At 44.0% G+C, this 144,179-nt stretch overlaps 1 protein-coding gene across 4 annotated transcripts; it reads left to right on the forward strand.

Annotated features, from left to right (window-relative positions):
* The first annotated feature begins 48,725 nt into the window (after positions 1-48,725).
* MEF2B (myocyte enhancer factor 2B) lies at positions 48,726-108,032 on the forward strand. Of its 4 annotated transcripts, none has more exons than XM_030218810.1 (10): positions 48,726-48,920; positions 67,434-67,524; positions 85,950-86,028; positions 86,220-86,423; positions 87,252-87,383; positions 87,483-87,654; positions 90,169-90,314; positions 95,146-95,260; positions 96,419-96,527; positions 106,275-108,032. In XM_030218810.1, the coding sequence occupies exons 3-10, from the start codon at positions 85,969-85,971 to the stop codon at positions 106,555-106,557; spliced, it is 1,221 nt and encodes a 406-aa protein (XP_030074670.1). In that variant the 5' UTR covers positions 48,726-48,920; positions 67,434-67,524; positions 85,950-85,968; the 3' UTR covers positions 106,558-108,032. The 4 variants fall into 4 exon arrangements, with proteins under 4 accessions (XP_030074670.1, XP_030074673.1, XP_030074672.1 ...); XM_030218813.1 differs by having other exon boundaries at positions 95,149-95,260; XM_030218812.1 differs by having other exon boundaries at positions 87,255-87,383.
* Positions 108,033-144,179: the final 36,147 nt, after the last annotated feature.

Below are 144,179 nucleotides of genomic sequence, written 5' to 3' on the forward strand. Positions count from 1 at the left end.
ATTGGGTCACTAACATGTGACTTGATGTTCCTAGGCGCCATCTTAAAGGGGCCAGAGCTGTATTAATAGCACCCTCCCCTAACAGGCACCTTTTAGAAACAGTCCAAGGACCCCACCCTCCAAAAGACCTGTAGGTCCACCCAGTCCCCCTGTAGGCCCCCCTCCCTGGCCCACATGAGTAAATCCCTGGTGGTCAGTGGAATGAGACAGGATCAATCCCCAGTTGCTCCTACCTCTTGTGGCTCCGAGTTCAAAATGGAGCCACAACCCCTAGTGGTAATCTCACTATACTATTGCTATGGATCAAACTGCCAAAGTGCAAAAGATCCTTATATGGCAGCTTGAACCCTAGTGGTAGTACCACAAGTGTACAGCTAGGGAGTCATAGGTGCCACTTTGAACCTGGAGCTATAAGGGGTCAGAGTGACTGGGGATGCTCCTACCCTCTTCCACTGGAACACCAGGGATTTATTCAGTTAGGTAGCAGGTGGGGTCCTAGAGGGATGGGTCTTTGAACTGTTTACAAAAAGCGCTTGATGGGTTTGGGGGACCTGTTCATGTGGGGCAGAAGGAGGGGTTACTGTTAATACAGCTCATACTCCTTTGAGAAGGCTCCTGGGAGCATTAGCCCAATACTCCCAGGGAGCAGAATAATTCAGTTTGCAATGCTGATCACTAGGTGCATTACTCATTTAATGCAGGAGTCACTAACCTGCAGTACCACAAGTTAATGACTTCTGCAGTAAAATGCCAACTTCTAGTAACTTCCCCCTAAATTTCTTAAGGTGTGGTAACGAATTGGATGCACAGTAATGAATGCATATTTCTCCTCCATTCTAGCTGTACAGAGCCACAGTCTCCCTCATTGGGAGCTCGGCAGGTGTGTTGTTATGCCCAGGAGGTATGTGATAATTGTTTAATAAATGTCATTATTACCCAGCAAAATGTGTTGGAAAGGCCATATGGCCTCTGCAGGTTACTTATTAACTATGGCGTACATTCTGCAGCTGGAATAGAGGTCGTTTCTGTAATAAAGGCAGGCTATAAATGACAAAAGAATGCATTCAGCCTGGTCTTGTAATTTTCAAAACAGTCCCCACATGGACATTGCACCTATTTTCAAAGGAAAAATCCACACATCCTTTCCTTTTGAAAATTATCAATGGGTTCAACTGACCTGTAGACTTTGCAGCTGCTTCTTGTGCAGGCTAACGTAAGCTGAAAAATAGCATACATACATTGAAAAATGCAATGCAAGCATATCATCAGGGCCAGCGTTGGGGGTGGGGGGGAGAGGACATGAGGAAGGGAGAGGGAGAGGAGATACTGGGCTACAAGAGTGGAGGGAGGGAAATGGGAAAAACTGGAAATGGTGGAAACATGTGGGAGAGACATGAGGGGGTGGCAAGATGATGAGCAAGAGGAGGATAGTGAATAAGGTAGAAATGTGGTCATGGGGAGTAGATGAAAGATGGAAGGAATAGCAGGCTGGGGAAGGAGTAAGATGGGAAATGAGACAGCTAGGGAATGAGAGAAGAAGATGGAAAGTTGATAGGTCACTAAAAAGTTAAAAGTAGGAGAAGGGAGAGAAAGAAGTTGAAACTTGAGTGCACAAAGAGGCAGAAAAGAAAAAAGAGAGGAAAGAGATTTAAGGGAAAGATCAATATGTCAAAGACAGATGTAGTGAGGGTATAGGAGAAGACAGGAGAGAGGAGAAAAGGCAAATGAACAGCAGCTACTGGAAAGAGAATTAGAATACAGACAGGAAAGCAGAGAAGAGAAACTGGAACCAATACAGTGGTGTACACCCCCTGTCAGACCCAGCCCCCACCTTAATATCCTGTCTGCTGCAGTCTTCACCTGGGCAGCAGCAGCAGCACTCATAGGCTGCCTGCACCGGGACTTCCTCCCTGAACCATCCCGCTCTTCAAAAAACAGGAAGTTGTGTCAGAAGGGGTCAGACGGTTGAGGAGGGGAGCAGCAGCAGCATGGTGGGCAGTGGGGGAAGATACTCCCCTGTAAAATAAAATGTCCTGGCTTCCCTACTGGACCAACATGATAGAAAAATTAAATGACCAGACAATAAAGGTAGAAAAAAGTGTTTAATTTTAAATGTATTAACTGGAATATGTTAACTTTGGGTTTGGGATATGTGCATTGCAGATGTCTTTATATTGTGTTCAGTGGCATAACCAGACAGTTGAAATTTGGAGGAGGGGGGGAGGAGCAAGGCTGAACCCAAAAGTGAGTGGGCTCCATATTTTCTCCCTTCCTACCCCTCCCCCCCAAACCCATCCAGATGCAAAATATAAATACCTAAGCTGGCAGGGATCTCCAGGCCCTTCCAGGTGAAGACTTCCTTCTCCTTTGCCACTCCAGCAACCAGAGCTCTCCAAGCTCTGCAACCAGCGACAATGTCCCCAACCTGCTATTTCCATTGCTGGCCCACCCCTATGCATTCTTCGTTTGCACACATGGGTGAAAATTCATGCATAGGGAGGGGCTAGCAGTGGTGGCAGCAGCTTGAGGGCACAACAGCCAGCTGCAGAACTTGAAGAGTTCTGGCTGCTACATCAGAGGAGGAGATGGTCTTCAGCTAATGTGGCTTGGGGATCCCTGCCAGTCACTGCAAGGGTGATGGCTAGTTTGGGGGGGTATTGAGCCCAAAGTAAGGGGACCCCCCCCCCCCCCCCCCCCATGGCTATGCAACCAATTGTGTTCAGTACAAAAGGAAGTGCATTTCTGTTTTTATTTCTCAGTGTTGCAGTACTTGCCAAGTTTACCTTCTTGGGGTTCCCAGTTCAGTTTTGGTCTTCATCTATATGGATAATGTGCAGGTACTCATACCCATTGAATCTGACTTACCTACAGCCTTGAATAAACTGATTGCCTGTCAAACATCAATTCAAGAATGGGCTAAACACAACAAAATTTGCCTGAATCCAAGTAAAACCAAGCTTCCCTGGGTTCCTAACACAAGTGGATATATACCTGACATCAAAATCTCTTTTGGGAAGTACAAACTCCCCCTCAAATCACAAGTCAGGAATCTGGGACTACAGTTAGATTCAACACTTACTCTGATTCCCCAAATCCAAGCAACCTTCAAGAGCTGCTTCTATTATTTGCGACAGCTATGCTGCCTCTCTCCTTACATCGAGAAGGTAAATCTTATTCCAGTTGTACATGCCATGATAACATCAAGACTGGATTACTGCAATGCACTATACAACGGTCTGACTACAAAGGCCTGCACCAGCTCCAGTTGATTCAGAATGCAGCAGCAAGACTCATAGAAGGTTGCAAGCAACGTGACCACATCTCACCATTTTTGCAAAAACTGCATTGGCTACAAGTACAATACAGGGTTAAATTTAAAACTATGTCTGATCTTCAAGGCCCTTAAAGGAAGTGGCCCTGAGTATCTGAAGTATAGGATGATCCTCCACACACCGCCAAGGACACTAAGGTCCTCCCAAGGACTTTCACTAACCACACCCTCTACAAAATACATTACACGATGTGATACCCGCAAGTGAGCCTTCTCCAGAGTAGCCCCCACACTTTGGAATGCATTGCCTGAAAGGCTCCACTTAACACAAGACTATCTCTACTTCAGGAAGCAGGTGAAAGCTTGGCTCTTCAACCAGGCCTTTAATGGAAGAAGTAACTAACTTGTTAGTTTCACTCACACACACAAGGAGTGGCATGGGCTGCACATACTGCAGCAGGACATGTTTATCCACTCCTACCCTATCTGGAATAATATTTAACCATCTCTCTGACCTCATGTGCACCATTCTTAAGTTAGTCACCTTATTTTCTATCTCCTCTTACTCTCTTATCTATATATATATGTTCCATCTTTGCTTATACCAGTGGTTCCAAAACCCGGTCCTGGAGACACCCCAGCCAGTCAGGTTTTTGGGATATCAGGTTTGGGAGCCACTGGCTTATACCCTCCACTGTCAGTTAAAATGTTCTATTATGTATTGTGTTGACATTGTAAGTAGTATACTATGCCATACTTTGTATTATTTGAATATTTTTACTGCTGTAATTGCCTATTGCTCATGCTTGATTTATTCTTACTGTACACTGCCTTGAGTGAATTCCTTCAAAAAGGTGGTAAATAAATCCTAATAAATAAAATAAAATAAATACATATTTCTATTTCTAATTTCTGATCCTATGTTTTGTATTTGGTGAAGGTCTGTCTGTGGTTTCTGTGTGAATAAGTCATTTAAAAATATTTTATGTGTGGTAGTAATGGTGGGTGGGAAAATCAGAGGAGGTGGGCAGGTAGGAGTGGGGATTGGGGGGCCCCCTCCTTAATTTCTGCCCTGGGCCCCAGCATATCTAAAACCAGCCCTGTGCACTATTTACTAATCCTGCCCAAGACTCACCACTGGCAGTGCCTCCCATTAATATGGCTAAAAATGCACATCATAGAAAAACTAGGAAGGGGGACAGGGGTGTTTTAGATGGGTAAAGGTGGGCAGCTTTCATCCAGCCCTTTTACCCAGGCAAATTGGTATTTATACAGGGAAATGGCTTTTGAAAATTGTCCTCCAAATGTTGATTATTCTCAGCAACATTTCTTTAAAGGGCTTCAGCATTTGGCTTTTATTTTTGCTTTTCACTCATCAGTGGGGTATTTGTTTGTCTTAAATGGCCTGTATTATGGTCCTAGGACAGGGATGCAGGAGTTCAGACCTCGACTGCTGCAAATAGGCCAGGGTTTCAGGATATCCCTAATAAATATGTATTTTCTTAACATTAATCCCACACTCACATTCATATACACCATTCATACATATCACTATCACCCTTATATATCGTCCTGACTATGTGAGCACATGCAATTTCATACTGCTTCTCCCTCATATCTAGTTTCTTGCACAATAACTCATATTAGTAGTATTATACAAATATTTCCAACATCGCAAGCTGTAATTCTTCAATACATTGTTTTAGAACAGTCTTGCACCTTCTCTCTTATATTCAAAACTTAAGGTTCCACCAGTATGACTCTTCCGATAGTTGTTGACCCCACATGTCTGGTCGAACATTTTTGAATTCTTCAATAAAAACTGTCCAGTAACCAAGGTTTCTCCAACAAGCAACAATACAGTTCCTTCCCCCTGAGGATTTTTATTGAAGATTTTAGAAATTTTCGACTGGACATGTAAAGTCTACAACTATTGGAAGAGTCATACTGATGGAACTTTAAGTTTTGAATATATTTCCAACATCGCAAGCTGTAATTCTTCAATATGTTGTTTTAGAACAGTCTTGCACCTTTTCTCTTATATTCAAAACTATATAGAGATGGCAGTCAAAGTCAGGAAGGAGGGCACACCAAATGTGGGGACTGCGTTTATTGCCAGTATGTATGGGAGACAAATTGGGTATATATTCCAAATCAAACTAATAAAAAAAATTTCTGAAACATAAAATGGATTGCAACTCCAATATCGTAATATATGCCATCATATGCCCATATGGCCTCTAGTACATAGGGCAGACGGTCAAAAAAGTGAAACTCCGTCTAGCTCAACACCTTAGTAACATCCGTTTATCTAAGATTGACAAGCCACTATTGGAACATTGGGTGGCTCAGAATCATGCAATAACTGATCTCTGTTATGTGGTTTTAGTGCAGTTTGAGGTCACTTGGGAGGCAATATATTACAAAAAATTATGCTTAAGGAACAACGCCTGATATATGAGTGGCGCACGGTGATCCCCACTGGTCTCAACAAAGAAGTGGAGTGGATGGGTATATGAGTCCAGGATTCCACTCAGCTGTGCTAATTAAACCACCTAATTTAAGGAGGGCGCATGTGCTGGCGTTCTCCAGCAGCAGCGCCATAGTCCCAGGGCTCCTGTAGGAGGTCGATCCTGTGGAAGCAGCCTGACCAGTTAAAAAAAGGTACATTCGTAATAGTTATTTTTAATAGACAGAAGTAAGTAAGAATTGATAGGAATAGGGAACGTCTATGGTTCTTGTGTGTTCAGTTGTAGTTGAACCCCTGAAGGCGCAACAGTGTGAAACGCATCGATGGCATAGGGTTTAACATCGGGTGGTGCTATTTATTTGTTCACATCAAGTGAAAACCAAGTTGGTGATTGGATTTGGAGCATGTAAGAATTATACTGAAATCCACAGAGAACACCGAGGAAGAAGTAAGATACAGTGACTGGAGGACCTTATCCGGCAATACGTATGATCTGCAGGAACATTTTGCTCAGAGAATTCGTGTAACAAGTCTGAAGGAAGTACATGACGTTTGAGGGTATTGTAGCACCTCAATCTGGAGAGTTCTGTTATAGAACACTGATTTTGAAGGACAGTACAAGAAACTCTGTGCAATAGATAAGAAAATTTGAAATTTGTATGGGTCTATCCCCTAGGGTAAAGTGGATGTTATAGAATACAAGAAAAAAAGAGAGACTGAATGTAATAGAGTGAGGATCAGGTGTGAGAGTAATGAATGAATGGAGTGCATGAGAACCACAAAGAATTGAGGTAAAAGTGGATTTTCTTAGGTAATATTTTCTTATGTAATATGACATAATAAAGATATTGTAAGCATAAACAAACAGTTACTTAATAGTCACCATTATTCAAGTTGTGTAACTAGAAAAAAGAGAGGGATCTCCCTGCCCATCTTCAAATCCTTGCTCAAAGCCCACCTCTTCAATGTCGCCTTCGGCACCTAACCACTATACCCCTATTCAGGAAATCTAGACTGCCCCAACTTGACATTTCGTCCTTTAGATTGTAAGCTCCTTTGAGCAGGGACTGTCCTTCTTTGTTAAACTGTACAGTGCTGCGTAACCCTAGTAGCGCTCTAGAAATGTTAAGTAGTAGTAGTAGTAGTATTTAAGGGATTTGCATATTCAGTAGAGATATCTTGAAAACCTGGCCTGTTTATAACATGTGAGACCTTCTCACTTCTTCATCCCTGTCCTAGGAGGTTCTGAATCTAAGTGAGGTTCACCTTGATCATTAACTGGATGAGAAGCCTTCTGGAAAGGTTGGGTGATGCTCATTAGGGTGAGATGGCCCTGGACCAGTGCTTCTGCATGGCTATTTCTGTTGCTAAGTCAGTCTTATGATAAGAAATGCTCATAGTCCCATCTGCTGTTTGGGCACTGAAGGTCTCGAGGTACCTTTTGCTTATGGCAGTGTCTCTGCTAAATTCCAGCACATTCAGTACAGTCTGACAAGTAAAAATTCAAGGGGAAAAAGGTAATGATGTTGCAGAGGGGAGGCAGCTTTTATGAAAACATGATGAGTATCACTGTGTGAGCAGAGACACCAGAAGCCTTAGTAAGAGTTCCCAGGTCACATACTACCAATTTTCACACTCAAAACTGTTGCTTCTTTGTTTCATCTATATTTCTAGATAAACACTGTAGACAGTGTTGTAATAATACACGTGGATATTGCTGTCTGTGTAAAACATACAGAAATGCACTCAGTCTGTCTTATCTATACAGGTCAGAAAAAAACAGTGGTGTCCTGCTGCAGAGCAGAAGGTGTTTTATTGACTGAGAAGCTGCCAAACGGGGCACTGTTTAGTGCATCAGACTTTGAGAAGGTTGCCCTAGGAAGTTATTATTATTAGCATTTGTAGAGTGCTACCAGATGCACGCAGCGTTGAACACCTGACACAGAGAGACAGTCCCTGCTCAATAGAGCTTACAATCTAAAATAATACAGACAGACAAGACATTTAAGGGCGAGGGAAGTACTGGGTGAGAAGGAACAAAGGGGGAGGCAAATGAGTAGTGGCTAGGAGCCAAAAGCAGCAGTGAAAAGGTGGGTTTTCAGCATAGATTTGAAAACAGGTAGAGATGGAGCTAGACGTACAGGCTCAGGAAGTTTAGTCCAGGCATAAGATGCCGCGAGAGAAAAGGAACGAAGCCTGGAGTTAGCAGTGGAGGAGAAGAGGGACGACAAGAGAGATTTGTCCAGTGAGCGGAGGTCACAGGGAGGAATGTAGGGAGAGATGAGAGTGGAGAGGTAATGGGGGGCTGCAGAATGGATGCATTTAAAGGTCAGTAAGAGAAGTTTGAACTGTATACGGAAGCGGACAGGGAGCCAGTGAAGTGACTTGAGGAGTGGGCTAGTGTGGGTATAACGATTTTGACGGAAAATAAGCCATGCTGCAGAATTTTGGACAGACTGGAGAGGAGAGAGATGACTGAGTGGAAGACCAGTGAGAAGTAAATTGCAATAATCCAAGCAAGAGGTGACAAGGGTGTGGATAAGGGTTTTGGCAGCATATTCAGAAAGGAAGGGGCGAATTTTGCTAATGTTGTAGATAAAGAAACGACAGTGGCCTTCATTTGTAGGCCAGTAGCCTTCTTCAAGATAGCAGTGGCATTGAGCCCAGGGCCAGCAAGATTCCTTCCCTCTCAACCCGTGACTCACTGTCTTCTGGCTGTTGTCTTGAATGGTCACCATTCTCTCTCTGATTCTCCTATCATAGCAGACAGATTCAACCCTATTGGCCTTTGTTGAGATACTTCAACCTTGACCATGCCACTGAACAAGACATCATTAGGTTTAGCAATACCCTGGAACGTTTCTTACTCGTGAAACAGGTAGACTTATCTCCAGCAACTTGACTAATGCACAGAGCTGGCTTAACCATTAAGCAAGACTAGGCATTAACCTAAGGCAACAAGTTCTGAGGGTGGCAAAGAGTATCTGAATTCAAGGCTAAACAATAGATTCTAACAGCCGAACAAAACCAAAGCATATTCTCTTACCTGCAGTGAGAGTGGGCAGTTTTCATATAACTAATTTCTCTGGGTAAATGATTCTTGAAGATTGTGCCCATTACACAAATATATACATCTACTATAATAAAACTCACCCTCAACATTCTGAAGACAACGTTCTGAAGTCACTCAGTCACTCCCTGAAGGGTTCGTCAGTTCATGGTGGTGAAGCCACAACACTGACCATGTCTCTCTGCCCCGCCCTCGCATGACAGACCAATCAGAAAAAACACCCTCAACATTCTGAAACACAAAGGACCATCACAAAACCGTTCCCAGGCAACGCTAGCTGACGTAACACGGACCTATCAGAGGAAACTACGTGGCAATAAGGGAGGAGCATTCACCAGCAGAACGGCTCATTATCTGTGCAGCACCACCACTTGAACGAGAGAAGAATATTCCTGCCGTGGGTATGTGCAAAAATAGACCGGGTGGGGGGGGGGGGGATTTTAAATGCCTAATGCCGGTACTGAAGAGTGCCGGAGGGCCTATAGCAAAGACTATATTTGGGTTCGCTTGACGTGGAGTCAGTGGAGCCAGTGGAGCCGGAGAACAGCGTGCCCCTCACCATCTGGGATATGGGTGAACAGGACAAGCTGCGGCCCAGCTGGAAGGATTACCCGCGACCCAGTCAGCAGCAAACAGCGACCAAGGCAGGGGGGAATAGCAGCAGCCCAGCGGGTCAGGCAGGAAAGAACATGTTCCCCCACCGCTGAGGCCACTAGATCACCAGTGGTGCACCAGGCATCTGGGCAGAGCCTCTGGGCCCCCAGACACTGCCCAAATGATCAGTCCATCCCTGATGAGGACTATGGGAACTGCAACCTAGTGAGGTGGTTTAAGTGTTAAACCCAGTTATCCAAGGTGTGACTCAAGGACTAAGGGTGACAAAGTGTCACTCCTCCTGCCCAGACCCATCAGGCCTGCCTGGTGTCCTGCAGGTTTGTTCTGCACTGGCCTATCAAAGGGACTGCAGCTGTCAAAGGCTGGTCACAAATGTGTGAAGTCACTGCACTAAAAAATCTTGGCGACAGCTTGTTTGTTGACCTGTGTCTGTAAACATCCAAGTGGCCTAATGTGGCAGGCATGAGACCTTACTTTGCTCTCTCAGTCAGTGATGGGTTCCCCTTTGGGTCTGCTGTGGATTCTCATCTGCTTGAGCACTGTCTTTTTCTTGGTTTTTGGAGAGTGCAACATTACTAGAAAGTCCTCAAGAGGGAGCCAGAGGCTTTCTAACAGAATCTCCACCGCAATGGATGTGCAGATCCTGTAGGGTGTAAATGATCTTTCACTTGCTCATCTTCCAATGTGGTTTATATCATTCAGTGTAAAAAATGTAACGAAGGATGCTATATTGGAGAAACAGGCCAGATGCTTAAGACAAGATTCAATTTACATAGACATCACATGAACAATGCTGGTGCCAGTAGGGTTCCCACACCTGTTGGTCAACATTTTACAGGACCAGGACACTGTACCAGTGACTTCACAGTGAGAATCCTGAAAGGTAACTTTAAAACCATACAAGAATGTAAGACCTTTGAAGTCAGAATGATTGAATATTTTAACACCCAACAGAAAGGACTTAACAAGGATCTGGGGTTCCTAGCCCATTATAAACCATAAAGCTGTATGTCTCTGTTGATCACCCCACCCCTCACCTTTCCACACCCATCCTGTTAGAATATCAATGATATGCTTTGATGTCCCCATGCATACCTCCTACCCACCCCCATCCTCCCACCCTGTCAGACTGTCATAGAAATGCTTGAATGTTTTCACTTATATACACTGTCAGCTAGCACATTTGCTTATTTCCGATCTGACGAAGAAGGGCAACCTTCGAAAGCTAATCAAGAAATGTATTAAGTTATGTCCAATAAAAAAGGTATCATCTTATTTTCTTTTCCATGTTTTATTTTGTTTGATTTCTATTGATAACCTTAAGAGTGGACTAACACGCCTACCACACTCCTCTTCTTAGAATTCAGAAACCCAGGATTTCATCACTGCCTTTCATCCCAACACATTTTCAGACATAAGCTGGAGGAGAGCCCTTTTTACTGCACTAACAATCCATCTGTGATGAGCTCTTGTAGGCTAAGCTCTCAAGCTTGTCACACATGCACTGAGTTAGTCCAATAAGAAAATAAGAAAGACAAAGCAACTTTAGGGGTAAGAAAGGCCTGGGTGCACAATATCACCTCCTGCAAGGATGAAAACAGCATCATTGTTGTGATAAACTGGACAGAGAAGCAGGGAGGTAAAGTGATTAGGTCATGATCAGGTGACAGGAAATCCATTGGTATCCTGGTGCTGGTGACAAAACAGTCATTACTACCAGGGGGACAGGAGGGGACAAATCCTAAGTGAATGGGGATGGATAGGAAGTGTATGGGGGCGGAAGGGGATGAGGACCAGATTATGTCCCCATGCATACCTTGACTCAGAAATTTGAAATTCAATTCAATTCTTGTATACCGCTAATATCCGGCGGTTAGCTTGGCAGAGTTTTAAAAGGGGTTGGACGGTTTCCTAAAGGACAAGTCCATAGACCGCTACTAAATGGACTTGGGAAAAATCCACAATTTCGGGAATAACATGTATAAAATGTTTGTACGTTTGGGTAGCTTGCCAGGTTCCCTTGACCTGAATTGGCCGCTGTCGGGGACAGGATGCTGGGCTCGATGGACCTTTGGTCTTTTCCCAGTGTGGCATTACTTATGTACTTATATCCCCTTTCCAGGGTTCAGTGCAGTTTACAAAGTGAGAGCAGCTGTCAAAAGTTGGTCACAAATGTGACCCACACCTCAGCATATTTAACTGGGCATGAACAGGAGGTGCCAGCATTGGCTGCTGAAAGCACATTGCTGGCCTCTCTACTATTTAGACAGCCTGGGGTCTCCACAGCTGGCAGGGCTTGGGGATCCCCACCAGCCAAGGTATTAAAAAAGCTGAAATATATATGTAACATTAGAACAGATGCCAGATAGAGACCAGCACGGTCCATCTGGTCTGCCCAGTAATGTGGCTGGAGTCGTACCTACCGCTCTGTGCCTTTGTGTAGGATTGTTCCTGCCTCTCCATGCAGGTTATTACACCTCTCTATGCAATATGATTTGCTTGGATCCCACCCTCTTGCTAGATAAGGATCCACTGTGATTATATCCCATACCTTTTTGAATTCTATCACTGTTTTTGTCCCAACCATCTCCACCGGGAGGATATTCTGTGAAAAAAAGTGTTTCCTGATGTTGCTTTTAAGCTTCCCTCCTTGCGGTTTCATTTCATGTCCTCTAGTTCTACAGCTTCCACATCTCTGAAGAGCATCAGCATTCTTTCAAATGTAAACTGCCAATTATGATAACACCCCGGGGAGAAAGGCACTTTTGCCCCAGAGCATCACATGTTTATTAAAACAGTAACTCCCAAACAACAGCGGACAGTACCCAAGATAATTGTCCCTGCCCAGAGTCTGATTTCCCCCCCCCCACCCCCCCCCCCCCACCCCCGATCAGCTAATGTCAAGGGCATCTGACATAAACCCAAGCTCTGTCTTCTGTATGGTGACTGAGAACAGAGACTGGCAGAGTGCCATTAAACAGGACTCTTCTGCACTGTGACCTCTGTCAACAGCAGGATACTTTTCATGGCAGCCATTCAGCACCTCCAGAGGGCTTCCTTCCAGCTATGCATATAAGCAGGGCTGTAAGTAAGAGTAGGTGAGAGAAGCAGCTCCCCAGGCTCCAAAGGATCTTGGGGGAGGAAAGATGACTGAAATGTAAATGTGGCTTGGCAATGGATGAACAGCCACTCTCCTACAGTTCATGCTATTTGATGCTAGGTTTCACCCTAAGAATCAGCACCCCAGAACATAGTAACATAGTAGATGACGGCAGAAAAAGACCTGCACGGTCCATCCAGTCTGCCCAACAAGATAACTCATATGTGCTACTTTTTGTGTATACCCTACTTTGATTTGTACCTGTGCTCTTCAGGGCACAGACTGTATAAGTCTGCCCAGCACTATCCCCGCCTCCCAACCACCAGCCCCACCTCCCAACCACTGGCTCTGGCACAGACCGTATAAGTCTGCCCAGCTCTATCCTCGCCTCCCAACCACCAGCCCCGCCTCCGAACCACTGGCTCTGGCACAGACCGTATAAGTCTTCCCAGCATTATCCCCGCCTCCCTACCACCAGCCCCGCCTCCCGATCTTGACTAAGCTCCTGAGGATCCATTCCTTCGACACAGGATTCCTTTATGCTTATCCCACGCATGTTTGAATTCCGTTACCATTTTCATTTCCACCACCTCCCGCGGGAGGGCATTCCAAGCATCCACTACTCTCTCCGTGAAAAAATACTTCCTGACATTTTTCTTGAGTCTGCCCCCCTTCAATCTCATTTCATGTCCTCTCGTTCTACCACGTTCCCATCTCCGGAAAAGGTTCGTTTGCGGATTAATACCTTTCAAATATTTGAACGTCTGTATCATATCACCCCTGTTTCTCCTTTCCTCCAGAGTATACATGTTTAGTTCAGCAAGTCTCTCCTCATACGTCTTGTAACGCAAATCCCATACCATTCTCGTAGCTTTTCTTTGCACCGCTTCAATTCTTTTTACATCCTTAACAAGATACGGCCTCCAAAACTGAACACAATACTCCAGGTGGGGCCTCACCAACGACTTATACAGGGGCATCAACACCCCCTTTCTTCTGCTGGTCATACCTCTCTCTATTCAGCCTAACAACCTTTTAGCTACGGCCACCGCCTTGTCACACTGTTTCGTCGCCCACCTTCTGTATGGTGGCAGCCAGAAAAAGCAAACAGAATGCTAGGAATAATTAGGAAAGGGATAGAAAATAAGACAAAGATTATTATAATGTCTCTGTATCACTCCATGGTGCGACCATAAGCCTTCAGTATAGGAGGCTTGGGGAGGCTAAGCTTCCCCAGCCAGAAGCCCCGACTCTCATTGGGTTGTCTGGGTCAGGGCCACTTGCTCCAGGTGCCTGCATCTCTCTCCCTGTGTCCAGCACTTCCTTTCCCCCTCCATCCTGATTTCAACATCTCTCCCCTTTCCTTCCTTCTCTGATGGTTCCAGCATCTGTCGCTTTATCTCTCTCGCTCCCTCCCTCCCTCCCTCCCTGCGGTCCCTCTAATTTTTTTCCATCGCTGCCAGTACACTATATCCACTAAATCTGCTTCCTTTCAGGCCTTCTCAGTGATGCTTCAAGCCCTTTCTGATGCAACCTCCTGTTGGGCCTAGGAGTTGGAGGGAGAGGGAGAGAGATAGATGCTGGACCAGCCTGGGGGAGGGGGTAGTGCAGTAGAAGAAAGGAAAAAAGAGACTGGAGGAGAGGAAGAAAGACTCTGGACCCAGGAGGAAGAGAGGAGGAAAGACACGAACCAAGAGGGAGAGGTAGTGGGCTGGGGCTGGGTGAAGAAGAGAGGAGGGAGATATTGGCCCCAGGGTAGGGAATGTGGGAAGAAGGGAAGAGAGAGAGGAGGGTCAGGGAGACATGGAAGAGATGTTGGGCATTGAGGGAGTATAGGGACACAAAAGAGCAATGCTGGACAGAGAGAGAATAGGTACACACAGGTACAATGTTGGACACGGGGGGGGGGGGGTATGCTGATCACAGGGGAAGGGATATGGACTCAGGGTGGAAATGCAGGACAGATGAAGATAGAAACACAGAGGAGAGATGTTGAATATAGGGGATAAGGTCACAGAGAAGGCAAATACAGAATGTCGAGGGACGCTGATCACAGGGGAAGGGATATGGACTCAGGGTAGAAATGCCAAATGGGTAGGAGACCCTGCAAAGACAAGGAAAAAAAAAGCAGAAAAGAGACACCAGGACCAAAGCAAATAGAAATATAAAATGCTTAGACAGCAAAGGTAGAAATAAGTATTTTATTCTGAATGTATTATTTGGAATATGTCAGTTTTTGGAAATGCACCTCTCTGGTGTTTTGCATTTCAGTTTCTATTTCTCTATTATTGTTGTGTACAGAGTCTAACTTCATTTGGTTTACAGTTTTTTTTGGCTTCATCTCTATTACTGATGTGTGATCCCTTGTTTTATATTTGTTGATGGTCTATCTGGGTTTTGTGTGTGACTAAGGCAGTGATTCCTAAACTTTTTACTATGGTGGAACCGCTAAGTATTTTTTCATACACTGAGGAACCCTCAATTTATACGAGATACTGTCAGATGAGGGATCTTTAAATACAGTTGAATTGTTTCCATAGATTTGCATGTGGTTTATACAAATAAGAAAAACAAAATTCTAATAAATTAATAAATGAAAGAATCTAAAAAAGTGATTGAAATAAACTTAGATTGTGAGCCCTCCTGGGGCAGAAAAATTTCCAGTGTACCTATGTAACTCACCTTGAGCTACTACTGAAAAAGGTGTGAGCAAAATCTAAATAAATAAATTGAGTTTAAACTATGTACCGTCATCCATGATACAGAAATCCATTTTTACGTGTACATGAAGGCATTACTTGCCAATAAGAGTAGCCAGTAGTCCTTCCATGGGCTTCAGTCCCTTCACCACCATTTCAAATGTATACATTTAATGCTCTGTGAGGAAAACCTCACTCATTGACCTTCAGTTTAATGTATTGGGGTGGTACATGTCACTCTTCTGGATGGGCTACCCTTGGTTCTCTACATGTTGGTCTATTTATTTATTTATTAGGACTTGCTAGGCCGCTATTACTGCTACAGGCAGAGCAGAGCGGTGTACATTTTACAATTTAAAAGAGAAGAAAAGAAATCTAGCATTTCCTTCCCTCCACTCCACTACCCTGGTGTCCAGCCATTTCCTTATCCCCTCCCCAAACCCCCCATGCCTTCCAACAGCCATGGAGGTCTCACACAGTTTGAGCAACCCAAGGTTCATGAAGAACCTGTTGACCTTGCAGCTCCCAGTCTCATGAGACAGCAAAATCAACAAGCTCTCTGAGGGTGGGAGAGGAGGGGGAAGATATGTGTGTGACAAAGAGGGGCAGACAGGCTGAAGGCAGGTGGGATGTAAGAGAGAGAAAGAGACGGGCAAATGGGTTGCAGGAAAGTGGGAGAGAGAAGGAAGCAAAGTGGCTGCAGACCTCTATATAGGCAGAGGGATCATCTACTGATACTATTTTTTAATCCACTTTAATTCAGTTGCCTAAGAGACCTATTTACTGAAGTTTGCACTGTTTAACTTTCTTTGTCACTTTATTCTTCAGCATTTGATACCTTTTATTAAATGTAGATATTAAGATATGTTTTACCTGCAACTTTTTGCTGACTTTTCTTTCTGCACGTTGTCAGACAATTAAGGACTCAGGCCCCACCCTGCCCACTTGAGCATCTCACCAACCGCCTATGGGTGCGACCTCACCTTGAGTATTGCATTCAATTTTGGTTGCCATATCTTAAAAAAAGATATAGCAGAATAGAAAAGGTTCAAAGAAGGGTGACCAAAATGATAAAGGTGATGGAACTCCTCTCATATGAGGAAAGACTACTGTTCAGCTTGGAAAAGAGATGGCTGGGGGGGGGGATATGATAGAGGTCTACAAAATACTGAGTGATGTAGAATATGTAAATGTAAATCAAATTTTTTACTCTTTCAAAAAGTACAAAGACTAGGGGACACTCAAGGAAGTTACATGGTACTACTTTTAAACCACACAGAGAAAAACCACACGGAGTGTGGAGGTGCACTTGATCCCCACAGGACAAAAAAGCGAAAACAAAAAAAGGGGTGGGGAAAATAGGCTCTATTCAAACAATGGGGCAGACGTATAAATTAGTTAAAACAATGATTTTTATTGTGAATAGGTGACTCAACACAGCCGTGTTTCGGCGCAGTAGCGCCTTCCTGAGGAGTCTTCCGGAAGTGTTTCAATCTTTGGGGTGATTGGCACACTGGGGAAAAAACACTAAGGGATACACAATCCTTTCTTCCAAAGGAGTATTCAGTGGTTAGATGGGTAACACTCAGGAAGATAATGGCATAAAGAAATGCACAGTTCCTCCTTAAGAGCGAGCGAGTGGTGATGCAAAAATCTCAAGAATATTTGCACATCCGGAAGACTCCTGAGGAAGGCGCTACGGCGCCGAAACACGGCTGTGTTGAGTCACCTATTCACAATAAAAATCATTGTTTTAACTAATTTATACGTCTGCCCCATTGTTTAAATAGAGCCTATTTCCCCCACCCCTTTTTTTGTTTTCACTACTTTTAAACCAAACAGGAGGAAATATTTTTCACTCAACGAATAGTTAAGCACTGGAACTCGTTGCCAGAGAATGTGGTATCAGTGGTTAGTATATCTAGGTTTTTAAAAGGTTTGGACAAGTTCCAGGAGGAAATGTTCATAGTCTGCTATTGAGATAGGCATGGGGGAAGTCACTGCTTGTCTTGGGACCTGTAGTTTGGAATCTTGCTGCTATTTGGGTTTCTGTCAGGTGCTTGTGACCTGGATTGGCCACTGTTGGAAGCAGGATACTGGGCTAGATGGACCATTGGTCTGATCCAGTATGGCCATTTTTATGTTCTTATGAGGAGGGTGGAAAGAGGACCTGGGGGTCAGTGGAGGAGGTGGAGAGAGGCAGAAACAAGGATGAGAGTGAGAGAATACCTGGGCCAGCTCTCGTGCTGGAGACAACCTATGTGAGCACTGGAAATGGTGTCCTTCATGACTGGATGAAGGGAGTCCCTTCTCAGAGTGCTACGGTTGATGACACCCTAAATCCTGTCTTGGGGAGCACAGATGCCTACCCCAGACACTGAAATGTCTATAAGTCAGGGGCGTATCTGCGTGGGTCCACAGGGGCCTGGGCCCCCGCAGATTTCGCCCTGGACCCCCCTATCACAGACCCTCTCCACCTCCCCCTCCCTCCCGCCCGCCACCAACCCGTCGCCGATCTTTGCTGGCGGGGGACCCCAAGCCCCCGCCAGCCGAAGTCCTCTCTTACGTGCAGGATGCAAGTTGCAATGCTTCCTGTTCTTCTGAGTCTGACGTCCTGCACGTACAACGTGCAGAACGTCAGACTCAGAATTTGGAAGTCAGTCTGACGTCCTGCGCGTTGTACGTGCAGGACGTCAGACTCAGAAGAACAAGAAGCATTGCAACTTGCAGCGGCGCAGCCTACATGGAAGAGAGGACCTCGGCTGGCGGGGGGTTGGGGTCCCCCGCCAGCAAAGGTAAGTGACAGCAGTGGGGGAGGGTTGGCGGCAGCGGGAGGGGGTGGAGAGTGTCATTGGTGGCGAGGGGGGGTCCGGAAATGGCGGGGGGGATCGGTGGCGCCGGGGGGGGGGGGGCTAAAATGTGCCCCCTCCCTCTGGCTCTGGCCCCCCCTACCGCCAGAGTCCAGATACGCCCCTGCTATAAGTAACAAGGAATTCAGAGAACCTGTACACTTCCTCTGAATATACATGAGAAAAGATAAGGAGTGTGCATACATTTTTTTTCAGGGATTTTCAGGTTTTTTTCTCCACTGCACTTTTTTTTTGTTTCATTTTCCATTTTGGCTTGGTCTATTTGCAAATAACGCTACCACAGAAAACAAAAGAAAGGAAACATTTGATGGGATTCTGTGTTGGAATGAAATGAAACAGGCTGGTTTTGTTGCTTTTTTTTTTTTCATTAATTTCAGAAAGAAATCACATTTCTAGAAAAAACAAAGCTCATTCACAGAATCCCAAAGGCGCCCTTATGGCAATAAGGTTGATGGCATAAAATATTAATCGGTCTATGTTTTTTAAATTCTGACCACCACGGGCTGGGCAATGTCTGGGCACTGGCGTAGAATATAGGACATGACTAGCCAAGAGTATGCCGCACTTATTTAAGTGGATCAAGCTGAATATCGGCCAGAACCTGCATAAGGGAATTCCACATTTCTCCCCTTCTGCTCCCTCTCCCCGAGTCCCAGCAGGTCTTCTGGACCTACCTTAACAGGCCTAGTGGTTATCGGGAACAGGGCAGGGGCAGGATTGCATCTCACTCACTTCTGCTGCTTGTGGCTCCTGATTTAAATTGTCTCCCACGACCTCTAGCAGTGATCTCGCAGTACTATGGCTAGGGGACAGCTTGTAGTGGTAGTACCATGATACTGCCACTAGAGGTTGTGATATTCATTTTCAATTATTTTTTTAACACATTTATACCCCACATTTTCCCACTAGTTGCAGGCTCAATGTGGCTTACAAGTTCCATAGGGCATATTACAGTTCATTAAAAAAAATACAGTTAAACAGTGTAAAAATAGGATAGAAACATATAGATAACATATTAAACAACAAGGTAATAAAGGATAGTAGAATGTCGATAATGGATTATAATGGTCAAATTAGGATTTGAGAGGGATCCCTGACAACCACTAGACCTATTAAGGGAGGTCCAGAGGGCTGCTGGGACTTGAGGGAGCCAGGAGGTAGGATCAGACCTTGTTAGAGGGGTTGGGAGGGGGGTTAGACCTGGTTAGGGGGGAGGGGAGAACAACTCCTATATTTAGACAAGTACATGGAAACTATGCAGGTGCTGGCAGATACAGTGTCAGCATCCATATAGTGAAATGAGCATAGTTAGGACTGCTTTTGGTGTGCTCATATCTGCCCTCCAACTCCACCGCTGTAATGCCCCTCTCCTGCCTGGTTAGTGTGAATATCCAGTGCACTGGTATAGCCAAACAGCTAATTTAGGGTGGACGTAAACCCAAAGTGAGTGGGCATGAAAATCCATCCCCTTCTTTTCTTCCACCCCTACCCCCACCCTCCCTGCCACACTCCCTCACCTCTCCCCAACTCAAAATAGAAATAGTTGAGATGGAAGAGATCTCCAAACCCTGCCAGCCGAAGAATTCCTCCCGGCCAGAATTCTTTCACCATGGCCAGTTGATGGCAGTGTTCCTGAGCTGCCACTTTCAAGCCTGCACACGTGTGAAAACTGAGCAGTTGGCCAGCAATGGAGGTAGCAGTTTGGGTGCACTGCCACCAGCTACCCAGATTGATAGAGTTCTGGCCAAAAGGAGGGCTTCAACTGGCAGAGCTTGGGGATCCCCACCAGCTACAGCAAGGGATCACAGTAGGGCCCCATGGCTATGCCACTGATTCAATGGCACTACCCAGTAAAGTGCCACTGAATATCAACAACTGGCCTTCTGAGAATGATTTATTTATTTATTTATTTATTTATTGCATTTGTATCCCACATTTCCCCACTTATTTGTGGCTTAGATTGTTCCGGAGAGATGGTTACAGATTCCGGAGTAAATGAATACAGAGTGCATAGTACAATTGATTGGAGATTGCGTAGTTCACATTTACAGTTTGTATGGGGCAGAATTGGGTAGTAAAAAGTTTGTGTTGTTGTTGTCCATGTTTGTGATTATTTAGGTTGTGTTTCAGTAGTCTGGACGTTTAAGTCGGTTCTGTGGGGATGAACTTCCTGAAAAGGTGGGTCTTCAGGTTTTTTTCGGAAGTTTAGGTACTTCTTTGTGAGTTTCAGGTCTTTTGGAATTGTGTTCCATAGCTGGGTGCATATAAAGGAGAAACTGTCTGGAGGCGCATCTTGATTTGGATTTCAGGCCCTTACATTGAGGCAGGTAGAAGCCTCTCCTGCCCGCTTAAATCACCTGAATAATGGGCCTATGTTTTTTTCTGCATTTTGTGGGGAACTGGTTGGTTCTCCAGTCATCGACTGAAGTAGATGACAATATTGACACTAATCTGTGCTTAAAATGAGAAAAAAGTATAATAACTTAGAGGAAATGATTTCAGAATAGATCTGGGTTTTCTAGCCCATTATAAACCATAAAGTTGTATTTCTCTGTTTATTTTTCTGTTTATCACCCTCCTCTCACCTACCCACACCCATCCTACTAGAATATCAATGAAATGCTTTGATGTCCCCATGCATACCCCCACCCTCCCACTCTGTCAGACTGTCAAAGTAATCTTTGATGTTTCTCTTATATATACTATCTGCTACCACATTTGCTTCGAAAGCTAATCAAGAAATGTATTAAGTTATGTCCAATAAAAAAGGTATCATCTTATTTTCTTTTCCATGTTTTATTTTGTTTGATTTCTATTGATAACCAGAATAGATCCATATAGCTGGTCTGAGCTGGGTGATCTCATTAGTGACTCTCCTCTGATTCCCAAGAGTACTCTTTGGTACAGTTGCTTGGGAGCCCAGTTTTACAGGGATTGCTCTGTCTGTCAGGATGGAACTGTGTGGCCTGGATTGCAACGGGCATGACATCGGTGCTATGCTTAAGAATTTCATGAAAAATTTGAAGGCTCCTGTGATACATAATTGACCTTGGATTTCATGTGTGAGATTCCAGCAAAATAGTGAAGCAGAGAATGTTGGATACTCTAGTAAAGTGTGGAAAGATTACGGGAAAGGCAACAGAGACTCCCGCAGAGCACGACTCCGGCCTCTCTTAACGGAACTGGAGTGCAAGATGGATGCATGCTGTGCCCTTGCTCTCTGTTTGAGTGATCAAAATATATCAGCCCAGTTCCACAAATGGACTCACCCTCTTCTGTTCAAGATGACACGCCCCTTGAAATCTGACACTTTCAGTGTATTTCTAGATAATATTAGCCCTTTAGTGGGAAAGCACATTCACATGAGAACAGATTCAGGTCTGATTGCAGAACTTCTAAGGGGACTAGCAGAGGATGAGGAAAGGAGAGGCAAAATTATTTCACAGCGGATCTCCTCAAAGGTAAATGTTTATCCTTTTTAGTCTTGCTTGTAGTAATCTGCGCCATGCCACCCTTTCACAGCTGAAGTGCAGGAAAATAAATGTTTTGGGGATAAACATCTTAAAGAAGTGAAAGTGCTTGTCTCCAAGGACAGAGCAATGCTAGGTAACTGCCACTAACTCTTTGCAAGCTCCCTGTGCCAAAATGCAGCAAAATCAATTTCAGGGTAGGTAGAAGGCTGAAATATTACAAGAAGGGGGATAATAGAGGAATTTTCAGTGATGGCTAGAATATGTTCTGTATTGAGTTCCATCTGCCCTGCTCTAAAGGATCAATTAGAAGGATGAGCTACACTAATTACCTTGCCGGTAATTAGATTCTCTTCAGATCAAAACAGTGTATCTTCTGACAAGAGCAGAGACTGGGGATTACACCTTTTATCCACAGATATATAAATGCACCTTTCCCTTAAAAGCTCACCTTATCTAACCATGTCCTTTCAATTAGGCAAAAGTCTGCAATTAACTGTGTTAATGAAATAAAAATGATGTCATAGCTTCCATTCTGTACCCTGTTACTTATTGCTCACTATGAAGGACTAACCAAATGCAGCTGCCTTCTGATTGGTGCAGCAAGACTGTGGGTGCTTTCTGATTGGCGGGCCTAAACTGCAGGTGCTTTCTGATTGATAGATATTATTATTACTATTATTATTATTATTTATTGCACTTGTATCCCACATTTCCCCACCTATTTGCAGGCTCAAAATGTGGCTTACAAAGATCTGTCATGGCATCACCATAACAGGGTAAATAATACAGTTGGTGTTACAAAGAAATTAGAGAAAGCAAGAGGATCTGGTCAAGGAATTGTAGAATAAGACATTCTGAGTGGAAGGTGTTTAGGTGTTGTGTTGTAGTTAGTTATGGGTTCTCGTAGTAGGCCTTGTTAACGAGATACGTTTTCAGAGCTTTGCGGAAGCTATTTAGTTCATTTATCGTTTTTAAGTGAGTTGGTAGTGCATTCCACATCTGCGTACTCATGTAAGAAAAGCTGGTCGCGTGTGTTAGTTTGTATTTTAATCCTTTGCAGCTGTGGAAGTGTAGGTGCAGGAAGGTGCGGGAGGATCGTTTAGCATTTCTTGGTGGCAGGTCCACGAGGTCTAGCATGTAGGTCGGGGCATCTCCATGAATGGTTTTGTGAACAATCGTGCAAATCTTGAACGTGGTACGTTCTTTAAGTGGGAGCCAGTGTAATTTTTTTCTTAGGGGTTTTGCACTTTCATATTTTGTTTTTCCAAATATGAGTCTGGCTGCGGTGTTCTGGGCTGTCTGAAGTTTCTTAATGGTCTGTTCTTTACAACCAGCGAAAAGTGCATTGCAATAGGTGGCTTAATACCACTGACTGTACCAGGTTGCGAAGATGGCCCTTGGGAAGAAAGGTTTTACTCTTTTGAGTTTCCACATGGAGTGAAACATTTTCTTCATTGTATTCTTCACGTGATTTTCAAGTGTGAGATGTCGGTCGATGGTAACGCCCAGAATTTTCAGATTATTTGAGACGGGGAGGGTGCAGTCTGGAGTGGATATGGTGGTCAATTTATTTGTATTGTGTTGTGAGGTGAGTATAAGACATTGTGTTTTTTCTGCGTTGAGTTTTAGCTGAAATGCATCCGCCCAGGAGTGCATGATTTGGAAGCTTTGGTTGATTTCGTTGGTGATTTCCATTAGGTCATGCTTGAACGGGATGTAGATCGTGACATCATCTGCATATATGTATGGGTTAAGATTTTGATTTTCTAGTAGCTTGGCTAGTGGTATCATCATTAGGTTAAAGAGGGTTGGTGAGATATGCACAGTGGGTGCTTTCTAATTGGTAGACCTAAACTGCAGGTGCCTTTTTATTGATAGACTTGCACATTGGGTGCTTTCTGATTGGTGGACCTGGGTTATATGTGTTGGTTGGTTGATTAATTGGTGGATCCAAGTGACAGGTGTTTTATGATTGTGGGAAGCAGGTGGCAAGCTGCTATCTAGGAGCACAATTCTGATAGAAGTTGTTGATCATTTTCAGGAAACAAGTATTGGGAACATTTTGTATGTAATGCCCAACCTGTAATGTACCTGCTCTCAGGGAGAAGTACATTAGCAGAGACCCGACTTACATATCTTGGAGTAGTTTCTCTTTCAAGACTCGATTGCGGAAAAGACCGTTTTCATATTTGCAAAGAAGTGAAGCTATAGATATTCACCAGGCATTTGGGGTAAGAATGGTATGCAGTCCAGTTGTGACTCTTAGGCCATCTGACATCTTACAAGAGTTGTGGGGCATCAATATTGTTCTGATTTGATGTGTAATTATTGTACTTTTAGTATGTTTGATCATTTGTGTTTCAAATATTACACAGTAGAATCACCTGAATGCGGAACATCACCTGAAATGATATTTGTAGATAGATAAATGGAATTTTATAAAGGTAACTAGTGATCCAGGAGGATCCATTCAGCAGACACTCCCCAGCAGGGCCGTGCCGATGCGGTAAGCGAGGTAAGCGCCGCAGGGGGGCGCCCACCTCTGGAGGGCGCCGCCGCGGAGCTTACCCTCGCCCCGCCGAGGCCTTTAAATCTTTTGGTCGCCCCGGGTGTCACCAGAAAGGGGGGTGCCGCCGCTCCCGCTGTCTTCATCCTGGCACCCCCCCCCCCCCGCACCAGCCCTTTAAATTTATTTGCCGACGCGATAGCGAGCGCAGCACCTCGTGTGGAAGTAAAGGAAGCGGATCCGATCATCTCATTGGGCCTTCCCTCACTGTCCCGCCCTCCTCTGACGCAACTTCCTATTTCCTCTAGGGCGGGACAGTGAAGGAAGGCCCAATGAGATGATCGGATTCGCTTCTTTTACTTCCACACGAGGTGCTGCGCTCGCTATGCTATCGCGTCGGCAATTTCTTTTTAAAAACGGGTGGCAGGGAGAAGACGAGGCAGGGTGAGGGTGGGGGACAGATGGGGTGACCGTGAAGGTGGGGGAGGACTCGGATAGCAGAAGGGACTGGGTGGGAGACAGATGGGGTGAGGGGGACTCGGATGGGCAGAAGGGACTGGGTGGGAGACAGATGGGGTGAGAGTGGGGGGCACTTGGATAGCAGAAGGGACTGGGTGGGAGCCAGATGGGGTGAGGGGGACTCGGATGGGCAGAAGGGACTGGGTGGGAGACAGATGGGGTGAGGGGGACTCGGATGGGCAGAAGGGACTGGGTGGGAGACAGATGGGGTGAGAGTGGGGGGCACTTGGATAGCAGAAGGGACTGGGTGGGAGCCAGATGGGGTGAGGGGGACTCGGATGGGCAGAAGGGACTGGGTGGGAGACAGATGGGGTGAGGGTGGGGGGCACTTGGATAGCAGAAGGGACTAGGTGGGAGACAGATGGGGTGAGGGGGACTCGGATGGGCAGAAGGGACTGGGTGGGAGACAGATGATGGGGTGAGGGTGCGGGGCACTTGGATAGCAGAAGGGACTGGGTGGGAGACAGATGGGGTGAGGGGGACTCGGATGGGCAGAAGGGACTGGGTGGGAGACAGATGATGGGGTGAGGGTGGGGGCACTTGGATAACAGAAGGGACTGGGTGGGAGACAGATGAGGTGAGGGGGACTCGGATGGGCAGAAGGGACTGGGTGGGAGACAGATGGGAGAAGGGGCATGGAGCTGGAACTGGGGTCTGAAAAGTGAGCAGGAGGGAGAATGGGGTCATGCCTGGGGCAGGGGTGGATGGGAGAATCAATGGATCTGGAACTAGGGGCAGCCGCAGGTGGGAACTGGGAGCCGAAAAGAGGGGGCAGTGAGAGAGGGGGGATAGATCCTGGATGGAATGGGGAGTGAGAGGGAGGGCAGACCCTGAATGGATGGGAGGGGGAAAGAGAGAGGGCAAATGGTGAATCGAAGGAGCAGAGAGAAAGGGCAGACAGTGGATAGAAGGGAGTGAAAGAGCAGAAAGTGGATGGAAGGGGGCAGAGATAGAGGGCAAATGCTAGAGGGAAAGGAGAGAGAGAGGGCAGATGGTGGATGGAAGGGGGAGAGAGAGATGGCAGACTGGGGCAGATGGTGGATGGAAGGAGCAGAAATAGAGGGCAGATGTGGATGGAAGGGACATTAGAGAGGGCAGACACTGGAGAGCAGAGAGAGAGCGAAGACAGATGCTGGATGGAAGGAAGACGGTGAAAAGAAGATGAGGAAAGCAGAAACCAAAGACAACAAACTGTAAATATATATTTTTATTATTTTGCTTTAGGATATAGTATTTTAGCTGTGTTAATAAATGTTTATAAATAGAACATGTAAATAAGGTAATCTTTTTATTGGACTAATTTTAACACATTTTGACTTAACTTTCAGAGAACAAAACCCCCTTCCTCAGATCAGGATAGGATACTGTAACAGCACTATACTGTATTGACCTGAGGAAGGAGATTTTGGCCTCTGGAAGCTAAATGTATTAGTCCAATAAAATGGTATTATTTTATTTTCTGTATTTGTTTTATTTCTATTTGTTAATTTGTAAAGTGGTGATTGGTATTTGTTAGTTTTTTCAAATTTACATCTGCTGTCTTTATATTTTGCACAGTACTAGGGGACAGTTTCTGTTTCTGTGGTGTTGCATTGTATACAGAGTCTGGCATCAGGGGTTCAGTTTAATTTTTGTCTAAATAGAAAGTTTATGATTACTTATTCTATAGTGGATTAGGGTGTATCTATTTGTGAAAAAGACATGGCTTTCGGTTGGCATTGACTGTGCAGGATCGACGATCTGTACTAATCTGTCTGTTTTCGTTTTACAATAGGTGAATTGATGTTCTAGTGCTCACTAGTGTTTAAGATGCTTTCCTTTCCCTTGTGTGACTCGTAGAAACGACTGCTTATGGTATGGTAAAATTGCTCTATAGGTCGTGAGTGTTTTGTATTCTCGGTATGCCTAGTACTGGATTTGGGGGGGGGGTGTGGGTGTTAAACAATGACCGGCCCCGGGTGTCAACTACCCTAGCTACGCCACTGCTGCCGACGTCTCCCTTGCCTTGCACTCGTTGGTTCCCTCAGTGTCCTGCCTTCTTCTGACGTCAGAAGAAGGCGGACACTGAGGGAACCAAGAGCGCAAAGGGAAGGGAGACGTCGGCAGCGCTCCGCTTTCACTGACGCTGCTGCGACCGGAAGTAAAAGATTTAAAGGCCCCAGGGTGCGGAGGGAAGGGCAGAGAGGCATGGATGGGAGGGCAGGGCCCAAGGAGAGGACAAATTGCTGGAAGGGAAGGGGAGGGGAGAGAGGATTGTTGGCTATGGATGGAGGAGGGAAGGGCAGAGAGGGACAAGGATGGACATGGGGGCTCAGGGAGAGGACAAATTGCTGGAAATGGAGGGGAGGGGATAGAGGAGGCAAGGATTGCTGGCTATGGATGGAGGAGGGAAGGGCAGAGAGGGACAAGGATGGACATGGGGGCTCAGGGAGAGGACAAATTGCTGGAAATGGAGGGGAGGGGATAGAGGAGGCAAGGATTGCTGGCTATGGATGGAGGAGGGAAGGGCAGAGAGGGACAAGGATGGAATGGGGGCCCAGGGAGAGGACAAATTGCTGGAAATGGAGGGGAGGGGAGAGAGGAGGATTGCTGGCTATGGATGGAGGAGGGAAGGGCAGAGAGGGACAAGAATGGACATGGATGGGAGGGCAGGACCCAGGGAGAGAGGAGAAATTGCTGGAAATGGATATAGAGCAAGAAATGAAGAAGAAAGGAGAAAAGTAAAGAAATAAATGGAAAGGAAGCCCTGGAAATGGAGTTAAGAGGACATATAGCAGCAGAATCAGATACTGGACCAGCATGATTGAAAAAAGAAAGTCACCAGACAACAAAGGTAGAAAAAAATTATTTTATTTTCATTTTAGCGTTTGGAATATGTCCACTTTGAGAATTTACATCTGCTATCTTATTTTGCAATGTATAGCAATTTGTTTCTAAGAATATTGCTGACAATTCCTTTCAGTGTGGCAAGTGGTGAGCGATCATTTTCATGGGGGGGGGGGGCGTGATCATTTTCACGGGGGGGGGGGGGCGCCAACTGATAGTCTGCAGGGGGGCGCCAGAGACCCTAGGCACGGCCCTGCTCCCCAGGTCTTACCTTGAGTCTTTTATGTCTTGTGTCCTGCTGGAATCATCCATTGCCAGTTTGTTTTTCCCATGTCTCTGGAGATTGCAGCCTGTACATCTAACTTTCCTCACCTGTACGCCCCCAAGTTTCCTCCACCATCTCAGGGCAACACCTTCCCCTCCTGTTCCCTTCTTTTCTACCCCGTATTCTGTGTTGTGTTTCCTTCCCCCCCTTCCATCCCCTGACCCTTTTAAGATCCTGAGTGTTTCAATATATTATTTCTGAATTTTACTTTGGTTTTTTTTTTAGTTTTGTAAATCGCCCAGACCTGCAAATCACCTTGAGCAGTACAGCAAGTGTGAATAAACTATCCAGCTTATTTTTGAAAGAGAAAAACGCCTATAGTGCGACCTAAATCGGGAGATAGACGTTTGTCTCGCAAAGGCGCCCAAATCGGTATCATCGAAAGCCGATTTTGGGCATTTCCAACTGCACTCCGTCGCGGAAACGAATAAAGTTGACGGGGGCGTGTCGGAGGCGTGGTGGAGGCTGAACTGGGGCGTGGTTATCAGCCGAGGAGAGATGGGCGTCTTTAGCTGATAATTGAAAAAAAAAAGACGTTTTGACCGCGATTTTGGGTCACTTTTTTTGGACCCTTTTTTTTCACGAACAAGTCCCAAAAAAGTGCTCCAACTGCCCAGATGACCACTGGAGGGAATCGGGGATGACCTCCCCGGACTCCCCCAGTGGTCACTAACCCCCTCCCACCAAAAAAAACCCCACTTTAAAAACTTTTTTTCCAGCCTGTATGCCAGCCTCAAATGCCGTACCCACCTGCATGATAGCAGAATGTGTTCGATCCTCTCACAGCCTTTCCCTGGGTCAGATGTGGCTCTCGGGTGCAGTACAGGGTCACATCAGCATTGCATTGTGGTGGGTGTAGGGTATTGAGCTCCGTGATTTCATTAGCTTGTGTTACATTCTCACCATGTTGGTAGTTGGTAGGCTCTTCTCCCATGGTGCTTTTCCCCCTGCCTACTGGGTCAGAGTGTGCCCTGTTGTGTTTCCTGTTGTAGTCCATGCGGTAGTGGCCATTTTTGTAAGCCAGTTTTAGTTCCCTTTCCTGTGTTAGCCACGTTAGACAACTTAGTTCTTTCCTTGAATGTGGCTGAAAGAGGGCATTGTACAGCATTCTGCCAGCTCTGACCTACTGCTCATCTCAGTACCAGGGAGACTCGTTGCCAGTGGAGCACAACCTGTGCTCTGCAGTTAACTGTGAGTAAAGGCGGTTATTCCAATAAAGGACGTTTTCGGAGAGATTAGTCTTCAGGTGTCAACTGGTGTGCCAATGTTATATAGCAGCAACCAGTCCTAGTGGCCTGCGTGTATGCAGGTCCCTGGAGCACTTTTGTGGGTACCGCAGTGCATTTCAGCCAGTTGGCCCCAGGCCCACCCCCCCACCCCATCTGTAACACTTGTGCTGGTAAATGGGAGGCCTCCAAAACCCACTGTACCCACATGTAGGTGCCCCTTCACCCCTAAGAGCTATGGTAGTGTTGTACATTTGTGGGTAGTGGGTTTTGAGGGAGGGGGGTTGGGAGCTCAGCACCCGTGGTAAGGGAGCTATGCATGTGGGAGCTTTTTCTGAAGTCCACCGCACTGACCTAGGGTGCCCAGTTGGTGTCCTGGCATATCAGGGGGGCCAGTGTACTACCAATCCTGGCCCCTCCCACGACCAAATGGCTCGGATTAGGACGTTTTTGAGCTGGGCATTTTTAGTTTCCATTATCGCTAAAAAAAAACAAACGCCCAGCTCAAAAACGTCCATTTTTTCGAAAATTCGGTTCGGCCCGCCCCTTCACGGATCCGTTCTCAGAGATAAACGCCCATGGAGATAGGTGTTTTCGTTCGATTATGCTCCTCCACATAAACTATAACTAAACTTCAATTTTAGGCAGCCACTCTTCCCCTATGTTGTCCCCGCCCAGGCGCACCTATATCAGTCCCTTTTCTATCCTGAATCATGACACCAGATTCCACAGAAGCAGCACCTTTTTCTCAGAAAAATTTCCAAAATCTCCTTTGTATTGGCTTAGATGTTAAAGGGGTTCGGGGGGGGGGGGGGGGAGCTGTTCATTGGCCACCAAGGACAAATTGTATCACCTCTGCAGTGTGCCCACACCCCTGGGCACAGAACTATATCTGTCAGACAATGATTTCTTTCTGCAGCCTCCCTGTCACTCAGTGTACAGTACACGCTGCATCTCAGATCCATCAAAGCCCTGACCTGTACATTGCAGCAAATCAGGTGTTTAGGGTCATGAATTTTATATACTGCCTTTCTATGGTACAACCAAGTGGTTTACATTTGTTATGTGGAGGTACTTTCTCTGTCCTAGTGAGATCATAATCCTAAGTTTTTGTTTCTGGGGCAATGGAGGGTTAAGTGACTCGCCCAGGGTCACCAGGAGCCATAGGGGAAATCGAATATGGCCTGCCTTGAATGCTATGTGCTTAAATTATACAGTGGGGGAAATAAGTATTTGATCCCTTGCTGATTTTGTAAGTTTGCCCACTGACAAAGACATGAGCAGCCCATAATTGAAGGGTAGGTTATTGGTAACAGTGAGAGATAGCACATCACAAATTAAATCCGGAAAATCACATTGTGGAAAGTATATGAATTTATTTGCATTCTGCAGAGGGAAATAAGTATTTGATCCCCCACCAACCAGTAAGAGATCTGGCCCCTACAGACCAGGTAGATGCTCCAAATCAACTCGTTACCTGCATGACAGACAGCTGTCGGCAATGGTCACCTGTATGAAAGACACCTGTCCACAGACTCAGTGAATCAGTCAGACTCTAACCTCTACAAAATGGCCAAGAGCAAGGAGCTGTCTAAGGATGTCAGGGACAAGATCATACACCTGCACAAGGCTGGAATGGGCTACAAAACCATCAGTAAGACGCTGGGCGAGAAGGAGACAACTGTTGGTGCCATAGTAAGAAAATGGAAGAAGTACAAAATGACTGTCAATCGACAAAGATCTGGGGCTCCACGCAAAATCTCACCTCGTGGGGTATCCTTGATCATGAGGAAGGTTAGAAATCAGCCTACAACTACAAGGGGGGAACTTGTCAATGATCTCAAGGCAGCTGGGACCACTGTCACCACAAAAACCATTGGTAACACATTACGACATAACGGATTGCAATCCTGCAGTGCCCGCAAGGTCCCCCTGCTCCGGAAGGCACATGTGACGGCCCGTCTGAAGTTTGCCAGTGAACACCTGGATGATGCCGAGAGTGATTGGGAGAAGGTGCTGTGGTCAGATGAGACAAAAATTGAGCTCTTTGGCATGAACTCAACTCGCCGTGTTTGGAGGAAGAGAAATGCTGCCTATGACCCAAAGAACACCGTCCCCACTGTCAAGCATGGAGGTGGAAATGTTATGTTTTGGGGGTGTTTCTCTGCTAAGGGCACAGGACTACTTCACCGCATCAATGGGAGAATGGATGGGGCCATGTACCGTACAATTCTGAGTGACAACCTCCTTCCCTCCGTCAGGGCCTTAAAAATGGGTCGTGGCTGGGTCTTCCAGCATGACAATGACCCAAAACATACAGCCAAGGCAACAAAGGAGTGGCTCAGGAAGAAGCACATTAGGGTCATGGAGTGGCCTAGCCAGTCACCAGACCTTAATCCCATTGAAAACTTATGGAGGGAGCTGAAGCTGCGAGTTGCCAAGCGACAGCCCAGAACTCTTAATGATTTAGAGATGATCTGCAAAGAGGAGTGGACCAAAATTCCTCCTGACATGTGTGCAAACCTCATCATCAACTACAGAAGACGTCTGACCGCTGTGCTTGCCAACAAGGGTTTTGCCACCAAGTATTAGGTCTTGTTTGCCAGAGGGATTAAATACTTATTTCCCTCTGCAGAATGCAAATAAATTCATATACTTTCCACAATGTGATTTTCCGGATTTAATTTGTGATGTGCTATCTCTCACTGTTACCAATAACCTACCCTTCAATTATGGGCTGCTCATGTCTTTGTCAGTGGGCAAACTTACAAAATCAGCAAGGGATCAAATACTTATTTCCCCCACTGTATGTGTATGCAAGGGGGTATTGGGAGGAGGAGGGATGGTTTAAAACAGATAAGCAAAGATTTTAATCAGTTGAGTCTGTGATTATGGCAAGAACTTCACCTATAGCATCCTTCACAAACTATATGGTTTAGATCCTGCACACCTTCCCACCTCTTATCCCCCAGAAGATTTCCAGAAACCTAGGCGGTTCAGATTCAAGGGACGGTATAGGTTGATTTGAGTCCAGAAAGGCTTTGATAGTGTTCTGTCCCGATTTGAGTGTGCTTCTCTCAAGTCAGCATGATTTGTTAACCAACAGGGAATAAATATTATCCCCCTTCCCCCCTCCCTATCAATGAGGGCCCCTCTTCCCAGAGCCCCTGCCCTCATTAATGCCAGCTATGGGTTTGCTCTCACTTTCAAGCCATTAACAAACAAGCCCTTCCTGTACAGTTCTCCCACCTGGTCTCACGTTCAGCTCTTCCTTGCTCCATCACGTAACTGCAGGGTACATGTTGCATCAGAGTTCCATCTCCACACAGTAAACAGTGGGCTCTCCAGGGGGTCTCAGTGCGTCCCAATTGAATTTCTTAATTCTGACAATAGGTCTCTCTCCCTCGCTCTCTCTGTTTGTAGAGCTCAGCATTGTACAATGTTACTGAAACCTCTATATAATAAAACACCTTTGCCGTTTAATATACCAAATTTTTCTGTTACATAGTGATGTGGTGCCTCACTCTCTCTGTTAACCTTTCATGTAAGGTCTTCTAATTATGCACTGTTCTCTTTCAAATGTTCAGGGTTGTTGTGGTACACAACCTGACAGCACAGGTGTCTGATCCATCCTTAAAACCAAACTGAATTTCCATATAACTTAATGTAACTATACTGGGCCTCTTTTCCAAAGGTACAGAACACAAGTCAACTTTGAAATGATATCTAGGTTTGAACATTTCAGGTGTTTTTGCTGAACATTTATATCACATCCTACTCCCTCCTTGGGGAGGGAACTTTTCCAGTCTAACTCGGTCACTTGCTGTTCTCCACACTGGGCTCTTTTAGCTTGGTCATGACAGGAAGAGCAGAAGTATGGCCTATATTCCTGGTAGGACCTCACTAGAACCTTGTACTGTCTGTTTTTGATGTTTTCAGTGAAGTTTTACCAATTTCTTCTGGTGTATTGAAGGAAGGATGTTGGCTTCTATCTTGTCCCCTGTTCACATGTACAAATGTTTTGTGACTTTCTAACAGTTGATCAAGGTTTCTCACAAGAATTTCCTTTTACGTCCCCTCTCCCTCACTTTCCTTGTGACCCTGAGTAGGCTGCGTAGACCCTGTGCTCAGGCTTAGACTGCAAAATCTCCAGGAAGAAGGGGACATTGTAGACCTGTGACTTATCATGGACACTGCTGTGTGAAGATGATGACAGGGGTTACACAAATGATTATTCTGTTACCATCTAAAGACACAGTTGTCACTGAAAGTCCTGCATACCAGAACGTAAGGACTTTAATATTTCTTTGGAGAATGAGGGCACAGCACTCCCCTCCCAGAGAGAAATTCCTGGCCAAGCCCCTTGGCAATTGCACAAGCACAGAAAAATGGAGCTGTTTCTACCCAGGAGTTAATGCTGTGAGATGTAGTGATCCCTGTTTATAAAGAAGTGCAAGGCAAGCCAGAGACCAACTAGGGTTTAGGCATAACAAGAACAAGCAAATTTAGCCCAACTGAACAAGCCTCATTGTGCCTTTATGCTGGCCTAAATTAAGCTTAGCTACAGTGAATATTGCCTGCTATCCAGATAGTGCCAGGTGGATTGTAAGAATTTCAGCAGCACTATGGACTAGATTCTATACATGGCACCTAAAAAATAAATCAGGGCCATAAAAAGCGCTATTCTATAAACCATGCTTAAAGTTAGGCACAGTTTATAGAATAGCACTTATGCCGGGAGTCATGCCTAACTTTAGCAATGGCCATTTACACCAACTGAAACGTGGCGCAAATGTACACACCTACATTAGGCACATATCCACGTTATTCTATAATAATGTGCGTTAATTTTAGAAATGCCCCTGTTACACCCATGACCCTCCCATTTTTGCACCCCATTTTTCAGATAATGCATGCATGTTAGGTATGGATCCTGTGCTTAAATTTACACATATAAATGGCAAATAAATCTAATTAGTACTTGTTAAAAAGCCAGTTATTGACACTAATCGGCTTGTTATTCAATTAGATTGCATGCGCAATTTGGGCATGTGCCCAAATTTGCACGCACAATCTTTGGTGACTTTTATAGAATTGGGGGGGGGGATATATAGTGCTGCTGCAGTGTCACGAATTGGGCACTTCTACAGCACTAAGATGTAATTTCGGTAAATGGTGTCTAAATTTGGGTGCCGAAAAAAAATGCATGCTGAGCGCTAGTCTCTAAATGTCACTACAGGTTGGGCACTGTTTATAAAAGTGCAGAGAAAGAAAGAAGAACAACAATCTTCCACGCAAAGATGCAAGCACAAACCAAAAAAGGGTAGAAGTCCCCAATGCACAAGTCCAAAGACAAGTTCTGGGGCCATTCAGTTTCAATGTTCCAAACTATGTATTCATCAATAGTACAGCAAATCAAAAGAGAGGAATTAAGTGTCTTGTAGCAACCAAACAGAACAATACCCAAGTAGACACTGTGAAGTCCAAAACAAGTCTTTATTCAAACAAGTCCCAACGTGGCCACGTTTCACCAATAAGGCTGCATCAGGGGTAAACATAAACAACTAACCAGGGTGTCACAGGCTTTGCCCTGGTAAATGACACTAAACATCCAAAATGACTTAAGTGCAGCTTCTTACCAACGGAGGGCAGAGCAACAGCTTCACCTATCTGTATAGCCTGTGAAACCCTTCATCAATAGTACATACAGGAAGAACCCAACACGGGCCGTGTTTTGGCTCAATAGCCTTCATCAGGGGTCCTGTATGGAATCGATGAAGCTATAACTTATATAAGAATGGACAACTCTATGGAAAACAGACGCTAAAATATGATATCCTGAGATGCTCCAACTGCAGTAAACACCACTTGGTAGGTTATACTGCCCGCTAGGTGATTACTGCGTTTGGAGTGTCTCAGGATATCATATTTCAGCATCTGTTTTCCACAGAGTTGTCTGTTCATATATGAGTTATAGCTTCATCGATTCCATACAGGATCCCTGATGAAGGCTATTGATACGAAACATGGCCCTGTTGGGTTATTCCTGTATGTACTATTGATGAATAAATAGTTTGAAACATTGAACCTGAATGTCCTCAGAACTTGTAGTCTTTGGTCTTGTGGATTGGTGACTGTCACCCTTTTTTGGTTTGTGCTGTTTATAAAATAGCACATAGGGCCGGGAGCCACGCCCAACTTTTAAGCGCGTACACCAACTAAAACCTGGTGCAAACCCCAATGTGTAAGTTAGGCGCAGATCCCCCAAATTCTATAATACTGCACACTTATCTTTAGTGACTGCCCCTGACCTGCCCGTGCCCCTCCCATGGCCACACCCCCTTTTCAGCTGTACACTAAAAGATTTAAGTGCACATCTTTATAGACTAACATATAGCAAAATGCATGCGTAAATCCAAATTTGTGCCCAATTATTGGTGCCAACAGCCTCATTGCTCAATTAAATTGCACATGCAAATTGGACACAGTCCCAAATTTCCATGTGCAATTTTAAGCACCATTTATAGAATTTGGGGGTAAGTGTATAAGTACTTTTGAATACTGGTTCATCTGTTCCCATATTTAATATACAGACAGGAAATAGGGAGTATGTAGCAGTGGCGTAGCCAAGGGTGGGTCCAGGCCCACCCAGTAGCAGCACACCTATGATGTCACTGGCAGGGATCACCAAGCCCTACCAGCCAAAAACTCCCAACAACTGCCCCTTCTGCATACCTTGTAAACAGCAGATCTTTGCCTGCAGTGAGCAGCGACTGATGCATGCTGTGGGGCCAACATGAGAAGTGTGTATTAGTTGCTGCTCGCTGCCGGTGAAAATCTGCTACTTAAAAAGTATGCAGGGGAGGAGGGATGTTTGAGAGACCATATGGCATGCAGACAAGAGAGGGAGGGACCAAATCACTTGTGGGACAAGGTAGAGTTCTGCCCACCCATCTTGGGCCCAGGCCCACCCAAAATTGGGTGTCTGGCTACACACCTGGTATGTAGTGACCCAGCAGAGACTAGAGAAGCTTCTCCTAGCAGCTCTACTGAAGAGTTGGAGCTTTACCTCAGTGGGTGAGTCCCTAGTTTGGAAGAGAAGATTCCAGAATCAAATCTCCCATCTCTTTTGCCAGTGGCGTACCAAGGGGGGGTGGTGGGGGCGGTCTGCCCTGGGTGCACGCTGCTGGGGGGGTGCCGTGCGCCTGTTGGCCGAGTCCGCTCGTTCTCTCCCTGCTGCTCCCTCTGCGCGGAACAGGTTACTTCCTGTTCCGGGACAGAGGGAGCAGCAGGGAATGAGCGGACTCGGAGCCGACAGGCGCGCGACACCCCCCCCCCCCCCCAGCAGGTAAAAATGCACCCGGGGGTGTCACGCTGCACCCGGGGGGGGGTGTAATTTTGCTGGGGGGGGGGGGCACATCAGTGATCCGCCCCGGTGTCAGCCAGCCTAGGAACGCCACTGACTTTTGCTATAAAGCTGCTGTAAAAACTAAGGCCGGTGCTGGGCTGGCTTGTATGGTCTATGTCCCCCATATAGCAATCCAGTTTAGGATGGGCTGGAGAGGGCTTTGACGGAGATTCCAGTAATTTGGAACGTGAAGACAATGCCAGGCAGACTTTTACAGTCTGTGTCCCGCAAATGGCATGATGGATTCGGATAGACTGGAGTGGGCTTTGATGGCAACTCCAGTAATTGGAATATAAGGACAGAGCTGGGTGGACTTCTACGGTCATTGTCCCAGAAACACCAAAGAAAGACCATGATCAAGTATATAATCTCACATTCATCGCTGATTTTAATTTTGAATTGATAATGAATGTGACTGTTGGGCAGACTGGATGGATTTTTCAGGTCTTTATCTGTCGTCACTTACTATGTTACTCTGAGTACTGCAGTGAGTATAAAATCCACAGTGCCAGATGAGAGACAGATGTACTGGAGACTGAGTGTTCTGTGCAGGTATTGTCCTATGTCTGGCCTCAGCCATTGCTGGTGCTGTGTATAAACACACTTCTGTCTAAGTGCCTGTTTTCAGCATTTCATCTTCACCTTCCTTGCCCCTTATTTCAAAAGATTATAGCTTTTGTGTAGCACTCAGGAATTCACAGACACACAGCATCAGCTGAATATGTTGGAACCAAGAATCAGCAGGACTCTTTGGGGTAGGAGCGGCTCGTACCCAGATAATTCCGTCTGACCAGATCAAACCCAGAATTTCAGTAGCATCTACCCAGATAGTGCCACTGGAAATTTAGTCAGACTACTGTGGCATTATCTGGGCACTGCCATGGCAGTTTGAGAGGCAGAGCTGGGTGTTACCCGGTAAGCTGCAATATTCAGTCCACTAACTATCTGGATGAAGTTAGGAAAGCCAAAGGACTGCCCTAGCTTTACAGAATACTGGTCTAAATATTGCTGCTACCTGGATAAGTGTCAGCAGCCGTTGAATACCCAGTTACAAACTGGCGCTGAATATCTGGGCATAAAAGATCCACAGTGGCTGGCATTTAACAAAAACCCATGACCATTGTAGGCTGAATATTACCCTCTTTAATGCTGTTATTGTCTTATTTAATATTATTATTTGTCACGACTCGGGGTAGGTGAGTCCTTGGGCTGCAGTCGTCTTTACGCTGCCTACCTAAGGCTAGGTGGGCCCTGGCTGGTGGCAGGCGAGTCACGCCCTGGCAAAGACTAAATCAGAGAGTGGCTCTTAAAAGAGCCCTTGGGGGTGCCCCGACAAGTCAGGGTGGAGAGTGGCTCTTAAGAGAGCCCTTTGGGGCTGGCCCAATGGAGTCAAGACCAGGGAGTGGCTGGAACCTTAAGACCAGGAGATCTGAAAGTCAGACAGTCAAAATCAGCAGGAACACAGTTGAAGCCACAAATTGGAACAGGGTTGGAGCAGAGCGGCAGACACAGACTGGAACAAGACTGAAAACACAGACCGGAACAGGGCAGAAGACACAGACTGGAACCACCAGGAGACGAAGACTGGAGCAAGACTGGAAATGAAGATGGTTACAAGGCTGAAGACAAGGACTGAAACAAGGCTGGAACAAAGGCTGGGACGAGGCTGGAAGTAGAACGGACTGGAACCTTTACCTCTCACTTCGTCCCTGTTTTCTCTATTGCCCTCTTTTCCCTCCTCCCTCTTCTCCCAAAGTTGTATGAACTGGTGTGGTTGTTTACCATTCCTGTCTAAATTTGTAGTTCTTTTCTGACTTTTGTATTTTGTATTATTTTATTTTGTTTGTAAACCACTGTGATCTACTAGTTAGCTATGGCGGTATATCAAGCGTCAATAAACCATAAACAAACAAGGCTGCAACTCTGCACCAGACAAGGTAGATGCGTTACAAAGGCACGGTAGAGTCAGGAACTTCCTTATATTCCACAAGACAGAAAGTCATGACATCGGTCAGCGCCCTCTTACAGGGCTATAAAAGGAAGTGCAAAAGTTCCAAGAAATTGAACAGATTCTTCTGGCACGGAATGCTGCTGGAGACCACGGAAAACAGGTGAAGGGCATGACATTATTTTTTATTATTTGAACCCTGTACAGTTTCTTTTCAAATCCCCTGGGAGCAGCCAAGTTTGGACATACAGTATATCATATTATTTTATATAGGCATTTGATTGGTTCATTCAGTGTGTGTGTTTTGTTATCTGTGACATCATCACCAACATGGCCCAATGAGATCCAGTGTGAGGTAATATGACACTCTCTGGACAGTAATGCAAGCCTTTAGTCTTCCCCTATTTAGATGACTGCAATGGGCTATTAAGCTTATAGCCCAATTTCAGGCTGTTCAGAATGTGGCTGTTTTGGGGGATCAAGATAGACACCAGGCCCACTTTAAAGATTGTGTCGGTTAATTTTTGTGTGTTCATAAGAACAGACCTTCAGGATAGGGTGACTTGGCATATTCCTGGGAGATGTTTGTGTTCAAGCCAGGTGGGGGATGAGGGAAAGATTTTGTGTGTCTTTGGCAACAGCATGGCAGAAAGCATGGGTCCACAACACAACTTTTTCTGTAATGGCTCTGGCCCTATGGAATAGCCTTCCAGGAGAGTTGCTGGTGCTCAAAGATAGAAGGTTAGAACTGGATTATGTAAGAGGCTACAGACATGGCTATTTCTGGGATGCAAATAGAGGAATTTGGCTTTCTGGCCTGGTTGGAGTTATAGTCAGGCAGCAGGGGAGGGGGTTGACTGTGATCATAGGAGCCAGCTCTCTGGGTGCTTGAGCATCCCCAATATTGAATAAACTCCTTGACTTTGTCCAGGGAGAGGCCATTTCTGTTAGGTTTAGCACCCCCAATAATTTTGAAAAGTTTACTCCTATGGCTGTGATAGACCACTTTATATGTTCATTTTTTAGGCTACCTGTTTTTTTTATATGCTGGAAACTGCTTTAGATAAATTGTGTGAGTTAGGAGGAAAAGTCTATAAGAGCCCAATATTCAAAACAATGTAACTCAGCAGGACAGGCACTAGCCAGCCCAACCATCAATATTCAGCAGCATTTAACAAGATAATGTGGCTGAATCAAGGAGGTTTTATGACAGAAGATGGCATGAGCCTATCTGCAAAGAAAAAGGAGTAGGGTAATCTGACTCTTTCCAAACAATGAGGGAGACATATGTACAATTCCAGATCTTTATTGAAAAATACCAAAAGACTCAACATAGCTGCTGTGTTTCGGCACCAATGTGACGGACCACAGAAGTATATCGTGTGACTTTAGATTTTCATCATTAACTTTGTTTCTTGCATTATAAACCAGAAAACGAGGAAATATCATGTCATTACATCATAAGACTCCTGAGGCAGGTGCTTTGGTGCCGAAACACAGCAGCTGTGTCAAGTCGTTTGGTATTGTTCAATACAGATCTGGAATTGTACATACGTCTCCCTCGTTGTTTAGAAAGAGCCAGCTTACCCTATTCCTTTTTTCTTTGCTTGATTGATTCTCATAGGGATTGAGTGCACCTCCACTTTTTGTGGGTGCTCTTTTCCTCCATGAGCCTTATCTGCCCCATTCTGTGGGCTGGAGCCAGTGGGCAGAGCTTGCCGCCATATTTTTGACCACAAATATTTGCAGACACTTGAAAATAACAGCAAATGTGAGGTTTATGACTGCCTCGGGTTTGGTTTGGTTTTTAACCTTTGGGGGGTCCTGGGGTGTGAGCCACAGTCCACGGGTCTGGGTGCTCTGGAGCGACAGACGTCTTTGGAACTGTGGGAGGCTCAATTTTTGTAGGGTGCAGTTTTAGGAAAGTCCCTGGCTCTGCCTGAGCCTCAGGGCTGAGGTGTGTTGACCCCCCAGGGGTAAAAAAACAAACAAACCTCGGGTTACTTATGGGGAGCTTTCAAATGAATAAAAAAAAGCTTTCAAATTAAATATTCCTCAATTCAGTTAACCTACTCTTAGGGAATGTCAGTGCTTTAAAAAGAGGTGACTTCAACCTTTGCCCTGGCTGATAGCCAGAAAACAATTTCCTCAAATTTCTGGGCCTGCACCACGAAGTGTCCTATAGACTAACTTTACGGCTGCCTCGGTAAAATTTAGCGACTCACAAACAGCGAGCGATGCACAAAGGGGATTGCATGCAAATGAGATGCAACAAATCCCCCTTTGTGCATCGATCACTGTTTGCAAAGTCCGAGCTCTCAAATGCATTTGACACTTCTGTCAAAATGCATTTGACAACTCTTATGCACTGAGCCCACATTTGTTTGTGCATTTTCCCTGGTGGTCTAGTAGACCCTGCCCCCCCCCCCACCCCAAGCAACCCTCCCCAAATCATTTTTTAAAATTTTCCCTGGTGATCTAGTGAATCGATCCCTTCCCCCACGCACCTCTCTGTACCCCTCCCTGTACCTTTAGAAGGTGGAGGCAAGAGGGCAGGAGCAACAGCTCCTCTCTCCTGCTTTGGGCCACCCAGAACAAAATGGAAGTGCCTAGGCCCTGCTCAGTGCATTCTGGGATGCACTGGGTGGGGTTTAACATTATATAAGGAGTTTTTTCCTTATATAGTGATTAGACCTGACCAGTACATCCCATAATGCACTGGGCAGAGACTGGGCACTACCATTTTTTTCTGGGCGAGCCCGAGGGTGGGAGGATCTGTTGCTCCTGCCTTCCTGCCTCCAGATACAGGGAAGGCGTGGGGAGGGGTAGGGTTACCATATTTTGTCCTCCCAAAAGAACACATGCCCCACCCCCACCACACACCCTGCCCCACCCCCTTTAACGCCCTCGTTCCGCCCCCTGTCACACACCCCATCACCCCCCTCCCCGTCACCCCCCTTCCCTTACCTTACTACTGCCCTGGTGGTCTAGTGACCTCTTCGGGGCAGGAAAGAGTCCCCTCTTTCCTGCCTGGAGCGCTGCCCTGCATGCATCCTTCCTGTTGCTGATCTCGGCGCCGATTCAAAATGGCCGCCGAGAGTTGAAGTCTTGCGAGGTCACGTGAACTCTCAGCGGCTCTTTCCTGCCCCGAAGGCGGAAGAGGTCACTAGACCACCAAGGCAGTAGTAAGTAAGGGGAGGGTGCAGGGAGGGGAAGGGATACGGTTCACTAGACCACCAGGGAAAAAATGATTCGGGGGGGAGGGTCAGGGTTCACAGGATCACCAGGGAAAATGTACAACAAAGTGTGGGCTCAGTGCATGAGCTGTCATAGGGCCAGAGGCATTACAGAAAAAGTAATTTAAAATTGTTTTATAATGGTGATAATGGTGGGTGGGGAGATCGGAGGGAGGAGAGGGGATTTGGGGAGGCCCTCTCCTTAATTTCTACCCTGGGCCCAAGTATATCTAATTCTGGCCCTGGCCACATGCAAACCAACATTTGGACATGTAACACATGATAGTGGCTATAGCTTCCCTTCTGGAGCTGGGATATTGTAAACTTCCTGGCTACACAGGGAAAATTGATGCTATATCGAGCCTATCTAATTCATTCATTAAGAAATAAAGAAAGCCCCACTCTCTGCACTTATTACCTTACTGGTGCCTCCAATACTTTGACACCCACCAGACAGGACTTAACAAAGATCCAAAGATCTGAGTTTCCTATGACATTATAAACCATAAAATTATACTGCTTTGTCACCCCCTGATCACCCATCCTTCTTTCCCTGTTTCTGACCCCCCCCCCCCTCCCCTATACACACACACACACACACACACACACACACACACACACACAACCTTTCCCTGAGAGACTGTAATTGGAATGTTTTTTATGCTTCATATATAGTTTCTGACATTTGCCAACATTTGTTCATTTCTCATCTGAAGAAAAAGATATTGCCTTTGAAAACTACTAAAAAAATATATTGTTAGTCCAATTAAAAGGTATCATTTTATTTTTCTTTCTAATTATTACCTTTAAAAGTGGACTAACACAGGTACCACACCCACTTCTCAAAACAGGAATTGAAAAGCAGAAAAGGCAGAGAATCTAAAATCCAAATCAATTTGTCATTTAGAGGAGCCTGATTCCGTCAAAAGGGCCTGTTGCGTGTCTCTGTTGTGGTTCATTGGAATGGGACTTTTTGCTGAGCTATGTTGGGTCCTGGTCTGTATCTCCTCATTTTAGATTTAGATTTATTATTTATAATCCACCCTTATTCAGGGTGGAGCACAACAAAGCATACATAAAATTATACATATACATCACATCATGCACATTTTAAAGGTGCCTGTGGGATTTTAAACAGAGAATCGAAGGGAGAGAAAAGATACTAAAGGTTATTGGCAAACTGGTGGCTTAGACCCCGATGCACAAAGCTTACCGTGCCAGCAACATGAATTTTCAACTGGTTCCAGCTGGTCTAGTGAACAAGGTATTTAGCAGGAGATGCACAAAGGGGTACAGTGAGATCCGTTGACGGCAGTATGTAAGAATTATATGCTAATGTATGCCAATGAGGTGATTAGTATTGAAATGAGCATTACGATGCATGCATGGCCATTACCGAGCTATTCACAGAAAGGACTGCTCACCTTTAACGTGCAAAGTTTTACAGGTGGTATGGAGCTGTCATAACATGGCAGTGGCTTTTCGGCGGAGCTGTCAAGTGTATATCAAATATGCCATGAACATGAACACAACCAAGATGTGCATGTTTTCCACTGTCAACAAATATGTGTGTGTTTTGTGCATGTGTGATGCAGAAAATGGAAGAGTTTGGGTCTCATCCCCGTGGGCATATGCCGAACTTTTCCAACATGGATGTATTATGGCTGACCCAGCTGATATGTAACAAAAAGAGGCTGTTTGTAGGGGGGAAATGTGTCTAATTGAGGGGATAAATGTGAAAACACAATTCTCTGCAGCAAAGCACAAAAGCACGAAGCGCAATACTCTGCTGCAAAGCACAAAAGTGCTGATTACCACATCACCACAAAGGATAGCATGGCAAATGGCAGACCGGTAAAAACTATGGGCTTTTATGACACTTCACCATGTCGACGCCTTATGGCCTGACGTTTTTCACACACGCCTTGGACGCACACCTAATGCGATTTTCTTGGACATGCGTATAATAGCGACGCTTACCAAAGCTTTGCAAATGACTACTGTGCGCATGTGCTAGCACCCTTTCTATCATGGTTTTAAACGCATTACCGGGACTTTAATACATCAGCCTATAAAATAGCGTGCAGCTCATATGCATGCGATTTCCTTTGAGCATCACTCGCTATTTTCAAATTGCTAACTTCAATCAAGGATCTAAATGCATATGTCTTTTTACCGGGACCTTGATGCACTGGCGCCTCGGTGTAATCCTGGTTTATACTAGGAAGACGGTGAGGTCAAATATCCAACAACGTTACCCCTCCCTCCCCATTTTAAAACATAAATAAATAAGAGAGTTTTTCTCCAAAAGTGTAGGGAGCTATAATGAAACAACATAAGCAACTTTGATGGTAACATTTTCATTCTTTGCTATCTGTGACTATCCCACACTACTTTTCATCCATCACATCACTCTTCCACTTTTTCATCTGCCCTCAGCAACATCCTAAATCACATAATCTGGCTGGGGCAACTCTTACAGTATGCTATTGAAAGGATGAGCGGCAGGTACACAGAGAATACAAATTTCTTTTCAAGCCTGCTGATTTTTGTGCATAAATTCTTGGTCTTTTAGAAGGGTTTCAGGCTGGGATGTCTTTCACTACACAGAGCACATCTACATCTTGGTTGTGAATATACACAGCGGTTTACAAAATTAAAAATAAGAGATAATCAGAAAGGGAGGGGGTTGAATTTACTAATGGAGACTGGAAAGCTATTTTTGTTGAAATAAAGAAAGCCTTTTCCTGTGTATTAGCTCAAGAAAATGCATGTAAAATTGTTACTCAATTGTAATATACACCTGTTTGTTTCAAGGCTATGTTTCCAAATGTTTCAGATCGTGGGTGGAGGTGGGGACCTTTTTACATGTATGGTGGTCCTGTGTGCTCCTACAGAGTTTCTGGAGAGGAATAACTTGAGGGAGAGAAATGTGGTGCTTCCCAGGATGCACCGGGCAGGGACTAGGGGGCGCCACAAATCTTGAAGAGGGTGGGCCCAGAGGCAGGAAGGAGTAGGCATTCTTCCTGCCTCTGACTAAAGATATGTGGAGGGATCTGGGGGTGGGATTTCATTAGACCACCACTAGGGAGGGGCTGGTGGAGAACCTCCGGGGGGGGGGGTCAGGATGTCAGGTCAGTGACCCCACTGTACCACCAGGCTATTTTTTTAGGGGGTGGGGGGGTCCACCAGGGGATTTTTTTAGGTGGGGATCAGGAGGAGTCCACTAGACCACTAGGGGTTTTTTGGGTTGGGGGAGGGGACCACGGCATGACTTTCCCTTCCCATCAGTGCCTAAGTCAATCAATGTTCAGGCACTGACAGGAAAGTTAGCACAGGACACTACCGACAGCTCAAGAGCTGTCAGTAATTTTTCTAGTTCTTAGGGCAGGGGTTTTCTGTGTGCTGTTTGTGCATTGCATGGAGTCGCTAATGAGCTCATTTTAATACTGATGAGTTCATTAGCATGGGACTTTCAGTCACTGCTTCCATGCATAGTAAAGCAATGGCCGAAAGCCTCTGTGCATTACCTGCAAAATAATGTTTCATTTAGACTGACTAAAACAAATTGCTTTCTTCCTGTTGTACAGTGTGCAGTAGAAACAGGCATGAATGTCATAATTTCCATTTAAATAAGAGCTACAAAGTAGCTGTATAATTTGAGGGGCATTTTCCATATGATGTCTTAATCTGATTTCGGATGTTTTGCAGGAAACGTCCACAAATCCAGTAGCAAACATGACCATTTTCAAACCAGCAAAACGTCCAACTTTTTGTTTTGAAAATGGCCATTTGCTAGATGTTTTTGTGCTCAATGTGTCTATCTTTTTGGACCATTTTCAGAGAATAAAAAAAACACCCAAGGGAAAAACAGACAAAAACAAGCCATTGGGATGTTTGGAGGGCCAGCATTCTTAGTAGACTGGCCACACAGACATCCGAGCACAGCAGCTGCAGTACCTTAGGGGTGCTGCAGTGAACTTCACAGAAAAGGTCCCAGATACACATCTCACCTTACCCCCTTATATTGTATGATGAGCCGTCCAAAACCCACCAACAACTTATTGGGGCTGATATTCACAGTTTTTACTTCAGGTTCAGCACACTGGGATCCTATAATTTGTTTCAGGTGATATAACGTAACTTTCAGCACTTTTCTGTTTAACAATGGAAAAAAAACCCCACCTCACACACAACCAGCACATCACAGACCAGGTCACATGGCCAATGAATCAGACCACCACCGCTTCCACTCCACCTACAGCTTTGTGTGATGACATGTTACCCTGCATTCTGCACCCCCTCAGCTTTCCAAGACCCTGGCCAATTGCACCAATGTGAAAAGGTCTATAGTACAGATACAGAGTTTGCTGCCCTGGCGCGTATAAAACCCTGGGCACAACTGTGTTGTAGCAGGGCATCAAATGTAAGGCACATTTGAGATTATTATCAGAACATTTTTACCTAACTAGCTAGCACACAATGATTTTGAAACATTACAGATCTAGTTGGTAGATGAGAAGGAGTATATTTTCAAAGCCCTTAGATTTACAAAGGTCCATAGGTTACTACAGAACTTTGAAAGTTTAAGTTCTTTGAAAATGAGCCCCATGGCATGACAGCCTAATTTCAAAAGAGATTCACAGATTTTGAGTATAGATCATGTTATAATCTTCATGCTACCTGCACAAATATGGATTTCTGATTATGTGGTCCACTGTTGAATAAAACTTGGAGACCCTATGGAGAACCGACATTTTCTGTATTCACAAATTCTTCTAACACATTAATGTGTATACTGGATGTGCCATTTTTATTTCCCTGTTAATTCTACAGCGGTAGTTAGGGGCTGGCTGACAGTGATCTGGGCCCCAGAGCAGAGGGGGTCATTGTACCCCGGCCACCCCTTTTTTTGTTTCCAGCACCCCTTTGCACACTATAGCCCCCCCCCCCCGGGCCTACCTTGAAGAGCCCTGGTGGTCTGGTGGCCTATTCAGGGTCAGGAAAGAACCCCACTCTTTCCTGACCACCACTGCTGCTCTACCTAGTTCTGCTGCTTCTTAATGGCTTCTGAGACTTCCTGCAGCCGCCTTGTGGCAGCCATTTTGAAGACATGAAGGTGTTGGATCCATCTGCCACACAGGATGTACTTAGGGACAGGGCCGGTCTTAGCAAGTGCAGGGCCCTATGCAAACCAATTTGGTGGGGCCCCATACTAGCCCCGCCCCACTCTGGCCCTGCCCCACCCTAGCTCCGCCCCCACACTAGCTCCACCCCATTGATAAGATTATTCCATTTTTAGAACATTTTTTTATTTATGAAATTTCAAATAAAGACAAATGAAGCTAAACTTGTACAAAAAAACTGATTGAAATAATAAGCACAATGCTATCATGAAACCTCCCCTCCCGAGAAATTATTCAGTTCAAGTCCACTACAATTAGTAGTTCCAATTCTCATAACAAAGGAGAATAAAGGAAAAATATTAAGAAAAGATCCAATACTTTCAAATTCCCCTATTACTCTGTAACCCATCAAACCAGAGAGGCAAGTAGCCACATCAGTTACTAAATAGTTTGAACTGATTGTACCTACTTTATATCAGATTTTGCTACTTCATGATTTCCATTAGCTTAGTAATCTTTTCTTCCTGTGATTGCAGTCTAGCTTCCAAATGATTAATTCGAGGTGTCATATCATTAATTACTGGAAGCAGTGTTTTAGCTAAATCTGCTATTGCCATCCAAATTTTTATCAGGAGAAATATCTGCAGATCTATGTGAAAATAACCCAGATATGTTAGAAACAGCCTCTTCCAAGCCAGAAAATGTTACTTGCTCAGCTTCTCCAGCAACTAATGTTGTTGGGCCAAATTCCTCTCAGGGAGGCAGACATTTCCAACCCTTGCACCGTCCGCAAGCGTCGTTAGATGAGAGAGACACTTCTGATCTCCTGCCTGCATGGAATCCGATTTCGATTTGGCATAAGTGCACAACTGTTGGCGTCAGCAACGATGGCTCACCTGACGTCCTCACCACCTCCGACCAGGCTCCAGCTTTTCCCGCTCAGTGACTCCTGCCCTCGTGTCCGGAAACAGGAAATACATCAGAAGGCAGGACATTGAGCGGGAAGCTGGAGCCTGGAGGTGAGCTGTTGTCCTGCAACTGTCTGTCGTTGCCGTCAGGGGCGGGGCCATCACTGCCTGGGCTGGCTCACTGGAATCGCTCAGTTACTCGCCAGGGTCCGGGGACTTGGGAGCTGACGGGCTCAGCAGGCCCAAGCCGGGGGTGGGCGCCGCGCCGGTGGTGGCGGGAGCAGAGCGGCCGAGCCGCGGGAATGGGGATCATCTCAGGCGACTAAGGCAAGCAGCGGCGGAGGTCGGAGTGGAGGCACGAGCGAGGCAGAGTTGAGGTGCGCTGTGCGGGGCCCTATGCGGTCGCTTTGGTCGCCTCTGCCTAAGACCGGCCCTGCTTAGGGATCCTCGTTTATGTAATCTCATGATTACCTAGATCACTGAGCCTCTTTTGAGTTTCACCACCACTCTTCTAAAAGCTACCTCTGTAACCTTCAGTATCTCTATTATTTGTGCTTTATGTGGTCTGTTAATACTCGTTGTTAATGTACACAATGAACCAACCTAAGTTGGAAATTGTGGAGTATAAATGCTATTATAAATAAATAAATGTGGGATAATATGGATGGTAGGGGCCAGCCATCTTAATTTATGTGGTCACACTCTCAGACCTAGCTATTTTTGAATCATTTCCCTATAAGCCAAACAGTCTGATTCAAAGGGGCTGCCCCCTTGGCTAGGAGGTTCAGGCCAGGGACACTGTGTCCCCAGTGCGTACAGTTTTAAAAACCACAGACTGGCACAATGTCCTGCCAGGCTGCAGGAGGGGTCCGCGTCCGCCCCCAGCTTCCTGCACTTTCCTCGAGGAGGTCGTGCGAAAGGTGAAAGGCTGGACTGACAGGTGAAAAGCTCGAGGCTCAGCACCTCCCACTTAGGAAATGGGCGGGAGCCCCAGCCTCCGCCTCAACCTCCCCACTAATCAAGACACGAGTGGGCGAGGCTATGCAAACTACCCCACCGAAGAGCCAATCAAGGGCTAACCTAGGCAAATCTGTTCCTGCTTTGAATTATCCAGAGACCCTGCTCTACAATGACTCTGGAGGTGAGGCTGCAAATCGCTCTGATGCGAGCAAAGTTTCACTCATTAATGACACCTCTGGTCCTGGATTCTTCTCTTCAGAACAAATGATCCCTTTTAATACATTCACTTCTCTTCTTGATTCGTGAATTTCCCACCCCTGACGTTTCCAGCAGCCAAAGTGCCAGTGGATCGCGGATCAATCAGGTGGGCAAAAGCTTTTCTCCCGATCCGCGAAACCGGATGCGGGTCTCAGGTTGCGCTGAGCATTGCGTTGGTAATGTTATGGGACTCTGGGAGACGTAGAAAAGTACCTGAATACTAACCCACTTTGAGCTGCGATTGAAAAGGGCGTGAGCTAAATGCCAAATCCCCTCCCTCCCTTTCTCTAGCAGGTACCTTTATTTCGTGGCGATGAAAGAGCGAACACGTGTAAAGGGTAGATATCGGTAAACGGAATGCTGACTACTTCTTCGCGTTCATCTCACAGCTGCGTTTATTTTTATTACTTTGAAAGAAGTGTTTGTATTCTCTAAAAGAGGTTGAATGGGAGTAACGTGTACGAAGTTTGTATGTTCGTGGTTTCAATTGGTACAGTAGTTCCCTTGAATGCGCAGAAATAAAGGTTAACGCATACAAATCATAGGAGGTGAGCCTTTTCTAGTAAATGACCTTCACATCTTGAGTGTTATAGAGCCGAGAGGGCATTTCGTATAATAACAAATACAACCCCCCCCCTCCCCCCTCTTCCTGGCATGAAATGTAGTATCAAACTGCTGCTGGCTGTGCTGGAAGCGTTTATGGGGATAACCTGTTCAGGGTAACATAGCCCTAGTGACCCTATGAACGAATGAAAAACGAGAGATAGCCAGATAGGGTTTGTTGTTCCACACTGTGGGGCCCTTTAACAAAGCAGTGGTAATAAGTGCTCTCCCCCCCCCCCCCCCCCCCCCCAAGTGAAATCTTAACACTTGACCATTTCTTTTTCAGCCTTTTCACCCACTGTGGTGAAAAGGGCCTCAGCATCCACAGTAAAAATGGCCCCCGCCCCTAGCGCAGGGCCCCTTTTGTGTCTTAGCCTCTCCACATCAGCTGTTGGGTAAAAGGATAGCGCCTGCTTTATCTTCAGATGTGATATTTGTTTGGGAAAAGGCCTGTGTGTAGTCTCAAGGGCATATATAAGCACATAAGCATTGCCATACTGGGACATTTTATTTTAACTGTGCGAGAAAATGTCTCAGTATCTGTAAAAAAAATTCCAGTTCTCTATCAGCACCAACACAGTTGCTGGAATAAAGTCTGCCTAGGGAGTAGAAAATGTTTTTGGGTGTTGACCTGGTGGCTGGGTGGCACTGCTGGTGCTTGTGGATGAAGGTTTGTAGCACTGGATTTGTGCTGATTACCCAAAAGTGCAGGAGGAAACTGCTCTCTGATATTCTGTTCCCCCCCCCCCCCCCCCCCCAGAAAAGAAAAGTGTTTGCTTTATTACTACACACTGGAGCTACCTAAGATAGTGACAGCTGTGACTGATTTTTATTCAAGGGTGATGGGCTGACACTTTTTTGCAATAGAAATATAACATTTGCAGTAGTACCCAAAATCCGAATGGAATGATTTTGGGTACAAATGCAAGAACTGACCACTTTCTTTTGTAACATGGGTGTCAGGGCAGAGCGGTGGCATTGAGTTTTCATTAGGTGGTGTTGGTGATAACTTAAAATGTGTTAATCTGTGCACAGACTGCAGCCCCTATAGCCTCTGCCTTCCAAAGGGTTGTAATTTTTCTTTTTCAATCAACAAAACAATCACAATCACTCAGTGTCTTTCAGTATTTATATATTTACTTTGGGATTTTGTACAAGGTATAAAAGCCACCAAGGGCAGGTTATATAAAATACCAAAAACAATTAGACACCAAAACCTAACAGAGAAGCAACACACAAATGCACTACAAACAGATCTCCCAAATGTCACAAAGACGGAGCAGCAAATTCCCACTCCCATTGTAGATCAACTAACAAGCAACAACAAAAAATGCGTTAGCTCAGTCAATGACATAGGGTTGATGGCAAGCATGAGCATCTGAAAATTGAAAAGCTTTACCAAAAGGGGCACCAAAATCCACTCTCCCTATGAGCATCAAAAGCATACAAGATAAGTCAACAATTTATACTTGATATATGCAGGACCATAGTATTTAAGGCTTTACAGGCTAAAACCAAGATCTCAAAACAGACCTGATGCACCACTGTTAACCAATTAAGGAACTGTCAAATATTGGGGCAGGATGCAACGGTGTCTTAGCCCATCCAAAACTAAAAACCTCCCAGTGGCATTTTGGGCCTGTTGTAGATATGCCCCATCTTGACCAACATGTTGAGTAGAGGGTGTTGTGATAGTCCAAATGTGATATTACAGTGGCATATGGAATTTTTACAAAATTAGGGCTCTCTTTACAAGGGTGTGGTAGTGTTTTTAGCGTGCACTAACCATGTAGATGCTCATAGGAATATTATGGGCATCTATACGGTTAGCGCGTGCTAGAAATGCTAATGCGCCTCTATTACAGCTTAGTAAACAGGGTCCTTAGGGGTTCTTTTACTAAGGTGCACCTAAAAATGGCCGGTGTAGGTGTGTGTTTTGAACGCATGCAGGTCAATTTTTCAGCGTGCCTGGAAAAAAGACTTTTTTTTTTGTAGCCGAAAAATGGACTTGCGGCAAAATTAAAATCAGTGCGCACCCATTTTCAGCCTGAGACGTTACCGCCACCCATTGACTCAGCGGTAAGGTTTCAAGCGCTAACCAGGCGGTAAGTGGCCCGTGTACGTAAACTACCAATCACCGCCAGGTATGTGCCACACGGTAGAAAATAGAAAATATTTTCTACCGTGTGTTTTGGGTGCACATCAAAAGTAGAATTACTGCCTGGGGCATGCAGTAGCAGGGTGTTAGTTCCAATTTGGAGTGTGTTGAGTGCACGTAGGTGCCTATGTGCCAGGAGTGCACGTAGGTGCCTATGTGCCAGGGTCCCCTTAGTTTGGTGTTTAAAAAAGGCTGAATCTTTCACGATAGGCCTAGGTAATAAAAACTGATCAACAGTCAAACCTGAATTGGTCCCAAGCATGTAGATACACATTATCGATAGAGATGGGGGGTGGGCTGGGGAAATCTTTAAAACAGATTCAAAAATGAATTGGACCAATTCTGTGCAAAATGTGTGAACCACAGAACTGAGCTGCAGTTTTTCTCGGCTTTTGATGAGACCTCTTACCCTACAAGTATCGGTCAGATGGCGCACTGTACAGATACATAAATCTGAGGGAAAATAGCTGCTGGTCTTCATCTATTTTAAACTCCAGAGGACGGGGAATTCTGTCCAATTATTGTCAAACACAGAATAGGTTGAAATATGTAAGCAGGACATAGAATAATTTGTACATCCCTAATTTTATTGAATAATTTAAGTTGGTTATTAAAGGACTCTGCTTTCTTTCTACAATTTAGGAGTTGCTATATGTTGTATGTATTTTTTGTTATATGTTTGTTTTATTTTTGAGTCATGTTTTACTTTTTATGAGTGAAAGTTGTAACCCATTTAGATGTATTGGATAAGCAGGATATAAGTTATTATTATTTATTGTGTTTGTATCCCACATAAATAAATGCAATACACATTTGAATTAGAAAATATCAGAAATACTTTTTGAGGATATTTCATAGCAAGAAAGTACATTTCTTTCATGTACTTGGTAGAGTCTTCCTTCCCCCATTAAATCAGTCTTTCTCAGCATGAAGAGATGTGATAAAGGTACTACCAAAAAAAGGTGTGAGCTAAAAAGAAAGCTAAACATTCCATTTGCCACTTTTAGCAGGGTTTTCTTAGTGCTGTTTCTCCTTAAGAGTTAATATGCATTTTATATTACACATAGAACGTTATGGTAGAAGACGACCATATGGTTGATCCTGTCTACCTGCCCCCCCCCCCCCCTCTCGCCAAATAAGGCTGGATGAAGTCCCTGAGATATAAAGTTACTTTTTAAGCTGACTTCTGAGGAGACCAGAAAGGCTTTGGCACAATTTATAACTTTAGGTCCAGGTGATATACATGATGGCCTGTGAAATACTGATGCGTCTGATGTGGTTGTATAAATCAGAGATGCCAATAGTGGTGTTTTCTTAGCACCTTGCAGGTGATAGCAAGTTTTGGAAATCCACTGCCACAAACAGGGTATTTTGAGTTCAAAGACAGGAGGGTCTGGTTCTACCACTTCTGTACTTCTCCCCTTCCTGTCATTTGCAAAGCTTGCTTCTTTCCCACGCTATGCTGCGCTGCTGTCATCCTGCTCCCACTTTAATGAATTGCAGAGATTTCCTGGAGTGAATACTGAAACTTTGTGCCAGACACGGCCGTGTGTACTGCGCTTTCTGCAGGTAATGGTCTCTCTTTTAGATTTGATCTAAGAATGATCTAGAGGAGATGCAGAGCATTGTTTTTCCAGTTGTCTATCCTCGAATCCTATGTTACTGTCCTTGGTCCTTGACAGGAGATTTCAGTTGCTGTCTTCTATATTCAGACATTTCCTTTTAGAAACTCACCCCAGAACTAAACTGTAACTGAAGGCAAGCAACGGTTCACTCGTACCCAACAGACCAGATGGTCTTAGCTGCAAAGAATGAGAGGAAGGAATAATTTTTTTTTTAAAAAGCACCAATTGTGCACTTGAGTTATAGAATGATTCCCAAGCCTTTCTTGGGGGAACCCTGGCCAGTCAGGTTTTCAGGATATCCACAATGAATATGCATGAAATCGATTTGTATATACTGCCCCATGATATGCAAATCGATCTCATGCATATTCATTGTGGATATCCTGAAAACCTGACTGGCTGGGGTTCCCTGGCATAATAGCACCTACATGCGTGACTGGTGCTACATAGTGGCATTTTTGAACGTATGTGCTAGATGCTATTCCATAACATAACGTGCACCAAAATCACTAACCCAAAGATTCTATATATGGTGTCCAGATTTGGGCACACTTACAAAATGTGCGTGCAAATAAATTAGCAAATGAGCTGTGAACCATCAATACACACAAGGATTGACTCGGGCTGCACATACTGCAGTGGGACATGTTTATCCGCTCCTACCCTAGCTGAGATAATATTTAACCATTTCTCTGACCTCACGTGCAACTTTCTTCAAATCAATCACCTTACTTTCTAATTCTTCCTACTTTCTTACTCATCTATATGTTACAACTTTGCCTTACCCTTCACTACCAATTATAATGTTCTAGTACGTATTGTGTTGTCATTGCAAGTAGTATACCATGCCATACTTTGTATTGTTGTTAGAGCAGTAAAACTATTCAAATTGCCTCCTGCTCATGTTTGATCTATTCTTACTTTACACTGCCTTGAGTGAATTTCTTCAAAAAGGCAGTAAATAAATCCTAATTAATAATTATTGAAGTAAATTAGCACCCATTTGAATTGCTTACGCATCTGGCTGGCCTGTTGTTCTATAAGGCAGCACTCCTAACCCCCGTAGCATTTATCTCGAAAGGAGGCATGGCCATGGGCGTCCCATAAAATTTGTGCACGTAGTTATAGAATACTAGCTCAATGTGTCCAACTTGTGCACAAACATTTACACCAGGTTTCAGCAGGTCTAAGCCTGGAACTTAGTTTTGGAGCAGGAATCGGCGCTAAGCTCAATTATGGCAAGTGCTGTTGATTGAATCGTGCTTGGTGCTGATTTTTTCTGGTGTCTATTTTTCAGCACTATTTATAGAATCCAACCCTTAGTGCATAAGTTTGAGGGGGTAACACATATGGCTGGTGAGTGGGTGTGTCTCCAAGTTACGCACATAACTTATGGAATACTGTGAGTTATCTTTTCTTTCTCGTTGCTGTTTTACGGCCCCTTTCACCAAGCTGCGGCAAAAGGTGGCCGGCGCTGGTGTCGGTGCATATTTTACACGTGCACCAAGGCCCCCTTTTTACCGCAGCTGGTAAAAGGGAAGTCTCGCTTTCCTACAGAAAATGGCTGGGCGACAAGTAAAGCACTTGCCGTGCAGCCATTTCGGAGGGGAGCCCTTACCACCACCCATTGAGGTGGCGGTAAGGGCTCCTGCATTAACTGGGCAGCCCATGGCACTGCCCAATGACCGCCAGGTACACTCTGGCGCTACAAAAATGTAGTTCCGGAAATGATGACGTGCTAGGGGTGGGAAGTACCGCTGGGTTGCTGCGGTAGTCAGCGCTACTTCTTGTATAGTGAGCGGTAAGCCTGCGTTAGGCTTACCGCTGCTTAGTAAAAGGAGTCCTTAGATTGCAAAATGCCCAGATCTGTGATTAGCTTGAGCGATATACTAAGTTTTGAATAAACTATATGCACTTCAGGGTACAGTTAGGCACCATTGCAACTGGCATTGATTTGATGGAAAGGGGATGTTCTACCTTCCAAGAATCCTTAGTATTCATGCGGAAAAGACCCATTCACTGGCTTCTGTGCGACCAGATCAAATACACAGGACCAGAGCCTCATTGTTGAGATGACCAGGGTTGTAAGGCGGTGCCGTACAGTTCCCCATCCCTCTTCTTCACGTGGATTGCTAAACATATAGCAAGGAATGGTCATTTTATTCATATATAACACTAGAACTGGTTGTGTCAGCCGGTCTTGATTATTGGACATTAGTTTATCCATTTTCCGAAATAGTGTGTTCTTTCTCTCAGAGATACCATTCCTGGCAGATCATATGTGGGCAAAATTTGAGTGCAGATTTATGCATTTGTTCATTGGTTTAAAAAACATTTCCCACAATATATTACTGTTGAACACTTTAATATTTGCCATTTATCTGCTGTATAATTTGGTAGAGGGGCAGGAATTGAAAAACTCTAGATTTATACATTATTATAGAAATGAAAAATATTGCGTTGAAAAAAGCTGCTTTAGCCTTGTCAGTCAAAGATTGATAATTCCAGTAGCGAAACTCTCTTAAAGTGTAACTCATCAAGAAATGGGGCCGTGGACTTGGGAAAGCATAAAGAGATTGAGACACATTTTCAAAGCACTTAGACTTACAAAGTTCCATAGTAACCCATGGAACTTTGTAAGTCTAAGTGCTTTGAAAATGAGCCCCATATAACATTTTATTCCATTTTGGGGCTGTTGCATGCCTGCCGAGAAGCTCCATGTACTAGAGAGGGAAACAAGCTCATTACATAGTAAAGAGACCTGTTTTTAGTGGAAAGGTCACGAAGTCCACCCATACATGTTGACAGTGCTGGGTAAGATGTATTTTGGAGTCTACTGGGGTGATATGCATATTGCAGGCTGAAGGAATCCATCCTTTTGCCATGATGCCGTCTCAGTCCACTTTCTGTCAGTGCATGGGGTCTCTTATGATCCTCTCTCTCATATATCTCTCCCCCCCCCCCCCCCCACCACCACCACTACTACTAACCTGTAAAGGTTCTGCATATTAGCTATGCTGGGATTTCACACAGCCAGAGGCCTTTCATTGGTGATGCTCTTCCCAAATCTCCCAGAGAATAAAAATATCTTTTACAACTGACCTAAGACCCATAAGAGCATTCTGACTGTCTTTTGTTCTAGTGCTAACAGCAGGAATACACCGGAGGAATCTTGGAAACACAAAATTAATTGTAAACTTGGATTTCAACCTCTCTGTTTTATGACACAGTTTTCTTTTGTGTACCCGAGGCTCACAAAAGCAGCAAAGGTTTTCAATAAATTAGCAAATATTTAAATTAATAATTTGTAGCCAAGAGGCGCTTGATGGGCCATTCTGTCATTCTTACTTTAATGCATGCATGCTACCAAGACATAGCCCTGGCTTTCAGACCTGTATCTATGGGTCACTGCTCCCAACAGAGCTGATCATCGATGAAGCCCAAGTAGCGGAGCAAGAAAAAATCAGAAGGCACCAGGTCAAGATGTAGAAAACCAAGGCCAGACTCAAAATGCCCTTTGACTGTTTCACAAAAAGAGCAAAACTCTTCTAGGGTTCTGCTTTTATCACAAGTAATATTTAAAAACTCAGGCAGGTTCATCTTGTCATGATACTCAGTCGGGCACAAAAGTGTCATGCATCAAATGCACTTTGAATTGGCAATTTCATGCATAAGTGCACTAGGCACCTTGCTTATAAGTACCTAAGTGCTACAAGTGGATGTAAACATGGGAGAGGCATGGGTGGACCATGGGTGTGGTGCTAAGTAACATGCAGAACCAGTGGCATACCTAGCTTGGGTGCCACCCAGTATGGCGCACTCTACCCTCCCGCCGCTTCTGTCTGCCCTCCCTTCCTCCAAGCAGTAAAGGGGGTACACTGAGCAGTCACGCAGCTTGTCTGCTCTACTGGTCCCCAGCCCCCAGAACAGGAAGTTGACGTCAGAGGGGGCAGAGGACCAGCAGAGCCAACAGCCGCATGACTGGTCAGTGCACCCCTTTACTGCCTTCACCTGGGGTGGACTGAACCCTTTCCCCCACCCTTGACTTGTAGAATACTATCATATGTGTCGCTTGACGCACTAAGCATGACCATTTACAGCTGCTGTTGACCTGGCATAAGGGGTGTCACCAATGCAGTATCCTATAATGACTTAAGCCCCTCCCCCACCCCAATATTAAGTGCTATTTCACCATCCAGGAATGGCTTTTGGTCGGGTAAATAGCACTTAACTGGCTAAGAGCTAATATTCAGCGCTTCACCAGCTAAGTTTAGCAGCCAAATCAGACCACATAAATAGCAGTCCTATCTTTGGCTTTAACCAGCCAGCGCTGAATATTTAACTTGGCCAGTTAAGTTTAAGCTGGCCACAAAAAAAAAAGGATATTCAGTGCCAGTCACCGGAAACAGCGTGGCATTGAATATCTGGCTCGGCACCGATTGCGGCACTTAGCCGGCCTGCTTCCTGCGGGGTGAATATCTGTCGGAAGCATACCTAAGTGCCGTTAGAGAATTGGTGTTAAGCGTGTCCCATCATAGCGCCTTCATTGAGGCACCAGGTTACAGAATCGCCTCCACGGTGTTCTCTGAAGAGTCCCCTCCTTTCGAGCAGTGCCATTTCATTCGGACCTGTCTGCAGCTGTCAGGGGATCAGCTAGGATGCTGAGCAAGGAGGGGGAGAGGAGTGTCTCTGGATAGACATCCCAAGTCATGCCAGCAGTTGTAAGCCTGGATTAGAAATCACAGGATGAAGCCATGGCTTCTTCATGCATGGATTGATTTTATCTATTCCCCTATCAGTCTACTAATTAATTAACTGTCTTTATGAAGAGAGTCACCCAAGGCAGTGTACGACAGGTACAGTTTGACATAAAACTTATAATTTTGTTAACAGTGTAACAATAGTAAAATAACCAAATAAAAGCATGAATACAAATACGGTCAACTTGGAGATGACAAATTGAATCCTAGTAATAGGACTAACATGATATAGGATCAGAAATCTACATATTTAAAAGCACTGTAGAACAATCATATAGCAGAAATATGATGAATGTCAGCAAAACACGAACGATGCCATAATAGCATGGAAAAACATTCCGATAACAGATATGATACTGACAATGTCAGCACAATACTAGTGAAACACCTCATAGTTATACATTCAAATAACATAGATAAAGATGCTAATTCTGTTTGTACAATACAATGAAACATCTTAATAGGTAGCCAAAGGGGCATCTGCAGTTGAGATATGTAGATAAGTTGGGTAGTACAAAGCCATTGGGGATAAATAGACGGCATTTGTAAAACCAGGAATGAATCAGCCTGCCCTGAACTCAGATACACTTGTTGACTCTAGAAGTTTGACTATATCACCCCTCTTTTTCTCCAGCTTCGTTGGTTATCTTTTCCGTACTGTGCTTGGTTCAAAATCCTGATTCTCACTCAAAGTACTTCATTCTGGTTCCCCCTCTTACCTTTTCTCTGTTAGGTAATCAATAGAAATAAAACAAAATAAAACATGGAAAAGAAAATAAGATGATACCTTTTTTATTGGACATAACAATACATTTCTTGATTAGCTTTTGAAGGTTGCCCATCTTCGTCAGATTGGAAATAAGCAAATGTTGGTAGATGACAGTATATATAAGTGAAACATCAAAGCATTTCAGTGACAGTCTAACAGGATGGGGGTGAATAGGTGAGAGACAGGAGGGTGACAAAACAGTCCAATTTTAAGGTTTATAATGGGCTAGAAAACCCAGATCTTTGTTAAGTCCGGTCTGGTGGGTGTCAAAATATTTAATCATTCTGACTTCAAAGGTCTTACGTTCCTGTATTGTTTTAAAGTTCCCTTTCAGGATTCTTACCATGAAATCACTGGTACAGTGTTCTGGTTTTGTGAAGTGCTGCCCCACAGGTGTGACATCCTTATTGGTACTAGCATTTTTCATATGGTGTCTATGTAAATTAAATCTCTTCTTTAGTATCTGACTTGTTTCTCCAATGTAGCAGTCTTTGTTGCATTTTTTTTACACAATAAAAAAGGTATCACCTTATGTTCTTTTCCGTGTTTTATTTCTATTGATTACCTTTAAAAGTGGACTAACACGGCTACCACACCTCTCTTTTCTCTGTTGTAATCCCCCCTACACTCCCTCCCACTCTCTTTGCTCCTTAGACACACATCGTTTGGTGCTTACCACAAATCTATGCGGTCATCTGCTTTTTAGTTTTTTTAGCCCCCAAGCACTGGAACCATTTGCCCTCTCCTCCCCCCACACTCGGATGAGAGCTCTCCTTTTCTAAATTTAAAACTCTATTTAAGAGCCATTTTTTTTCCAATGGGCCTTTAATTTGGCCACTGACAGCTTGCCCCAGTAACCGTGTGGTTGTACAGAGCTGAATGATAGCTTTTTAAATCATTTTTTCTTGTGCGTATGTTCTTTGCTTGGTTTTGACTGACCATTTTCTTTCCTGTCATAATGCTGTGTTTCCTTTTCTTGTACTCTATTTTTTTTTTACTTTTTAAAATTTTGTTAACCTCTTTGACATGTGTATTATAAAGGCAGTATATCAAACATAAACATAAAAAGGCAATTTTCTAAAATTACCCCACAGGTTAAGGGCCTATTTCTATTATGCTCCTAAATTACAAGCGCAATCTATTTTGGAGCATAGATTAGGCTCGTAATTTGGGAGCAAAAATTTTAGGAGCATAAATTTAATAGAATAAGTCCCTAAGCATGTTATGGTACATGTAGCAGCAAGCAGGTGTAGGCATGTTTGGGGGACAGAGCGTGTGGAATAAAATATTCATGTCCGGCTGCTTACACTTGTTCCTGAGCCACGATTTTGGCAGCCTTTATGAGGCTGTTTCATAAAGACATGTAAGCCCCTGTGTAAACATGAGGTAAACGGGAAGGAACCTCTATGAAGAAACAAAATGCAAGAAGGAGTAGTGACATACAACTCTCAAGATGGGAGTAGCAGAAGACAACTTTATTAAGGCACCAAAGTAAGACCCAGCATGGGTCCGTGTTTCAAAGGACTGGCTGCCTGCTTCAGGGGTCACAAGACTTTAATGAGCCACTGCTCTATATGGGACTGTACTGCGCTGGAGGTCCTCTATGCTGTATATACATACATCATTTTAGGTACCATACAGAGAATGACACAGGGACAAAGTTTGTCCCCGCCCCATCCCCATGGGTTCTGTCTCTGTCCTCACCCCGTCCCCGCCCTATCGCCATGGGCTCTGTCCTTATCTGCAGAAGCCTTGAACACTTATGATTTTATATTTAAATACATAGTAACATAGTAGATGATGGCAGAAAAAGGCCTGCACGGTCCATCCAGTCTGCCCAAGAACATAAATTCCTATGTGCTACTTTTTTATTTGTAATGTCCTTTTCAGGGCACAGACCGTATAAGTCTGGCCAGCCCTATCCCCGCCTCCCAACCACCAACCCCGCCTCCCACCACCAGCTCTGGCACAGACTGTATAAGTCTACCCAGCACTATCCTCGCCTCCCAACTACCAGTCCCGCCTCCCACCACCAGCTCTGGCACAGACCGTTTAAGTCTGCCCAGCACTATCCCTGCCTCCCACCACCGGCTCTGGCACAGACCGTATAAGTCTGCCCAGCACTATCCCTGCCTCCCACCACCGGCTCTGGCACAGACCGTATAAGTCTGCCCAACCACCAGCTCTGCCACCCATTCTAGGCTAAGCTCCTGAGGATCCCTTCCTTCTGCACAGGATTCCTTTATGTTTATCCCACGCATGTTTGAATTCCGTTACTGTTCTTTTTATTAATGTATAAAAAGGAACAATATGCTGTGCAACTGTTGTGTATAAATTACAAATAGAAAACAATAATAACAATGACCAGCTATAATAACCCTCCTTCCCACCACCACCATCTACCCTTCCAACCCCAACAATAGGTGATTTCTGCTACACCAAGGAATCCTAATTCACACTTAGTGTCCAGGGGTATAAAATACAACGCGTTCTATATGCCCTAGAGGAGAAAAATATGCCCTATGAAGCACTGTTATGTTTTTTTAATCTGTGGATAAATAGGAAGTCATCAACAATCTCAGGATTTAATCTAGCTCTCCTGTCTTTCACAGTCTTTCCTGAAATAGAAGTTGTCTTCTTAGAAGATGTGCTGATAGCAGGATGTACAGGATCCTTCATTCAAAGTTTGCTAGTTGTGGCCAGTATGTTTGATTGTTTTTCCAAAAAATCAAAATATCTTTGTAGGCATCACTCAAACATAAATAACAGTCCAGTTCATTAACAGGCTTCAAAGTAGAAAATGACACGGGGACAAAGTTTGTTCCCTGTCCCTGTGGGCTCTCTCCCCATCCCTGCGGTTACTGCGGTTCCCCGTCCCCGTGTCATTCTCTAGTACCATGCACAGAGCAGAAGCTCGTTAAAAGTCTTGTGACCCCTGAAGCAGGCGGCCAGTCTGCCGAAACATGGAGCCGTGTCGGGTCTTAGTTCCTTAATAAAGACTTGTCTTCTGCTACCCCCATCTTGAGAGTCCCCGTGTATTTATTTTTATTTATTTATTTTGTTACATTTGTATCCCACATTTTCCCACCTATTTGCAGGCTCAATGTGGCTTACATAGTACCAGAGATGCGATTGCAGGCTCCGGTGTAAACAAATACATAATAATGTTGAGATGAGATAAAGTTCATGTGATACAGCCACATGAGATGGGATAGAGTTTATTCATGTGGTATACCCATATAAGGGCATGTACACGGAAGAATTGTGTTATGTCCATACCGTATTTTGTTTTTGATGTGTAGCATCGGTCAGGCATTTATGTTGGGTTGGTAGGGTGTGCCTGTTTAAATAGATAAATTTTTAGTGATCTCCGTAAGTGTAGGTGTTCGTATGTAGTTTTCAAGGCTTTTGGTAGTGCGTTCATACCTTCGCCAGGCACTACTGACTTGACATCACTGCTCACTTGGACATCTCCTTCAGTGTCTCAGTGATTTCTGCAGGAGCTTCCAGTTCCCAACCTATGTACCTGCATAAACTAGTCCATTATATTTTCAAAATGTTGGTATTAACTTTTGAGGTTTTTCATGATATGGTTCCAATCTATGGGCCTCTTTTACAAAGCTGCACTAGTGATTCCCGCATGGTAAATGAGAGGAAGCCCATAGGAACTGAATGGGTTTCGTCTCAGTTGCTGCATAGGAATCACTAGCATGGCTTCGTAAACGAGACCCCATCCCTGGAATTCTGCATATTGAGCTGAGATTTCTATGTGGAAATCGAAGCACATTCCATAACAATGCACATAAGCTAATTGGCTAACAAGCTAATCGGCGTTGATAATTGGATGTTAACCAATTATCAGCAGTAATTGGCATTGATTAGAATTATGTGCAGAATTGTCTTAAGCATATTCTCTAACGTGGTGCATGTAAATTCTAAGTCGCGTTGGAAAGTGGGCATGGAACTTGCAGGTCATAGGCATTTGTAAAATCTATGCATTGTGCTATAGAATATACCCACTCCATGCATAATTTAGATATCTGGATTTTCACCAAGTTTTACTTGCCCACAACTAAATTTAGTCGCATGGAGCCGCACTCAGTGTATTCTATATACAGCATGGAATTTTAGGCTTATTCTATAAAGTACCCCTGAATTACGGCATACTTTATAGAATACACTTATACGAATTTCATTTCGGCTCTGGCTCCCCGATCAGCAGCCCCCCCCCTCCCCCCTGCGCGTTTTAATCTTTACTCTCCGACGTGGAAGCGACGTCAATCAATGAAGAAGAAGGCACAACAGGCTCACTTCCAGCTTCTCTCTTCACACAGTGTCCCGCCTTCAGCATCAGCGATGATGCGTTTCCTGTTCCCACGAGGGCGGGACACTGTGTGAAGAGAGAAGCTGGAAGCGAGCCTGTTGTGCCTTCTTCTTCATTGATTGACGTCGCTGCCACGTCGGAAAGTAAAGGTTAAAACGCACAGGGGGGGGGCTGCTGATCGGGGAGCCAGAGCGGGAACCAAGGAAGGAAGGAGGGAGAGCCAGAGCTGCCTCTCAAAAGTGCTGCGCTTGTGAGGGCAGCAGGGAAGTCGGAAGTCCACGATTGGGCTGGGGAGGCTTAGCCTCCCCAAGCCTCTTATACGGGGCGCCTATGTCTGCCCTTATGAAGGGCAGCTGACCCAGAGCAAGACAGCCAGTGTTGCCCAAGTTACTTTGTAAAAGTAATATATTACACTTACTTTTATTAAATAAGTAACTAGTAATAAGTTGTTACTGTGAAATGTAATATATTACAGTTGTTTAATAAAAGTAATGTTACTGTGACTATATAAAGTAATGAGACATTATCCCTGAAATTCTATAAATGGCCCTTAAAATTGCATGCGAAAATTTGGTAATCACCCAATTTGTGCTCACAATTTAATTGAATCACGAGCTAATTAATGTCGATAATTAGGTGCTAATTATCAGCACTAATCGGCCTTAATTTAAATTTATGCACACATTTTAGTCGTATGGATCCACATGTAAATATTTACGCACTGCTCCAAAAAGAGGGACATGGCTATGGGAGGGTCAAGGACTTTCCTACAATTTATGCACACTGTTACAGAGTAAGGGAGATCAGCGTCTAATTTATATGCAAGGATTTACTCCAGGGTTTACTTGGTATAAATCCTCATGTCTAAAGTTAGGCGCCGATCCCAGCACTAAGTGTATTCTATATACGGCATCTAACTTTCAGTACTGTTTATAGAATAGCGCTTAGCGCACTATTTTTCAGCGCCAATTTTTCAGAGCTATTTATAGAATTTGGTCCTCTATGACTCATTAGTGGAAAAAGAATGAGTAGAATTCTTTCAGTACATTTGCATGAAACTAATCATTACAATTGCTTGTTATTTTTATTACCAGTAATATATGACTGCCCATCACTTAGGACAGCAGATATAGAAATGCCCCTGTGATATTAGCTGAGGCCCATAAGATCTCATTTAACATGCTCAGTCTCACTCCAGGTGCAGCGCTAGACACTCCGGTTGAAGTCTGGCTTTCCCCTTTCAGTTCACTGCACCACTTTTTAATATGTTTACTTTCGCATACATTCCAAAGCAAAAAAAAGTTATCAAATGAGAGCTGTCGTGTATCTGTCTACACAAGCCAAAAAGCAGCTCACCAACAGCCAGTAGGTGTGATAATTAATTAGAACAGCAGCCATAAACAATGGTGGCATTCTAAATGTCCGGTCAATTAAAACATTATATCATGCACCCACATAGGGTTTAGTGGTGATGATTAATAGTAATATATAGGTGGTGGTTTTTTCTTTGTAGCAATATATATAATGAATTCATGGAGCTCATTATGAACAGCCATAAGAATTTTAAAGGTTCTCTCCTAAGGCAGGGTTTCTCAATCCAGTCCTTGGGACACACCTACCCTAGCCACTCAGATTTTAAAGATATCTACAATATGTCAGGGGCGTAGCTACGGGTGGGCCTGGGTGGGCCCAGGCCCACCCAGTTTTGTCTCAGGCCCATCCAGAGTCCCTCGCCGTCTCTCCTCGCCGGCTCACCTTCTCCCACCCCCACCGCAGCGCCGCCTCCCACCCCTGCGGCAGCGCTTGTAATTTGCTCGGCGACGGCGCTGCCTGACAGCTACAGACGCGGCGTCATGTCCTGCTCCGGGGCCTTCCCTCTGCCGTGCTGATTCAACTTCCTGTTTACGCAGAACGGAACGCACGCGGCAAAGGGAAGGTCCCAGAGCAGGTCGGAGGAGGCGGGACGATCGAAAGCGTCGAATTTGAAGGTAGGAGGACGCGGGAGCGCAGCGGGAAATTTGAAATGAGGGAGAGACGTCGGATTGTGGCGGGAGCAGGGAAGGAAAGACGCTGGATTAAGAATGGGGAGATTTGATGGACTGGAGAATGGAAGAGGGATCGCTGAAGTATGTGCAAATTGCAAGTGCTGCAGCGGGGGTGGGAGACTATGAGGTGCAGGGGGATGCAGCACCGATAGTGTTGAATACAAGCACTGGGGGGGGGGGGGGAAGAGAGTGAGGAAGACAGTGGTCTCTGCTGGCACTGCAAGGGAAGGGAGATTTCTGGATGTGTGTTGGGGGGGGGAGGGTAAGACAATGGGGAGCTAGCCCTGCAAGGGGAGTGGGCTGAAGGGAAGGGAGAAGTGCTAGACTTGTGAGGGGCAGGGGGTTGGAGAGAACGGAAGGGAGAGAGGTACTGGACTTGCAGGGGGAAGGTTGGAGGGAAGGGGAGAGGTGCTGGATTTGCAGGGGAGGTTGGAGGGAAAGGGGAGATGTGCTGGATATGCTGAGAGTTGAAATGAAGGGGAGAGGTGCTGGACATGTAGGGGGGCTGGATGAAAGGGAGAGAGGTGCTGGGCATGTAGGGGGGGGCTGGAAGAGAGGTGCTGGATATGCAGGGGATAGCTGAAGGGAAAGGAGAGAGATGTGGACCTGCAAGGAGGGTTGGAGCAAAGAGAGAAAGGTGCTAGACCTAAGGGAGGGGTTAGAGAGAAGGGAGAGAGATACTGGCCAAGGGGATAAAGGAAGAGGGAGTCAAATGCTGAACCCACAATGGGAGAAAGAGCCAGATGCATAAGGGGAAGGAAAGAGAGAGAAAGAGAAGCTGGTTGGGGTGGGATCAGAGAGGAGAGGAACACATTGGTGTGGAGGAGGGAGAAAGGGGACATAGGGAGGTGTACAGATACAGAAGGGAGATGATGGGCATTAGGTGGGAGTATGGGGAAAGGCACACAAATGTGAGATACTGTATGGGGATGGCAATGGCATATGGGCACAGAGGGGGCAATGCCTGACAAGGGGGGGAGGGGGATGTGGAATAGAATACAATGCTGGACACAGAGAGGGGGAGAGATGGCAGATAAGGGTACACAGATAGGAACACAGAAGGGATATGCTGGGCATAGGTGCACAGAGGAATGATGATGGATGAGGGGATATGAACACAGGGGAGATACTGGACAAGGAAATATAGGAAAACGGAGATGGATGATGGACATGGATAAAGAAGAAATGTCAAATGGACAGGAGACTCTGGCAAATGAGTTAAGAGAAGACAGGGGGAAGCAGAAATCAGACACTGGGACCAATATGATTTGAAAAATAAAATGACCAGACAACAAAAAGGTACAAAAATTATTTTATTTTTAATGTTGTGAATATAATATGTTGGATTTGCACTGCTACCGTCATTGAAGTTATGGGGAGCACGGTAGGGACAGAGCATGGGTGCATCAGGTTGCTGTTTTTTCTCTTTCAAAAAAGTTGTAGTGCCCACCCATCCAACCTGTTGGCCCACCCAAAAATTGCCTTCTGGCTACGCCACTGCAATATGTATGAGATAAACTTGCACACACTGCCTCCATTGTGTGCAAATCTCTTTCATACATATTCATTGTGGGTATCCTGAAAAGCAGACTGGCTGCAGATCCCCTGCCCTAAGATTCCGGAGTGTGTAACAAGTGAGTACAGGTTGTGGGTCTTTCCTTCTTCTGTGCTTCTTTTCTTTTCTTCCTTCTGCCTTCTCAATAAGTTTTGAATAAAACATTTTTTTGGTTTTGTTTTGGTTTCTGTCCTACATGTTTATGTCTATTTAAGATTTGTCTGTTTTTTTTTAAAGTTTCTTTGATTTGTGTCCCTTTTATTTTAGGAGAGGTCCAGTGGCGTACCAAGGTGGGGGCGGTCCGCCCCGGGTGCAAGCCGCTGGGGGGGGGTGCCGCGCGCCTGTTGGCCGAGTCCGCTCATTCCCTTCCTGCTGCTCCCTCTGCGCGGAACAGGTTACTTCCTGTTCCGGGGCAGAGGGAGCAGCAGGGAACGAGTGGACTCGGAGCCGACAGGCGCGCGGCATCCCCCCCAGCAGGTAAAAATGCACCCGGGGGGGGCGGTGCATTGGTGATCCGCCCCGGGTGTCAGCCAGCCTAGGAATGCCAATGGAGAGGTCCTACGTCCTAGACTAACTACCAGATTTACCCCTGATGCAGGCATAGAGGTGCCAAAACATGTTGGGAGCATGACAATGTTTTAATTGAGTGGACATTTAGAACTCCACCATTGTTTATGGTTGTAGTTTAATAAATAAATTGTTGGTGAGTGGCTTTTTTTTGCTTATACTGACCTCCTGCAACTTTAACGTTGCCTCTTCTTTTCTTTCTTTCTAATCCAGATAGGTGGTGATATTTCGTCTGATAGCTTGTGCTGAACATTTTCCAGTGTAAATAAGAGGGAGTAGCACAGAAAGCACATTAATTGAAAAGGTAAGTGAAAAAAAATTATTTAAATCATTTTATTCATTCAAAATAATAACTGCATTTCAAAGAAATTTATGGGAAGGCTTCCTACATCCAGCTCTGCCTGTATATATCACACCTGTTCTATGGTACCCCCTGTTATTCCAGTCATGAGACCCTTCACAGGCACAGACCTGCTAATTCACATCACTCCTGCCCTGCAGCACCCTTGCTATTCCAGTACCAATACTCCTCACACATACAGTTCTGTCAGTGTACCTCACTCCTTGCCCTGTGATACACCTGCTAGTCCAATACTGAGATCTTCACTCATATAAACTCTTGTCTATTCAGTTCACTCCTGCCCTGCAGTACCCCCTGCTATTCCACTACTGAGGCCCAACGCACACAGCTCTGTCAGTGCTCCATGGTTTTAAAAGCAGTCTCTATAAATAAATACATATTTAACTCAAATAGTTTACTTTAATTTCTGCCACCTCTTGCTAAGAGGAGACATGAGAACGAGGCTATTTTTGTTTAAGAAAAAGCAGCCTATGAATCTTTTAAATAAATAAGTGAAAATCCATGTGGCAGAAATGTTCTGCAGTTAATGTTCTGCAGTTAATGGTATAAATGTAAACTTATTAAAAGTTGCAATATTTTGTTTCGGCTTTTCTTGCTGAACAACAGACCGTGTATCTTTTTTTTTTTTTTCCTGTGGATATGGCTCTGGGTTACACGGTTCACACTGACTTGTTCTATAAATACACTGTAAAATGCAGGAAGCGATGTCAAAATTCACCAAAAGCTTTGTAATCTAGCAGTTGCTCTGTTCCTGGTCACAGGGAGAAACAGTTTGCATTGGAAAGCCTCAGGATTGACATGTTTACCTCTCTGGGACAGCAGAAGTGGAGACAGCAGTTAATATCCCAGTCCACTATTCCTGAAGGTCTCTGCCACTATATAGTAAAGATGTCACAGAAGCACTAGGACCTTCTATAAAATCACAGCTGGCAAACAGTGATCCTTCATCATAATTTTTTGTTACATTTGTACCCCGCGCTTTCCCACTCATGGCAGGCTCAATGTGACTTACATATTGTATACAGGTACTTATTTGTACCTGGGGCAATGGAGGGTTAAGTGACTTGCCCAGAGTCACAAGGAGTTGCCTGTGCCTGAAGTGGGAATCAAACTCAGTTCCTCAGTTCCCCAGGACCAAAGTCCACCACCCTAACCACTAGGCCACTCCTCCACCCTGGTGGTGTCCCAGGGGTACTTTCTCTATTCACATTGCTCTGATCACACCATCCTCTGACCCTGGATAAGAAAGAGACCAAGTGAGCATGGTGACTCTCTGATATATGAAAAGGCCACCCAATCAGAGAAATTCAAAGGGGGAGGGAGAGAGAGAAGCTGTGTTTATCTGGAGTAGCAAAACCAACCGAGTCTGGTGACCTCTTGCCCTCAAAAGCTCATGCCTCACTCAGTAACCTGATTTAGCCTAGACCAAGGGTAGGCAACCTTAGTCCTCAACCCAGTTGGGTTTTCAGGATTTCTTCAGTGAATATCCATGAGATTTATTTGCATGCAATGGAAGCAGTACATGCAAACAGATCTCATGCATATTCATTGGGGAATTCCTGAAAACCTGACTGGTCTAGAAGGTATCAGCAGCCCCTGTCATTGTTACCTGCACAATGGCTCCTTGACCAGATATAGACTGGAGGAGCCAAGAACAGCTGTGCTGCATAGATCATAGTAACATACATAGAGGCATATTTTCAAAGCACTTTGGGAGGCTAAGTTCCATAGGTTTCTACTACTACTACTATTTACTACTATTTAGCATTTCTATAGCGCTACAAGGCATACGCAGCGCTGTGGAACTTTGGGAGGCTAAGTGCTTTGAAAATGAGCCTGATAGTAGATGATGGCAGATAAAGACCTGTAAGGTCCATCCAGTCTGCCCGAGAAGATAAACTCATTGCTTAAGGTATGAGGTGATAAAACATATGTATACCTGATCTTGATTTGTCCATGCTATTTTCAGGGCATAGACCATAGAAGTCTGCCCAGCACTGCCCTTGTTCTAAAATTTCTGAAGTTGTCATCGAGGCCCTTGAAAAGCTCCATTCCAGCCCGTTCAAATCTATCCAGCCACGATCAAGGCAGAGACCATAGAAAGGCAGACTTCTGCCTAACACTCCCTACTAAAACAGAGCAATGAGAGAGGGATCTACTTAATGGCTTCACAATAAGACATCACACATTGGGTTTGTGTTATGGCTTCCCCCATTAATGGGATCTTTTCTAGGATCACCATCACGTTGAAACCTGCCTGGTCCCATCCATCCATTTATTTGGTCTGGCCCGGCCTTTCTTTGCTGTTTTGCTAATGTCTGCTTTAGTGGGTAGTAGGGGGTTATTTTTAGGAAGGATCACCAAAATGGCTGCTTCAGCATAGACAGCTCAACGTGCTGCCTTTCACTGTGTTTAAAAACCACTGTCCAGACTCCGGCGCAAGAACAGAGCAGAGGCTATCTCGATGCAAGCATGGCAGAAGCAGATTATTAATATACAACCCATCAGCCAAGCTGCTGTTTCTATTTTATCCATGCAGCCGGACACTAGTCTGACTGTCCTATTTATAGCTTCCAGCACATTTGAAACCACCTTTAATACTGTTTTCAGTTCAGAACAACTTTTAAAGCCCTGACCAAAAACCCACTGGTCCAGCAGGACTGTAGATTGAGCTCTGCTCCATTTCACCTTTTTTGGAAAGGGGGACATTTTTTTCAACGCTTTGCAAATCATGTTAATTTATTTTTAATTTAATAGCAGGTAACTGTCAACCAAATGATTTTGCAGAGCGGATTACAATGTGCAAATTAAAATAAAACAGTAATACAGTTATTTTGTAGTTTATATCCCCTCTCCCCCTCCCATTACAGTACTAGTCCATGATAACAAGCTGTAACAATCCATGTTTTCATCTGCTTTCGAGAGGTATTTCAAAGAACAGAAAAACCCCAGGGTAGTTTTTTTGTTTTGTTTTGTTTTTTGTTGGGTTTTTATTTTTTTAAAGGAAGAGAAACGAGCTGCTTCTGAAAGTCATTTCAACAAGTCTACTTTGGATAAACCCCCTTTCTGTCCAAAGCAATCTAGTTCCATCTCAATCTTTCCCCACTAAAGTAAAAAAAAGAAAAATCACTATGCGAAATTACATAAAAGTCAGAAAACATAGCAGACGTTTGTGAGAAATTATTCAACCCCAATTCTTGCATACTGAATACCCTTGGGTGTTTTCTGCAGCTTTTCATGCCGGTTTGTTTCTGTCTTAGAAACCTAGGAAAAGCAGTACTGCATCAGACCAAGGTCCTGTGTCTGACAGCAGTTAGTCCAGGTCACAAGGACCTTCTAGGTCTCCAAACGTAGATCTGTTTCCTGTAGCTCATTTCCAGAGATAAGCAGTGGCTCTCCCAGTCTACCTGGACTTTTCCTCCAAGAACATGCCCAAGCCTCTTTTGAATCCTGTTGTGCCGGTCACAGTGACCATGCATCAGATTCCACAGTTTAGTTATGTGTAGTGGATATGATAGACTAGGCTGCCCAGATGCTGAGGGAGACACTCAATACTGCCACTTTAAGAAGCTGTTTTTATTTCGGAAAGATTTAATTGTTCAGCAGTGTAAGGAACTGCAGGGTGTCAACCATAGAACAAAAAAAAAAAAAAAAAGCAAAGCGTGGAAACATTATACACCCCAGGAGATTTAACTGTCTCTCAGGGCACCTCGTAATTAGAGCCTCAAATAGGAAGTTTAGATGCTTTTGCTGTGATGTAAATGACCCAGAAATATACACTAATAAATATTTTCTGATAACATTACCCCGTAAATGCGGTACTGCACAGACACTGCACTTTTTCCTTCCAACTGAGAGACGACACAGTTTCAGCATGTATGAGGGTGAAAGGAAAGGAAAAGCCATGTTCTAACTGCCTAGGTTAAACCATTAGCCCTAACAGACCCTCCTATCACAGGTCCCAGTGCAAGGTAGCTAACAGCATGCAACAGTCTCAGTTCTGTAGCAGTGCTAGAAGTATTGAGCATATTAGAAACACACAGAAGAGACAGACCCTGCCCTTTGCACTGCTCATGTATGAATAAATGAGAGGCATTATAAAAGGAAATTAATAGAATTAAAACATAATTCAAAATGGTTCATTTAAGCAAAATTATACAATTTAAAGAGGTTTTGGTATTTTTTTTAACAATGTCAGATTAAGGTAAGACCATGAAAACTTCCTGGTAAAAAAATGACATGGGGACACCCCATCCCTGCAAACTCAAACTAGTTCCATCATTTTCAATAAAAGACATACATACATAGTAGCATAGTAAATGACAGCAGATAAAGACCTGAACGGTCCATCCAGTCTGCCCAACAAGACAAACTTATTTTACATGGTATGTGGTACTTTATACCCGAGTTTGATTTGTCCCTGCTTTTTTCAGGGCACAGACCGTAAAAGACTGCCCAAAACTGTTCCTGTACTAAACGTTCTGAAGCTAACGTCGAAGCCCCTTAAAATTTACACTCCAGGCCATCCATATCTATTGAGCCACAGTCAGGGTGCAGACCGTAGAAGTCCGCCCAGCATTGGTTTTACTCTCCAATTACCGGCATCGCCACCTGATCTCCGCTAAGATTCTGTAGATCCATTCCTTCTAAATAGGATTCCTTTGTGTTTATCCCACGCACGTTTGAATTCCATTACAGGTTTCATCTTCACCACCTCCTGTGTGAGGGCATTCCACGTATCTACCACCCTTTCCGTGAAAAAAAAATACTTCCTGACATTACTCCTGCCCCCCTTCAACCTCAATTCATGCCCTCTAGTTCTGCTCACTTTTTGTATGAATGATATTTTGTAGGAGGGGTGGGTATGGGAACAAACTTTGTCCCCATGTCATTTTCTACTTCTGGGTATATTAACAGGAATGTCTAATCATGGTAACGTGACATTGTAGTGCAGACTTATACTCTCCCTCTGGGGAGGGGTCATTTTAACACATTGTATCTGCTAGTCATTTTTCTGTTACTTTATGCTCATGAAACATGAGGGTTTGATCGGTGCATGAAAATATCTAACTCAAAACGTTATTTTCAATCCCAAGTGCATTTCATTTATTTATTTGTTACATTTGTATCCCACATTTTCCCACCTATTTGCAGGCTCAGTGTGGCTTACAAAGTACCGTAATGGCGTTCGCCAGTTCCGGTATGAACAAATACAAGGTGTTATTGCATTAGAATAGGGTTCATGTATGGTTGATATAATGGGGAGCTTAAGGAGGAAGGGGGAAAAGGTGGAAAGAAGAGAAAAACGATAGCCAGTATATTTACAGGGAAACGTGAAAGAGGCTATCAGAGTCAAAAGAATAAATTTTAGAATTTGGAAAAAAACTGGCAAGTTAGATGCAAAGCATTGATCAAGAAGGCCAAAAGAGAATACAAACAGAAACTTGCCTCAGTGGAAAAAATTCATACTAATAACTTTTTCAGGTATATCATAGTAGCACAGCATAGTAACATAGTAAATGACGACAGATAAAGACCTGCACGGTCCATCCAGTCTGCCCAACAAGACAAACCCATCCCACATGGCATGCGATACTTTACATGTATACCTGAATTTGATCCGTCCCTGCCACTCCCAGGGCACAGACCGCAGAAGTCCGCCCAGCACCGCTCCTGCATTAAAAGTTCTGAAGCTAACGTCGAAGCCCCTCAAAACCTACACTCCAGCCAATCCACATCCACCCAGCCAAGATCAGGGCACAGACCGTAGAAGCCCGCCCAGCACTTGTCCTGCCTCCCAGCTACCGGCGTCGCCACCCAATCTCCACCAAGACTCCTGGGGCAGGGGGTAAGACAGTGCTGGAGACAGGGAATATTTTAATAAGGGCTTTTGTTACTACAAACAGTGTGAAAAAGGGCTGTTAAGTTATAAAGCACATTCACCCAGATTCTATATAGCGTGCCAAGAGATCCGTACAGAAATCGGCGCAGATTCTATAACAATGCGCATAACTTAAGCTTAACAAGCTAATGAGCGCTAATTGGCTCTAATTAGAATTTATGTGTACAACTCGCTAAGCGTATTCTGTAACAAAGTGCGCCAAACGTCTAACGCAAGCAGGCAAAAAGGGACATGGTTATGGGTGGAGAAATGAGCATTTCGTGGGCATTCCGAAATTTACGTGCATAGAGTATATAGCCCAGTACGTATAAATCTACATGCTAGGATTTACACCACATTTTCTTTGGTGTAAATGGATGAGCGTAGTTTTAGGCACTCAAATATCAACTAAGCGTATTCTATATACAGCGCCTAAATATAGGCGCTGCTTAAAGAATACGCTTAAACGGGAATGATTTCTGCGCAGATTTCTTAGGTGCCATATATAGAATCTCCCCCTTTGACACTAAATCACACCTGCAAAATCAGTGTGTGCATGCTCACGTGTGTTGTGTTAGTAATTTCATAGATCTGGCAGGAGCTGTAAGTTTCATGTAGTGTTTAATTCTTTTTCATTCCATAGTTGCACAGCCCCACTATTTTTAGTAACAAGGGAATACCGCAGACTAATGAAACTTTGGGTTTTTGTTTGTTTTTAAACTTGCTATACTGGAAAAGCCATCTTCAGGCAAATTCCTTGATTATGAGTAATGGAAATTCTATAAAGGGGGTCATGGATTTGATATACCGCCTTTCTGTGCAGTTAACATATATTGTATACAGGTACTTCCTCTGTCCCTAGTGGGCTCATGACCTAAGTTTTGTACCAGGGCACCTATATATTTGTGTAGCTGGAAATATGCACATAGAGCTGATTTAGGTGTATGTGCTTAGGTGCCGGTGACACATTTAACTTACAGAATGCTCCTCTCATGTGTACAGCCAGCTGTAAAATACACACTCTGGAAGATGTGCATATATTTACAGAATAGCACATGGGCACATGTCCAGTACGTATGCACTGTTATGCTGGGATTCTGAGGTCAATAGCATGGATTGGGATCTCACTATGTTTTGGGGTTCTGCCAGGTACTTGTGACCTGGCTTGGTCACTGATCCAGTAGGATATGTTCTTATTTGTGAACCCCTCCTCTTCATCTGGGTAAGATGGTGGTATACTGGTAGTGTACGATCCAAATACATAAATAAATAAATAAATATTAGTAAGTTTACCTGCCTTTCATGCAGCCAGTTTTATAAAACTTGGTACAAAGCAGTGTTTTACCCACAGAGATGCTTTGGAAGGTTACCCCCCCCCCCCCCTTCTCATTTTCATTGAAATACAAACTCTGAGAGCAGAGAAGACCGTAAGTCTCATCAGTCTGTCTGGAGATGATCCTGGCTTTTCCTGCACCTCATCACATCTTATTTCAGGGTTTCTTCAACTGCATTACCATTTTTGCCCCCAGCTCTTCCCTCAGGGAGGCCACTCTGTGTATCCACCTTGCTTTCCCTGCGGACACAGCTCCCTCATGCTTCTGTTTTGAACTGATTCCTTCTTGCTCCAATGTTCTTCAGGTTGAAACTTCTGCTGTTTCCACAGCCCTGAAAGACTCTGAATGTTCCTGAATAACTCACCTTGGGCTACAACAAAGGCATGAGCTAAATCCAAAATCCCTTCCTATCCTGACATAACTCCAGTCACTTTTCTGCTCTTGTGCTTTTACTTGTAGTAAGAAGGGTGGAGGAGGAGCAATTTTCCCAACATGTGAGGGAGAAGAAGAAATTGTAGAGCCAAGCAGCTGGATAGCATAGGTAATATGGTCTTATCTGCTGCCATTTTCTATCACATATTTACATGAGTGGAGGAGTAGCCTAGTGGTTAGTGCAGCGGACTTTGATCCTGGGGAACTGGGTTCGATTCCCACTGCAGCTCCTTGTGACTTTGGGCAAGTCACTTAACCCTCCATTGCCCCAGGTACAAAATAAGTACCTGTAGATACAGTGGGGGAAATAAGTATTTGATCCCTTGCTGATTTTGTAAGTTTGCCCACTGACAAAGACATGAGCAGCCCATAATTGAAGGGTAGGTTATTGGTAACAGTGAGAGATAGCACATCACAAATTAAATCCGGAAAATCACATTGTGGAAAGTATATGAATTTATTTGCATTCTGCAGAGGGAAATAAGTATTTGATCCCTCTGGCAAACAAGACCTAATACTTGGTGGCAAAACCCTTGTTGGCAAGCACAGCGGTCAGACGTCTTCTGTAGTTGATGATGAGGTTTGCACACATGTCAGGAGGAATTTTGGTCCACTCCTCTTTGCAGATCATCTCTAAATCATTAAGAGTTCTGGGCTGTCGCTTGGCAACTCGCAGCTTCAGCTCCCTCCATAAGTTTTCAATGGGATTAAGGTCTGGTGACTGGCTAGGCCACTCCATGACCCTAATGTGCTTCTTCCTGAGCCACTCCTTTGTTGCCTTGGCTGTATGTTTTGGGTCATTGTCGTTTTGGAAGACCCAGCCACGACCCATTTTTAAGGCCCTGGCGGAGGGAAGGAGGTTGTCACTCAGAATTGTACGGTACATGGCCCCATCCATTCTCCCATTGATGCGGTGAAGTAGTCCTGTGCCCTTAGCAGAGAAACACCCCCAAAACATAACATTTCCACCTCCATGCTTGACAGTGGGGACGGTGTTCTTTGGGTCATAGGCAGCATTTCTCTTCCTCCAAACACGGCGAGTTGAGTTCATGCCAAAGAGCTCAATTTTTGTCTCATCTGACCACAGCACCTTCTCCCAATCACTCTCGGCATCATCCAGGTGTTCACTGGCAAACTTCAGACGGGCCGTCACATGTGCCTTCCGGAGCAGGGGGACCTTGCGGGCACTGCAGGATTGCAATCCGTTATGTCGTAATGTGTTACCAATGGTTTTCGTGGTGACAGTGGTCCCAGCTGCCTTGAGATCATTGACAAGTTCCCCCCTTGTAGTTGTAGGCTGATTTCTAACCTTCCTCATGATCAAGGATACCCCACGAGGTGAGATTTTGCGTGGAGCCCCAGATCTTTGTCGATTGACAGTCATTTTGTACTTCTTCCATTTTCTTACTATGGCACCAACAGTTGTCTCCTTCTCGCCCAGCGTCTTACTGATGGTTTTGTAGCCCATTCCAGCCTTGTGCAGGTGTATGATCTTGTCCCTGACATCCTTAGACAGCTCCTTGCTCTTGGCCATTTTGTAGAGGTTAGAGTCTGACTGATTCACTGAGTCTGTGGACAGGTGTCTTTCATACAGGTGACCATTGCCGACAGCTGTCTGTCATGCAGGTAACGAGTTGATTTGGAGCATCTACCTGGTCTGTAGGGGCCAGATCTCTTACTGGTTGGTGGGGGATCAAATACTTATTTCCCTCTGCAGAATGCAAATAAATTCATATACTTTCCACAATGTGATTTTCCGGATTTAATTTGTGATGTGCTATCTCTCACTGTTACCAATAACCTACCCTTCAATTATGGGCTGCTCATGTCTTTGTCAGTGGGCAAACTTACAAAATCAGCAAGGGATCAAATACTTATTTCCCCCACTGTATGTAAACCGCTTTGAATGTAGTTGCAAAATACCACAGAAAGGTGGTATATCAAGTCCCATTTCCTTTTCCCTTCCCTTCTATGCATCAAACCTATTGTATATTCCCCCCCCCCCCCCCCCATCACAAAACAGCGATGAATTTTGAAACTAAAGTTGTCTAATACAATACGCATGAAACATGTGCTATAAGGTCAAAAATCATTGCCCTCATCATGTCAACCCAGCATTCATTTGCAAAAGCTTACTGTATTTATACAGTTTAAACTTTGAAATGAATACAGCCCAGAAATCTATGAGAGAGCTTGATTATAGCCTCAAGTGGCTATCAGCTCCAGTCCTGCTGAATTCTTCTTCTCACCATTGCTCAAAGGTGTCCGGAGATGCGGGGGCAATGGTTAATGCATGGGTCTCACTGCTGCCTAAGAATGCGACAGGCTTTCTCACGGTGACAGCTATGTGCCACTCCTCAGGGAAATTCAGAGCCCAGGACCCTTCTGCATATTCCCTTCTTTCTAGGCCCTCTAATGAGCTGTCCTGGGAGCCTTGCGTCTGAAGACTGATGCAACCCACGCACATGTTGCATAGACCTGAACTGGAGGGAAGGGAGAACGAGAGCGAGGGGCATCTTATCACCTGTATTTGTGGGCACCACTGCCATGCTCCATGAGACCGAGTGTGAGGACCAATGGATACATATCCCTTGAGGTCCTAACCTGGGAAGGAGGAGCATCACCAGCTGCCAGGGATAATGTTTTCCCTTGTTTTCATGCTAGAAGTTCCTCGGGGCTTAACATAGTGCTATGGTTAGTCACAGTGAAAGACAGATGTGAGATCGGTAATTGCACAGTTAAATGAAGGAGATGAGTGATTAGTGCTTAGGATCAGGTGTCAAGAACTCCTGGGCTTCAATCCCAACTCTTCTGCTGGCTTGAGTACTTATTTGTACAGGTCCAGGTTCTAAAGTTGCCTTTGCTTCTGTCTGTTTCACTTTACCTTCCTTCTTGACCGTTCTAAACCCAGCTCTGCTCTTAGAGGAGAGGACATGAAAAGTGAAAGCATTTGGTGGTGAATCTTTCCACTTCAGACCCCATCATGCTGACATTCAGTGTATGGCGTTGTGCAGTTAATCGTTTCTCATTTATTTTATTTTATTTTATTTTACTATACCATCGCATTGCTTGGCAAATCAGAATGGTTTACATGTTAATACAATAAAATTCACATAAATTAAAACTACTTAGAACTCCATTTAAAATAGGATAGAAGACAGACAAAACTTTCACACTAAAAGATTAAACCAATCAACTTAAGCAACAAACACACATCAAATAATGGCATCAACAATTTAAAACTACTAAAGACCTGTGTAGTCAGCCAGTCAAAAACTCAGTCGGTGATGAAAATGTATTGGTATTAGTGTGTTTTAAGCACTACCCAAAAAAATGAGAATATGATTCCTCCAGTTTAATAGGCTTAGGCAATGAATTCTATAATGCTGGGGATAAAAAATAGAAAGCTGATGAGCGAGTGGATTCCCATCTTGCTTTAGAAGGTGGGAGCAAGACCAGTCTGTTATGAGCGGAGAGTGTGGGCAGGTGTGTAAGGGATGGTCAAGGCTGCAAGAAAGGATGGGGTGGCAGTATGAAGTACTTTATGGGTTAGTGTAAGGATTTAAAATTTTATTCTAAATTCAATGGGAATCCAGTGAAAGTGTTCCAAAAGAGGGGTGGTCCTATCGTATCTAGATGCCCGACAGATGACATGGGCTGCTGTGTTCTGAATAGTTTGTAAACATTTCAGGTTGGATTTGGTTATACCAGTGTAAATAATATTACAGTAATCGTACCATATAGTGACATAGGCATAAGATAAAGTACATAATGCGTTTTTTGATCTAGCAAGTTTCTAACGGAACGTAACTGCTAAAGGAAAGGAAGAGTCAATGGTCACCCCTAAATATTTAAAGAAAGGTACGGGAGTAACCTGCCTGTTGAACAATATCGGAGTAAGTAAGGGTATTGGACTATGAAGCTATGTCTTATCTGGATTTAGTACCAGGTGACTTTCGGCTAGCCAACTAGCTGCCTCTTGGAGACAGTTCTAAATTGGTTTTAAATCAATGGATAACGGATCCATATAGTGAATAAGCAGAAAATTGTCAGCATAAGAATATGAGCTAATTCCAAGTGACTGAATGAGTATTTAACGCAATCTTCTGGGTCCTGACACACAGGAGCACAAAAGAGACAGACCCAGAAACAGGCGGGCAGCAAGGAAGAAGCTTCTGCTCCCTCAAAACCTTGCCGGAGCCAGGTCTCCCCTTGGAGGCCAGGCCCAAGGAATCTTGCCCCCCCCCCCCCGCTCCCCCTCTTGGTGGCCCTGCTAAGTAAAGCAGAGTCAGGTACTTGAAATCCCCATAACTGGTCCCTATTTCTGCTTCCCCCCAACCCTCAATGATGATTGCCACCAACAGTTCCAACTTGAAATGTTGCAGGACTGCTGCCCATAGTCTCAGTTTTTGACGTAGTTTCTGGGTAGCATGTTTGAGGGTTTTGTGTTACTTCACAGCTTGTGGCAGTGAAGGGATTTTGTGTTGCTGTTACTGAGGTGACACCAGAATTTGAATAAATATTTGTTTTGTATGCCAAGCTGTAAGGGGAAACATCCTAGTTCTGTGTAAACTCTAGAATGGGTAAAATTTTTCTTGAAGCTGACAGTAAGTTTAGTGTTAATTTGCCTACCATTCCACCCCATATCGAAAAACTGCACGCAACACATCAGTTTTAGATTTCTCACTGATAAAATAAGTGAAGATTATAACTTCTTCAAGAAGAGAATTATATAACTTTTATTTTACATTGTTTGAGAATATTTTATATTTCCCTGAAATCATTTCTAAGAATGGAATATTTAGGATTTGGTTTTGTCCAGCTGTGAATTTGTGTGGCACAACAGAAGAAAGGTTAAGACCAGTGTTCGAGGGTGATAAAGGGAGAATAGTAAGGGGATTCCTCAGGATGGGCATTTCAGATCTGATCTCTCTTCCTTTCTTAAGGGTTGCTTTCTGTTTCAGGGAAGCTGGCTGAGGAGACTGCAGAACCCCACTAGGCTTTCATTCTCCATTACTACAGTTTTACTCAGGTTAAAAACATCCTATGTCCTGATTTTGCCTGTGGCCAGATGTTTGCATTGCTGGTGACTGCTGTATCCATCTTCATTTGAGATGCTCTTAGCTGTACATAATTAACACATTTCAACAGTACTCTAGATGAATCTTTTAACAGCTACCCTGCCCTGGAGTGGCAAAGCTGAGGGATAGGTGTTGATATACCGCCTTTCTGTGGTTACAGTCAAAGCAGTTTACATATTATATACAGGTATTTATTTTGTACCTGGGGCAATGGAGGGTTAGGTGACTTGCCCAGAGTCACAAGGAGCTGCAGTGGGAATCGAACCCAGTTCCCCAGGTTCTCAAGCCACTGCACTAGCCATTAGGCTATTGGGGAGCTGGAGCAATCTTTATATGGATGATGATGCCAGAGCTGATGAAGATTGTCAATCATATAGCCAGGTCTAAAAATGGGAGACATGTAGTTGGGCTTTTATCAGGGGGTACTCAGGGGTACTGAGTACCGGCACCTATTCCATTACATGCTAAAATTGACCCTTTTGTCAATTTTGCCTTTTCATAGATTTCTGTGGCTGGTTGCAGGGGTCTAGTTATCGTGGGATAGATGCCGGGTCTCAGTACCCCTGAGTACCTCCTGATAAAAGCCCAACTACATGTCTCCCATTTTTAGACCTGGCTATATGATTGACAACCTTCATCAGCTCACCCCCACCCCTGAAGAACAGCCTGGCATTTTGAGTACCAGCACCTTTTTTGCTAGAAAAATGCACTGCTTGTGCATTCCTGTCTGAAGCCTGGGGAGAGAAATCGGGGACAGAGTGCCAGTTTCTTATCCATCTCACAATTTCTAGTGCTGGGGGGAACACCCGTTGACATGGAGGCATTTCTGAAAGATGCTTCAGTTACCAGCAAGAAGGGAACCAGCAAACTCCAAAACGGGGGATTTCCAAGTGCACTTCGATGTGTTGCCTGTGCATATCATAGCTTAACAGTACACCTGTTGAGATGAGCATTAGCAGTGAATCTGAGAGACTGAGATCATCTCTAATGCACCCTGACATAGGATGAGGTTAATTCCTGTCACAGTATGTGCACAATTAGCCCATCTGGAGATATTACCCCAAGAGGACCACTTGGCAAACCACTGCCTCCAAGTCTGCAACCTAGACAGAACCAGGACCCCACAACAAATTTAGATGTCTGTCAGAGACAGTAGATAGATGGAGTAGTGCTGGCACAGGACACACAGCAGTCTGGGCCAGTTTGGAACCTAGGAAAGCAAAGTTTTAGCTGGTGTGTTCCCCGGGGAATGCAGACAAGTCCTGGAGGCTCCATTCCCATCAGAGAAGCTTGGGGATATCCATGCCGTTCTGGCCCACGCTTGCTCTGCTTCCTCCACCCTACCAGGGCAGTAACTTGGTGAAAGAGAGAAGCAGCCAAGGTCATGGGAATGACAAATTAATTTCCGTCCATGTATTAAAATTAGGATGGTCAGCTAAATATAGCAGAGACCAGTAAATGGAACAGACTTATGCAAATAGTAACCAAACGCTTTACACTTTCATCTTAGGTACAATAAAACTTGTCTTGTATTTTTAGATTTAGCCTTTCTTTTTTGGGTGTAGCGGTACAACAGGTAAGGTCTAAAGCTCCATTTTCACCCTTAAAGGATTGGGGTTCAAAAGGCAGATGTCCCCCATGTCTGCAGTGTTTTGAAGGTGGGTATAAAGAGTAATGCTTAATGTCTTTGCTCTACCCAAGGTGACAACTTCTTGGTAAAATGACGTTTGCGATTTCCAAAGTCACTTACATGGGTAAATTGACAGAAATCTTCCCTCTCTCCAGTATGGCTAAAAACAGAGGCACAGTTTCATACTCCCTTTCTTCCAGCTGCATTGAGAGTTATGTTTTGGGCAGGATCAGGAAGAAATGGCAGATTGTATTTAAGCCTATGCATGCTGTTTACTGTGGAAAATCTACCCCACAAAAATCAGTTTTGAATGTCTATAAGTAACATACCTGCAGCAAGCTTTAAAGTGAAAATCCACACAGACTTGGCATAAAATCTGGAGATAAGTTATCCGTGGACTTTGTACTGAGGTGCACAGTTTGAATATTGCTCTCCTGTAAGTTTTCACGCGTCTGTATTCTAAACCACTGTTGCAACTCATCAGCAAATCCCCAGATATGATTTGGCCAAACACCTTAGGATGTGTTGTCATGGTCAGTATGACACAAACTGGGTGAACCAATCAGATTCACCGTCCTATGCCGTCAATGGTGGCACTCTGCAAATGATGTCTGCCACCAGGGAGCTTCAAGCACATTAAAAATCCTGAGCAACCCTGTCACATTCACTCTTTAATAGGCAGATGATCAAAAGCAAACGCCGGAACTAGAGGCTGTTAGCGCCATACCAGCGCCGGCGTTTGCTACCACCCCATGATCAGAGCCCTCTAGTATGTGAAACAATGCGCTCGAGGGCTCTTAGCGCAAGTAGCATGCAAATGCATGCTAAACAGGGCTCTTAGTGCAAGTAGCCTGCAAATGCATGCTAATTAGTGCTTAACCGCATTCATCCCCAATGATCAGCGTCCAGCGCGCCAAAGATTGGGTCGCTGAGCTGGCATTAGGGTTTGCAGATCATTGGGGAGGAATGGTGAGCCCTGCCAAGCATGCTGGCAGGCCCCCATTCCCCCCTACAGCAAACCTGCCAGCGAGGGCAGTTGAGGACATCCAAAATTTGGCTGTTTCTGTGACGGGGCAGTTGAGGACGTCCAAAATTTGGCCGTTTCGGCAATGGGCAGTTAAGGGCATCTAAAATTGGATGTTTCTATGAGAAAGACGTCTTTCTCATAGAAACATCCAATTTTGGACGCCTTTAACTGCCCATTGTCGAAACGGCCAAATTTTGGACGTCCTCAACTGCCCCGTCGCTATACCTCCGACACCCCCTTGAAATTTGGCCGTCCCAATTTAAAGATGGACGTCCTTCTCTTTTCATTGGTCTCCAGCCCAGACCTGTCAAACAAGTGTGGGAGGATTATGCTGAGGCACAATTCTCCCGCACTTCTACCCCAGAATCAGAGATAATTGTGCTGCTTAAATTTGCATGCATTATCTCTGATCATAGATCTAATAGCGCCCCGTGCTGTTCCAGTGCTATTTTAGAGCGCTGTTTGGAACAGCGCGGGGCTTTTGATCATCTGCCAGAAACAGAGAAAGGGGCATTCTGATTTGCTGCACTTTTTAAAATACTGACTCTTGCCCAGCAGGTGCCAGCCTTTTATTTAAAAGAGCTTCAAAAGGTTCTGTGGGGGTCATCTAAAGGATGTGTACAATGGAGACAAGGATTGGAGAAAGGCTGATGTGGTCTTTCTTCACAAAAATGGTAACAAAGAAGAGGTAGTAACTACAGACCAGTAAACCTTACCTCAGTGGTGGGAAAGCTAATGGAGTTACTGCTGAAGGAGAAGATGGTGAATGTTCTACAATCCAATAGGTTACAAGATATGAGCAGGGCCGCCAAGAGAGAAAGCCGGGCCTGGGGCAAACACCCCCTGGGCCCACACACACCCACTCTCTGGGCCTGCTTACTTGTATCCTCTCCTGCTCTGCTGTACTGCACAGGTCCTTCTTCCTGCCGCATCCAAACAGGAAGTAGTTCGCACAGGAGGTGGAACGTGGCAGGAAGAAGGACCTGGGGCCAGCAGAGCAGAGTTAATGCGATAGGACGATAACTCTGCTCTGGGGTGCACAGGAGCAGGAGAGCCATGTTTGCGCTGGGCCCCCTAGGAGGCCAGGCCCCGGGGAATTTTGCCCCCCCCCCCCCCGGATCTGAGGCAACATGATTTTACCAAAGGAGGATTGTGCTAAATAAACCTGATTGATCTCTGACTGGGTGACCAGAGAACTAGTTTTCAGAAATCCTTTAATATTGTTCCTCCTAGGAGGCTTATAAATAAACTGAGATCCCTGGAGATGGGTCCCGAGGTGGTAATTGGGAACAAAGGCCAATGCCAGACAGACTTTTCTGGTTTTGGCCGGATTCAGGAAATGGCGCACAAATTTCCGAACGCAAAGTTGCACACTATCCTGAGATGCGCATGCAAGTAAATTAGCGCTAATGGGTGCTAACAATCAATTACTGGCATTAATTGACAATTTAAATTCGAACGCAAAGTTGCACGCTATCCTGAGATGCGCATGCAAGTAAATTAGCGCTAATGGGTGCTATCAATCAATTACTGCCATTAATTGACAATTTAAATTTGTACGTACATCTTGCTAAGCACTGTTGTATCTGCATGGAAATTTTATAACATGTGCTCATGAGTTCTACATACAGCAAACAAGTGAAGGACAGAATTTTTTTCTTTAGCTTTTCCGCAAGCTATTTCTTGAACTGGACACGTATTGAGTCCAAACAAGCTAAAATACTAATTTAAAAAAATTGAAATTGTCTCTCCACCACACCAAGCCAAACAGCAGATAGTTCCTTATTTCTAAGATGCTGAAGTCAAGCAAAATGGGTAAAAATAGCTTTCAAAACCCCAGCCTTAAGCAACTTGCTTCAGAGCAGAAGCGTTTACTGTTTGTGTCCTATGTAAAGAAGGGGACCTGTGTGGTCTGGATAGGTCACATGCTGCATCCTGTCTGGATTTGCCTCTCGCTGCTCCTATAATGGGAGTGGGGGGGGGGGGGGCCTTGAGAGATGTGAATGGGAGAATGTCTCGGGCATCTGTCCTTATTTAAAATAACGGTGAAGAAGGTAAGCAACTCTACAAATGACACAAAATTATTCAAAGTAGATTTTAAAAAACATGGGCAGACTGTGAGAAAGTACAGGAAGGCCCTTGTGAGGCTGAGGACTGGGTATCCCAATAGCTGATTAAACTTAATCGGGTCAATGTTCAGTGTGATTAACCAAACAGATAGTTCAAGTGGAAATTGGTGACTGAGCTGGAGTTGATAGAATTCCGCTTTCCTCCATTTTGTTTTTGGAGCAACTTCCTGTGGCACAGCCGTGAGTGAGCCCAGGGAACCTTGAAGCCATGCAGGTCCGTCATAAGATGAAGCTGATTTAACATCACATCAACGTATATCTCGGGTCTCTGTAAAACAACAACATGACATCAGGCTGGATGTCTGAGTTTTTATTTGAGTCTGATGCCAAGAGATATGTCATCATGGCATTAAAGCAGCTTTATCTTATGAAGGACCTGCATGGCCTCAAGGTTTCCTGAGACAGGGTGGATTTGTGTCGGGCTAGAGAGGACTTATATTATTAAGTCAGTGGGATCAAAGGAATAAAGACATGTTTGAGTCTTGGATGGCGGCCTTGCCACTGGTTAAGCCTGATGACCCTCGCATGTTGTGTTGGTGTCATAGGGATAGAAAAAGAACACTGGCACACCATTTGCCAGTGACGTGAACATCCCATGCTTGGCAGCCATCTTTGATTTGGATGGGAAGGACTCTAAATCTGAAGGGATAGGAAATTTAGTAAAAGCCATAGGAAAAACATAAAACAGTGTAGTCCAAAAATAGCACAAGCATATACACTAGCAAAATAGTACATTATAGAAAAGTTTAAAACACATCCGATGGATATTTTTGTGTAGCGTTTTCTGTGATCTAATCCCTTAAATGTTTTTTTTTCATTATATAAAACATTTATTCCTTTTCTGTTCATTTCAGAAACCAATAACAATAATCCATGAAAATGGGTCGAAAGAAGATACAAATTTCACGAATTCTGGACCAGCGCAACCGTCAGGTGAAGTTTTTTGCATTTGATGTAATGGTGCTGGGTATTTAGGTAAAGATCTAATGAACTGACACCTTTACAGTCTTGAGGATATGCGAGGCTGCATTTCACATCATAAAAGACTTGGAGGGCACTGGTGTATTTTCAGGGTCACCTTGGCAGTGAAGTTGCTCGTGCTGATTCAACCTCTTTTCCTGTAGGTCACCTTCACCAAGAGGAAGTTTGGCTTGATGAAGAAAGCGTATGAGCTGAGCGTTCTCTGTGACTGTGAGATTGCTCTTATTATTTTCAACAGCACCAACCGCCTCTTCCAATATGCCAGCACTGACATGGACAAGGTTCTGCTCAAGTACACAGAATACAGCGAGCCCCACGAGAGCCGCACCAACTCTGACATCCTAGAGGTACATAAGAGTAGCCGTACTGGTTCAGACCAATGGTCCATCTAGCCCAGTATCCTGTTTTACAAACAGTGGCCAAAACCAGGTCACAAGTACCTGGCAGAAACCTAAATTGTGGCAACACTCCATACTACAAATCCCAGGGCAAGCAGTTGCTTCCCATGTCTGTCTCAATAGCAGACTATGGACTTTTCCTCCAGGAATTTGTCCAAACCTTTTTTAAACCCGGATATGCTAACTGCTGTTACCATATCCTCCGGCAAAGAGTTCCAGAGCTTAACTATTCGTTGAGTGAAAAAATGTTTCCACCTATTTGTTTTAAATGTTTTTCCAAGTAACTTCTGCGAATGTCCCCTAGTCTTTGTACTTTTGGAACCTGGTGCCTGCATCATGCAAATACTGTGTGTCAGCAAAGGATCCTCTATGGTTGCCACCTGGATTTCTAGGACAAAGTTTGGTTAGCTGTACCTACATATTGTAAAACCAGGCTTCACTTGCACAGGTGAAAAAAATGTAAAGGGAATGGTTAAACTCACAGGCACAGTTTCTGCAAGACCTTTTCTAAGACTTAAAGTACCTTACTACTGTGGCTGTAATTCTGACCGGATATCACATGGATAGATTTTCACCTTTCTGGAAAGATTTTTTTGATTGTGAGAGCAGTTACAAAACAAGACACGTGTTGGGGTTGGAGGAAGCAGCAGGGTTGACGTATGTCGGTGCACAGCTGGATTTGCAATGGTTGGGTAGTTGGGGAATAGATGGGTTTTTTTCATGGGGTTGTGTCCAGATGTTGTTTATGTGAGCTAATGACTACCAATTTCTCCTCAGCAGACCCTGAAAAGGAAGGGGCTAGGGCTTGATGGTCCAGGCTTGGAGCTTGACGATGGAATGGAGCATATAGAGAAATACCGAAAACTGAATGAGGGTGTTGATCTGAGCATGGCCCGCCAGCGATTATATGTGAGTGTCGTGGGACACACCTGTCTAGTATATTAGTGCATGGTTTTCTGTGGCAGTCGCACCTGTGTTAAACTTCTCATCATAACTCTTACCTTGCAGTCTGCCTCGCTACCTGGTCATGAAGTTACATACACCAGCAATCTCCCTCCAGATGCTGTGCTCAGTGGGTCCAATGGATTACTCCAGAACCAGACTCGACCTCTGCACTTCAAATCTGCTGTGTCGAAACATGGACATCCATCTGGCCGCCCTCCTGGGTCCTTACAACCAGGTATAGATCCCCTCCCCTGATACACTGAAAAGATTCAGTGAGGCAGATGGATTTCTGTGGTGCCCCTGTGTATGTGCTACCAGATAAAGGACACGGGGGATCCGCTTATGTAGCTGAAGGGAGGGAAACTGTAAAGGAATGAGGGAAATGTATTTTTCGTTGAGGTGTTGGTGAACAGCTGAACAAGAATTTACAGTGGAGGTGAAAGGAGCCAGCAAAGTGGCAGGAGTGAAGCTTGTGAACATGGGCTTGGTGGTTCAGTAGTACTGCCTGACAGAGACCTGGGTTCAATTCCCAGCTCAGGTGTGGGCCGTGACTGCTGAGACTTCCGTGGAAGTCTAGTGAGACCACCACTTGATGTCTCGGCAGCCATTTAAAAAAACAGCAGCAGCGAGAGGATCAGCGGCAGCAGGCAGGAAAGAGTGGGGATCTTTCCTACCTCTAAGAGGCCACTAGACCACAAGGATGTACTGAGGTATGTTTGGGGAGAGCACCCATGGCTGGAGGGGAGGTGGATGGATGGAGCTGTGCATGGGGGGCGTGGGTGGCAAGGAGGGAGGGGGCTAGAAAAGTTTGGTAAGGGGGACATATTGGCGGGGCGGGGGGGGGGAAGGGAAAAGGGGAGTGGAGGAGTGGCCTAGTGGTTAGGGTGGTGGACTTTGGTCCTGGGGAACTGAGGAACTGAGTTTGATTCCCACTTCAGGCACAGGCAGCTCCTTGTGACTCTGGGCAAGTCACTTAACCCTCCATTGCCCCATGTAAGCCGCATTGAGCCTGCCATGAGTGGGAAAGCGCGGGGTACAAATGTAACAAAAAAAAAATAGAGCACATGGGATAGAAAGGGAATGGAGAGGAGAGGGGGACATGCTGCTCATGGATGGTTATTTTTTTGGAAATGTGCATCTTTTTAAAAAAATTGTATTTAGCAGGGTATGGAAGAAAATGCATTTATTTATTTCACTGTTTATAGAATCTGGTTTTCTTGGGAGGGAAGTCAAGGTAACTGTGAAATGAGGTGCGATGCAGTGGGGCGGGGCTGGGTGGGCCAGGGGTGGGGATGGAGGAGATTACTTGCAGTGAGGATGACTTAGATTCCCGTGGGAATGGGTGGGGCATGTTAGATTTCTGTCCCCGTTTAACTCTCTATTCCAGAAGGAGCCCTGGTGTGTGGCTCCCAGGGCAGGCGGAAACTGCTGGTTTAAAAAGAAAATAATTCAAGTATATGTGGCCTAGACACAAAAGGTCCATATTTGCAAACAGATAGTTGAATATCAGCCTCAAAAGGGACCTTAGTGGAGGGAGGAACTGGGAAGTGACGAGATTGGTAAGCCTTGTGATTGCAGAGCAGACTAGTTAGATCACCTGCTCTTGATTCAGAACATCCCTCTTCCTTTCTATACATTAGTCTGTGTCTATGCATTTTGATTGCTTTTGTTTTTTTTCATTTTGTTTAGTTCATGTTAGGTCTATACTGTATGTCTGTGTGTATATCATGTGTGCATGTCCCGGACTGACAGAGACCCTATCATGCTCCTCCCATGCACAGCTGAGATTCCACTGATCTGAAGCTGCAAGAACCCACTTCCTGTACAAAACCTCGATCTAAGGCCTGACACATCCAGCCTAGCCACAAATCCTCCACCCCCTCCCCCTGTAACAGACCTTACAGTAAGAGGGGTTTCCACCCTGGAACGGAAAATACCAGCAGCTGGAACTTAACTTGCCTGATTCACAAAGGCTGAAGTTTCATTCTGATTCCCTCCCCATCCCCCCTCCCCCCCCCCAACAGCCAGGGGGCTCATCCTGTACTTTGCATCCAGACAGTGGCATAGCAAGGAGGGGCGGTCCGCCCTGGGTGTCAGCTCAGGGGGGGGTGCTCCCTGCCAGCTCCCCCCCCCTCGGCGAATCGACACCCCCCCCCCCCCCGACCAGCTCCCGCACCCTACCTTTAAAAAAATATCGGGAGGCGAGGCGCTGCCCTGCACGTAAAAGAAATGTGGACCATCGGGTCTTCCCTCGCTGTATCTGTCCCGCCCTCCGCTGACGCAACTTCCTATTTCCGCAAGGGTGGGACAGACAGAGCGAGAGAAGGCCCGACGGTCCACATTTCTTTTACGTGCAGGGCAGCGCCTCGCCTCCCGATATTCTTTTTAAAGGTAGGGCGCGGGAGCTGGTCGGGGGGGTGCAATGGCGAACCGCCCCGCCCCGGGTGGCAGCCCCCCTGCTAGGCCACTGCATCCAGGTAGTTTGATGAGTGCAAGGAGGTCTCTGGGTACCCTGGAGATGATCACAACCTATGAGCTGAGCTGTTCAGGACGAAGGTACCTTAGTAAGGAAGTATGGCAGATTTTACTTCTACAGGACCTTCAGCAACATTAAACCAAACTATTTCACTGTTTTCCTCCAGGAGTCCATGAAGTGTCTGCAGGGCAGGGAGCACAGAAATGTTGTGTCTTCTGCTCTTTTAACATCTCACCTTCTAACTTCCCCCTTTCCTGATCCATCTTTCCTCAGGTGTTAATTACCCACTACTCTCCCATGGCAACCTCAACCTCAGCATGGCTAGCAAAACCCCTCCTCCTCTTTACCTCGGAGGCGAGAGTCGTCGTCTGGACTTACACAGCAGTCTAGCAAATGCCAAGGGCAGCCTGACCTCAGCGGTGAGTACCCCAGCTTTAACCTCTGCTGACCTTAGCAGCATCTGACCTCACCTCCATCATTTGCTGACCTTGCCAGTATTGGTCAGAAGCCTTAGCGCTCTCCATAGGCGGTCGGTGGCCCAACTGTTTGGGGAGGCTAAAGGGGGTGGGGCCAGGGGGGGCTTGCATTCATAATTGTCTGACAACATAGAAAAAAAAGTAAAAAATAAGTCACAATTAATACCTTTTATTAAATTTAGATATTAAATATGTATCGTATGTCAAAAAATAAAGTGGTTGCTCAAAGCATGTACTAACCACAATTGCTCAACTGCAAAACACAATGCACAAATTTGTGCAAAAACACACTCAGAAACCTTACTGTACCATAACACTGGGCAGACCCTAATAAACCAATATACCACCCATACGGAAAATGCAGACCGTCAACAATATGAAACAAGGGATCATAATATCACAATTCTCATGTAGAGCCACAAAACACCCTTTTAGTGTGGAAAGTGCTCACAATTAGCTCCTTTTATGAATGACTATATGTGGATCCTTCAAGAGGTAGTGTGTCATGATTTTGGCTCTAAAACCCTTTCTGATGATTTGGTGCCACCTCAGTAAGGCCAATACACAATCTCTCCACTGCAAAACACTATACACAAACTTGTGCAAAAGCACACTCATAACCTTACCAAACCATAACAGTACTAATTCCAAGGACAGGACAAGCTACAACCTTATGCATGAAAAGGCAGCACTGTAATTACACCGGGCTCTAAAACAGCAGTGCACAACCTAGTGAAACAAAAAAACCCCAAAAAGGGCTGAAAATACTACACGCTAGCAGAATACTGCACCTTGATCACATGAAAAACACATGACACAACAGATATGAAGGCAAAATACTAAACTGGAAAGTTACCTCAAGAAGTCAGACTCAGCATGCAGCAATACTAGAAAAATTGAAACTTACATGCAAAACATCACAGATGCAAATTTCCAAAAGCTGACATATTCCAGTTAATAAATTCTGAATAAAATACTTTTTTCTACCTTTGTTGTCTGATCATTTAGTTTTTCTATTCGCTTTGGTCCCAGTGTCTTCTGTTTTATGCAGCGTCTTCTTTCCATTTGATATTTTTTTCTCTCACCATGTCCACCATCCTCCTGTGTCCTTATGCGTCCTGTCTACCATATGTAGCCCTGTCCCTATCCTTCAGTATCCTGATCCAGCTCTTAAATTCATCAGTTTCTCCTCCATCCATATCCAGCATTTCTCCTCACTCCCCTCCATCCATGTGCATATACTTCCCTTCCCTCCATCCATGTCCAGCACCTTCCTTCTTTCTCTCCTACCCTTCCATCCAGTGTCATCCCTCTTTCTCTCTCCATCCTTCCACCCATTACCCTCTCCCAATCCTTCCGTCCATTGTCTCCCTCTATCTCCCCTTCCTTCTAGACAGTTCTCTCTCTTGACCCTTTTCCATTCAGCATGTCCTCTCTCACCCCATCCTTCCAGTGTCTTTCCTCTTTCCCTCCCTACCAGCGTCTTCCCTCATTCTGTCCCCTCCTTCCAGCATTTTTCCTCTTTCTCCCTCCTTTCATCCAGCCAGCATTTCTCAGTCTGACAGCTAGGGTCTCCCCCAGTTTCTCCCCAGCAGCTTCTCTCTCTCCTGCCCATGTCCCCTCTTTCGCTTCCCATCTCTTTCTGGCTCTCTCCTGCTTTATTCCATGTCCCTGGCTCTCCCCTGCTCCTTTCCATGGCCCCTTTTTCTCTCCCCATCTCTTTCTGGCTCTCCCCTGCTTTATTCCATGTCCATGGCTCTCCCCTGCTCTTTTCCATGGCCCCTCTTTCTCTCCCTATCGCTCTCTGGCTCTCCACTGCTCTTATCCATGCCCCCTGGCTCTCCTCTGCTCTCCCTCTCTCTCCTCCTACCATTTCCCACCAGTGACTACGTTCTCTTCTCACCCTCCGGCCCGGGCCTCTTTGCTGCAGCGCTGACATAAGAAGAAAAAGAAGCGCGGGGCCGCCCGCAGCAGCGTTCAGACATGCACTGTCGGCTCTGCCGGTCCTCTGCCCCCGGAACGGGAAATTGATGTCACGGGGCAGAGACCGGCAGAGCCGACAGCGCATGTCTGAACGCTGCTGCGGGCGGCCCCGCGCTTCTTTTTCTTCTTCTGTTATGCTGGCTGTACGTCTCATTCCTGGCTGCCGCTGCGCTGCTCAACAGAAGCGGCGGCACGCGGCAGCAGAAGATTTGAACTCGGGAGTCGTCTCGGGCTGCATTTAGAGAAGGAGGTAGGCGGGGCCGCGGGGAAGGTCACAGCTGGGCTGGGGAGGCTTAGCCTCCCCAAGCCTCTTATACGGGGCGCCTATGGCGCTCTCCCTTAATGGCCCTATGGTTGAATTTGAGAAGTTGGGATAAGGTTGGTTTAGGGCCACTAGTAAGTTTTTAGAGATAGGTTGTTGTTAAGAGCCTGGTAAAAGCTGAGGTAGAATTAGGATTTTGGAATGTGGGATAGGCATAGATACCAACATTTCAAAATGATTTGTTTGGGGGGGGGGGGCGGGGTGCCAAGTACAATATAAATCACCTCTCCCTGGACTACAGGGAGAGAAAAGCTATATTTTTGTAGAAAAGCTACAAAAATGGTATGGGATTTGCATTGCAAACTGTAGGAGGAGAGACTTGCCGACCTTGGAGGAAAAGAGAAACAGGGGTGACATGATAAAGACGTTCAAATATTTGAAAGGTATTAATCCGCTAAAACAAACCTTTTCTGGAGATGGGAAGGTGGTAGAACTAGATGACATGAATTGAGGTTGAAGGGGGGCCGACTCAGGAGTAATGTCAGGAAGTATTTTTCACGGAAAGGGTGGTAGATACGTGGAATGCCCTCCCACGGGAGGGAGGTGGTGAAGATGAAAATGGTAACAGAATTCAAACATGCGTGGGATAAACACAAAGGAATCCTATTTAAAAGGAATGGATCTACGGAATCTTAGCGGACATTGGGTGGCAATGCCAGTAATTGGGAAGCAAAACCAGTGCAGGGCAAATTTCTATGGTCTATGCCCTGATAGTAACTGAATACATATGGATGGGCTGGAGTGTTTAAGGGGCTTTGATGTTAGCTTCAGAACTTAGTACAAGAAGAGTGCTGGGCAGACTTCTACGGTCTGTGCCCTGATAACGGCAAGGACAAATCAAACTTGGGTATACGTATAAAGTATCACATTCCATGTAAAATGAGTTTGTCTTGTTGGCCAGACTGGATGGACCGTTCAGGTCTTTATCTTCCGTCATTTACTATGTTACTATGACACAATGAAGGAGTTTGCTCAGTATTGGAGGTGCCCACCCAGTGCGCCAACCAAGCTGGCTCGTATGGGGATAGGTTTGCGTCTGTTTAGGGGTCAGAGGTGGGGCTGCTTAGTGAGGCACTTTCTTTTCTTTGGCGTTTTGTGGGGAGTTGGAATTGCGAGAGATGAAATTACCACCATTTCTCTGCTCTTCCCATAGACCAGGGGAGGGCAACCTTTTACACAGAGGGCTGCATGAATGTCAATACCATCCCTAGTGGGCCGCAACATTATGTAATGCCGGAACCAGAAATGCACGGAGCTCTGTAGACCTTCTGTGATAAATGCATAAACATTTAACTAAAAATGATGGAGAAACAAACTGCTAGAGTGGCTGTTCTGAAAATTATTTGTGAAATTCAGTATTTAAAATGGCAAGAACCAGGGGCGTATCTGAAAGTCGGTGGTAGCGGGGGCCGGAGCCAGAGTGAGGGGGCACATTATAGCCCCCCCCCCCGCCGCCGCCGCCATTTCCAACCCCCCCCCCCAGCCACCATGGCCGACTCCCCCCCCCCCCCCGCCGTCGTCACCTACCTTTGTTGGCGGGGGACCCCAACCCCCGCCAGCCGAGGTCCGCTTCCTCCTGCCACTTTTAAGTTCTTCTTCGTCCTAGGCTCCGTCACTCCGTGCTGTTCAAAGATGCTGGCGCTGCTACCTCAATCCACTTTCGGAGTCTGACGTCGTTGAAAGTGCAGCGACATCAGACTCCGAAAGTGGATTGAGGTAGCAGCACCAGCTTCTTTGAACAGCACGGAGTGACGGAGCCTAGGACGAAGAAGAACTTAAAAGCGGCAGGAGGAAGCGGATCTCGGCTGGTGGGGGTTGGGGACCCCCGCCAGCAAAGGTACCCACGGCAACGGCGGGGGAAGGTTGGTGGTGGTAGGGGGGTCCAGGGCGAAATCTGCGGGGGCCCAGGCCCCTGTGGCCCCACGTAGATACGCCCCTGGCAAGAACTCTGGTTATTGACATTTTCTATGTATGCTTCCCATGGTCTTGGGGGCTGCATAGAATTCAGTGATAGGGCGCAGGTTGCCCTCTCCTGCCATAGACAAACTCAAGTACATTAGGAAGCAGGCCTGATTGATGGGTTTTGCCAATAGCATGTAAACTGAAGGGCTCAGATTTTCCATATTTTCCCAGGATCCCTGTCTTTTTCCCCCCTAACTCTAGTCTATTACTTTCTGGATTATAGGGGAGGGGGACCTCTATTTTTTTTTAACCTGGCAACCCACTGATCCTATGCTATCTTTTAATTTCACTGTAATGCAGGCACAGGAGACGCCATTGCTTACAGTCAGGAAAAGTTAGTGGGGGGGCCGTAGCTTGTACTCCTTGGCCAGGGTTTACTGGAGCATGTGGATTTTTTTTTCTTCCCTTCCTATAGTTCACAAAATCCTCCCCCCCACCCCCCCAGCAGAATGTGTGCAGGGGAAAGGTAAAAGGACTGATGTCAGGAAAATATTTTCTTTCTTTTAGCAGAGGACTGTCTATTCCAGCCTGCAGACAGGAAATCCAGCTGTGGCCACAGGAAATGCCAGCGTGCCCACTCATGGACTAACAGGTTTCCCATACCTCTCCTCCACCCACACTGGTAAGTGCAGCCCCGTGTCAGTGCTGAGAGCTACAGGATGTATTTGTGAAGTTTTACAGGGCTTTAGGAGGGTCTTAAGGCTTCCCCCTCTTCACCCTGATCCCAAACCAGTAATAGGAGCCCACCAAAAGGGTAAAAAAACATGTTGGGGGAAAAAAAAGGATGATAAAGGCACCAGTAGGAAATTGTAATGGCCACATATCCCTGCCTTTCAAAACCACCTTCTCCAGGGAGGTGTTATAGTTTCTGATGTACCTCAGCTGTCCAAACTACATTTTCACTGTATTAGTGTGACACTGTTCCCTTCATTCTTCTCAAGCAGGTCTTTCTGTTTCCTCCCCAGCACAGTTACAGCTACCTATTTCAAAGTCTTCTTCTTTTTCATATGTAGGGCCCCATTTTAGAATTCACTCTCCTTCCAGTTTTGCTCCAAAACCTCGTATTCTAAATAAGAAGGCCATCAGACCTGGCTGTTCCCGCAGGCCGTCAGCCCATCCTAGACAGTCTGTTATTGGGATCCTGCATCAATTAATCCTTTCTTGTTCCTACCCCTCTCCTTACTGTCTGTCCCTGCCCTCCCCTTTTGTATTGTTCCTTCTCCATCTCCTCGCTACCTCCTTTTCTTTATCCCTCCTTTATTTTAATTCAATGTAAACCATTCTACTGTGTATTGACCCTAAGAGCCAATATTTATTGGGCTTTGTTAACCACCTTTATGAAGAGATTCATCCAAGTATATCAGGTACCTGTAAATAAATAATTTTAAAAATATGGGTGGAAATTCATATGACAAGCAGCACAGCAGCACCCTGATATACTTACATTTATAACGGCTGGAGTGACTGAGTACCTTTGAATGCTAAAATCTGTTCAGGAATAAAATTCAAAAGAATAACAATGCTTTCTGCCTGTTAACTGAATGATCTTAAACCATCCTAGAGACCGTAGAACTCACTGCACTAGAGGAAGGCAAATTAGTACCACAGTGCTTTGTGTCTGGCCAGGCGACAGCAGAGAAGCCGGTTGCTGTGACACTGTTAAATGGAAGTGTGTGCATCTCCTATTCATTTCAGCTGCTGGTCTGGTCTGTCCTTGCATTCTTCTCCACCCCCCCCCCCCCCAACTTTGTCTTACACTTCCCTTTCTTCTGATGTGCAGAGTACCCTCCAGTGGATTCCTTCCCTCATCCTGGACTTTCTCATCCCAGTGCCCTGACCACATGGCCACCTGGACAAGATGATGCACCCCCACCACACGCCACAGTAAGGTAAGGGGAAATCTCACTGTCTGCAGGATTGGTGGTCTCCTCACTCTCATGGCAGAAGGTAGATTCAGTGGTCCACAGCTGAGCTGTCAAATGAGCAGCCAAAGGACAGGATCAGTCCAGCAAATTACACATCTGCTTGTATCAACTGTACATAAATCCTATCTTGTAGTCAAAGCAAACTAAAAGGGTTAATTCTATCAAATAAATACTTTGACTGTCACCAAATGAAAAAAATCTACAACCCCTGGTTCTGAAGACATTTTTCTAAAAAACTTAATACTAAGGGATCCTTTTATCAAGCCATGCTAAAAAGTGGCCAGCGCTGTTGTCAGCTTGTGGGTTTTCTGTGTACAGTGGCCACTTGTAGTGCAGCAGTAAAATGGACGCTTTTCCATATCTTTTTGCAATGGCCACATGCTAATTTCCCAATTAGCAGTGACCATTACTGCGGGAGCCCTTACGTCCACCTACTTAGTAGGCAGTAAAATAATGAGTGGAGTGGAATGGGTAGATGTGAATCATTTGTTTACTCTTTCCAAAAATACTAGCACTAGGGAGCATGCGATGAAGCTACAAAGTAGTAAATTTAAAACGAATCTGTGAAAATATTTCTTCACTCGTGTAATTAAACTCTGGAATTCGTTGCCAGAGAATGTGGTAAAGGCGGTTAGGTTAGCAGGGTTTAAAAAAGGTTTGGACAGCTTCCTAAAGGAAAAGTCCATAGACCATTATTAAATTGACTTGGGGGAAAATCCACTGCTTATTTCTGGGATAAGAAGCATAAAATGTATTGAACGTTTTTGGGATCTTGCCAGGTATTTGTGACCTGGATTGGCCACTGTTGGAAACAGGATGCTGGGCTTGATGGACCTTTAGTCTGTCCCAGTGTGGCAATACTTATGTACTTGTGCTGCGCTAATCTGCAGCATGCAGTAATGTACCCACACTACCTGATTAGCACAGTGCATGCCTACTCTCCACCTCCCAGTCACCCCTTCCACACCAAAAAATAAAAAATATTTGTTAACGAGAAGAAACGCATGCTGATGGCCAAACTACCATGGACCACCTCAGTTCAACCCGCGGCAGTTCCCTTTTACCATGCGGTAGGCACTCGCTCCTAAGTCTCTTGATGTGGAGCAGCTTACAAAGGTGTCATTCTGAATGTTCGCACAAAAACAACCCATTCTGGGGCAGATTTTCACAGCTCTCAGGGAAGCAGGTCCATGTACATGCAAGCTCATTTTCAGCAGCAGGTACGGTTTCCCTTCACACATCCCCTTTCTCAGCAGCGTTGTTAGTGCACACTCCCTGCCGGAAAGTACACACAAGAAGAAGATAACGCCTCCTGTCGTACTGTGGTACCTGTGCTTCTCCCGTAAACACACACAGAAATCCCTTTTCAAAATTATTCCCTAAATTTCTACATTCAGTACAACAGGTTCAACACAATTTTAACTAAAAACAATTTAGATGTGTCTTGAAAAAAAAAAATCCTCTGGATGGAACTCCTCTCATATGAGGAAAGACTAAAGAGATTAGGGTTCTTCAGCTTGGAAAAGAGACGGATGAGGGGGAGATATGGCTGAGGTCTTCAAAATCCTGAGTGGTGTAGAATGAGTAGAAGTGAATGGATTATTATTTTTAACTCATTCCAAAAGTACAAAAGACTAGGGGCCACTCAAGGAAGTTACATGGAAATACTTTTAAAACAAATAGAAGGACATATTTTTCACAGTGAATAGTTAAGCTATGCAACTCTTTTCCGGAGAATGTGGTAACAGCGATTAGCGTATCTGGGTTTAAAAAAAGGTTTGGACAAATTCCTGGAGGAAAAATCCATAGTTTGCTATTGAGACAGACATGGGGAAGCAACTGCTTGCCCCAGGATTGGTACCATGGAATGTTGCTACTAACTGGGTTTCTACCAGGTGCTTGTGACCTGGCTTGGCCACTGTTTGGAAACAGGATACTGGGCTAGATGAACCATTGGTCTGACCCAGTATGGCTATTCTTATGATATTAAGCCTTACAGGTCTATACTGGACAGTAGATGCGTGCTTTGGCTGCAGTTCTCCTTCCTCCCCCCCCCCCCCCCCCCCCCTCCTTCTCTATCCCTTCTTGATCTTTCTGTTCTTTCCTAGAGTATCTTTGTTTCCTTTCCTCTTCTGAGTTTTTAGATTTAAACTGCTTTGATTGCTTTCACTGAAAGGCAATATATCACACACCATTAAATTAAAACGCTAAACAGATAGTGGTCGATATTCAGCTGGTGGCACTCAGAGCTTTGTTGACCATCACTGGCATTATAACCAGAAACTGCAGGGCCATGTTCAGGCTCTGACATTGAATTTCTGGGTTTATGGGACTGGCAAAACCATAACCAAGAGCGATATTCAGCGCTTAATGGGCCCTGGCAAAATGCATAAATATAGGACTGACTTTTACTGAGAAATGCGCACCCAGAAGCCAGAGACTACCTACTACTACGCCTGCCCAAGTGCAAAAACATAACATACAAATCAATCTACACAGCTGGTTTTTAGTTACCTGGGCTCTAAATGGTCAAACTCGATCCCCAAGGCCATAAGAAGCATTAACGAGTATCAGGGGTGTAGCTATGTGGGGCCACGGGGGCCTGGGCCCCCGTAGATTTGGCCCTGGACCCCCTTGCTGACGATCCTCTCGACCCCCTCCCGCTGACGACGCGCCGTCTGCTACCTTTGCTGGCGGGGGACCCCAACACCCGCCAGCCGAGGTCCTCTTCTTCCTTTGTTCTGTTTCTCAGTCTAACGTCCTGCACGTACAATGTGCACGTCCTGCAGGACGTCAGAAACAGAACGAAGGAAGAAGACCTTGGCTGGCGGGGGTTGTGGTCCCCTGCCAGCAAGGGGAGGGTCGTCGGGAAGGGGGGGGGTCAAGAGGATCGTCGGCAGGGGGGGGGGTGTCAAAGTTGGTGGTGGCGGCAGGGGGTTGGCAATGGCGGAGGGGGGTCGGCGGCACCGGGGGGGTGGACTAAAATGTGCCCCCTCACCTCGGGCTCTGGACCCCCCTCCCGCCAAAGTCTGGCTACACTCTTGATGAGTACCTAATGTTCAGGAAAGGCCTAAAAACCTACCTCTTCAAGAAATTTTACGGATAATCACTCTGAACACAAAGGTCTATCATTGCTTGCAATGTAATGATAATTGCAAATGAATGTAACATTCTCTAATGGATAAATGTAAGCCACATTGAACCAAAACCTGTTTTTGGATAATATGGGGTACAAGAACGAATAAATAATTAATTAAATAAATAACTTTTACTGAGTGGCCATGAGGTAGCGGTAACGGCTCTCGCAGTAACCGGGCAGTGCGTGGCGATGCCCGATTACCAGAGAGAAAATATCCGCCAAAAGGCGGAGAACTCTAGACGCCCCACGGACAACAGCAAGAAATAAAATAAAAGTGGGAGGATGACCAAGGATTCCAAAGACTGAAAGGATATATAAAAATAAAGATGTTTATTGAGGTGTAAAGACTCGACACAACGTCGTGTTTCGGCTGTTAGGCCTGCATCAGGAGTCTTAATGCCAAATGCCTTTGAGAACTATTTGATGAAGGCAAATCCTCAACAAAAGGAGGTCGTTAGAAAGACCATTGTGAAGGTGAGCGTGCTTTGTTGTCTCCTCTGACACAACGCTTGTCTAGAAAAAAAAAGGTTTGCCACACGTGCTTGAGCTGGAACTACCGCCGGAAGCCACGTTGGGCCAACAGTAGTTCTCATTTAGTGTGCGTTAAGCCCGGATTGGGCTTACTGCCATTTTGTAAAAAGGGCCCCTAAGTGTTGACTCTACCCCCGGAACGCCCCCAAAATATCCAGTTTCGAGTTGGCGCTAACTGGATATTTCCAGCAGCACTAACCAATTAAGTGCCACTGAATATGGCCAGTTAGCCCCGATAAGCGATTTAACTGGCCAGGAGCCGTTTCTGGCCGGTTATTATTATTAATCCATCTAATGGTTTATATGGATATATTGGGCTGTTTAATTTTTTTAAAGTCAGATGGATATTAAGTTATGTTTGCCAGCAGACAATAAAGTTTCAGACTACCTTATACTCGGTAGGAACTGTCCTGATTAGACAATATCTGAACGACCACCAGGGCCTCTATCTGGGGGTGGGGGTGTTGGGGGTCTGGAGGTCCACCCAACCTCCAGCCTGCATTTGTATGTTCGACAGGTCTGAACCTGTCGAACAACTTCTGTGGGAGGATTGTGCCTGCAGAAGTATCCTAATAGCCCACACAAATTTGTATGCTATTAGTTTTGATCATCGGGGTGTTGTTTACCCACGCTGTTCCGCCACTAATTTTATAGCACTGTCCAGAATGGTGCAGGGAAACTGATCATCGGGACCTTAGTGCTACACTGCACTAACCAGACAGGGAAAACATTGGACTTTTCCTGCTTGTTTCATGTTAAGCCCCTGATGCAACCCTTGAGAGGGCGAAACATGGCCATGTTGAGCGGTTAAAGGAAAGCTACGTGCTGATTTTATGTATCTGCATTGAATAAATTTTGTTTTATTTTACCACATGGGGCTGCTTTTCTTTTCTGCTGTTTTGGATCTTTCAGATCACTTGCCTGTGTGCTTTTTGGAATCAACTTACATTTGGCCAGTATTCTGAAATGCTGGCGATGCCCTCACCTACAACATATTGGGCATATCTAGGCATGGGACGGACCTCTGATCTATGCAGTCAGATGGTCAAAGAGAGGCACCCAGTAGTAGTGAAGCAGTCTGAAACAGGGGTGGGCAACTTGCAGCCCGCAGACTGAATGTGGCCGCCATTGAATTTTCTGCGGCCCACAAGACCATTGGGAGGTATACACAGAAAAAAACATCATTAATCAGAGTTTTGACAATTTTGAAAATACTGTATTCGCAATCCCACCTAAACCACATGCTCCAACAAGGTCTCTTCCCTAAGGAAAATGGCAACATCCTACTCACCCCAATACCAAAAGACACCAAGAAGAAAACAAATGAAATCTCAAACTACTGCCCTTTAGCATCTATCCCACTGGTAGTCAAACTGATGGAAAGTATGGTAACCAAACAACTCGCTGATTACATAAACAAGTTCTCAATATTACATGAGTCACAATCAGGATTTCGACCCCTCCACAGCACTGAAACGGTATTAATTACTCTCCTAGCCAAATTCAAGCAGGAAATAACAACAGGAAAAAGCATACTTCTTCTCCAATTCGACATGTCTAGTGCATTCAACATGGTAAACCACAATATACTACTAAGACTTCTGGATTATTTCGGGATTAGTGGAAAAATAATTAGCTGGCTCAAGGGTTTCCTAACCACCAGAACATATCAAGTGAAATCAAGTACAAACATAACTCCACTATGGAAAGCAGACTGCGGAGTACCTCAAGGATCACCACTATCACTGATCCTCTTCAACTTAATGATGACCCCACTAGCCAAGTCCTTAGCCAACCAAGGCCTTAACCCTTTCATCTATGCCGACGATGTCACAATATGTATTCCTTACAAACACGATCCGACAGAAATCACCAACGAAATCAATCTAAGTTTGAACATCATGAACTCATGGGCAAATGCATTTCAATTAAAACTCAATACGGAAAAAACACAGTCTCATCCTCTTATCCCAATACAATGTGAACAAACCCACAAACCCAATGTGAATAAACACCCCAGACTACACCCTCCCTATCTCAGCCTGAAAATCCTCGGCGTTACAATAGACCGAAACCTCACTATAGAAAGCCAAGTGAAATCTACAACAAAGAAAATGTTCCATTCAATGTGGAAACTCAAACGCGTGAAACCATTCTTCCCACGAGAAACATTTCGCAACCTGATACAATCAATGGTACTAAACCATGTAGACTACTGCAATGGCATTTATGCAGGATGCAAAGAACAACTCATAAAGAAACTACAGACCGCCCAAAACACGGCAGTCAGGCTTATATTTGGAAAAATGCGTTTTGAAAGCTCCAAACCCCTCTGAGAAAAACTACACTGGCTTCCAATCAAAGAACGTATTGCCTTCAAAATCTGCACCATGGTTCACAAAATTATCTATGGCGAAGCCGCGGGATATATGACAGATCTCATAGATCTACCAACCAGAAACACAATCGTATCAACAAGAACATACTTAAATCTCCACTACCCAAGCTGCAAAGGACTCAAATACAAATCAACTTATGCAACCAGCTTTTCCCACATAAGCACACAACTGTGGAATGCACTACCGAAAGCCGTGAAAACAACTTACGACTATCCAAACTTCAGGAAATCACTAAAAACCAACCTATTCAAAAAGGCATACCCTACAGACCCAACCTAAACACCTGAACCCTGCTACATAAGGAAACTAAAGCTAGTAATAGACATAATGCAACTCTTCCTCTCTATGATTCCCAAATGTGTCTGTAACACATAGTAACATACATAGTAACATAGTAGATGACGGCAGAAAAAGACCTGCACGGTCCATCCAGTCTGCCCAACAAGATAACTCATATTTGCTGCGTTTTGTGTTTACCCTACTTTGATTTGTACCTGTGCTCTTCAGGGCACAGACCGTATAAGTCTGCCCAGCACTATCCTCACCTCCCAACCACCAGCCCTGCCTCCCAACCACCGGCTCTGGCACAGACCGTACAAGTCTGTCCAGCACTATCCCCGCCTCCCAACCACCAGTCCCGCTGCCCACCACCGGCTCTGGCACAGACCGTATAAGTCTTCCCAGCAGTATCCCCGCCTCCCAACCACCAGCCCCGCCTCCCGATCTTGACTAAGCTCCTGAGGATCCATTCCTTCGGCACAGGATTCCTTTATGCTTATCCCACGCATGTTTGAATTCTGTTGCCATTTTCATTTCCACCACCTCCCGCGGGAGGGCATTCCAAGCATCCACTACTCTCTCCGTGAAAAAATACTTCCTGACATTTTTCTTGAGTCTGTAACACATGAACCTTATTCTACCATAATACCACTTTGTATTTGTTCTTTACCGGTTAGCGAACGCCTTACAGTACTATGTAAGCCACATTGAGCCTGCAAATAGGTGAAATAGGGAAAATGTGGGATACAAATGTAATAAATAAATAAAATAGGCACTTTAGCAGATTTCCATTGTTTTAGTTAAATTGTTGCTTATTTATTTACTGATCACAGAAAGTCTATGAAGTTCTTTGAATTTTGGTTCCAGAACTGTACAATGTTGCAGCCCACCTTGATAGTACTAGCATTCATGTGGCCTTCTGTATATAAAAGTTGCCCACCCCTGCTCTAAAAGGAGAACCAGTGAGGAGGGAATAAATGCCATGAGGTTTTATTCCATATGTATTTTGGTTTTGAAATGTTTTGCTGCCACCTTATGGTCTCACATTGTACTGCATAAACCTTCACCACTTCCCGACCCTCCTTAGGGTAATTTTTCAGGGCCAACTGCATGAGAGTTGCTGTGCATTTTCCTGGTAGCTACCTCTCAGCATGTGAGCCGTAAAGGTGAAGCACCTGACCTGAGGTGCAATAGATAAATGTTTATAATACTGTTTCTAGTGTTCCAAGCCCCCCCCCCCCCCAAATAATCAAATACAATTTAAAAATAAGTTCTGGAAATAAGAGATTTTGAAGATTCTCACAGCCAACACTAGCAAAACAGTTGTTAATAACCATATCAACCCAGCGAGCTGCTGAAAATGAAAATCAACCCAGTGAGCCACAGTCCCTACCTCCTTCCTTTTTGCAAGAGCCAAAATGATGCTGTTTTTCTTATATTTTGTCACCCAAAATGCAAAGTCTCTTCCCCTCCACCCCCTTTTGTACTGGGACACTTCATATCCTACTGAACACACCTCCCTCAAAATATGTTTAAAACATAATTATATACTTTCATAATCTAATGTAATTAATTTATATTACTAATACATAAAATAGTGCTCATTGTGGTATAGAGTAAAAATTATTGCCAGTTTCTTACAAAAGTTACAATAAATCATCATAGCCTATAGTAACTAAACTCTTCAATATAAATCTAATCAGATTCTCATTTACATAATATTCCACTACAGTTCACCTCAAAAACAGATAAAATCAGGTACCAATAAAGACTGCAACTATAATATTATTGAAATACCATACCAAAGAGATGAGTTCTCAACTGTTTCCCAAAACACGTGCATTCAGGGAAGCTCATTCCACTCTGAGGGTAGGGCAGGTGTTGTGCTGCTCTTGCAAGGCCATTTTAAGTCCAGAAAGATGAATGGTCTTGAGTTTGCCTTCCTTTGAAAAGAGCTCTTGACTGGGAGCCACCATTTTGTGCAGCATGTCCCGCTCTCTTTATGACAGCACTTATCACCTCCACTACTTGCGGCCTCCCTCTTCAAAGGAAGCTTGCACGGGGTCTAAAACTGATGATACTGGCATATTTCTCCCCCCCCCCCTTCCTTGAGTAGAAGCTTTATTGCATAGGAAAAGACTTCAACTTCTATCAGAGCAAGAATGCCAATGAAGAGAAGACAGTGCAAGAATGGTCAGTGCTGAATACATCTAGTTGTGCTAGAGAAATGATGATTAGTAGTAGTAGTGTTTAGCTTCCCACAGTTGTTACTGAGGCCTGAATACATTTGGCTTTCCAAAAACTGAAAGGGTCCAAATTTCAGTGAGGACAAACATTTTGATAGGTGTGCCACCAGTGGCGTAGCCACAGGTGGGCCTGGGTGGGCCTGGGCCCACCCACTTAGGGCTCGGGCCCACCCAACAGTAGCACATGTTTAGTGGTAGCTGGTGGGGATCCCAAGCTCCACCTACTGAAGACTTCCCCCTGATGGTAACAAAAACGCTACTCTCCATGATACTGGCACCTGCACATTCTCAGTTTTTAGCGCATGCTTGCTACAGACTGCCAAGGTGGAAAGAAGTGTTATCCCACCAGCTGAAATATTTTTTTTGGTGGTGGGGGAGGGGGGAGAACACTTGGTGCCCACCCACTTCTTGCCTAGGCCCACCCAAAATCTGTTGTCTGGCTACGCCCCTGTGTGCCACTGGTCAGCCAAGGCACTCCCCGGGGCCCAGCATTTCTTGTTCCTTTTCTGGCGTGGGTGTTGTTAAATATAAGATTTTCCCAAGGACATTTATCTTTTACTCATTCTTACAGCCGGAAGCACTGGCCCTGGACAAATGGTATTTTGGATGAATCTGTTCCAGAGAAAATTGTTGTTCATCATTTTCTCATCCCCCACAAACACATTTATTTCTTTGGTTTATTTATCTTGAGAGCAGTGGCTTAGCAAGTTTTATGACTGCTATTTGTTAAAAAAATGAATAAGAATATTATCAATGGGTCATGTTAAAATTGGCCTACAAAACTCAAATAAGTAAAAAGATTCTCTCTGCATCTGCAAGGTCTACAGCTGTCAAACTGCAATCCTCTCTGTCTATCCCTAGTGAATATTCATGAGCTATATTTACATACAGTGGAGATAGTCCATGCAGATCTTTGTCATGCATATTCATTATTCATATCTAGAAAACCTACTGGTTTGTGGACTTCCAAGATTGCAGCTTGACACTGCTGGTAGGATGTTTGAAACAAGAGTCTACCCATCCTATTCAGGTCCCTACATGTCTGCTGATTTTACTTTTGTGTGTTCACCAGCTGAAACATTGCTGACTGTCTCTCTCTTTTCCCTCTTTTTCTCAGCACACCAGGTAGAATCCCGCCTAGTGAGGAACCTCCATCTGCCTCCACCACCCCTCCCCACCAACAGCAGAGCCTTAGCATAAAGTCAGAGCGTGCCTCCCCAGTCACCAACTGTGCCTCCACCATGCCTCGGCCAACACCCCGGGCTGCCATGGACCTTATCCAACGTGAGGAATATGCCAAAGGCTATCCCTACTCCCTGCTCCTGTCACGGCCCCTGGCAGAGGAGAGGGCCAGCCTGCCCACCCGGCGTTTGCACTTCTCAGATAGCTGGCAGAGATAGCACTAGCTCCTGGTGCAGAATTTGGGGGGAGGGGGGAAAGGAGGATTCCTATGGACACGTGGCTACAGACTGGATCCAAAATGCTCTTGACTGCAGGAGAAGGGGTTGTTTTAGATGTACTATAACCCCCAACACCTAGGGCAGCAGAAAATTTCACAGTCCCCAGGAACAGTCTCTGAGGAGGAAGAACAGATTTTGAGATTCCCATTCATCCCATCATCGCAGTCCATAAAACCTGCTGAAATATTCTGACAAAGCGTGGTAAACTCTGGGTCCAGATTGGTGCAGACTGACATTACAGAAAGGAAACAGCCTCCTCTGGAAGATTGTGGAGGCCCAAACAGACTCCAAGAAAGCCTGGACTAAGCAAAAACGGTTTCCTGGTAGTCAAGTAAGGAGAAAAGTAGAGCTGATTGCACCAAGAGTGAAATGGAGCAGAGTAAGAATGAAATGGAGCAGAGAAGACGGACTTTACACTCCAAACTGCCATTACCGTCTCTGCTTCTGTGAATTAGGGCTCAGTGTCTGTAATGGTCTGATGATGATGGGAGGATTTGAGCTATGCGACTCCTCTTCAACATGTCTTCAGCTTTCATTGGTGGAAAAAAGGAGATTTAGAAATAATAATGTCCCTTTTGGATAGACTGCTTTGATCTACCCTGCAATGCCATGTGGAAGGAAGTGCACAAGTGCACTCTGGGAGGAGGTGGGGAAGGGAAAAGCTGGCTGGTTAATGGCTTTTTGTCTCTCACAGTTAACTTGTTAGTTACTGAACTGATATGAAATTTGCTACTGCATATCCCACTCTGTGAATTACCGTCTCTAGTTTGCACATTACACACAGCCACTATTAGCTACACACCAAGCTATAATATCCCTCTGAACGTGACTTAGAATGTCTTGTGAACACCCAAGCAATAGGGCAGACTCATAACTTCCTGTGTGCATTTCTTCACTGATGTCACTTCCTGTACTCTTCAAAGAAAACCACAGTGATCCTCCTCAGCTTTTGGTAGCACAGACGAGTGCTCAGGGCTCTCTTCCCTGAATAGGAGATGAGCAGTGTTGCTGAATGAACTTTGGGACCAATATGGTGACAAAAAACCTTTGGGGTGGTTTTATAAAGCTTTTGTCTGCATGTAAAGTGCTTTACACATGGAAATGGGCTCTTATAAAATTGCACAGAAGCACGCAGAAAGAGGGAACCTGTTTCTCTGCTATCTGTATGTAAGTAGGTGTTCTGGGGGTGAAGGAGTTGCAATGTACAGACATTTTATAAAATACAAGAACACATGCATAGAGCATGCACGAATTACACCTGCTTTAGAGCAGGAGTACATTTGTGAGAGGACTGGTGCCCACCTGTACCTGCTTCTAGATGCCCATTTTATAAAGGCACATAAGTGCTCATGTTGCCTTTGTCAAAATAGATCCCTTTTTGGAACTTTGCCCTGGTGCCCTATTTAAAAAAAAATAAACAGAATATACTGGATAATTTTTATAATTTTGGAGGTGACAGTGTTGAATAAGTATAGTGAGACACCTATTTTTTATGTATTAAATAATACTCTGCCTGCGCTGGTTCCCGGGGCCGCTGAGCGACACAGCAGAGCCCGGGGCAGGACTGGACCGCTTCGCGCGCCCCTGCAGCTGCACCTTTCTGTCTCTGAGTCACTGTTTCCTCACTATGTCCTCTCCTGCTACTGTGTGCCGGGAGAAGTTGTGACCCAGATGATTGCATTAATGTGATATTGCGTTAATGTAATCATCCGGGTCCTGGGAGGCACGCAAGAGCAGGAGAGGACAGTCCTGGAATCAGGCAGGAAGAAGCTTGGCAGGGCATTTTGCCCCCCCCCCCCCCCCCCCCCACCTCTCAGTGGCCCTGCTGGTTCCCCAATAAAGAATCCTTTTTATTAGTAGATGCATCATAGACAGCTCTTTTTCTTGTAACAGCAGATGACAGCAACAGATCAGTCGGCCCCTCCATGGTTCCCACTTCTTGTCCCAGCTGCCAGCCAATACTGCAAGAGCACTGGTAGGCTATCACTTTTCTCAGCAGGTTCTGTAGCCCTTCTTCATTTCTACAGTATGTCTCCGTGTAGGGCACGTGATCATTAGTTCACACCTAGCACACCTTTCTCAACCTACACAGCCACTCAAACCAGAGGGACCACTGCCTAAACCTCCATCCGTTGGACCCCCTGTGCAGCCTGCCTGACCAATCCATGCCACGAGGTCTTATATTTCTAGTTCATGCTAATTATTGCAGCCTGCCCAACAGGTGCTAAAGCTGAACAAGTTTCAACCTATTCACTACCAATATGACTTCCTTGCCCTTTTTCCTTCCTCCCTCCCCCCCCCCAAAAAAAAAAGAGTAAGTAAGCCATCTACACTTATGGTGGTGTTCCTCTGTCAACTTTCATGTCCCTTTCATAGCAATGGACTTACTTCCCACACATTAATAATGCCTTTCAGCTTTTGTAATGTCTTTTATATTCCTGCTCTCCTGTCTGGTATACAGATGTAGATTCTTATGTTTCACCACATCAATCTTTGATGCAGATCCCAAACTGCCCTTCATGTACTTCCAAAAGTAATGCATCCAGAGTTGGACAAAATTCTCCAAGTGAGGAATAATTACTACCTTTTATGCCCCTTATCATCCCTCTGCCTCTAGTTACTGGTGGCACTGTATCTTGAAATCATCTGATGAATTCTCCATTCCTTCAAACCCCCCACCCGGGAATTCAATCAAAGAAGTCACAAGCACCAGAAGCTGAGGGGAAAAACATCATTTTGGCCTTCAACCCTCTATTATGGCCACAATGACTGATCTTTCTGGATTTTTGAGGGGATGAGGTCTCTTCTCTACATGGAGGAGTAGCCTAGTGGTTAGTGCAGTGGACTTTGATCCTGGGGAACTGAGTTCAATTCCCACTGCAGCTCCTTGTGACTCTGGGCAAGTCACTTAACCCTCCATTGCCCCCTGGTACAAAATAAGTACCCTGAATATATGTAAACCGCTTTGAATGTAGTTGCAAAAACCTCAGAAAGGCGGTATATCAAGTCCCATTTCCCTTTCTTCCCCCTCCCCACATCATCTATTGCTTTCTCAGATTTCCACATAGCTCTGCATTTCTTAGTGTTGAAACTCAGCAGCTGTGCAACCAACCAGGTTTCAAGCTTCCTGTAGATCGCTTTTTGTAGAGGGATGTGGGGCCATATGCAAATGAGCTTCCACAAGGAATCGCTGCACAAGTATTTGCATAAGGTTCTAAGGACTGAAAAGTAGGGATGTGCATTTGTTTGAAACCACATGGGAAATGTTAATAAGAAACAGGAAGTAGTTCTCTGATTTTAACAAGCATGCAGTGCCAGCAACCAGAGCTGGCCAAGGGCAAGCAGCGCAGTGGCAGCAGAAAGATGAGCTTCTGTTGCTCTGCAGGTGATTCAAAGGTGCCGATACAATGAGAGAGGGGATGCTGGGGCTTGGCGATAGATCTGATGTGTGGGCTGAGGCTGGAAGATGTTGTGAAGCAGTGGATGGCAAAAGGGAGCTTATGCTGGCAGAGGGTGAGAGTGGAAGAAGGGGATCTAATGCTGGACCTGGGACAAGGCTGGGGGTTGACAAGAGGACAGCTGGGGATGGGAGAGGGGGCTGGGGCTGTGGTGGGTGAAAGAAGGACAGTTATACATGAACAAGTTTTTCCAAGGCTTTAGAGAACAAAGGGACGTTCGAGATGAGGCAAAAATTTCATTCCCGCCTGTTGGATGTCTTCAACCCAATCTCTCTTCTGTTCTGCCCAAGTTGGAGGTCTGTAAACCAACTCCCCTTTCAACAGCACTTTCTTCCTTTACAATTTCCTGTGCATTTCAGTTGTTTGCATATCTTATTATTACAAAAAAAGTTGTTCCTCTATCTCTACCCTTCCTAATGTTTTATAGTCCAGTATGGCCATGTCCCATTGGATCTTGGCTGTGGAGCACAATCAGTCTGCCTCCATATTTAGCACTTGTGGGTTAGGAATTTAAGTGCCTGGCCTCTGATCATTTGGGCTCATAGCCTTTAATTCATTCCTTTTTTATTTTTTCTTTTACACTTTTTAAATGTCTTGTTTACATGTTCTAGTCAACTATTTACTCCCTTTGTCTATCCTGAGGATCCACAGGAGCCTAGCAAGTTCCTCATCTGTGTGCTTCTCCTTCTCAGCTTTTGTTTGTTTATCAGAGGGAACCGCCCAAATTGATCAGCTTCTGTCTGCTCTAGTTTAAAAACCAGTCAGGCTCTGATCCTTTTTCCCTTTTCTAGAGGCAAACACTAACATATAGCCTTTTATTGTGCCTTATATGGCCCCAGTTATCACTACATAGAGAACCTTTGAATCAGATTCAGAGGCAGCTCTTGAAGTAGTTAATAGGACTTAGCCTTTCTCATTACTTACCATGAGCAAGTAAAGATAGAAATGTAGAAAATGATGGCAGATAAAGACCATATGCCCTTCCAGTCTGCTCATCCACACTGGTTGCTCAGCTCTAGAATTCTTTCCTTTCTTATAGAGATCTCCTGGGTTTGTCCCATGCCTTCTTCAGATACAGTTCTTGTCTCCACCACCTTTACTGGGAACTCGTATGCATCTACAACCATCATTAGATTAAATTAAAGGAACTGGTCTCCTATGCATTTATACAATGGGGGTATTTAAATGTCTCCTCTCGCTTGCATTTCTTCCAAAGTGTAGATAGTTGAGATCTTTGAATATGTCCACATATGCTTTATGATGAAAAATACAGTCAGTAGCTCCCTCTGGACCAATTCCTTCCTTTTTAGTAGTACCTCTTGAACATAAGATTAGCCATACTGGGTCAGACCAATGGTCCAGCGAGCCCAGTATCCTGCTTCCAAATGTGGCCAATCCAGGTCACAAGTACCTGGCAGAAACCCAAATAGTAGCAACATACCATGTTACCAATGCCAAGACAAGCAGTGGCTTCCCCCATGTCTATCTCAATAACAGACTATGGCCTTTTCCTCTAGGAACTTATCCAAACCTTTTTTTAAACCCAGATACACTAACTACTGTTACCACATCCTCTGACAACGAGTGCCAGAGCTTAACTATTCTTTGAGTGAAAAAATATTTCCTCCTATTTGTTTTAAAAGTATTTACATGTAATTTCACTGAGTATCTATTGGTATTTGTACTTTTTGAAAGAGTGAAAAATTGAATCAGTTTTACCTGTTCCACATCACTCAGGATTTTGTAGACCTCAGTCATATCCTCCCCCCCCCCCCCCCCCCACCAGCCATCTCTTTTCCAAGCCAAAGATCCCTAACCTCTTTAGCCTTTCCTCATATGAGAGGAGTTCCATCCCCATTAGTGGGAGTGGAGGAGTAGCCTAGTGGTTAGTGCAGTGGACCTTGGTCCTGGGGAACTAAGTCCAATTCCCACTGCAGCTCCTTGTGACTCTGGGCAAGTCACTTAACCCTCCATTGCCCCTGGTACAAAATAAGTTCCTGAATATATGTAAACCACTTTGAATGTAGTTGCAAAAATACCTCAGAAAGGCAGTATATGAAGTCCCATTTCCCCTTCCCCTTTATCATTTTGGTCGCTGTTCTGTGAACTTTTCTAATTCTTTTATATCTTTTTTGAGATACGGTGACCAGAATTGAACACAGTACGCAAGATGAGGTCACACCATGGAGCAATACGGAGACATTATATTATTTGTGGTCTTATTTACCATCCCTTTCTTAATCATTCCTAGCATCCTGTTTGCTTTTTTGGCTGCCACCGCACACTGGGCGGAAGATTTCAGTGTATTGCGTACAATAAGCATAATTCTTATAACGACCAAGGCCTCTTTTCTTGCTCTGAAAATTATAACTGCTGTGGGGATATCCCCCAGATCAAATGAACTTTGTACCTTTACTAATCGAGCTTAGCTAATTAACTCAGAACCAACGGATGCAGTTTTCACAGCTAGCCACTAGATGTCACTATTGGACATACATCATCGCAGGGCCTAAAAATAAACCAACTTTCTACCCCTTTCCTACAGCATTAGCATCACAATTAAATGTTTTTCTTCTCTACCCCCTCCTTTCTCATAGCAGTTTGAATTTCTCATCTAATTTTAAGTTGACTTGTGCCTGTTCCCCAATCCCAGAGCTGTTATTCTAAGGCACTCTAATTCTCCCATAACAGAATCCCTACATGGTGGGAAGAGAGATTAACATTTGGAGATCTTGGACTGACTGCCACACTGTCTCTCTGAATAAAGATCAATCTGCAATGTATAATATATTGAAATGCCTATCGTTTAATTTAAAACAAATGTATATACCACCTCTATGGATTCAAGCTGCTAGTTAACACTTCAAAGACAAAGTGGTCAGTTAAGCTTTCGTTTATTCAAAAAGATGATTATTTATTGCATTTGTATCCCACATTATCCCACCTATCATTGCTGGCAATGAAGAAGTTTCATGAAAGTATTTTATTTTTCAGAATCCACTTTCATCACCTCCTTAGCACAAATACCATTAAGGTAGTTTACATTACATAAAATCCATAAAAAACAAACCATAAAACAATATAAAATCCCAAAATACATATAATTAAATCCTATCATAATAATGTCTGCATTAATTTTTCTTATACATTTATTATATACAACAATCTTATAGCTGAATGAATATTTCATGTTTTGCATCATTTATAGATTGCCCTTATTTGGACATGAGTAATTTTTTTTTTTGCATTAAACATATACATAGAGTTTATAGATTTGGTTTTGGGCATCAGAACCAAGCCTGTGGGGCTCTTTTACTAAGCTGAATTCAGCAGCCAGGGTGTATTTTACTGCCCAGTAGACATTAACGAGGACACACAGTAATGGCTAACAGCTTCCACACATTAAAATCTGCCAGTGCAATAAAAAACCCTGCACCAGCTATTTAATTTGAGTAGGAGGAGCAAGTCGAGGGTGTGACACAGGTGGACTGGAGGAGTGGCCGGATGTGCAGCTAGTGCGGTTGGTACCATAGTGGGGTTACCTTTATCTCCTCCTCCTCAGCAGCTGATGGTCAGTGAATTTGTGCTACCAGCAGTCTAGTTGCGTAGTCACATTTCTGGAGGCTAACTCCCCAAGTACTTTCCCTCTAGCCAGGAAAACCAGTCTTCCCCCTGACCCATACTAGCCACTTGCTAACACATCTCCTGATATCTAGTGTAACTTCTGCCTCAGCTGAGCCCTAGGCTCAAAATGGTGGCATTGACCCATAGCAGTAGTTTTGTGGTACTGCTGCTAGGGCTCAGTCTGCATGGTAAGACTACCCCTAGGGGCTCAGATCTGCCATTTTGAAGCTGGGGCAGGATCAGAAGGGGGGGGGGGATCATTCCTGCCCCATACACTAGATAGCATGGAAATGACTGGGGTGGATCAAGGGCCGAGATGGGGCAAGGTATGCAGACAGGGGATCTGGCATCTCTGGCTACAGTGATGGAACTTGACAACTGAGGGATTCAGTGATCATGGGCTGTAATTGAGTTTGGGGAGGGAGGTTGGAGGATGTGTGTCTACCACTGCAGCAGATTATGAGTGCCCATGCACGCAACATAGTACCTGTGCAGTAACTGTCTGCCCTGTGTGGTTAATGCAAGGTATGCCCCCTGCATTTACTGCACAGACTGTGCACTTAAGGTGTGGTTAAAAAAACAAATTATCATATATTAGTAAAAGGACCCCTATGAATTATCCCCCAGATCTAAACCTGGTCCTGGAGCCACCCTAGCCAGTCAGGTTTTCAAGATATCCACAATGAATATTCATGAGAGAGATTTGCATGCACTGCATGCAAATCTCATGAATATTTATTGTGGGTATCCTGAAAACTTGACTGGCTGGGGTGCCTTGGGAACTATTGCCCCAGATTCTATAAATGGTGCCCAATTTGCATGCACAATTGGCTAACAAAAATATAATTTATTTGTTTGGATTTTACTCACACCTTTTTCAGTAGTAGCTCAAGGTGAGTTACATTCAGGTACACTGGATATTTCTCTGTCCCAGGAGGGCTCACAATCTAAGTTTGTACTTGAGGCAATGGAGTGACTTGTCCAAGATCAAAAGGAGCAGTAGTGGGATTTGAACCAGCCACTTCTGGATTTCAAACCCTGTGCTCTAACCACTAGGCCGCTCCTCCACTCCACAATATACTAATTGCTGTTGTAACCAGTCACCAGAAATATACAAATATTGGATCTTCAGAGGTAAACTTCCACTTAAGCCATCAGCTTTGACAATAATTGAAGTAGGTGTATCACCTTATCTCTTCATCAATCCCAATATTTTGTTAACTTTTTATCATATCTTCTTTTTCTTTATATTTTTCTTTTTAATACTCAAAATATATAAAGTTTTTATGAACATATTTAAAGCATGTAAGCTAAGAGTTACTTATCTGAGCTATAGAGAAGGGGTAAATGTGCCGACACGTGTTTCGCCCTGTTTCAAGGCGTTCCCCTTAATCTTCATGCGGTATATCTCGCAACCTGCTTAGAAGTAACGCATGTCAGCCTTACATGCTTTAAATATGTTCATAAAGAACGTTATATATTTTAAGAATTAAAAAGAAAAAAATAAGAAAATATAAAGAAAAAGAAGATATGATAAAAAGTTAACAAAATATTGGGATTGATGAAGAGATAAGGTGATACACCTACTTCAATTATTATCAAAGCTGATGGCTTAAGTGGAAGCTTACCTCTGAAGATCCAATATTTGTATATTTCTGGGGACTGGTTACAACAGCAATTAGTATATAGTATTTCTGTGGCCATATAGCTGTTGTTCATGTTATTTTATATATAGCTAAGTGCTATTCTATAAAGCTGTGCATGCAAATCTTGTCACATGTAATTGGAATGGGAGTATAATCATGGGACGGGCACGCGGGTGGCGCAGGGCAATCACTAAAGATGTGCCACAGTATTATGGAATTCAGAGGATCTGTGCCTAATTTACAGAGGAGGGTTTCAGTAAGTGTAACTCTTTGGGCGCAGATCCTGGCTCTATACACTATTCTATAAATGGAATCCAACTCAGAGCGCATTTTTTTTCAGCACCCAAATCTGGGTGCCATTTACTGAATGTAGTCTTGTGTGTCATGCTCTTTTACATATAACTTGAAAGTTGCTTGCCCATGGCTGTAGTTGTATGTGTATTGTTGGAAGACATTAGCTATGACGCCTTCTGTGGTCATATGGTCTATACAGCTCAAGGTCCAGTCCTATGCATTGTATTTCAAACTTGACCTGCTCTATAGGTATGGCGACCTCCACATTATAAAAATGTGTGGTTGTGGCAAAGTAAACTACTACCTCAGTCTAGTGCAGTGTTTCCTAGAAGCAGCCTATTTTTCAGGGCTCCCTGATGTCAATCTATTTTCATGTGATCTTGTCAGGATCCTGGCACTTTAGTCTCTCCCCTCACACATTACTGGAACCTTGCTGTAGTGGAGGGAGCCAGCACCTTACCTTTCAGCCCTCAGCAGTCCCAGCGTTGGGGAGTCGGGGCACAAATAGCGAATTTAAGGGTTATGTCAACTATTTCACCTAGGACTAGGGGGCATGCGATGAACCTACAGTGTAGTAAATTTAAAACAAATCAGAGAAAATTTTTCTTCACCCAACGCATAATTAAACTCTGGAATTCGTTGCCAGAGAATGTGGGAAGGCGGTTAGCTTGGCAGAGTTTAAAAAGGGGTTAGACGGATTCCTAAAGAACAAGTCCATAAACTGCTACTAAATGGACTTGGGAAAAATCCACAATTCCAGGAATAACATGTATAGAATGTTAGTACGTTTGGGAAGCTCGCCAGGTGCCCTTGGCCTGGATTGGCTGCTGTCGCTCGATGGACCCTTGGTCTTTTCCCAGTGTGGCATTACTTATGTACTTATGCACCTCTAAAAGGTGTTCTGCACACAGTAATCCAGTGCTAAAAAGAACAGGTTCTAGGGACAGCCCTGATCACCAGTAAATGACCTGTCCAGGGGCCATTACTGCTTAGGTAGAGTGACAAATTTCTTTATCTATCAAGTAGAAAGGTGTGGTAGCGGTATTAGTCCACTCTTAAGGTTATCAATAGAAATCAAACAAAATAAAACATGGAAAAGAAAATAAGATGATACCTTTTTTATTGGACATAACTTAATACATTTCTTGATTAGCTTTCAAAGGTTGCCCTTCTTCGTCAGATCGGAAATAAGCAAATGTGGTAGCAGATAGTATATATAAGTGAGGCATCCAAGCATGCGGTTAGTAAATAGGTTTAAAAATTACTTCCTGTCCCATTCTGTGTTTTAATTTTAGCATGTTTTCTGAGCAGCATCAAACTTTAATTCACAATCCTGTGTTTATCTTCCATAGTAAGACAGTTCTAGATATGGCCCATTAGATTCATAGATCCTGTAAAACCCCATGTCCTCTGCCTCCCTCCACCCCCACCTTCGCCCCATAATTCAATCACAGAGGCTACCAGCACCAGAAGCTGTGGGGAAAAGATCTTTTCAGCCTTCAACGCTATTGTGACTGCAGTGACAGATATTTCTGGCTTTTCAGAAGGGGTGTCTGGGTCTTAGCTGGAGCTTTACAGACTGCAAAGGAATCCAGACACTAGTCCATAACCTGTCTTTGCAAGATAAGAAGCCCAACGCTGAGATCTGGCTGGGACAGAGGGAGACAAGAGGGGGAGGGGCCCGATTGGTTCACAAAGGCTGGCATGATGTATGGTTTTGCATTTTCTCCCTTGCCTTATTTGAATATATGCTAATCAGACTTTTCTCTGCTTTCTGCGGATAAGATTTACATTTGCTATGGCAACCTAGTGGCATGAAGTGCTTTGCCAGGGAATGTCAGAAATCGGTTAACATACAGTAGACCAGGCAGACTGAAGGAAAAGGCAGGGAGGGGGAGGCATTAAAATGTTTGCTGCAGCTGTTCCCACATCCAGAAAACATTTCACCAGGAATCAGATCTGCGTAAAGTGTAAAACAAAACCAGAAATAATTTGCTTAGATCCATGGTTCTCGGCTCAGTCCTCAGGACACCTGGCCAGTCAAGTTTTCAGGATTCCCATAATGAATATGCGTGAGATAAATTTGTATGAACTGCCTCAATTGCATTCAGATTTATCTCATGCCTGTTCATTGTGGATATCCTGAAAACCTGACTGGCTAGGCGTGTCCAGCGGACTGGGGTTGAAAAGCTCTGGTTTAAATGCTAAAGAGTCAAGGTCCTGGTGTTTAATGTGGAAGGAGGAGGGGGGGGGGGGAGCTCAAATTGTGTTAGAAATCAGCTTCTAAGTATTAAGGGACATACTCATAAAATGAGCACTTTCCCATTTCATTTTATAATTTTCCATTTCCAACGCAGAATTGCATGTGCTGCAGGGTTTTTTTTTTTAACTCCAAATAAATTTGTTTTCAATTCATTCAACCACAAATAGAGAAAAGAATCAAATTTTTTTCATATGAAAAGAGTCCACGTTTCCTGTCTCCACCTGCTAACTCTGTATTGTTAATTCATTCCCACGCTTCCAGATCCTTTCCATCAATAAATACCACCATCAGCTGTATGGTGAAGGCCAGATGCTGAAGAAAGGATTTAGAAATGCAGACAAAATATTTTTTTCCTTCTCTAACAAATGCTGGACGTCCATTCACCATCATCCTGTCCCGTCACCTGGACTTGGACAAATGTGTTTCAAGTTTGGGTGAGCAAAAATAATAATATTAAAAAATGTTGGCCCTTGGCGATCCTGACAGTAACCCTTCTTTGTGCTCAGGTTTTAAACCTGCTCCCACTATGAGTGAGGAGAGGCAGCACTAACCACCAGCTTCCATACAATTTATCGGAGGCCCATTGTGCATCTTTAGGCAGAAAATGTAGTGCTGTTGCCTGAATTTGTCTTCCAGAGGGAAGTGAAGCCCACTCCAGTCAGCTCCCTACCTTACTCAAACAGCCCCTGCAGCACCTATGAGGATTAACCAGGCAGGGAATAATTGAGGCAGTGGGGGAGGGGAGCGGATATCAGCAAGAGAAAGAGGTGTAAAGGTTTTTTAGAATGAAAAGGAGCACCCAAATGGTTTTCTTAAAATTGATTTGTCATTTTGACCCTAGGAGGAATGCAAAATGTGGAAAAATAAATGGAACGTACTCCTACACTGAGCATGAAAGAATATAGTCAGGATTTGGGGATCAGGGCATATAAAGCCAGCGTAAATGTGTGGGTGCATAGCCCTTTGTGAGGAAGTTTGGTAGGAAAGGATGGCAGATGTTGCCAGCTATCTTTGTGAATTCTCTCTCTCTCTCATTGAGCTGTGCCGATTATTTTTGATTACTTCACCTATCATCCAAATAGACTCCTTCCATAACCTGAATGTATTGGGCAAAATTCAAATTTGGCAAGATATTCTGCCTTTAGAGTCCAAAAAGACAAGGGTAAAATACAGACCCAACCAAACCCAAGCTTAAATAAAATTAATTCCACAAGCAAGAATAAAGACTGAGAGGACCTGCTTTGCAAGGCCTGGCAAAGTGACCTAACAATCTTTTTGACATGAAGTTACAGAGAGATGGGGGGGGACTATGCCATCCCGTGCAGGCAACAACGTGTGCACAGTTACCTGCATGCCAATACAGCATCTTCAGTTTTGCTTAAAAGTAGATGCAGAGCTTCACGACCTTATTCCAAGAGGGAGACTTTTTGGTCAGTCCTGTTTTCAAATCTATATCCCAAAGCAGTGTGAGATTTGTAGTCCCCGATTCTACCCATTGAGATCCGTGCTACATGTCCCATAATGCACCAGGATGCGAAGACTGGCCTAAAATCTCTCTCTTGGAACTGGATAACCTGGCAGCTCTGCTGTTGAATTGATGTTTGCTACTTTGTTACTTTGCCACAGTTTCCAAGAGACGACTCCTGGATCATTCGCAGAGAAGTGTGCTGACGTCACACCGTGACGTCACTGTTCTCCCAAGTCAAGATGCTTCATCTTAACTGTTACCACGTCAGGCGAAGAATAAGATGGGGAGTCTGGTCGTGTTGGCCACTTTTTTTAACTAATAAAACTAATAATATTGATCTTTAGAGTTGTAAGTACCACAGAGATAAACTTAATATTTTTATCTTTGTGGTACTTACAACTCTAAAGAACAATAGGCTATCACCGATTAATACTACCCACAGACATATCCGTTCAAATCAGAGATCATACCTTAACTTGGTGGAGGGGTAGCAAAACTTTACTAACTAGTATTTAAAACAGAAGGGAGTCAGGAGACCATGTTTTTGTTTTGTTTTTCATAGGTAGGGATTTCAGAGAATTATCCGAAGGCGGTATTAAGTCATCTCTCTCTCTCTCTCTCTCTCTCCTGTGAAAAATACAGGAAAGCACTATTCAGAAAAAGTGTGAAGGCAAACGAGGAAATAGTGAAATTAAGATAGACTATATTATAAAATGATATGACAGTTAAATATGGGAAAATGATAGGAACAGATCAGATATTTCTATATTCCGCCAATAGAAACAATCAGAAAGAAATTGCTGCTTCTACTGCAGTATTATCAGTCCTGCTTATTCACTTTATTGTACCTGATCAATGTGCAATATTTCAGTCTTATTCCTAGTTCTCCTTTCTTCTATTTATCCTATGTTTACCAGTTCTTTTTGAAAGGGGATACAAATCGTACACCTTTTCTTATGCTCACAACCCCTTACTTTTAAAGGCGAGACTTTCAACGATTTCTCTCCGTTTCTTCGGTTGCATTATTGAAAAAGACTTTTGCGGGCACCGTTCTTTACAGGATACAGTGTCCAGAGTCCCTTAAGCTAAACCTGAAGTGTAAACACTTGAAAACCAGTATCCATACCCCATGAAGTCACAAGGGATACCCCAGAGTTAGAAAAAGTACTGCCAAGTATATTAGGAACTGGGTCCTTTACCAAAGGAGGGAAAGCAGGCAGGAATGATTGTCTTAGACAAGAAATGACCTCCTCAAATTATTCTTGCCTATAAATCGAGACACTTTTGGAAACATTTATAGGTAAAGTCTGAAGCGCCAAATTAGATGCGATTTTCATTTATCCTAGTACTGGAGTCATGAGATCATGCAATCACTTGCCTGTACTTAAACTGAGTAAATAACACCATTTGGTGTTTCTAAAACAGTTTAATGAGCATAGGAGATACTACTTCTTCATACTTGCTACAGTATCACAGGTGAGAACTAGTTATATAAAAGGCGTCAATTTAACCTGGAGGATGCAGGTCCTTTAAAAAAAATTAACACAAAACGCTACAATCTGGGGACAACTTAATATTTATTTCGATAATAAGGGTATCAGAAGGATCCTGGGATATAAGGAGACTACATAATATACATCTACCTTGTAAATTTGTCATCAAATGTAATTTTAATTATTTTGCTCATATAGCTCTGTTGACCATACTGGAATTCAATGGTAGAAAATAGAAGAATTGTGATGAAAAGGCTAGATTTTGATTTTTTTTTTAAAGGTAAAAATATAAATAGGCTAATGTTAAATTAGACCTATTCACATTTTTTTGGTACTTTTTTTTCCCTAAAATCTGTTTTTGGTACTGAATAAAATGTTGTTGTTTTTTATTTTAATCTCGTTAGATTCACCTTTTGAAACCCATTTATATTTTTACCTTTTTAAAATCAAAATCTAGCCTTTTCATCACAATTCTTTTATTTTCTACCATTGAATTCCAGTGTGGTCAACAGAGCTATATCAGCAAAATAATTTAAATTACATTTGATGACCCTTAAATGTACAAGGTAGATGTATATTATGTGGTCTCCTTATATCCTAGGATCCTTCTGATATCCTTAACATAGAAAGAAATATTAAGTTGTCCCCAGTTTGTAGCGTTTTATGTTGAATTTGTAAAAAAAGGATTTGCATCCTCCAGTTTCAATTGACATCCGCTTATATAACTTGGTCTCACCTGTGATATTGTAGCTATGAGTAAGTACTAAAAACGTAGAATCTTCTGTTCCTTGTGCCCATTGTTCATTAGAATTTTTTTAGAGAAACTGATAGTAATGTTTTCAGCAAAACAAAGGCTTGACACAACTTTCAGAGAAAGATCAAATGGTTTACGATGCATCTAATGATAGACCTGACTGCAACGACTGAATATTTCCTTTATTTTCGTTGTGCCTTGGCCTGTCCACAGCGATCAAAAGCCCCCACTTCCTTTAGGAATAATAAAAAGCAGTGGACGGCCATGTCAACTTTTGTCCTTACCTCGCACCCAAACGTCAAGCTTTAGAAATGCAACACCAATGTGTCCAGAATTTTCATTCACATTTGCCCCATCGAGTTTGACAGCTATTGACTTTTAATGGCGATACTATTTAAATTGTTTTCAAGGGACAGAATCGGAGAAGGACGTAAAGAAAAGAGAACGAGAGATAAAATAGGCGATAAGGACACGTCAAAATAAAGAGGGGAAAAATGAGACAACCTCAAGCATAGAAATCTGCAACAGTGAAAGAATTAAAATGATAAAAGTAGATGTTTGGACAATCTCTAAATATTAAAAAATGAGTGAATAGCTGGATTTCTTAAAATGAAATCTGGATAATTAGTGTAAAAGATAGACACGACATCTTTTCTAGTCTTTCAGATAAATCAACAGATTCCCCAAAAAGTCTATTTTAATCTGTAAAGATGTCATTGGTGTCCTTTGGCAATGTGGGGACGGGGAAACTCTGACAGATGTGACCTCAGCTGCCCCACCCCCTTTTCTATGGGGGAGACACGACTTCATAGAACATTGTTTGCACGTATAGATTTGTCTGTACTGTAAACGCTTGTCTGGGATTTGGTGCCACTCCTCATTAACATATTGCTCAGCCCATGGGTTAGTTACATGAAAGAAGCACATTAAACGTGTCCTTCTAGACCAGGCAGAATCCGCTGGGGTGCCCGAGAAAACTTTTGCCTAGTAAGTATGTATAAGTTGAAAAGTGTTCTGAAAACAAGATATGTTTGTTCGCGTTTCTCAACTTCATTCTTTTGGGGGCCTTTGGAAGTTTCTTGTTCTGAAGTTATGCAGAAAGTAGAAAAAATACATGAAAAAAAATTGTCCTCTGTAAAATTCAAAAAGGGTTTGGTGTGTAGATTGGGGAGGAACGAGGGAGGCAGGGTCTACCTGTCCAGTTATTTTTATGCGGATTTAGTTCACACCTTTTCAGTAGGTTATGCCACAAGGTTTCTGCTAACTCCTGTCTGAACTTATATTCATTATTTTGAACCTGGGTGCAGAACTGGTACCAGCTGAGGGATTTTTTTTTCAGGTTTACATCCACAAAAATACCTGGTGAAAAAAATATAAAAACATATTTTTTCACAAATTGCTCTTACAAACAGTTTTGTTGAAAGTTGCTAGATCTTATTTTTATGTTAATTAAATGTTGAACTCAGTCGTTTCTTTAAATGCTGGAGATTTCTGTCATAGGGAAGGCCTTAAGTACTCTTGTTTTAAACAAAAAGAAAAGTGCCATTTAACTAAACTCATCTCTAATTTCTCCGTTCTTTAGGTATATACTGGTTTCTGTTGTGTAAATAGTCTGGTTTTTAGATTATAGTGGATGGAACCTAAAGGGAGAAAAGCTATTTCCCACCCTCAGAGGCCCAGAAATAGTTTTTTTTTTTTTTTTTTGCTATGCAGGATTTTCACTGTGGTTTTTAATTATTATATGCAAAGCAAGGTTGTAGAAATTTTTCAACAATCATGTTTTAAACAGAAAATTAAATACATAAAAAGGTGTGGGGGGAGGGGTTACCTCACATGCCCTAGAATGATGTGGTTTTTCGGAATATGTATGCTATGCTATGCTATTGATACTGAAAGATACTATTGAAGAAATTGTGCCAGAAGTGTCTGCTTTAACTTTAATGTATCTGATCGAGGTGTTTCAAATACCAAATTTCAGGTATCTATAAAAACCAAAGTTTTAATACGCGTAAGAAATTTAAAAAAAACACACACCAAGACGTGGGCAAGATCTTTTTTTTTTTTAATTGTGTCATTTGTGATCGGATTTGGAAAGTAATGTTCAGCTATGAGTAAAGATAACTGGACTAGTATGGCAAGTCATCTTTATCACCCAGGAAATTCAGCTGCAATGGAGGTAAAAACTGTACAATGTCAGATCATGAGAAAGTCATTTGGAGAGACCACTGCTTAGTATAAGTCAAATCTAGAGGTAGCTAAAATCGTTTTAGGATGTTTTGATTACGGAGGTACAGTTGCACATCACCATACATAACAGGCATTACTTCAGTTTTCTCTCTTTGCTTGTCATCTGCATATCTGCAAGAACTTCTGATGTTATTTGGGGAGTTGAAAGTTAAAAAAGGTCACCGATTGCTCTCCAGTGTCACCTTTTTAAACTAATAATCCTTTGCATTAAATGTTCAGACCCATCGATCAGGAAATCAAGACATATTATACTCATCAATGTGCCATTTAGGACGGGTTTAAAGTTTTGTTGTTTGTTTGGGGGGGGGGGGTTGGTTTGTTTTTATATTCCATTTATGGGTGCCTTCTTAAAGTCAAAAATGTCAAATTATTCAGAAAATTATATGTAATTCTATTCCCAGATATGGAAAATGGAAGCTTTATATGAAAAGAGCAGTAGCTGTTCCTTGTTTGCAAAACTGTTTTTATTTCGTAAAAATATGCAGAGTGGGTTCAATTAACATTCTTAGAACCCATGTTTTCCGCTCAGTTGCAAAGTTGCCTTAATTCATAAATGTGATCTTAATTTCAATCAGATGCTGATTGTGTTTCAACAGAATTTTTTTTTTAATTTGGTTTATAAAAGGGATGGTAACCTTTAAGTAAAAATAAAATCATAATCTATAAGAGCAGGTATGGGGCAGCATTATCTGTGTTTTGGGGTAACCCATCAATTGTGTGTCCAAATAGAAGCCGCATTCCGAACGGGAGAAGGGGAAATGGGTCCACTATTCCCTGCCAAGTTTCATTTCTGAAACTGGCTTCCTATGATAATAAAAATGCCTCCTCCCCCCCCCCCCCCCCCCATAGAGAGTGAGAGAAATATGAAAACTCTCTCTTACAAACCTCAGTAACAAGTCACTCACCTTCCCACCCGCCCCTCTTCTACGTCCTCCAGTATTTTTTGAAAGTTATAGCAGAGATTGTCCGTATGTTCCTGTAGTGTTAAAAAAAAAAGAAAGAGAGATAGTGCCAGCCAATTACACTACATAATTACAAAGTAATCTTTATAAGGCATTTAGATTTGCAGAATTATAGAGTTTGGGCATCACTGACGTATCATTAAAGGAATATCCACCTAAATAGTATGAGTAATCAATCCTACAACCCCAAACTCTCACTGTATAGAGGGGAGATTTGGAGGGCCATTTCAATGGCCCTCTCTCTCTCTCATCACTTTTTCTGAGTAATGCAGACGCTTGATTAATAAAAGAAATGTTTTATTAACGTTTACCACACCAAATACCTCAAGTCATTTGCGAATCTTTGGCCGTTTATAAAGCTCGGAAACCTGTAGAATCGTATTCTCGTGGTATAGGATTGCATGCTGTTTAGTCTAGTTTGTAAATAGACAGATTGAAAATGAAAATCAGAAGTCTAACTGATTTCAGCCTTCTGTTGCAGAAGTAGTGACATTTTCAGACAGCCACTTCCAGATCTACCTTCCTCCCACCTTCCCTTTTCAAGAGCCTATTTTAACTCGTTCTTGATAACCTTCTCGTGTCAGCTTACTGCCTGAATTCTGCTAACCTGTTACACCCAGGATAGGATGGCATCATTCCCATAGCTCCCTATTTAAATACGTAATGGAAAACCAGCAATTTCAGATAGTACTAAAAGAAGAAATGGTACCCCGAGGTCCACCAGACTGGCTTCCAGTTACCAGCAGTCAGTGGGAAATCTTGTGCCAGACACTGCTCGAGGCATGCAAAAGGAAACTCTTAAATGAAGTTCCCACATATATTAAAAAACAAAACAAAACAAAAATCCTGCTCAATAATTCTTGCTCAAATCTTCTTTCATCAAACCCCATTACTTTACTTGTTTCATTCTCTGTGGGTAAAAGGGAATTTAAAAAAATTATATCGTATAACTGCAGTGTCTGTGAATGTATTAAAACTATTGTTATATTTACTTAAACCTATGAGGATTCTGCTTCCCTAGGGGACTCCATCCCTTAACAAGGATCTCAATATAAGTTAGACCAGCTGAGTTTAGGGTTCAAAACTTGTGAACTGGTAGGATTTTGATGGTATACAGCATACGATTCAAGCCACCCCTCCCCTTTGTTTTTGTTCTGTTTGCAAACTTTTGTTTTATAACATAACTATCAGATAAATGCAGTACTTTTGGTCTGGTTTGCTAGTTCAATGAAAAGTCCTATGTTATCTTGCCACCTTGGGATTTCATTAGATGGTTGTGTTATCCCCCTGGCTTCCTTTTGATGCATTATACAGATACATCGCAATATGTAAATATTGATAATAAGATATAGATTGAAGATAACTAAGAGTTTGAATATCAAGGGGCTTAACTATAATAGACTTTTCATTGTCTTTATTTGATGAGTAGATTGGATACGATTTATTTAGTAGAAAGAGATGCCACTTTCAGTGTCTGAAATCAGATCCTCCCTCCTTTCCACCTATGAATTTTGTAGGAGCTTTCATCTTGCAAAACGCTGCTTCTAATTAGGAAGTTGAATACTCACAATTCAGTAAAGCTCTTTCTTAGGTATGATTGAATCTACCAGTATAGCCTGAATTTTCCTACTAAAAAACAAAATGTATAGAAGTACCCAAGATCAATGGTGGATCCAGAGCCCATCTCTTTAACAGGGAGACAAGCTAACCCCCCCCCCTTCCCCATTTCAATCGTCATGGCAAGCATAGGTTTGGGCCTTGCTGAAGGTAGGGGCGGGGTGAGCCTCGGGTAGGGTCCTGATCAAGGGTGCAGGTTGACCCTGATTGGCTTATTGTTTTTTTGAATTGCTGGTTGGCAGGAACCCACCTCCAACTGGGGTGATTCTCAGGGGATTGTGTGTGTGTGTGTGGTGGGGGGGGGGGGACAGTGGCACTGTCTTAAAGCCATCCCCACCCAGGACCAGGAACTTTCCTGCTTCTCAGAGGCAGCTTGCTTGCCTACACTCCCAACCCCACTTGTTTTCACTGCTGCCCTATGGCCTTAAGGTATTTTCTTTGGAGGGGGGGTTACCAGTGCTAGAGCCTGTGCAGAAGGAGGTCCTTCTGGGTAGGGCCTCAGTGTTCACAGCATTGGGCCACACCTCAATACAGGTGGGGAGGTCCACATTTACAGTGGTTAGCCTTGCTGCTATGGTGGGTAAAAATAGTAGTTTAGGTTATTTGGCTGTGGCACTTTGCTGTGAAATGGCAGGTAGTCAGGTTGTTATTTCTAAATAAGAATGTCACTGGTTTTCTAGTTCAGGTTCTATTATCACTGATAAACAAAGCAACAGCCTGTTATTATACCAAGCAAGTTTGTTCTGGTCTCAATTATTTACATAATAATATTTATATTCTTCTTGTATGTTATTATTACAATTTTAAAGGAGAAAAGAGGGTTTAGCCTTGTGTCCCTCATTATAATCCATGACAGGTATACAAGGAGATTAATGCAGGAAAGACATATTACAAAGTGAAGTGCACAAAAGATCCCAGGAAAAAAAATGCCACAAGAAAACCAAAATCCAAGAGAAATGTTACTGTGCTATTAATCCCAAAAATCTGTTATGGCACTCTGAATTTCTAGGGAGCTGACTTCAAAAGCTGAATATATCAGTGTGAGCTTATGTAGATCTGACAATTCATATGAACCAGTTAGGCAAATATTTCCATAGACACCAAAGAGAAAAGCTTCCCAGCTAGGAGATAGACTGCCAAAAGATTAGCAAGTACAGAGGTCCCTCCGATTCTAGGGATGACGGGAAAGGTATTTCAGGGACAGCTGTCACTCCAACTCCCCCTCTCCAGCAACATCTGGGATACCAAAGGTTAACAAAATCCAGATAAACAGGCTGCCACTGAGCAAGGAAGCAATGTATCCACCCATTTCAACATTTATCCCTTCACATCTATCCAGCTCTATCAACTAGACATGGTCCTTTCTTGGGGTTACTTTAACCAGGTTTACATTATTATTATTATTATTTGTTGCATTTGTATACCACATTTTCCCACCTTTTTGCAGGCTCAATGTGGCTTATATATTACCGTTATCGGTGTTAGCTGATTTTGGTCTCTACAAATACATGGTTTGAATGAATACAAAGTGAATTGTGGTAGAATGAGGTACATGTGAGGTATGTACAATTGGGGGAACTTAGAGAGGGAGAGGGGAGGAAGAGTCAGGTAATGTCCATTACGGTCCGTGATTACATTGTGTTGCAAGTGTCTGGTATTTTATGTTGGGTCGGTGGGGTATGCTCTTCTGAACAATTCTGTCTTTAGTGCTTTCTGGAAATTAAGGTGGTCGAGCGTAGTTTTTGCTGCTTTTGGCAGTGCGTTCCACAGTTGTGCGCTTAAGTAGGAGAAGCTGGATAAATAGGAGGATTTGTATTTGAGTCCTTTGTTAGTAAAGAAAGACAGTCCACCTACTGCAGTCTTAAAACTAAACTGACAATGCTACTTGAAATATTGGAGAGGTGGTAATACCTTAAAAAGATTCTCCAAAGTCTACAAGACAAATCTTAGCACATCTTTCTCGAGAGTGCATCTCATCTCCACAAATTTCCTTCAAGGGCTATTCACTAGGTCTCTGCAGAGTGGAGGAGTGGCCTAGTGGTTAGGGTGGTGGACTTTGGTCCTGGGGAACTGAGGAACTGAGTTTGATTCTGGGCACAGGCAGCTCCTTGTGACTCTGGGCAAGTCACTTAACCCTCCATTGCCCGCTGCATTGAGCCTGCCATGAGTGGGAAAGCGCGGGGTACAAATGTAACAAAACAAACAAACAAACTTTCAGAGTTCCTTTGAGACTGTTAAGAAGATTCCTAGCACATTCACTATAGGGCAGGACTGTTAGGTTCTGTTTTTCCTCCATTATGCTGCTGTACCCGTGTAAGGAGAGTGTTATATCCTTAGTCAGGGCCTGGGGGGAGGGGAATGAGAGGATATAACCAGAGCAATTGCCCTGGGTGCAAACCAAAGAAAAGCCACCATAGCAATACCAGCCTTCTCTGTTCCTCCCTGACTCTGGGGTCAATGCTCAAAGCCTGGGCACTAAAGCCCACAATGCAAACCCTATAGCACAGCAGTGGAGAAAAGTATCTAACCAATGCTTGAAGCAAATGACAATCAAATTTTATGGACAGATAATTCATGCTATTAAACTGAAAACAAGGGAAGGAAAATCTTATCCCAGTTGTGCATGCCATGATAACATTAAGACTGGTTTACTGTAATGCATTCTACAATGGTCTGACTACAAAGGGTCTGCACCAGCTCCAACTGATTCAGAATGCTGCAGCAAGACTAATGGAAGGTTGCAAACAACGTGACCACATCACACCATTTTTGCAAAACCTTCACTGGCTACCAGTACAATACAGGGCTAAATTTAAAATTCTATGTCATCTTCAAGGCCCTTAAAGAAAATGGCCCAGAGTACTTGAAGAACAGGATGATCCTCTATACACCTTTAGGGACACTAAGGTCCTCCCAAGGCGTAGCCCTAATCACACCCTCTCCAAAAGACATTACATGATGTGATACCCGCAAGCGAGCCTTCTCCAGAATAGCCCCCACGCTCTGGAATGCACTCCCTGAAAGGCTCCACTTAACACAAGACTATCTGTACTTCAGGAAGCTTATAACCTACGCTGTCTATGAAAATGTTTTATTACGTATTGTGTTGACATTGTAAGTAGTATACTACTGTTATTTGAATATTTTTGCTGTTGTAATTGTCTATTGCTTATGTTTGATTTATTCTTACTGTATACTGCCTTGAGTGACTTATTTCAAAAAGGTGGTAAATAAATCCTAATAAATAAATAAAATAAATATGTGCACAAAAGTTTTAGGGTAAGCATGGCTCTTGTGCACATGCCCAGACAAAAACAGACGTGCAAGCACACCTCAGCGCTTTTCTTCTGTACCTTTAAATATGAGCTTTTCAAAACTTGGTTTGCACTTGAAAAGCTCATATTGAAGTGCAGAAAAACAGGGGCCAATGTGTTCTTTCACTTTTGCTCAGACTCACACACATATGTCTGTTTTTCACCATCAGTGTTTAGAAGCTGCACAGCAGGGGCGTAGCCAGATACCCAAATTTGGGGGGGCCTGGGCCCAAGATGGGTAGGCAGAAGAACTCTGCTTTGTCCCACAAGTGATTTGGTCTCTTCCTTTCTCGCCTGCATGCTCTCTCAAACATCCCCCTCCCCCGAATACCTACTAGACGTACAGCGCTGCATACATCTAGTAGCGCTTTAGAAATGATAAGTAGTAAATAGCAGATTTTCACCAGCAGCAAGCAGCATCTAATACACACTGCTCATGTTGGCCCCACAACCTTCCCTCTGATGCAACTTCCTGTTTCCACATAGGCAGGAATACATCAGAGAGAAGGATGTGGGGCCGGTGAAACCAGTATGTATCAGTCGCTGCAGGCGAACATCTGCTATTTACAAGGTATGCAGGAGGGACAGTTGTTGGGAGTTTTTGGCTGGTGGGGCTTGGGGATCTCTGCCAGCTTACATCATAGGTGTGCTGCTACTGGGTGGACCTGAGCCCAAAGTGGGTGGGCCTGGGCCCATCCGGGCCCACCCTTGGCTATGCCACTGCTGCAGAGGCTTCCTTCCACTTCCAAAATAAGACAAACCAGCAGTTTAATGTGAAAATTGACAAAAAAATTCTTCCCCAAACCCCTCTACCCTATCCATGAGCTGGTGGTAAGTTTGTGGCATTAGAGACCACCATTTGCTTTGGGATTGCAGTGCTGCTGCCTGAGCATTGCAAACCTCACTAGCATCCATTCAAATGCATTTCAATGCAATATGCAGCAATGTTTAGCGCACACGTTAACACCCACGCTCCAGCCCTTTGAGCATTATGCGCAAAATAAAGTGCGTGCAAATCACGTACTTATTGTTTCATAACACTGGTGTTAGTTTTGAGCATCAGCCCCTCCAGGACCACCGAGAGACCCAGCCGGGCCCGAGGCAAGACAGAACCACCGTACTCCCCCCCCCCCACTTGGGCTGCCGCCGCATCTGCTGCACTGCTCCCCTGCACTTGCGCCACCCCTACACTCTCAGACCGCCGCCGTGCTGCTGCACCAACTTGCGCCACCTGCCCCCTTACCGACTGCTGCTGTCCTCTCCTGCTTCTGCTGCGTGCTGCCCAGGACCCAGATGATTGCAAAGGCCTCTCCGGTACTATGTAAGCCACATTGAACCTACAAATAGGTGGGGAAATGTAGGATACAAATGTAACAAATAAAAAAAAACCCAATGTGATGTCGTGTTAATGCAATCATCCAGATCCTGGGCGGCATGCAGCAGCAGAGAGATCCGTTCCAGAATCAGGCAGGAAGAAGCTTGCCTGCACTGGGCCCAGGCCCCCCTTGGAGATCGAGCCTGGGAAATTCTGCCCCCCCCCCCCCCCCCTCAGCGGCCCTGAGCCCCTCTGTCTGGGATGTTTGATCCCCTTTGGGATCTGCTGTCTGACTTTGCTTAGGGGCACCAAAATCTTAAATTTGACCCTATTTGGGCCCCATCATGTCTAACACTAACCTTGCACTGATGCACAAAAGTCACCGTTAAACACCGTGCATGTTTATATCCATGGAATGGTGCTACCAATTGGGTTTCTGCCAGGTATTTGTGACCTGGATTGGCCAGTGTTGGAAGCAGATGGACCATTGGTCCGATCCAGTACGGCTATTCTTATGTTCTTTTTGTTGAACTTAGCCATTTTGAGCGACCGATACTCAAAGGAAATCGCATGCAAATAAGATTCATGGAAAATATGTAAGTGGCTCGGTATGGAAAGCGCCTAGCACATGCGCAGAACAATCTCTTGGTAAGCGTTGATGTTCTGCGCATGCACTTCCACCTTCAAAGTTCGGCTTTCCATTCCTATGGTGCACATGAGCAGCTGAAACAGAGAAAATGTATATGCACGTTTAAGCTATAAAATCTTGTTTATTTCATTTAGAAGGCTATTGCAAAACAGTTATGGTAACTTAAGAATTTGGGGTGGAGGTAAGTTTACAAAGAAAATGCTTTGTCCGGTGAATCTTTTGCTCAGTTGAACTATTTTTTTTTGGGGGGGGGGTGTTTTTTTACATTTGCTAGCCCTTGTCTGCCGAGGGCTGGGCAATTTGACACAAGTATTCTACATCTAGCAAGCAGACTGCTCCACCGGGTCATTCCCCTACAAGGACAGATCCAGACTTGCTGGAAAATTTTGCACATAAAAGGTAGGTGCTCAGTTTATAGAAATGACTGTGCATTGCTTGGAATGCTTATTTTAATACTAATTAACTTGTAATACATTTGAATAGTGTTATGGGCAGCTGCTATGGCAAATGGTAACAGGGATGCAGAACTTTGTGCATTAAACGCTAAATAACATTTGCTTTAGACCAGCTACAACCAGTCTAAAGCAAATATTGCAAGCACGGTAAACTTGTGCATTTTGGCCCTTAGTTAAGAGAATTTAAGAATTCTACCAGATGCCTCTCCACCACCACTTCTCTTTCAAGAACCCCTGTTTTGCAAAAAAAATGTAAATGCATTCATAACTAATGCGGCAACAGAAAAGTCTTGGTTAATGCATTTTGATCAAAACATTCCAGTCAAATACACCAACACTTTCCCAAGCAGCACTTTCATAGTGATAATGTTGATGAATCTGAGATTTTTTTTTTTGTAATGAGGAAAATGAGAACAAGGGCAGGTTACCCCATTTTAGGTGCACAGAGAGAATGAATAATTATGTTGAAAATAAAGGTTGAATGTTAGTTAAGGCAATATTTTGAAAATGAAGGTTGCAGGACAGCTTCATGACTGAGCAGTCATGCATTCCTCTCTACCTGAGCATTTCAAATCCTTCCTAATTCATTCAAGACCAATTATTTCTTGTAGTAGAAGGTAGGCGGCACGAATAACCATAATTATCCATAAGTATTAAGGTTTTGACTTGCTAAAACTATTTTTCCCATTCTGTGTCTACTGAGGGAAAAAAGTTGATGAATGAGGCCTCATATAAGGAAAAATATATATGGGATAGCTTGACGCTTAGGGGTCCTTTTACTAAGCTGTGGTAAAAAGCGGCCTTAGTCTGCATAAAAATGGTTATTTTGTAATTTTAGTATTACATGCCATGTGCTAATGTTGCCATTTTGAAAATGTACCATGTGAGGATTTACTGTCACCCTTTTTGTAGGTGGTAAGGGCACACACACTGTCCCCTGGATTCTATATTTCACGCCTAGTGTTCTGTGTATTCTATAATACTGCGCATTACTTAATTGGCTTAACAAGCTAATCAGCATTGATAATGGCACTTAACAATCAATAGTGAGCACTAATTGGCAATAATTAGAATTTACGTGCACAACTCGCTAAGTGTATTCTGCAACGCAGAGCACCTAAATTCTAATGGTGTGCGGCCAAAAAGGGGCGTGGTTACAGGTGGGGAAATGAGTGTTTCATGGGTGTTCTAAAATTTGTATGCACTGTTATAGAATATGCCTAAATCTGCATGATGGTATTTGCGTCACATTTTCCTTGGTGTAAATGGATGTATGTAGTTCTAGGCACTGGGATATCAACTAAGCGTATTCTATATTCCACACCTAAATCTAGGCACTGCTTATAGAATACACTTAGGCAGAAATTTGTTCCACGTGGATTTTTCGGGCGCCATATACAGAATCTGGCCCTATCTGTGCACTAACCAGTTAGTGTGTGGTAATGTAGATGCAGTAACTGGTTAGCACAGGAATGCCCACTCTCCACCCTCCCCCCCCCCCACACGGCTAGCATGCTCACATTTGACAGTTACCTCAGGACACCTGAGCGAATCACGTGGTCTGCCATTTTAAGCTGCATTAGGCGTGCATTACCACCTAAATCAGCTTAGCAAAAGAACCCCTTAGTTTTCCCTCCTCAAGGGTTTGGAATTAAAGCTTGAACTGTTAAAATATCACTAGATTCAAAGCAAAACAAAAATAAATGGAATCTGCTAGGTTTAACCTTGGGGCCCTTTTACTAAGCTATGTTAGGTGCTTAATGTGCACCTAACACAGCTTAAAATGCTGTACCATGAGACACGCTCAGGCATCCTGCAGTAAGTGCCAAACGTGTGCAGGCTGACGGTGCACTAAAGAATATTATTAATATTTTGAGGGGGCATGTCTGGGGACAGAGAGTGGGTATTCCTGTGAAAATCAGTTAACACAGCTACAGGAGCAGCCCAAGGCAATCTGCCACCTGAGGCAAGGATGAGATGGCACCCCCACCCCCAACCAACATCTCTCCCTCTCCCAATTCCCTCCCCTGCCCGGCCACGGGTTGGCATCTCCCCCCTTCCTTCCTCAACCCTCTTCCCCGAATGTACCTTCTTTTTTGGTTTTCCAAAATTTGTCAGCACCAGCGATTCCCAGTTGCTGCCCTGCAGCTGGCACCAGCTTCTTTTCTCTACTGCAGCCCATTTCTCTGATGTAACTTCCTGTTTCCTCAGAGGCGGGCTGCAGTACGGAGATGAAGCCAGTGCCGGCAGCAGGGCAGCTTATGGGAGTCATTGCCTATGACGATGACTTTTGGAAACCCAAAAAAGAAGGTACATGGGGAAGGGGGTTGAGGAAGGAAGAAGGAGAAGCCAGACTGCAGCCAGCCTGGTGGGTGGAAAGGAGTGAGATGCTGCTCCATGAAGAGTCCCACCTGAGGCCCTTGCCCCGCCTCAATTGGCCTAATGATAGGGTCACCACTGAGCCCTTACTGCCTACAAAATGGGTGGTGATAAGTGAACTTGTGCTAATTTTTAAAATGGCCATGCACTGACAGCATTAGCATATGGCCATTAATGCAAAAAAAAATTGGAAGAGGCCATTTCTATGGCTGCAGTAAAAATGACCTTAGCATGCAGGAAATAACTGTGCAAGAGCGCGCTAAAGCCATTTTTTTTACAGCAGCTTAGTAAAACAACCCCCAGTCAGCAATCTATTCAGGGTTCTGGAAAATAAATTAGTAGCCATATTTTATTTAACAAAATATTCACTTTCAGTTGTTTCACTTCCAGAGAGAGTGTGTTACAAAAATGTAGTTTTCTGTGATGTTATTATACAAGGTGTAATGCAATGCATATTCCAAACTGTTAGCAAAATGTATCAATTATTTGACTGAACATACTGCAAAACAAAAGGGCCTTAGCTTACTGCACCCCTTATGCAGGTTTTCCCTACACTTCCATCCTATTATATATTAGTGGCCATGTACTAACATTAAATAGAAAATCAAAAAAGGGGATTCATACAAAACCATCAATAGTCACACAGCAATCCAAAAAACATGAATAAATGGTGTGCATCAAAAAGAAGGAAAAGACCTCAGAAATAGTCTGTGGACTTTTAAACAGTTCAGATTATTTTAGTCGCAACAGACTCATGTAATCATTGGTCAATAATATGAGGCAGAATGAGCTGCAAAGACACTAAAATGTTTTGAGCACGCAAATTCCCGTGAAGAAACGCTAAGGTGAAACGGGAACCCCATGGGATTTGTTGAGATAAGTGCTTTTTGATACGTTATACTTTAAAAAAAAAAAATTTTTCCACAAAAATGACACAGTTGAAAATAATTATGAGATAATATAAGTAAAGACTTGGTTTTAAAAAAATATTGAAGGAGGTTTTTGGCCAATGATTACACGAGAGTCTGTTGCAACTAAAATAATCTGAACTACTTAAGAGTCCACATACTATTTCTGAGATGCACAACATTCATTCATGATTTTGGATTCATGTGCTAATGTTGCCATTAGGAGTGGCCATTTTGTCAAATTACCAGTGTGCTCTTACTGCACCCATTTTGCAGACAGTAAGGGCTCATATGCTATCCAGTAATGTAGCTGCACTAAGTGATTACCTCAACCCTCTGACATACCCCCTCAAAAAAATATTCATTGGCAGGCACATTTGGCAGTTACTGCATAACTCCTGAGCTGGTCCCATGGTAAAGCCATTTTAAGCTGCATTAGGCATGTATTAGCACCTAACACCAGGGCCGCCGAGAGGGCGGGACAGGGGGGACAAAATTCCCCGGGCCCGGGCCTCTGGGGGGGGGGGGCCTGGCGCCACCGCCGCAGTCCAGCCCGCCCTCCATCACTCCCTGGCATTGAACTTAAGCGCCTAACCTTCGAAAGCGCAGCAAGCAGCGGAGACCACTCCTTCCTTCCATGTCCCGCCCTCGCCTGATGTAACTTCCGCGAGGGCGGGACACGGAAGGAAGGAGTGGTCTGCCGCTGCTTGCTGCGCTTTTGAAGGTGAGGCGCTTAAGGTCAGTGTAGAGGGCCCAGGGGTGGAGAGAGGGCCCAGTGGCGGGGGGGGGGGGCTGGCGACCTCGGGTAGGGGGGTCCAGGGGTGGCCTTGTCCCGGGCCTGGCCCAGTCTCTCGGTGGTCCTGCCTAACACCAGGCCTTTAATGGAAGACCTAACTAAAAAGTGTTAGTCGCACTCACACACGCAAGCAGTGACTGGGGCTGCTCATACTGCAGCAGGACAGGTTTATCCACTCCTACCCTAGCTGAGATCAGATTTAACCATCTCTCTGACCTCACGTGCAACTTCATCTAAATGAGTCACCTACTTTTTAACTCTTGTCTCTTACCTATCTATATGTTCCATCTTTGCTTTACCCTTCAGTATCAATTATAATGTTCTATTACATATTGTGTTGACATTGTAAGTAGTATACTATGCCATACTCTGTATTGTTATTTGAATATTTTGACTGCTGAAATTGCCTATTGCTCATGCTTGATCTATTCTTACTGTACACCGCCTTGAGTGAATTCCTTCAAAAAGGCGGTAAATAAATCCAAATAAATAAATAACACAGCTTAGTAAAAGCACCCCCAACATTATTTAAATGTTTGCTTGAAACTCGTTGCTGTCCATTTACCAGGCACAGTTCCTTCACACAACCTTCGCCCCCAGTCAGACGTTTTCTAACTAAAGCAACCTTGCAAATGGATTGTTTCCAGCGTTTCTCAAATTCTGATCTCTCCTTCAGTAAGGGCTCAAGTTCATGTTGTCATCTCCTGCTACTATAACTTATCATTGCCATAGCCCCCGTACTAGACTCATCTACCAGATAATGCTAAGCGTTCCTGGCCCTTCACTATGGCCTAATAAACTGCCCCTGTCAGTTCGAGCTTCCGTTCTGTACTGTTCCTGTTTGTCACTTGCCGATGCCAGGAAGGGGAAGGAAGATTCAGTAGTGTTCTGGGAGCAGTGCAGAAAAACACGATTCCGCTCGCCCACCCTTAGATGTCGCTGTTCTCAGCACTTTGAACTCAGCCATGTACAGAGAAGGATGGTGGGGAGGAGCTGATTTCTTTACAGGTCTTGAGAAAAATTCTATGCGATTTCTTATTTGTGTACAGGTACTATAGCATATAATTACAGGTCAGACAGAGAAAACCTGCCATAATTATTTTCTGCGGCCACCATGTTATCAAGCAGAATATATTTTATATTCATCGGAGCTAAAATAAAAATAATGTATGGATATACACTAATCTTAGCCCTTAAGCTGGTCCAATCATTCAGAGATATTTACAAAAGTTCAGTTACCTATAAATGACAAAAAGACGCACACTTCAAGCACTGACCAATAATTTAGGTGCACGTTTTAAGCAGGATTTAAACTGATGGCCTAAAAGCGATAACTAATTTTAGGCAGGACTTATTTCAACAAATTATAAACTCTCTGGATTTAATTGTAGCTTATTCTCACAGAGTAAGATAAAGCGGATCCGAGAGAAAAGGTAAAGTCTGTTTTAACATGATGCTCGAATCATGTATTAACTAACGTCAAACGTAGCACTTCAGCATTGCTGATCATTTCATTTTCAATAGTGGACTCACACATTTGAAAACTATTTGTCATCTAGATGCTCAGCAACGAAGAGGATGAATATAAAGATATATTTATTACAGACGTTATCTGAATATTTTTTAGAACAATTCGTAAATAGTATTTTAAGAAAATTAAAGTGTATTCTATATAGCAGTTTACATTTTTCAGATATTTAAAATCTGGACATGTCTAAATATTATACTATTTAGGTTCTAGCTATTAAAGAGTCTGTCTAGATACTCTGGCTTCATCCATATTACCCAAAAAATAAACACGTAGAAATAAATTCATTTGGAAGCTGTGACGTGTGCTTACACACTTCATCTGACAATAATGTTGATTATCATTAATGCAGCTTAACAATTTTGATAAGTTGAAGTTTAAAACACGTTTTTAAATTAGATGATATGTAAAGCCACCAGGGAGCCAGACATTTCTGGGCTCAGAAATGCTAAACCAGACACATTTCTTAACTTAAAACCATATTGCATAGTACCTAAGCTGTCAGATTCTAGTCTGTATTAATGTTGATTGCTCCTAAGAGCTCCCTAGGCATAAAGTATAACAAGTGATGGGGTAAGGCTGAACCTATCGTTTATTAAATATTTCCAGATCCATCCATTAAAAAAAATCTGTGAGGTTCCAAAGATGCAAAGAACAAAACAAATCTTTAAAAAAAATCTGAACTAAAAGTCTGTATCTTGCATCTGGTCATACACTCTTAAGAAGTTAATTTCTTTTGCCTTGTCATATCTAAAAACACATTTGTCAAGAACTCCAGCTTCCAGAATCCAAACCTGCCACTCCTAAATCATGAAGCCGGTCAAGATTCAAAAGTGAAAATAAATAAACAAACAAACAAACAAAGTATTATAAACAAAACACTCTGGTTCACTCCTTTTAAGTCAATTAGCTCGAGAGAGAAACAAATGTTTATTGCAAAATGCAGAGAAAAGCCACAGCACCACCGTGAGTTTAAAAATTGTAACTTAAAAAAGGTATAAAAATAGCCTTATAGCTTTAATGCTATGGACATTACATCACAGTTTAACTCATGCCAAAGAGATACAGAAGAAATCAGAAAAGGTGAAAAACTCGCCAGGATTTATGAACTCTAATAGTCGATATATTGAGCCGGGAAAAATAAAAAGAACTCTTTGTAGGTTATGATGTGGACTTAAGATAAAAAAAAAAAGCTTTCTTTAAGAGATAATCTGTAAATACTGTATATAGCTTAAATACTTATATAATCCAATCCTCTACTGCTCTAAATGACATTTTACTGCAAGCATTTAGAAGATATTTGTTTTTAAAATATTCCCCTTTAATTGGTAACTTTAAAAAATGTCTTCATATGTCATCATTTTGTTAGTTAAATAGCAAAAATAAAAATCTGAAACGTGTTGCATTATTATGGCATGTTATAATGATATGCAAATGTGCTGGCAGCAGCAGTTACCCTGAGACAATTTTAAAAATACCTACATAATTTTTGCTCTCCAGCTCTACTGAATGCCGAAATTAATAAAACAAGCCTCAAAGCATGGCATGAGGGCAGTCTTGTACAGTTCTATTTACTGAGATACTTCCACAAATCCTTGTAGTATAAGTCTACAAAATACTAATTGTAAATCTTAAAGGGGCAGTATCTATCTATCTATCTATCTATCTATCTATCTATCTATCTATCTATCTATCTATAGATAATCTCCACATAGCACAAAGGCCTAATGCTTACATCACTCACTCAGAGACCCGGACACTCCAAACATTATATATTGAGCTCCTAAAAGGAACACATGGCTTTCTTTCTATCCCAAAAATGAAATACATGGAGTTTCTTAACACGGTTACCTAAACAACACAACTATCTTCAGGATGGTGAAAAGGCTTTGCAAATGAAATAAGAATCGTAGTCCTTTTTAAAAAGAAATTCGATATTTTAGAGGTATTTCAAGACCATTACTGGAGCTCTGTGATATATCCAATGTATCTACAGATCACCTGTATTACAGAGAGAGAGAATGAATGAATGTGTGTACACATCCAGTCTGACTTTTCAAATTACACCTCTGGATCACTCCACATCACACTCTCAAACTTCCCCTGAACTGATCTCGAACTGTTTTAGACAAAGCTTTAATGTCACAAACAGTACACCCCACAATTTATAATTGATACTGATGAGCTGCAGTTTGTAAACAGTCTCTCTCTCTCTCTCTCTCTACGTATTTTGTCAGATTTTTTGTTTCTGTATTCCCTTTCATACTTTGTACCCTGCACAAATAAAAGTATAGCCATAACCAGGCCACCAAGTGAAAGGTGAACAGTGCCACGTGCACCAGTCAGCCAAGTTCTCTTGCTCTGATCTCTGGACACCAAAACTGTCCACCTTCTAAAACGGCCACTGTGACCCTTAAGGAAACTTAGGGAGCTAGGAGGGATATTTTGGGAACCGTCCATATTACTTCACAGATTGAACAATTCTACTTTTTTTTAACCATTTGTGCAGAGCTAATCTTAAAAAAAAAAAAAAGCATGTTAGGGTTTTCAGGCCTCCTTAATCGTGCTAGCATGTTTAACAGACATTTAACATGGGCTTAAAACGCAGGTTCCCCTGTGTTCCTGTTGTCAGTGGTGGCAGACTGACGTTCACAGCCCCTCCATCCCAAGTGCCCATTCGCCTTAGAAAAGGCTGTAACCAATATTCTACGACAGACCTGGAAAGAGCGTCACTGCATGTGTCTTTTAACTTGGAAAAACATGAAATTAAAAGAAAAACCTAAAATCCTAATGTCCATTTAAAAGCCTCCTCTTCCATGACTGGTTACTTGTGTACAGAAGCCGTACGTGGATAGTTTGATTTCCGAAAACACACACACAAAAATGAACGTTTTCGCATATGTGCAACAGAGACCTAAAAACTCAACACATACACAGTCCTAGAGATTTCATCCAAAACATTAAGCTAAGGTAGAAAAATATGGATGCCTCCGATATTACTGTGTCAAAATGCTGTTCAAATGGCTGTATGGCACTCCCTGGGCTCAATACTGTTTTCTCTGTTTCTATGTCAGCCCTATATAACAAAATCATGTGTCACCAGTACGATTAAAGCAGAGCAGCTAACACTAATAGTGCAAACCTTAGTTTGCCCAATTAGCCTTTTAATAAGTGGGCTCACTTTTCTATTACATGGAAACAAAGTATGGCCAATATGCAGTTCAGAATTAAGAATACACAGAACTTGAGTTATTTCACCCCCCCCCCCTCCCAAATAGCAAATCTGTGGCTTTATTAAACCGCAACAAAAAGGCCTGTGCAGGGGCTTTAATCTAAGTTATATTTCCTAAGATCGCAGGTGAAATAAGGAGACATCCTAAGACATACCCGCCCCCCCCCCCCCCCCCCCCCCAGCCTAACCATCAGCAGCGCCACCACCTTTTCCCCTTCCCATCCACCTTGGGGGAAAAGCATTAAAATATGAATCCAGCTAACCTATCAAGCTCCCTGACGTCAGGACGCAACCTTTTACGTAGTCAAATATGGAGAAAGCACGCGCACCCTCCCCCCCCCCCCACCTCAATAAAAATATTGGCTATTCCCCTTCTTCAGTACCAAAATAGCTATGTGCTATCTTTTCGGCAACATCTGGCAAGGGTGCAGGGTGCAAGACAGCAGGCAGCTGTCATTGCTGGAGGAGCTGCAACGGGATCCCCCCCCCCCCCCACACCAAAAAAGCCAGAATAAAATTGCCCCTGTTTCTCCATTCACTGGCAGAGGTGTTTATTGGATATAAGCAGACGTATCTGTTTAACCCCACGTAAAGCAACGTGACCCACAGCTCAGCTGCCAATACTGCCCATGCAGGTTCCTCTCTGGAGCACAGCACCTCTTCCTTGGGTTTCGCAGTCTCTCCATTTTCTTCTGGATATATGCCTGGGGGGTGCACTGATGCCCCCATCCTCCTCACATACACACACGCCCCTTGCGTGGATGTGGAATCTGGAGATGTTTGTGTTTGGTTTTTCTTGCTTGGGGGGTTTGAAGATTCTCGCTGCTGCTGCTCCAGCTGCTGCTTTCTGTTCGGTTTTCTGCAGTCAGAATTTGCTGAGCATTCCCAGCCAGCCCAAGCTGTGTACAAGTCTTCTGAGCTGCCTTTCATCTTAGTCGCTGCTAAGTGTGGTGCTCAGGTTATTAAGGATGCAGATCTGAGGTGCTGTCCGGGTTTCATCCCTTCTTCTCTTCCTTTCCTGCTTCTGAACATCTTTATTTTCTTCATTCTCAGCTCTAATACTTGGAATGAAGGTGTCCATCATAATCTGTGCTGGAACAGTTGCAACTCAATTGGAGTTTTTTTCCCTCCTTGGCATTCCAGATCTTAAAGTTACAGCAACCCCCTTGAAGACAGTGTCACTATCCTTCCCAGAGTCCTTGTAGCCTTTCATCTGTAAACCTTAGCAAAAGTTTGAACTTGGACCACAGGGATAATCCGGATCTAGATAACCATGCTATGTGTACGGATAAACTCTGCATACTCAAGTTCGTCTAAGTTGAAAGGTAATGATTTCTTCAGTTTCAGTACAAGGTGGTTGCACGGTCAGCTTTACCCCAGGTCTGCCCTCCCCCCCCCCTCCCCACCTCACTCCTTTTTCTTGGATTTAATGAGGGATCGTATGTTATTTCTATGGCATTGAGTAGGGGGAGAGACCAAAAGGCGTGAAAAAAAAGCAGAGAATAACAGTTCATGCAGGGATGGAACAATGGACTTCAATTCAGAGTGGACAAAGACCGAGAAGCTCGGGCTGTTTGGATTTCTGCACACGTCCCTCCTTAGCTTGAGCACTTTCGGGGACCTCAAGTAACTGTCCAGACTCTTATCTCTGGGAGCTGTGAGAAAATGAGTTTGTGTGTAGTGGTGGGGAGGAAGACTTGGACTGAAGCTGGGGTGGGGGGAGGCGAGGAGGTGGCGGCGGCTGGGGGAGGGGAGAGTTGATAGCCATAGAGTTGGGAAGTAAGGTCTTCCTACTGTACACGGTTTCTGTCTCAGCTCACTGAAGCACAAGTAAACAGCCCTTTTGAGATAAATTCCCCTAAATGTTCAAGGACTTTTACAAAGCAGCCTGCCCGTGACTCACCAAGAGGTCTATTCTTTAACGTAGAACTTGATTTGGGGGAGATGGGTTTGCCTTTCAGAAAAATTTGCTACTGAGGGTGCCTCTGGACTTACTTAAATGCAACTTTAAGTTTAAATTTTCCTACCAGCAAGCAAGTAAGTAAGTAAGTAGCATTTTTAACTCTCTTACAAAATATTAGGAGCTGGTTAATCATTTTTAAAGTTATAGGCTTTCCTGAAGTGACTTTCCTTATTCACATAAAAACTCTTAGCTTTCATTTTGTTTTTAATATTAGCAATTTTATTTCCCTTCAGTGCAAAATTTACCTGCTATATAACTCACTGCCAACTTGCAGCACTCTCCCTCCTGCATCCAAGTTTTAATGACCTATTATCCATCTTATCATAAAACAAGCCTCTAAGACAAACAGTTGCGTAATTGTTGAAGACCCTGGGAAAATGCTGAGGGGTCTGTGAGAAGAGGCTGCCCGGACGCCAAAGCCTCTTGTTTTCAAGTCCTCGCTTCACTCAGACTTTATTGTCATGGTAATTTCTCCCTGCGCGTTTTTGAACTTGATTTTGATTCCTTTCTTTGGGGACCACATTTTTCTCGGTCACTTATTTGTGGGAAAATTTCCTCTGTAGCTACAGTGTGAAATTAATTAATCAGGCCTCCATTGGAATGGGGCACAAAAGAGAAGACTGGGGAAATTTACAAGACAAGACCGATTTTATAACCTGGCTTGCTGCGGAGGAAGGAAATGCTGGCACTACAGTAAGTAAAAACAGTATTTTTTTCCCCTCTCCCTGTTTATATTTAAGCTAATGTTAATTGGTGGAACTTTTGTTTACAGCTAAGCAGGGATGTAGTAAACCTGATGCATTTAAGGATCAGTGTAAGCTTTTTTTCCCCCTTATCCAGTTAAGTGGGCTGGTGAGAATTCTGCGGTTCTGTCCAAACTGCAGTTTTATCCAGGTTTCCCTTTCAGCGATCACCTCCCTGAAGCCTTAAGTGTTAGTACTCAAGAAAAAAACAAACAGACAAACAAAAAAAGCGTGAGACCTGTACTAAAACACACTGGTGTTTCTACAGCCTGTGTCTCAGGGTGGACTTAACAGCTTTTGTTGATTAAAATATATACATTTAGTAGAGCTTGGAAAACAATATTATATTGTGCTATTTAATTTTTCCAGTGACTAAACGTTAACTTCAGGGTGTTGCTATTTCAGCTTCTCTTTCATTCTCTGTACTGATTACATTGACTTTAACCCTGCCATA

This window comes from Microcaecilia unicolor, chromosome 11 (genome assembly GCF_901765095.1).
Source record: "Microcaecilia unicolor chromosome 11, aMicUni1.1, whole genome shotgun sequence".
Lineage (NCBI taxonomy): Eukaryota > Metazoa > Chordata > Amphibia > Gymnophiona > Siphonopidae > Microcaecilia > Microcaecilia unicolor.

Bases quoted from the DNA above. Each gene is read 5' to 3' on its own strand.
- MEF2B (XM_030218810.1), top strand. From the start codon at position 85,969: ATGAAAATGGGTCGAAAGAAGATACAAATTTCACGAATTCTGGACCAG. The intron at 86,029-86,219 runs GTGAAGTTTTTT...CTTTTCCTGTAG, and splicing joins TGGACCAGCGCAACCGTCAG to GTCACCTTCACCAAGAGGAA. The intron at 87,384-87,482 runs GTGAGTGTCGTG...CTTACCTTGCAG, and splicing joins TGGCCCGCCAGCGATTATAT to TCTGCCTCGCTACCTGGTCA.